At 36.4% G+C, this 111,139-nt stretch overlaps 1 protein-coding gene, 1 long non-coding RNA gene and 1 pseudogene across 2 annotated transcripts; 1 reads left to right on the forward strand and 2 right to left on the reverse strand.

Annotated features, from left to right (window-relative positions):
- Positions 1-27,403: 27,403 nt before the first annotated feature.
- Positions 27,404-28,698, reverse strand: LOC130457170 (uncharacterized). Its single transcript, XR_008916262.1, has 2 exons — positions 28,172-28,698; positions 27,404-27,751 (listed from the first exon to the last, which is right to left on the reverse strand). It is a non-coding gene; the product is annotated as an uncharacterized LOC130457170 (long non-coding RNA).
- Positions 28,699-36,009: 7,311 nt separating this feature from the next.
- On the forward strand, positions 36,010-109,313 carry EGLN1 (egl-9 family hypoxia inducible factor 1). The gene is made up of 5 exons (XM_007481615.3): positions 36,010-37,533; positions 92,467-92,586; positions 97,076-97,212; positions 104,754-104,821; positions 106,766-109,313. Exons 1-5 carry the CDS (start codon positions 36,565-36,567, stop codon positions 106,828-106,830), a joined length of 1,359 nt encoding a protein of 452 aa, XP_007481677.1. The 5' UTR covers positions 36,010-36,564; the 3' UTR covers positions 106,831-109,313.
- LOC130457594 (60S ribosomal protein L39-like) lies at positions 68,871-69,108 on the reverse strand (annotated as a pseudogene).
- Positions 109,314-111,139: the final 1,826 nt, after the last annotated feature.

Below are 111,139 nucleotides of genomic sequence, written 5' to 3' on the forward strand. Positions count from 1 at the left end.
TTGTCCCAGAAACAGAGGCAAAGTAAGTTTTTGAGGTTCCTTGTCCTAAAGCAAGGTTATCACAATACATATAAATATCACAGGCTAGCTTCTCACTTATAATAATGATCTAGGTCAATATTCTTGAGACTGTTTGGAAAACATAATAAACCATGTATAAAGCTGTCCTAAGCATTTGCTTTAAAAGGAAAGGAAACCACATACTTAGGTTAAAAAATGGGGATCAGTAGAATAATTACAAAAAAAGAAAAGTTTTTTGTAGAAAAAAAAGATTCATATTCCATCTTTGTGAGGTGCTTATTCAAATCTTTAATTGTCACTTTAGCTGGTATAAACCATTTTTAAAGTATGCTAATGTTTAAAATTTTCTATACTTATAGTTAGAAATGTTCACAACCAGAAGTTCTGAAGTAACCAAGTACTCTCATCAAAATGCATTTAAAGGGGGCAGCTGGGCAGCTGGGTAGCTCAGTGGATTGAGAGCCAGGCCTTGAGGCCAGAGGTCCTGGGTTCAAATCTAACCTCAGACATTTCCCAGCTGTGTAATCCTGGGTAAGTTACTTGATCCCCATTGCCTAGCCCTTACCACTCTTCTGCCTTGGAGCCAATCAGTCAATATTGATCTCCAAGATGGAAGGTAAGAGTTTTTAATTAAAAAAAATGCATGTAAAAAAACCTCAAAACATAACATTTCTGAAACCAACACTTTTAAATCTTATCATAATCAGTTCATGAAGGCTGTGATATTTTGACAGATAACTTTAACTGAAATGGTAATAAAAAATAGATCTTATGTAACCCGGGTATATATTTTTTTTATTAAATCCTTTTAGAAATGAGATTTTTTCAAAAATAATTTTAGGAGAGATCTTCAATTATATCCATCCTCTACAAGGAAGAACATGCATATGTTGGAGCTCTTTTAAAAAACCACATGTACTGAGGCAGGTATGTGGATCAGTGAGTTGAGAGTCAGTACTAGAGATGAAAGGTTCAAATTTAGCCTCAGATATTTCCCAGCTGTGTGACCCTGGGCAACTCACTTAACATTAATTGCCAAGCCCTTACAGCTCTTCTGCCTTGGAACCAATAATTAGTATTGATTCCAAGATAGAAAGTAAAGGTTTAAAAAAAAACTACCCAAATTGTTGTGGGGGTGAAGAGGTACACCCCTGGGGTTTGGGAAGGATACCTTTTGCAAGAATGCAAGACTCCAAAACTTAGCTTAAAAATAAAAAGAGATCCCAGCTGTGTGACCCTGGGCAAGTCACTTAACCCCCATTGCCTAGCCCTTACTACTCTTCTGCCTTGGAGCCAATACACAATATTGACTCCAAGACCGAAGGTAAGGGTTTTTAAAAAAATAAAAATAAAAATAAAAAGAGAAATTCACTAACTTAGAGATTAATGTTGAGAATGTCCAGGAGGATAGTATAGGTGGAACAGCAAGATGGAAGGCTGCTCCTTGGGAGGGCAGCATGAATGGAAAGGCTGTCCCCCAGACATCAGTTCTGGGGATTTTAGACTCTTTACAACAGATGCTGTGTCATAGTGTGGATGTGACTCTAGAGTGGTAAACCCTCAGGCATTCAGTTAGGGGTTTGGTTTTCTGACTAGGGTCTGCCTGGAGACATAGGGAATGACCCTCATAAAATGTCAGTTATCAGCATTATTTTGGCAAGCATGATTGAGATAAGTTTTGCATATTTGTATTAAAAAGGTAGACTTGTAATTTAATTGTTATAGTGAGTTTCAAACTTTGTCTAGCACTGCAGAGTAACAAGTATTCTATAATTTATAATCATTAGTCAGCCAATCAATAAACATTTATTAAGCATCTACTATGAGCCAGGTGCTATGTATCCCTGAGGATGCAGAAAGAGGCAAAAGTCAATCTTGTCCTCAAATAGCTCATAATTAAATAGAAAAAACAACAAGCAAACAAATATTTTCTAACATGTTATCTACAGAATGTAATTAAAAGAGGGTAGATGCCTGAATGAAGAAGAATGGGGAAAGGTTTTATATAGAAGGCAGGATTTTAGGTAAAACTTGAAAGAAGTCAGTCAAGCTAGGAAGTAGAGATAAGTAGAGAGAAAATGCCAAACATTGAGGAAAACCCAGAGAAATTCCCAGAGTTGGCAGATGGAATTTGGAAGCTGGAAGATGCTTTGTTCTGGGAATGGTAAGGAGGCCAGTGTCAATGGATAGAAGAGCAGATAGGAGGAAATAAGGTGCTAAAAAGAAGACTGGAAAGATGGAGGTAGAGAGTGTCTAGGTAATCAAGAACTCTGAATGCCAGAGGATTTTGTAGTTAATCCTGGGGGTGATAAGGAACTATTAAAGATTTATTGAGTCTGTGTGTGGGGTGTGATATAGGAAGGCTTGTGGTTTTTGTTGATGGAGCAGAAGGTTGATTGGGGTGGAAAGGCCTTAAGATAGGCCAACACACCAGCAGACTATTGCAAATTGCAAATCTCCAAGACGTTATTGCACACTCCAAGGATGAGATGATGAAGGCATAGGAATAAGAATAGGGGCAGTATGGTGTATTTGAGAGATGTCATGAATATGAAATCAACAGACATGGGCAACAGACTAGATATGGGGGATGAGGGATAGTGAGGAGCTGAGGACAACACCTAGGTTGTGAGCCTGAGGGACTGAGAATATAGTGGTATCCTTTGACAGTAATAGGTAAGTTTGGAAGGGAAAAGGATTTAGAGGGAAAGATAATAAATTTGATTTTGGACATGTTGAACTTGAGATGTCCACTAAACTTCCAGTCTGAGATGTCAGAAAGGCAGTTGGAGATGTGAGTTTGGAGGCCAGCATCAAGATATGGGCAGAAACGGGTAGATTTGAGAATTGTCAGCCTAGAGATGCCAACTGAATCCATGGGAATTGATGAGATCATCAAGTGGGGTAGTATGAAGGGAGAAGAAAAGGTCAAGGGCAGAGCCCCATGAAACACATATGATTAGAAATGATAGTTTAGATAAGGGTCTGACAGAGGATATTAAGAAGGAGCAATCAGATAGGGAGGAGGAGAACCAGGAGAAACTTATGTACTGACAACCTAAAAAAGAAAAATGTAACCAGGATGTGAGAGTGCTCAACACAACACAACAGATGCTGCATAGAGGTCAAGGAGAATGAGGATTAAAAAAGGTCATCAGATATGGCAATTACAATATCATTGGTAATTTCAGAGACAACAGTTTCAGTGGAATGATGAAGTCAGAAGCCAAATTGAAAGTGTTAAGAAATTACTGAGAGGAGAGTATATGGAGGCACTTAGTGTAGATGGCCTTTTCAAGGATGTTAGTCACAAAAGAGAGAGCTGCTGGGATTAAGGGACATTTCCAGGGTCATGCAGTCAAGATGTGTCAAGGTCTGGCTTTAAATCCATGACTTCCTCATTCTAACTCTCTATCTGCTGCCACACTACCTATTACTAAAACTTCTAAAATGGAACCATTTGTGTAGCCTTATGGCTTCTTGAGAGTGATAAATGTAGCAGTTTACTGAGTCAGTAACATATGAGAGTTTGGCAATATCATAAATTGTGTCATAAATCTCAGACTTAACAGAATCAGGATTTGAACCCACAAAACCTAATTTACCAGATCACACAGAGTAATTTATTTCTCTTGTACCTATCTTCTCTGTTGCAAAAAGGAAAAAATCTAATTCCCAATACTCTGTCAATAAGCATAGAGTACCTACTATGTAAAAAGTAGAGGCAGCTAGGTGGCATAATGGACAGAGTATGAGCCTAGAATTAGGAAGAATCATATTTCTGAGTTCAAAACTGACCTCTCATATTAACTAGCTATGTGACCTCAGACAGGTCACTTAACTCTATTTACCTCAGTTTCCTTATCTATAAAATGAACTGGAGAATGAAATGGCAAGCCACTCCAGTGTCTTTGTCAAGAAAACCCCAAATAGTGCCATGAAGAGTTGGACACAACTGAAAAGGGACAAAACAATGACAATAAATGTGTGGCAGGTATTGTGTTAAGTGTCAGGGATACAAAAAGAGACAAAAGACAATCCTGGCCTTCAACAAATTCACAACCTTTGTGGTAAACAAAATTGATGGACAATTATTATAAAGTATTTCAACATTGTTGAAGAACATTTGCAATATTTAATATTATTATATGGTAACAATTATTTATTGCCCCTTTAAGCATGAAAGGGAGCCCATTGTATTAAAAAAAATCATCAAGTTCTCATATTGGATCTTTTACTTCCATTTCTCTTCGAATATTATCTAGTTCAGATCACTGTTAGCTCATGACTTCATTACTGTAGTAAAATACTAATATGCCTATCAATCTCTGTTCCATTCTGCACAATACTGCCAAATTTACCTTCCTGGAATACAATTTTTGAGTCATTTCTTCCCTCATCTTTACCCTTAAAGCCTTCCTCTTCGATATTTTCTGCATGATTAAATCTGTACTACTTAGCTCAGAATTCAAATTACGCCATACCTACCTTTCTATCCTTATCTTCCACTACTCAATGACCCCCCACCCCAGCTCTAGTCAAACTCATTTATTCACTACTCTTTAATCTTAAAAGCCTTGTTTATTCTTGTCTCAACATTTTTGCTTGAGGTATTCTCCCTTGTTCAAATATAATTCTCTCTGTTCTTCATTGTATAACTTAAATCCCACCTTCTTCTTCCTTGAGTACTTCCTTGATCCTGAATTTCTATTGATTGATTCACTGACAGTCATGAACTTCCTCATGCTATCCTTTATATTGTTCTCTTAAACTGTTGCATGGGCTTGTATTATTATTTAATTTTCATATTTTAAAAAATTTCTCCAACTAAATTGTAAGCTCTCAGCTTTATCTTTCATTTTTTGTACTCCTCTCCCAGCACTGTATCTAGTAAGTGCTTAGGAAATATCACTCTTTCTGAGATATGTCCTATTTATATCATATTTGGGCAAATCACTTAACCCTGTTTGCTTCAGTTTCTTCATCTGTAAAATGAACAATAGAAGGAAATAGCAAACTATTCCAGTATCTTTACCAAGAACATCCCAAATAGGGGCACAAAGACTTAGACATGACTGAACAGCAACAATGTCTTATATGTTCATAGATGTCTGTATATTGTCTCTCCCATTAAAATATGAGGTTCTTAAGATCAGGAACTGTGTTTTTGCCTTTCTGTGTATTCTCAACACTTAACACAATGTCCAGCACATAAAAAATTCTTAATATGTATTCATTGACTGCCAGGATCATAGAGATAGAGCTAAAAAGAAACTCTGGGGTCATCAAATCCAAAATCCTCATTTTAACGGTGAGGAAACTGAAGCCTAGAGATGTTAAATGACTCATGCAAGGTCACTCAGGGAGTGAATGATGAGTCTTCTCATTCTAAATCCAATATACTATGGTTTCCTTTGTTAAGTTGGACTGGCAATCCTGGCCTTTTTTTTGCTTTTGTTTTTTGGGTTCTTTTTTTTTTATTTTTATTTGGTCATTTCCAAACATTATTCATTGGAAACAAAGATCATTTTCTTTTCTTCCCTCCTCTCCCTCCCACCACCTCTCCCATAGTCGATGCACGATTCCACTGGGTATCACATGTGTTCTTGATTTGAACCCATCTCCATGTTGTTGGTATTTGCATTAGAGTGTTCATTTAGAGTCTCTCCTCAGTCATATCCCCTCCACCCCTGTAGTCAAGCAGTTGCTTTTCATTGGTATTTTTACTCCCACAGTATGTCTTCTGCTTGTGGATAGTGCAATCCTGGCCTTTTAAAGACAAGTTAGTTCCCTAATGAACTCCACAAATATGCCAAAAGGCAAATAAATGATGGATCTATAATGGAACCCTACTGACATCCCCTTTCCCCCTTAATGAAATACCTCTGTCTTGTTGGGTCAGGACAATAAGGATTATCTGATGTTTGTTCTTTCCTAAATTGCCCTACCTGGGGTCAAAAATTCCTTCCTTATCTCTGTAATGATCAGTTTGTCGTCCTTGAAGCATGACATTGAAGCAGTTCTATTTTAGCTCCTCTTCCGGATGTTGGTGTAGCTAATAATTACATTTAGCCTTTGAATCTATGAGTGAACCTGGTCCAGCTTTACAAACATGTTTTTTTAAAAGATCTTATTTATTCATCTTCAGGGTTTATTTTATACACTAAAAACTAAACACACTACAAAATGGGGGAAGAGTGATTATTATATAAGGAGATTGAGTTCTAAACTTAAAGAAAAGATAAGATATATATCTTCTATAAATCTTGGGGTAATTTCCTTTGCATAATATTTTATATAGTAATCAATGTATATTACAAAATCTCCTTTAAGGGAATGTCACCCTGGAGACTAAAATGTAGTAAAATTTAAGGAACAAGTACAATGTTTGCTTCTACCTTCACTTAAAGGGTGATCTTAGATGAGGGCAGAGAGCACTTGACCCTATTACTTATTAACTACATCATTTTAGGCAAGTCATTTCACTTCTCAGCCTCAGGCTTCTCAACTCAGCTTCCTAACAGAGATAATAATAATTTCCCCAATAATTCTGTATGATATGATGGCAGGTGTTTACCCCCCTTCTATCTGAATACCAAAGGCTTAGACTTCTCCAAAGAATCAATTGATCAGAGATATGAACTAGTTGTAAATAAGACCTTAGCATTTCTGTTGGATCACACAATCAATTAATTCATTAAGAGTCAAGAATCTAGTTAATGACACTGAGAAGGAGTAGAATGCTTGGAGTCAGTGGGTAAAATAAGATGGTGCTATATAGGAAGTGTATTAGAACTGATTAAAGAGTTAGTATATCTTGTTAGGCTTAGATAAAAAACAAACAAGCTATTTCAGGATAGGTATTCCAGTAATGGGCCTGCCTAAGGATGAAGCAGCTTTTTCTAAGACCCTGAAGAGGAATCATTGGGGTGTGGGATGTGGGAGGAGGGGGAAAGCATGAGGGGAGGGAGGTAGAAGAAGCCTTTGTCTCTTCCCAGTTTGATCAGAGGATAACCTTAGATTTCAGATGATTTGGACTTCTTATCGGCTTCAGGAATAGTGTCCAGCAGTGGCTGGCAACAGGATCTACATCATGAACTGAGAGATAAAATGAAGATAAGTGAAATGTTCAGAGGAAAGGCAGCTTCAGAAGTCTACAAGGAGCCCAGCAGAAAGTTTTATCATATTTAAAAAGAATTTCCTGAGTAACCCACAAAAGGGAGAAAAGTACTCAGATTATGAGATTCTTGAGGGTAGGGACTGTCTTTCTTTACATTAATTGTAGGCTCTATATGAATGTTTATTGAATTTGCCTGGATTTCTAGGTATTAGAAGCTATGAATTATTCTTTTTGCTACATATGCTATCTAAATAAGAGGCTTCATTCCTCTGGAGTCTTTTTTTTTAATCTTTACATTCTATCTTAGGATCAATACTAGGTTCTAAGACAAAACAACAGCAAGGGCTAGGCAATTGGGATTAAGTGACTTGCCCAGGGTCATGTGCCTCAGAAGTATCTCAGAAGGACCTCCTTTCTCCAGGCCTGGCTCTCTATCCACTGAGCTGCCTAGCTACTCCTAGGCTCTTTAAATATGTGTGGAAGAGTTTCCTGCTGGTAGAGGGAGATGCTTTATACCACTTATTATTATACCACCCTAGTAAATACTCATTTTTAAAAGCTAATTAGCTCTGGCTGGCTAATTGATATTAACTGATAACTAATGGGGAACACACTAGATGGGGGCTCATTAGCAATAGTACTAGAGAAAACCATGCAGATACCTCAGCATACCTAGAAATATGCATTCTGGATACCAGACCTGATAGTTCAAATAGGGGTTAAATGTAAGCCTGAGACCCTACATGTTAATGGTAATATTTGGGAGTAAAAGAATGGACAAAAAAAATCATTTATTAAGCACTTAATATACACAAAACACTGTGCTAAGAATTAAGAATAAGAATAGGAAAGCCAGATAGTTTCAACTGTTCACATTCTCTAAATGAAGACAAAGATATGAGCTTTCAGCTAGAAAACAAATGGAAAGACCTGGAGTTCCTTAGAGTGTGATAGCAAAGCAAATGTTAAGGCATCTTCTTTAATGTTATTTCCACTAATAAAACTACAGTCATTTCTGATATTGATCTATTTGAAAATTCCTAGGACTTCTTTTCTATGTCTTTAGTAGCTATGCTAAGGGGGGAAGGGCCTGTGGCACTTATTTGAGCAGTTGCTAGGAAGCATCTACACAAGGGTAGATTCTCAGAATGATATCCATGTGGGCTGGGCTAAAAAGTGCATTGTAAGCCAAAAAGTACTATATAAATGTCAGCTATTTATTTTTTTGTCAAATGTAGCCACCTCAATTTGAAAAGTCCTTCCAAAAATATGAAATTCAACGTTATGCACCCAGTAAAATATCCTATAACACTAGAGAAAGCATTCAACAAATGCTTATTTAATTAATGAATTTAATAATAGCTAATCAACAAAGGAAACAATATTTGGTAAATTACAACATACAACTAATTAAAATTTTTCTGTAAGTAGAAGTTTGATTTTTGTGGATTAGTTAAAGAACTGAAGGGTCCTTCTTTTTATTTTCTTTTTCTTATGCCTAATCCAGTGCTTAGTCCTGATCTGACATTGGCAAAATCAGCATGAGGCAGAGCCAGATATATAGGATCTTGGACAGAAATGAGTAAATGCCTGGATTGTATCTGTGTCTTTGCCTGTTCTGAAACCATAAATGTAAACTATTTTTTGTTTGCTTTTCTTCCTTTCATTAGCACAGATAATTGAGAAGTGGTTGCATAAGCTGGTAAAACCACTGGCTAAGGCAATGAGTGGTTCTAAATATTTTTGGCAGTGGTTTATAAAAACTTCAGTGCCAACCTCAGGTGAGTAAGCACTGGATGTTGATTCTGGAAATACCTGGTGTTTGGTTTTTCCCCAAATCAACAGGGCAACTCCTAATATAAAAAATTCCTGCCTTGTCTCTTTAATATTAATCAGTAATTTAAAAATGATTTCAAATACTTACTACAAATATTCCAAGTAACACAAACCTTTTTTGAAAAAATTTTCTGATAAATGTTTGTTTTGGATCTACCAATACCATAAATTACTTACTAGAAAGAAAGATTTAGGCTGTTATCAATAATTTTTTATTCTGAAATAATGTAGGCTATTATATTTATGTCTCCTTCCTTTCCCCACTAAACAACTTTTAAAAAATTCATTTGCAGATTAATGAGAATTGACTGTACAAGATGCTGTAATTCACCAAATACTTTTCTTCTGTTCATATGCTATTATTGAATCATTAATTCAACAAATATTTATTGACTGCTTTTTCTAGAGAAGTGAGGCATTGTGTTAGGTTCAATGCCTTGAAGTTCGTATTTTGGGAAAGATTTAGAAGTGGCAATTTCCCATCCCTGGTATTGCTGGCTTCATTTCACAAAAGAGGAAATAGAATAAGAATGAGATTTGACATTATACTGTGCTTTCTGTCTTACAGAGCACTTTTTGTCATCTCTACTCCTTTCCCAGACCATTTAATCATCATATGGGGAATCAACCCTTGTATAGAACTTACCCAGCAGCTGCTGCCACCCCAAATGGGAGGTCCTTAGCCAGCAACCAACAAGGTGACACAAACCTAAATTATGGGGGATTGTTTTAATGCATCATATTTTCACTAAAAAAATTGAGATTTTATAATTTTTACAGTACACTTTTTGTAAATGCTTTGTGATTGTGTTTGAAGAGTGACTTTTTAAAAATGAGATAACATCAGACAGTGCAGCAACAGATCACTGGAAGAATTTGATTTGGGTTTGTAACTGAAGATTGCTATCACCACATTTACAATTCTTATGAATTTGAAACTCCTCATTATTGTGGATTCCTTCATTTCTCTCCTTTTTTAAAGCTCATTTTAACCAATTCACAACTTCTTAGTTCCTAGTATCATAGAATCATAGTTTCTATATGTAATGTTAGGTCAAACCTTTTTTTAAAGGATTCCATTTAGGAGGATTAAAAATATTCTGGGACTTGATTTAATTATAATGTCATTAATAAGCAGTGGCATCTGGAGGATCTTACTACCTAGAAAGAATCTTTCTTCTATTGGACTCAGCTGGGTATTTTCCATGAAATTGGTCAAAACTTTGGTAAGCACATGTCTCTGTTTTATGCCTTTGCTTGATATTGAAAATTAGAAGGTCAGTAAATAAATTTCTCTCTCCTACATCTATCAAAGAATATTCTATGAACTTCATACATGCAACAGAGATGACTTGGTACGGGAAAAACATCAAGTCTTCATTCACCTCTACCTAGTCAAGTATTTTTCATATAATTGACAAACAATAAACTTTCTATTCCTTGCCCCTTTCAGTCAGTTTTGGATGTGATCTTCTCTAGAGTTCAGATTGGGAAAGATATCCTATTGTCTTTTCAAAATTTAGTCAAGGATTCTCACAATTCAATGATCATTAATATTTTTAGAAGAATGAGAAACTAGACATATTGATTCAGAATAGTTATTAATGTCCCCCTCAATTTCCTTTTTTAGATAACAATTCTTTTCCCAAGTCACTCACATTTGCTCCTTCAGATATCTTGAAAATCAATTCTCTAATAACTTCAAAATTCTGTTGTCTCTAGTATGTGTTTCCTCTGTCTATACTTAGAATGGGCCAGCTGTTCATCTGTCTTTGTTTCCTTTAGTGCCATTTCCATTTCCTCATTGTTTTAGAACACATTAAATTATGACTGTCATGATTCATTTCACAGTGTCTGGCATGTAGTTTCCATGATCTTTTTTATTACACTATGAATAAGGATATGTTTTAGAATTTTTTAACTGTATCATCCATCCTTGCTCTTGGGAATGTATATAAATTGCTACTGTTTACCATTAAATATGCACAAGGATACACACATTTGTATATATTTTTATTTTTAAGGCCACTCTTTTCCCCCATCTTTGTGTACTGGAAGTTTATTTCTCCCCTTCTAGTTAAGAAAAGAATGAAAATAAGCGGATGGAGAGAGAGAGTAGAGTGGGGAAGTTTACAAAAAGATTTAGGAGAGGATAGAATCAAAAATGCCTTTCTGAATAATGTGAGATGAGGGGAGTAGAAAAAGAAACTCTGGAAATTGTCTCAGTATTTATGGTAAAAGGTGAAGTACTCTGCTGAAAAGGTAAATATATTTCATATTGAATCATATTAGCAAGATAGTCTTAGGAAGTTTAGATTCAATTGATAGCAATAAATGCTTCTCTGCTGTCCCACTTAATAGATATTCCAGTACTTTGCCATATTTATTCAATCAAGAATGAACTATTAAATGGATTTAAAATTTTCCATCCTTTTGATGTTGAAATGCTTTTCATTGTCATGGTCATTCTTTTTAAATTATAGTGAAAGGCCATAAAAGTGCATCACTCATTAGTTTTGAGACCAGAGCACCATGGATGCTGTGATTGCCTCTGTCTGAATTTAATCTCTTAATCCCTTGGGAACATTATGACTATTTGTAGAATGCTAACTTTGTACTTAACTAGTGAAGAGAAGAGCAATTTATGTTGTTCAGAGATTCAGATAGTTCGCAAGCATAGCATATTAAACCATACTTCCTGTCCCTAACCCCTATCCATTTTAGGCTAAAAAAGAAGAATAAATGATCAGTTATTAGGAAAATGAGAATTGCTGTGCAGAAACAAACAATGGCCCCTCCAGTTCAGTATTTTGTCCCTGACAATAAAACTAATAAATATGTGTTGTGGGAGATCTCATGTAATTCAAGGATGCTTAATCTTCCTTGTGTCATAGACTTCCCCTTGACAATCCAGAGTATCAAAATAAAACACATGGGATTATAAAGGAAATCAAAAATTCTGAAATAGTTATCAAAATATATGTTTTTTAAAAATATTCATGAATCCCAGGTTAAGAACCATTGCCCTAAGAAGACAGCAAGGTGGCTGAGTGAATTGAGAGCCAGGCCTAGAGACCCTAGGTCCTAGTTTCAGGTATGACCTCAAATATTTCCTAGCTATGTGATCCTGGACAAGTCACTTAGCCCCCATTGTCTAGTCCTTACTGCTCTTTTGCCTTGGAACCAATACACAGTATTGATTCTAAGATAGAAGATACGGATTTTTTTAAACCCTTACCTTTTGTCTTAGAATCAATACTATATATTGGTTCTAAGGCAGAATAGTAGTAAAGGCTAGACAATGGGGGTTAAGTGACTTGTCTAGGGTTGCACAGCTAGGAAGTATCTCAGGGCAAATTTGAACCTAGTACCTCCTACCTCTGGGCCTGGCTCTCAATCCACTGAGTCACCTAGCCCCCTCCCCCCCAGATATGGATTTTTTAAAAATAAAGAATAATTTTTAAAAAAGAACCATTGCCCTAGTAGTTGTTTTTTGTGATTAGAATATGTGCCCTCAATCTGAACTCCTCCATTTTCTTCTCATCCCCCACTTATCTTCTTCTTGTTGTACCCTGTGTCTTTCTCTATTCTCTCTCTTATCCTCCCTATTTATTCAACAAACATTAAGGAACATTTATTAAATGTCTATCTTGTACAATGTATTCTACAAAGGTGGAAAATTACATAGACGCTGAGTTTCAAAGAGTATATAATTTAGTAAAAGGCAGGGGTAAACGGAGACACAATTGACCTTGAGAAGGGATCAAGGGAGGACTCATAAAGGACCTTACATCTGAACTGTGCCTTGGAAGAAGGAAAGAATGAAATCAGACAGAAATGTAGAGGGAGTTCCGGGTGAGGGGCCATAAGCAAAAAATATGCAATGGTAGAAGAAAAGGTGAAATCAGAGAATAACAAGTAGTTCTTCTTGGCTAGAATATGGAGAATATAATATGGAGAGTATTATTAAATAAAGCTGGAAAGGTAGGTTGAAACTAATTTACAGAAGGCCTTAAATGCCAGAATAATATGGTTGCAGTTAATATAATTCATTAAATGTTTTTGTGGAAAGAAGTGATAAGGATCAGATCTGTGCCTGAGGAATATTACTTTGGCAACATTGTGAAAAATGAATTGACCTTCCCTGAAGACAAGGAGGACAGGAACTTTTAACTTTACTTCAGGAAAGAGGTAATGAGGTTCTGGGCTAGGGTAGTGGCAATAAAAGTACAAGGGAGGGGATACATAAAAGATATCAGAGACAGAATTCACAAGACTTGGTTACTGATTGAATTATAAATACGAAAAAAGGGGAAGAGTCAAAGATGTTATTGAGATTTCTGGTAAGGAAAAATTAATAAGAGGGACAGGTTTGTAGGAAATTATAATTGTAGCTTTGGACATTTTGGGAGTATTGGCAGGATATCTAGATGAAAATATTTACAAGGCAATCAGAAATTTTAACTGAGGATAGATTAGTGATAGAAATATAAATTGGGAGTCATAGGTATAGAAACATTTCATAAGCCCTTAAGATTGACTAAATTATTATGGTATAAAGTATATATATAGAGAAGAGAAGAGGACCTGAGCAAGTCATTTAACCCCTATTACCTAGCCCTTATTACTCTTCTATCTTGGAACTAATACTTGGTGTTGATTCTGAGATAGATTTTAAGGGTTAAAAAGAAAAAAAAAAGACATCTTCCAGAGTTACTGGCTTCAGATACTTATTAACTATGTGACCCTAGGCAAGTCACTTAACTCTTTGCCTCAAGTTTCCTCATCTATATAATTAGCTAGCTGAAGGAAATGACAAACTACTCTAGACTCTTTGCCAAAAATTCCCAAGGGAGTTATGAAGAGTTGGACACAATTGAAACAATTAATTGACAACAAATATATCAGGCATTGTGCTAAGCCTTGAGGATACAAAAACAAAAATGAAGCAGTTCTTGACTTCAAGGAATTTACATTCTACTGAGAATGGATGAGGAATAACATGCAATTAGAGAATTAAATTCAGAATATTTACAAAGTGTTTCCAGAGGATAGAAACTAACAATGGGAAGATTGTTTGAAAAATATAACAAAAGTAATTTTGTACAATGACCTTTTGATTGCTAATATCAAACAAGATATAAGGCAGGAAGATCAATGGTTACTAAATGTGCTTTCCCTTTTGTGAAGAACATCCAGTATAAAATCTGAATAGTGAGATCTGTCAGATGGTCCTGGTAGTAGGTATCATTGTACCTATTGCATTGTCTTAAGACATAAAATTTCCTTACTTTATTTGGTCACATGACTCAGGTTAGAATAAAGACCCAGCCTGAAAGATTTGTAGGAAAATGATACTTGGGGAGCTAGTATAAAATGGGAGAGTTTCCTAATTGGAACCAGAAATTGGGTAAGGGTTCAAGTTGATAATCAGGGATCCTAGCAATAGATGTTGGTGTGCAACAAATGTAGTAAACTGGGAGCTCATCCAATTAGGAACCTCAAACTGACAAATTATGGCACAATCAAATGTAATAGACTTTTCTACTAGCAGCATTGCAATGACCAAGGACAATCCAGAGAAACTTATGAGAAAGAACGCTATCCACATCCAGAAAAAGAACTGTGGGAACAGAAATGTAGAAGAAAAACATATGATTGGTCACATAATTCAATAGGGATGTGATTAGGGTTTTTATGTTAAAAGATCACTCTATATGAATAACATGGAAATGAACAATGATCCATGTATAAGCAAGTGGAACAGCTTGTTAGCTCCAGGAGTGGGGAGGGGAAGAGAGGAGGGGGGAGAGAAATCATAAATCCCATAACCATTGAAAAATAGTCTAAATTTAAAAAAAGAATAAAAAAGAATGAAAATCAATTAGGAACCTCAATTATTTATAAGTTTGATATAGGGTTGATATGAGTCAAAACAGTGGAAAATTATAGGCCATTGACTGGCATTGCTTATATATTATGGCTATTAGGACCACTTAACCCAAGCGACTCCATACTGGAGTCATACTGCTCCTTGTTATTGTTGTTCAATCGTGTTCCACTCTATGTGATCTCATGGACTTTCATTCATGAGGCTTTCTTGGCAAAAATATTGGAGTGGATTGCCATTCCCTTTTCCAGTGCATCCCCATTTTATAGATGAGGAACTGAGGCAACTAGGGATTAAGAAACTTGCCCAGGGTCACACACTTAGCAAGATTCTGAGAGTGTTTCTGAACTCAGATATTTCTAACTCTAGGCCTGATGCCCTCTCCAAAGCACCACCTAGCTTCTGCCATATCACTTCTTTTACAATATTAAACAATATATTTCAAAAATCACAATAATCACATCCCTAAATAAGGCCATAATCAGTCAAGTGTTAGGCCCTGTATCTCCTCAGGAAAAGTCATGTTGAAGAAGAATGCATATTGTTTAGACTATGATATGCAGTTGGATGAACAACTCAAAAGCTTGTTTATCAGTACATGTAGGCTGGACAGACAATGAAATGTAATGAGTAGTCGACTGGACTGCCTTTGACAAGGACAGTGAGCTCGATGCCTTTTTTGAAATTGTGCAGTGCTCATAATACCCCTGAGCATTTCTCTGAAACAAAATCTTTTATTTAATCATCATGATGATTAGTGATGATCTTGTGACAGTGAGTCATGGATGATACTCAGCAATTGAGTCAAAATGACCAAAGGACTCATGAAATTATGTTTCTTATAATGTGGAGGTCTATAATGAAACCAACTTCACTCTCTCATTTTTTTGCCTCTCTAAAGAGAATCTGTGAGTCATCCTTCCATGTAACTTCCATATGTCAACTGGTTTTACTTATATTGAGAAAATCAATATTGATATATTTGAATTCCTCTAGACATATTCAGTGGGCAATCTCACATATAGAATCCTAATGAATATTTATAGGCAGTTTAGAATTTAGATGGTTTTGCCTTTTTGCCTCCTTTTCTGCCACAATTTTACTGCAAAAGTAGCAGTGGAAAAGAACTGGAAACCATTAACATTTTAATCTTATTATTAGAGTTAGATATCTTATCATTACTTTCATTTCCAAATATGTCCTTTTTCTTCCCTCCTCTAATAAAAAATGAAAAAGAAAGATGATTTAAATAAAGGATGGTTCAGTGGATAGAGAGCTAGGCCTAAAGACAAGAGGTCCTAGGTTCAAATTTGACCTCAGATACTTCCTAGCTCTATGACCCTGGACAAGTCACTTAACCCCAATTGCCTAGCTCTTACCATTCTTTTGCCTTGGAACTAAATCTTACTATTGATTCTAAGATGGAAGACAAGGGTTTTGGGTAAGTAGGTGTGGGGTGTTTGTTAAGAAATTTAAGAATACCATAGTATTCTTTCAGTTGAAAGAATGCTAGTTCTAAATAGAGATCAAATACTACTACTAAACATAAACTGTTCCCCTGCCCTGCCCCCCATGCTTAGAATGCACTGTTTTTTAATCTCCATTTCCTAAGCCACTTTAACAGTTCATCTCTAGAACAAATTCCCACTGTAGATCTTTCCTAACTCCCTCCCCAATCTTTGGTTTACTTTGTATATATTTTGTACTTATATCTGGAAATGTTTTCCTTTAGAATGTAAGCTCCTTGAAGGCAAAGACTATCTTGTGTTTTCCCTGCCTGTCCTGTGCAGGATTCAAGCCTAGCTGGACTTGACACCAGTAAGACTTTTAAGCCAGATCCACTATTTCTTTATAAGTTACTTTTTTATATACTAAGCCATTGTTGTTTAGTTGATTAGTCGTATTTGACTCTTTGTGATCCCATCTAAGGTTTTCTTGGCAAAGATACTGGAGTGGCTTGCCATTTTCTTCTCTCTAGCTCATTTTACAGATTAGGAATCTGAGGCAAATAGGGTTAAGCTAATGTCTGCGACCAGATTTGAACCCAGTTCCTCCTAACTTCAGAGTTAGTACTTTTTAGTACTTTCTCCACTGTACCACTTAGTTGCCCTGTACTAAGCTTGCTTTTCATATACACATACATAGATCTCTTACCATCTCTCTAATGTCTAGATCTCCCTCTCCTTGAGAAATTAAAAGTAATTGTAGGCAGGCAGTTAGTGGAGTAGATAGAGCCATGGGCTTCAAGTCAGGAAGACCTGCATTCAAATTTTGCCTCACACAATTAGTAGTTCTGTGACCAGAGGCAATTCACTTAACCTCTCCCATCTTCAGTTTCCTCATTGGTAAAATGGGAACCATCATAGCACCTACCTCCCAAGGTTACTTTGAGGACTAAATGAGATAATAATTGTAAAGTGTTTAGCACAGTCCCTGGCATAAAGTCAGTCTCTCCCACCCTCACCACCCCAGGTTCTTACTCCTTCCTCTTTTCCTTCAAGATACTTCTCCAGTCTCAATAATTAAGATAATCCTCTCTGAAACATTTCTATCCTTTTTCCTTCCCTCAAAATTATTTCTGTCTCCTTTTCTGAATATTCACCTCTCATGTTCCTTAGCTCAGAATTTCATGAGGGCTACAAAATGAGAACCCCATAGATGTTGATTTGAGTGAAATCCTAAAGACCACAGTCTACTTCAGAAAAGAAGTGTACGACCCTAGATCTGGGGCTGAACAGAAGTTCAAAGACCATCAGGTCTAAGCTACTCATTTTTTAGATGAGGAAACTCCAGGTCAGGAAGGTTTAGTGTCTTACCTAAGGACACAAAGCAGTATATTTTAGAGATGGGATATCTTATAGATCCACTGCTTTATAGAGCCAACAATTATTCTATTATACTGTGCCATCTCCCTTTCTGAGAGTATAATTCAAAACTAAGCAAAATGGCTTCCAGGTTCTTACAGGGTATACATTTCATTTCAACATTTAGCTGTGCATGTTGCTGCTTGACTCCTAGTTTATATTGTTGAAAAGATCAGATGTTAATTGTTTGTAAATGCTTTTTCCTATTTATGTCTATGCAGTGCTCACTTTAATATCTTAGCTCTTTATGCCACTATTTGATCAAAATTTATTTGCCCAATGAAGTAGGTAGTCTTTACTTGTATTGGGAAATTAAGGACAAACTATCATAAATGCCTTCCAACTCTCCAGAAAATACACTCACCCATTTGGGGAGATCATATCTGATCTTTTGTGTCTACTAGTGATTGGCAGATATTGAAATAGTCTAGGCTACAGTTACCGTAAGGGAGCAAAGACTGAGGCTTTTGTTTCTAGAAACAGTGTCCCTTTTCTATTCAATCAATAAAAAGACTGTTTATAACCTGATGCATTTTTCAAAAGAAAATTTTAGAAAATTTCAAAATGTAAAATGTCATTTTAATCTGAAAAATTGTCTAATCTTAATTAATAACTAATTATGATGTAGTATTAGCGAATTGTTAATAAATTGCATCCAATTGTAAGCTAAAGGGAAATGCCATTTTAAAAAAGATTTCAGAATCATCTTTGAATTATTTTCAAAGAAAATGTGCATAATATTGGTAATGGCAGCTAGATGGTGCACTGGAAAGAGTGCTGGGGCTAAACTTAGGAAGACATACCTTCCTGAGTTCATATCTGGTCTCAGACATTGACTAGCTATGTAACTCTGGGAAAGTCACTTAATCCTGTTTGCCTCAGTTTCCTCATCTGTAAAATGAATTTGAGAAGGAAATGGCAAACTATTTTAGCATTTTTGCCAAGAAAACCCCAAATGGGGTTTTGAAAAGTCAAACACAACTGGAGAATGACTGAAGAACAACAAATAATATTATGAATATTAGTAAGGAAGATTTGTGCAAAGCATTGCATTATTAAGTTAATTGTGATGATATCTACAAGACTATATTTTAGCCAATGTGTAAAAATATAGTTATTAGTAAAGGAAGTATGAGATAATAGAGCATGTACTTTTCTGGAAATTGGGGTATGCATGATCTTGTCCCAGTGGATCATAAATAGCTATATGAATTTGGGGGCAGTATTTAACCCAGAGGTATCACACAACTCCAAGTGGAACTCTAAATACTCCCAAATGTAGACTAAATCAGATTAAAATATAATTGGGAAATATTTAACAAAATAAATAAAAATATAATTATACAGAGATAATTCTAATAAGGAGTTTTTAAAGCCAACATGTAGCCTACAGAGATCCTTATGTATGGTTTAATGGCCCCCAATTCTATTTTAGTTTGACATTAACAAATTAACCTTTCTAAGAGTCTCTGATTCATTATCTAAAAAATGAGGACAGTACATAAAATCTCCAAAAAGTACTATTCTAATAAAAATCATTTTAAAAAAATAGCACCTGCATAGGATAATTCATTTGGGAAAAGTTGAATCCCAGGCTATGATTTTTTTTTCTTCATTACTTCAAAGATCCCCGACTTCTTAGGTGTGAGGCATTCTCCAAAGTCTTTTCATCTTCTTTCATTTGCCAATTTGTGTTTTCCTAATAAGACAGCCTCTGAGAACCCAGAGTCAACTCATGTCTTGATGAGAGTGGGTCTTTAGCAGAAGAATATCTTAATTATCCCTTCTGTCACTAATAGCTTCTCCCATGTGACTCCCCTTTATTTGTGAAAACACTGGTCTTTGACAGCCAGTTGCCACAGGCAAACTGACCAATTCATAGGGTTTACACATCTTTCAGTTTGGTCATGCTCTTTCAGCAACCAAACCACATTGTGGTATGGTTGAGCCACATGAAATGATAACATTTTCATGACTGATTCATGTGATTGTGAGAAGATACTCAGTGCCTTGAAGTATGCCCTCAAGAAAGTATAGAAATGTCAACAGTGAAGGAAGTGAGACAGGCAATTACATAGGGTACCATCAGGATTTTGATTTGACTTTTTCTATAGAATGTAGTGTGTCAAATATAACTCTCTTTGCTGGTAAAGGATGTTAAGTGGAAGAATGGGGGAAGAAGGTAAAGAGGATGATTGCTTTGTTAGCAAATAGAAAACTTACTTGAATTTTAAAAGCACATTTCTTAAAAAAAAAAATAAAAAGCACATTTCATACCAAGGGAGGTGATACTTATGTATTGGTTATAAGGCAGAAGAATAGTAAGACTAGGCAATGGGGGGGGGGGGGTGAGTGACTGACTTGCCTAGAATCATAGAGCTAGGCCCCCTACCTTCTTAGTATAGATTATAGGGCAAAAGAGCCCTAAAACTAGGCAACTTGGGTTAAGTGACTTGCTCAGAGTCCCAGAACTAGGAAATATCTGAGGTCAAATTTGAATTTGGAGTCAGGTTCTCCTGACTCCAAGCCTTACACTCTATCCATTATGCTGCCTAACTACCTCCAGTGGCATGATTTTAACAAGGTCTTTCTTGATGTCAAGTCCATAGCTCTGTGCTATGTTGTTGTCCCTAATTCCAGTTGCTTAAGAAAGATAAACAAGGATTTGGTGACGTAGTAGAAGTATAGGGCTGAGAATCAGGACACTGGGATTCTTCATTCTAGCTCTGTCTGAGGAAAGCTGGGGAAACTATAACTTGTTGGGGCCTCAATATTCTCTGTTATATAATAAAGAAGTTAACTCAAATCAAGGGATCTTAATCTGGAATTCATGGACTTATCTGATTTTTAAAAATATGTATTTTTGGTAATTGTCTTTTAATATAATTAGCTCCCTTTGTAAAACATTATTCTGAGAAAGAGTCCCCAGGTTTCACCAGACTATTAGAAAGGCCCATGACACAAAAAGGGTTAAAAATCTCAGCTTAGTGATAAAATTATGTTGATATGTATATGGAGAGAAAGAGTATGCAGAAGGCCTTTTAGAATTATATGGGCACTTGTTTTCTTTATAAGGAAACGGTTTGGAATTGTGGCAAAGCATTGGACCTGGAGTCAGGAGATCTGGGTTCAAGTTCAAGTTCTAAAGGGTATTAATTGTATAACCACTGGCAAATCACTTAACCTCTTAATCTTGGTGAATTTGTCTTAAAAAAGGGCATTATTACTATTACCTATCTCACAGTGTTGTGAAGAATACAGCAAGGAAATCTTAAAGTATTATTCAAATGTGAATTGTAATTGCATGGTAAATAAAAGCAAATGACTTTAGTTTTGATTTAGTATTGTTCTTTTATTCAAGTTTTCATTCTGCTGCTGATTTTTTAAAATGATCTTTGCTTTCAATCAAGTCAATTCATGAAAAACAGCAGTTTCTCTAGGATTAGGTTAGAAATAACCCAAAACATAAAAATGTTGAAATATTTATGAAATGTCTGTGGGTATTTATTTTTTGGGAGTGGGTGTATGAACATTCTGAAATTCATTTCTACATGAACATTCTGAAATTCATTTCTACATAGAAATTTGTTCAACATCAGTTCTTGGATCAACTTGAACATCTGATAATTGCTGGGTTTGGGGGGAATGGACCATCAATATTTAGTTAGGGAACAAAGGTTTTGACAGATATAACAGAATACCAACTGTCTTTGTGTAAGCTTTCCAAAGGTCTTTGAATTCTCCATAGAATTCAATGTTAAGTGAAAGCAAAGGACAAAGAAAGCTTGTTTTTTTTAACATCTAAAAGTTTTGTATTTAGAATATAAGTTTCTTTGACTAAAAAAATGCATAAATTGTATTATTGGGTTCAGACTACAATATTTTTTTTACCAGTTGACTCAGAAAAATGTTCATTTTCCTGAGATCTTTTTTTAAAATAAAAAAAAACTTGTTCATGAAAATTACATATTTAAACATTTAATATTAATGTATAGTTTTGCATGGTATCAATTACTATATTACACAGGATTCCTTCAAGTATATTATATTGCAGTTTAATATGTAGATTCATTGAAATGTTATATTTTATGCCAGATGAGAGCCTCTGAATTCTATTCCTGGTTCTACCACTGTTTTGAGTCTGAGGCCTAGACCAGGGAGCAATGTTACTTGAACTGTATTAGTATACCTATCTAGACAATGCCCCTCCTCTACTTTCCATAACCAAACTTGTATTTCAAGAATTCTTGAGAGCTAGTCAACTTTAAAATTCAGGAAAAAAGTGTAACTCTTTAGAAAGAGACACAGAAATATAAAGTGGGAAAATTAAAACATTCTTCATGAATTTAATCTTCCATCTAGTGACCCTTTTCCTATGATGCTTTATGTTAAGATATTTCTAAGTGACCTATTCAAAAGAATGTTTTTAATTGTATACCAAAGAGTCAATGACTAATGAGTAGATTTATATATTGTGACCTTAGCTGCAGCATAGAGAGGCAATCTGATGAGGTTTGATGGATTGAGAACCAGGCCTAGAGATGGGAGATCCTAGGTACAAATCTGGCCTCAGACTCTTCCTAGCTGTGTGACCCTGGGCAAGTCATTTAACCCCCATTGTCTAGTCTTTTCCACTCTTCTGTCTTGGAACCAATACCAAATATTGGTTCCAAGACAGAAGGTAAGGGTTAAAAAAAAAAAAAGGTGTTTATAGTCTGGAGTCAGGAAAGACATAGGTTCAAACTCAAGTTCCAAGGTTTATTAGCTATATTATCACAGGAAATTAATTTAACCGATCTAAGCCTCAGTTTCCTTATCTGTAAAAATAAAAGAAAAGATAATATTACAAAAACCCATTTTATAGGACAATTGTAAAGAAAATACACTGTAACCCTTAAAGTGTTATAAATATTATCACAATATATTTGATTATAGAGAATAGAGAGATTGTGTTTTTAGTATATGCCTCAAAATATATCTCTGGAGCCCACTGTTTGTCATGTCTCCAGAGCACAGCTCTTAAATTTCCATTTATATTTATATAACTAGTGCATAGTGCAGTGCTTAGCATTTAATAAATGTTTGCTTAATTGAATTGAATCTGAGTTCCTTTTTCATCACTATACTCTGGCCAGTGTTTCTTAGATGCAGTTGTCTGTTACTATCTCTGGAATTTATTCCTATAAATTGCCAGCCAAAATAAGATGTCACTGAGAAACATTGGAAACTTTGCTTCAGTCTTTGTGTTTCTGCTTCAACCCTGGAGTACTTATTTAATATCTCTGCTAAGGATGCAGTCAGAAGTTTGGAGTCTCACAGATTGGAAGTCCTTGATGACGAATGTAATAAATTCCCAAATCATAATTAATGCAAATGTCTGAAGAGAGATGTGTATTTCACCCATGCTGTTAGATTTGAGATTTAATGCCTTAGAAGATCTCAATACAATTGGATTATCTAGAATCCATCTTTCAGGGATAAGAAGAGAGAAACAGTAGCACTGCTCCACATCTCTGGGCATGTAGCAAGTTAGTGGCAACACTTACTTGCCAAGTGCCCATCAGGAGAGAATAAAAGTGAGTCATTAGGAGCAACTCCCTCTATGATCAAAGTCAAGAGATGCTTGGAAAGGGTGTCTCCATGACTCTTTACTGTGGTTTTCAGCAACAAAAAAAGATTACTACTTGCTTAAATGCATCTTAATCATACATTTAACGAAGGTTTTAAAAAATCTTAATATTAGTGAGACAAGATTTATTTGATTTCATTTTGGTGAGGTCTTTCCTAAGGATACCTGAGAGTTAAATTAGTATTAATAATAGTGTTCCTGACAAATCTTTAGTACAGTATTCATGTTTTCAAAGATGAATAGGGTAAAAAGTCTAATTAGTCTCATTCCTTTCTGTTTTTCTAAACTAGATTCTAGCCCCTGTAGCAACACTCAATTCATGTTTTGTGTCTTTATATTCTGTTACATAAATGAGTTCTCACATATGATTTTGAAAAAGGAATAGCTCCTATGAGAATTGGGCTTATATTATGGTGTTTTGTCCTTTGTAGTTTTGACTCCGTTTTAGATATTAGTTTGAACAATATAGGATTTTACTTAGTTTCTGAAAGGCAGTGTAGGACAAGAGGATCAACCAACACGAGAAGATGAAAGGGCTTAAATCTTGTCTTCATTGCTCAAGAGCACCCAATGACTGAATTTTTCTCCCAATCTCTCAGCCTCATATTTCCCTGGATCCACAGGGTCTTGGACCTTACTAGAAAACAGCATTCCAAATGGGAAGGTTGACATCCTCAAGACTTGGCACTGTATCACCTTACCTGTCTTAGATATAATAATTTACAAAATATCCTCTTCACTTTAGCTTACATATATCATAACTCACTAAATAGTCCACAGAATTGTGTTATTAATCTCTGGAAACACCTGGAAGAATAATTTCCCAGCCAGTGCTACTCTGTATCCTGGGGGGAAAATACCCAAATCCCTGCTTTTCCAAGTCAATCCAGGAAAGTTGAAAATAGCTTAGACATATTCATCTCAGGATTAGTGCTTGATCACCTATACTCAAGGAAGAATAAATACAGAATAATTGGTCCAAACCCAGATTTAGGTTTGTTTGGGGAGGATGTGGTCTTTAGCAGCTATATGATTATAATTTGGCATTTTTGCTGAAGTAGGAGGAAGGGAGCCACAATCCCTTCTTCAAGAAAAATGGGAAATGGGGAAAGAATATATTTTTTCTTTTAAAAAAATTACCTGTTTATTTATTTTTAGCATTCTTAAAAATTTTTTTTGAGTTCCAAATTCTCCTTCTCCAGTCCCTTCCCCGTCCATTGAGAAGACAGGCAATATGATATCAATTATACCTCAACTATACATGTGAAGTCATGCAAAACATTTCCATTTTAGAGAATCACCTTCAAAAGGTCCATTGAGTCTTTGGCTCTTTATGCTGAGTGATCAATAAGGGAATTGATTGCTTTGTCATCTCCAATTCTCATAATCCTTCAGCTCTGGCTGGAAGCAATAAGGAACTTTATCAGCCCTGCAGGGCCCAAGCTCTGAATTAATATATACAGTTTACCAGATATAGTCAAGAAAGCTGTCAAGACAGCTCAGGTCATGCCCTATTACAGGAGTCATCCCTTTCACCACTTCCCTATCTTCCTCTCTCCCCAAAGCAATCAATCACTAAAAATTTATTGAGTGCTAACTATGTGCCAGGTACAGCACAAAGCACTGAGGGTAGAAAGAATTAAAAGACAGTCCTTGCCCTCAAGGCGCTTATAATCAAATATCCAATCAATTGCAAGTATTGTTAATTCCACTTCAAGATTTTTCACATTCATCTCTTTCTCTGAATTCACAGCACAACCACAGTAATCCAGATCCTCATTGACTCTTGCTTGAGCTACTGCAATAAAAGCGTGCGTTAGTTTATCCTTGAAAGCAATTACTCCTATTCTTGCTTTCCTTCTTGGTAGTTCCATTTTGGCTGTGTGCACTACAGCTACTTAGAAATTCTGCTATAATCCAGTCTTTTCTTATCACCTATTGAGGTAGGTTAACTAGAATAGAATAGAATAGAATAGAATAGAATAGAATAGAATAGAATAGAATAGAATAGAATAGAATAGAATAGAATAGAATAGAATAGAATAGAATAGAATAGAATATTACATAACATAATATAATATAATGTAATATAATATAATAATATAAATGCTAGTGTGAAATGCTCTAGGAATGGCTAACTTAACTGTTGGAATTTTCTCCTAGTATGTAGTTTTCCAGAGCCGTTGTAGGTCACAATGATGAAAATACTAAAGAAGCCAGAGGTCAGAGATTAATGCTAAATTAAATTTACATATTGATTCCCAGTTTAATATGATATGATGTTATATGGGTGCCATATTTCTCTTAGGAATTTCCTAAACGCTATAATGATCCTCCAAATGAGTTTTCTAATTCTTTATCAGACAACAAATAGGAGTTGCCTAGGTAGCCAAGTGTTTTGAAAGTTTTATTTTCTGCCTTGTTGGTTAAAGTCTGTGTCTGTATGTAGAGCTTCTTCCAAATAGACAATGAAGACACTAAAGTAGAGTTTGGAGGTTTGGGGTTCAATTATGGCCTCAGATACTTTCTAGCTGTGTGATTGGGAAAGTCATTTAACTCAAATTGCTTAGCTCTTGCTGCTCTTCTGTCTTGGAATTGATACTAAAACGGAAGATAAGAGTTAAATATATATATATATATATATATAGTATTGGGGATATATACTTAGTCTGTAAAAGGGGAAAAGGTGGTTTTTCCTTTTGTACCTTGTTATTGTTACTATGGTATTAAATTCAACATACGCTTCTGAAAAACAACCTATGAAAATTGTAAAAAAACAACTAATAGAAGTTTGTGATTTCACCTACAACCTCTTTTTCTGTTCTTTGTATGATGGACTGTTCATGTTTGTTGGTTTTTGTTAAGCTCATAATAAATTAGAAAACATAACATGATAAGAAATTTGAGGAATTTATTCTGTTGTATCTCTACTTTGTAACCACCTACCAGTTTTAGGCAAAAGATCTTGGGACGATCTAGTTAATTTTGATCTTTGCCAAGCTATCTATAAATTTGGTTTTAATTTTACTTCTTTTTGTTATTTTACAAATGATGATGTTCCTAATTTCTTCAATCTTCCTACATAATCTTTTAGTTTTGTTTTATGTCATATATATACATATATACATATATATTTAAAAGAGCAATAAGAAGAATATATATATTTAAAAGAGCAATAAGAAGAGAAGTCAGCAAAATAAATCTTCCCACTGGGGAAAAACTGTTTTAAACAGTGTTCCACATATATTGATTCCCACATCTGAAAAGCAGTGGGGAGAGTTGACTTCTAGTGTTTTTCCTTGGAATTGTACCCTTTTTAAAGAGATGACTTTTGTTACCCTTTCATTATATGTGAACATATCTGACATAAACTTAATCTTGAGAAGTGGTAGTCTTTACTACAATTTCCTTTGAAGAATAACAATAAAACTGGAAGAAAAGTGAGATTTTATTTTTAATTTAAAAATTGACCGAGTGATTTTTGTGGATTTTGGCCTGAATGCTGTTGCTTAGCTTGGTTCAGCTTTGTATTTTGATACTTCAAAGTCCTGTAATTTTGTCATGTGCAGAGTTCACTATGGTCCTATATAATGGAATATACCAACTCTGAGAATTACTGGTACTGGACATGTCATCACTTTTTAGTCAACCTGGGGATGGGTCTCCCTGAGCCTGGTGAGCCTATTTTTTGGACAACATACAGTTTCATTGAAGCCAATACTTGATCCCTTCTCAGCTTGATAGCAACTGCCAGAATTTGTACTGTTCTGTTGTAGTTTCTGAAGCCCTAGGGTCACTTTCATAACAAGATCATGGGATCAGATCATTATAGATGAAATATTATTGGAGAATTCTAGTAAAAGATATGGAAATCTTTTAAAGTTAAACATATGGTAAATTGTTTCCTTAGCTATTCTGTCATGTGAAAATTGCTTTTCAATGAAGAGTAGGTAAAAAATAATTTTGTGTGACATTTCTTAACCAAAGTAAAATTATTTCTTTTCATTTAGAACAATGCATTAAAATCAGAGACCTGAAAAGTTAGGGCCAAGAATTATTTTTTTTAATATTTAGAAAGCCTTCCAATTTATGTCATTATCTTTTCTCTATGTTTTCACCAGGAAGTAATATAATAAATAGCTTTACAATGAACTTAATGCAATTTTGCATACATGTAGAAATATCCAGACTATGGATGACTGACAGAGCCCTGAGTTTATAGATCAGCAGGTGCAGTTTTCAGTGGCATACATGTGTGGGTGTTCATGTGGATCCCAATATCATAGCTGTAATGTGGTTCAGATTTTTAGTTGCTTTTCCCAGAACTCAAAGGACATCTTCCTGTTTATCTTGGTGAGATGCCTGTGTTATACTTGTGATTTTTCTGTTCTCTGAAATGTATTAAAACAAGATTGTCACAGATGGGGAAACACAAGGTCATTAGTTAACAATCAGATGTTTGATTTCCTGAATGGAAAAGATATTTTAACTGCTGTAGGTTTTTAAAAAATATATTAAAAATTATATAGAGCAAACACCTAGAGAACAGGCTTCAATTTAAACTAGAATTTCCCATTCAGGTAATAAGAACTTAAAAAATTTTATTTCCTTCTCTCAAGTAATTCTTTACTTTGCATTCAACTACAGCCATAGTTCTATTTTTGATTAAAAAGTTAATTTACTACTAATAAATTGTAACTACTGCCTAGAATATGAAAGAAATAAAAATGGTCACTGGGGTCAAATGAGGCCAAATATGTGGGAAATCTGTGCATGCCATAGATAGTTAGCTGTGGGGTAATTATCTATACCTTATCCTTCAAATGTTTCAGAGTCAGCTTTGAGGACATTGGGGTCAAGAGGAGTCTGGATGAGCATCTTATAGCACTTGAGATTCCTTATTCTGTGAAGTTTAGATCCTCTGATACCACCTACAACAATTAAAAAAACAACAACTCTATTAATCAACTGCTGACTTGACCTTACTTCAACATCTATAATAATAATTATTATTATGACAGCACTAAATAGTGCTTCTGGATTTGAAATGTCATTTATATGTGTTTGTTCATCAGAGGCAAGATAAATGGTATAGTAGATAGAATACTAGGCCTTGAGGCTGGAAGACCCGAGTTCAAATGTGGTCACATACACTTATTAGCTGTGTGCTCCTGGGAAGAGAATTTGTTGCTGTCTGCCTTGGTTTCCTCAAATGTAAAATGAGGGATAAAGCCCCTATCTTGCAGAGATGTTGTGAGGATCAAATGAAATTATTTGTAAAGTGTTCAAGCCAGTGCCTGGCACATGTTAGGTGCTTAACAGATATTTAGTTCCTTCTCAGAGTCTTTTATTCTCCCAATAACCCTGGGAGGTAGGTGCTATTATTATTTCCATTTTTACAAATGAGAAAACTGAGGCAAATGGAGGTTAAGTGTCTTGTCCATGGTCATCTAGCTAATGTGTGTCCCAGGCTTTATTTGAACTCAGGTTTTTCCTGACTCCAGGCCTGGTGTTTTATCTACTGTAGCACTTAGCTGCCTCACCCAGATCTCACCTTCTCCTCCTGCTCCTAAAGAAGTTAATTCAGAGAGCTGTTACTTCCTAATTGCTTATGCCTGTAGTCCTGAAGAGGACATTTTCAGCAGTTATAATCTTTTCCTTTCTACCAGATTCTGATTTTTCTTAGAGGAGTGTGCTGCCTTTTATTAATTTGAGTACTTTTTAGACACGAGATTAGTTTAAGCCTAAAACACTTAATGTCTAAGATAACAAGTTTAGTTAAAATGTAATGTGGATGAGAAAAAAGTGTTTCCAACAAATTTCAGTTCAACAAATACTTATTGATTGCTTACAAGGTGTAGGGCTTTGTCCCATTCAAGGAGAAGAAGAAAATTTGTTACTTTTAAGATCTGATGATCAGCTATCAATATTTATAAGCACTTAGAATGTGTCTAGTCAGTATTAGGGGGATTTATTGAATACACTTTAGAAAGAGTTTTTATCCTTGAGGAATACTGTAACACATAGTCTTGCACCTAGTAAGGTTTCATTTATTTTTTATTCAATGAATTTGATTCAATTCAACAAATATTTATTAAGTAACTATATTGAGCAACAATGTTACACTAAGTGATGGAGCTACAAGAGCAAAAATGAAATAGTCTTTGCTGTCAAGTAGTTCATATTTTACTAGGGGAATTCTCTACACAGGTAAGCCAATGCAAGATAATTCGAGGAGGGTTTATCAATGACATAGGAAAGGTTTCATAGAAGAGATGATACCTGTGCAAGATCATAAAGAGTACTAAAGGATTTGGGAAGGAAAGTGGAATAGTTAGAAAGTGTGCTAGAGTCGAGTCTGGGATTTGAAATGAAAAAACTGAAGTTTGAAACCTACCTCTACCATTTAATTGCCTGTGTGACCTTGCCAAATCACTAAACTTCGTTTTCCCACCTGTAAAATGTGAGCATTAGATGAAGAGGCTCTTCCAGTTTTATGACCAGATATGCTTTAGAAATACTGACTTGGGAGCTGTGTGGAGGATGTATTAAAGAATGGGAAAAGTGAAGACAAAGAAATTTGATTAGGAAGTGAATATGTGTGGACCTCAACTAGAGTGGTAGCTCTGTGAGCAAAGGAAAGAGATGGATGGGAGAGATGTTGTCAAAGTAGACTTAAAAAGACTAGATAGTTGGGTCAACTAAGTGGCTCAGTGGATAGAGAGCCAGGCTTGGAGATAAACCTGGCCTCAGATACTTCCTAGCTGTGTGACCCTTACTACTCTTCTGCCTCAGAATTGATATTTAGTATCAATTCTAAGACAGAATGTAAAGTGTTTTTTTTAAAGGCCCCTCAACTGATGGGCCCAGGATATGAAAGGGAGGAAGAAGCCTAGGTTACAGAGTTTGATGGTGATGCCACCAGTAGAAATTAAGAAGCTATGAAGAAGAGTGAGTTTACAGGAAGAGATAAATCTTGTAGTTTGGACATGTTGAATATAATATGCCAGCAAAACATCCATGTGGTGATGTCCAGTAGATAGTAGGTAATGTAGGATTAGATATAATTCAGGAAAGAGATTAGGGTTGGATATATATAGATCTGGAAGTCGTCTGTATAGATGAGTGTAAATGAGATTATCAAAGGAGAGAATAGAGAAAAAATGTGGGAGGACCTGGGACTTCACCTTGGGAAATGCCCACATTTAGTGGACAGGAGAGGGTGATGTTCTAACAAAGCCACTATAATTATGAAAACCACCAGGAGAGTGCAGTGTCACAGAAGTAAAAATATCTGGGAGAAGGTCTATAGTTATAAAAACTGTGGAGAAATCAATCAGTTAAGATAAGACTAGAGAATAAGCATTATGTTTAGGGTTATTTTAGTTTAGGTCTACTTGAATACTTCTAATCACAGGAAGATCACTACCAAATAAAGTATCTCATTTCACTGGATTGAAATGAATGAAAGTCAATTAAATTTATCAAATTTTTCATTTAAAAATTTCAGCTATGTCTAATATTCTTAAGTGGAATGATACATAGAGTCACTATAAAGCTAGGCCCCAAAATAGTTATTTTTCTTCTTATTCAAAGATGAAAATATTAATAGAAATAAAAATATTAACTTCTTTTGAGCAAATTCTATATATGGTACAAAAAGAGAGAGGTATCTATCTACTTTAAAAAACATTACTTGTCTTGCAAAATATATCACCATAGGACTTCTTAAAATAGTGTTTATATGTATAAGAAATAAATTCACATTTAAGTTTTCAGAGATAATTATTATGTGGGAATAAAGTGAAGAAGACTTTAGTATCTATGGGTCAAATAGACAAAAATATTGAAGAGCCCAAAAGCCCTTCAGTATATCTACATAAAGCCAGATGAAGTTTCACTCAGTTCTCAGGTGCTGCTGTTCATATCAACTTACTGCTGTTTCCTAGTTATGTATCATTTGAATATGTTTTTCAAGTGTTTACTACACCTACCCTGTTTGTACCTTATTGAATCACTGTGTACTAGTAATTTAGCATTGCTTGGAATACCCATTTCATCCATTCAAGCCATTTAACATTATCCTGTGTTGGTAGGATGATCTGAGTTTCAGAACCTTGTTAATGAACTTGGCTGTCAGTTAGAAGTCAAGCAGGTGGATAATATCTTTTTTTTAACCCTTATCTTCTCTCTTAGAATCATTATTAAGCTTTAGTTCTAAGACTGAAGGGTAATAAGGGATAATCAGTTGGGGCTGAGTGATTTACCCAGGGTCACACAGCTAGGAAGTGTCTGAGACCAGATTTGAACCCAGGATATCCCATCTTCCAGGCCAGGCTCTCTATTCACTGAGATACCTTGCTACCTCTTGGTTCATGATATGGTAAAAGAAAATGCTCCTTTGAACAGGTTGGGTCAGCCAATAAGAATTATTGATCGCTTCTCAGCCTTTTGGCTAGGATCAAGTGCAATAAGAATTATTGAAATTTCAGGATTACTGATCATAAAAGTGATGCCACTTACAAATTGACAACTGGACATTTCATATTTGTTTGTGCTAACTTTTTGAAGGAATTAGTTGATGGTAATAGCATTATAATAACTAGTATTTGTATAGGACTTTAAGGTTTGCAAAGTGCTTTACATGTGTAATTTTATTTGAATACTCACAACAACCAGTGAGGTAGATGCTATTATTATTCCCATTTGCCAGTGAGGAAACTGACGCTGAGAGAGGACAAGTGACTTGCTCAGGATCACATAACTTGTTTCCTGAAAGGTTTGAACCCAGGTCTTCCTGACTCAAAGTCTGGTATTGTATCTATTATACTAGCTTTAAGCATCAATGGTATCAAGATATTAATCTGTTGGCCTTCTTGAAACAAGACAGCAGCTAAACAAAAGTTTTTAAATAGATAACTTGTATTATATGATAGATGTCAGTAAAATTTAACTCATGGGTATTTCTCTCAATATAAATGATTACACAGTTAAGATCCAGTCTGTGAATAAACTGAGGCCCAGAAAGGGGATGTAACTGCCCTGGGTCATACAACTAGTAAGTAGTAGGTCCAGGACTTGAATCTAGCTCCCTAGATTCTTAACCTAGCACCCTTTCTACCTTACTATGCCACTATTTGTAGTAAGTAGATAAACAAACCCTACATTCCACTGTCATATGAGTATTCTTGGTTCTTTTGGCTATTTGTCAGTTTATCAGCAAAGACGTGGAGACAGTAGTACTGTAGCTTTATTTACTCTGAGTAAAACAAATTCCACCAGTGAGTGGATGGGAATGTGTTCAAAATTGGAGGGCAGATAGATAATCTGTGGAGATAAACTTATTAAGATACATAGAGATAGAAATACATAACTAGACATATCTGGATCTATATAGATATTTGTAACTTTAGATATTTATCATTTATCTATCATTATTTATTCTCTATTTGTTCTCAGTCTCTTGTCTATGGTTACTATCATCTGTCTATCATCTCTGCCTATCATCCTATCTTTCTACCACTTATCTTTTTCTATCCATCATCTCTAGATTTATCATTTCTGTATCTCATCTATCATTTCTATGTATCTATCACATCTACTGGCATACTATCATCTCTATCTCTATCAATCTTTACCTATTATCTACCTATTTATATCAATTATCTATTATCTCTATGTATCTATCATCCTATTATATGTATCATCTCTACCTACCACATTTATCTCTATCTTTATCTAGCTCTATAATTTATTATCCTTATTTGTTATCTATCCTATCTCATCAATCCAACTCTTTCAATACCAATTTTTCTCTATCAATCTGTTCCTATCATTTATTGATCCCTCTTTCCTCTCTACTTATTATCTATCTTATTCTATGTATCTATAAAATTATCTTTTCTACCAATATCTGCCTATTCTATTTCTCACCTATTATCTCTATCATCTATCTACTTTATGTATCTATCATTCTATTAAATCTATCTACTTTCATCTCTATGTATCTATTATCCCTTCCTATTTATCATCCTAAAATCCTCTGTCTGTCTCTGTGTCTCTGTCTGTCTGTCTGTCTGTCTGTCTGTCTGTCTCTCTCTCTTTCTCTCTCTCTCTCTCTCTCTCTCTCTCTCTCTCTCTCTCTCTCTCTCTCTCTCTCTCTCTCTCTCTCGGCCCTGGAATCTTCCAAGTGTGAATTAAACAACAGTCCAGGGAGCTAAACACCTTAAATTAGCTCTGCAGTTTTTCTAATACCAGTTCATAAGTGCTGAGGTCCCACACAGCAATAAATGGAAGATTAGTACAAAAGGGAATGAAAGTGCCTAGGGCCAGCCCATCTCCCTCCCTCTTCCTTCACCATGACTGTGGAGAGCTCATGACCCATCCTATGGGCTGAAGAAGATTATGAAGTATTTCCTGAGGGCAGATACCAATCAGGAGTCCTTAGACCAAGTTTTCAAAGATCCATCCTGGAGGACTTTCTTGGGGATCCATGGAACCTGGCTGCTTTCACCGGGAGCATCAACCATGCTTGGTGGATGATTATAGAGGAAGGATGGATTTGCAGTGTTTACTGTTTGAACCCTGGGCTGAAATTGGACAGTTTGGGGTCTCCAGGGCACTACTGGGGTTTGGCCTTTACAGATTCCAAACTAAAGCAACTGAAACTGTCAAAGATTTGAGAAAATTTTAGTCAGACTGCAAGGTAAAGCTGTTCCCAAGATATTTATCTAATGTGCTAAGAACTGTGTTAAATGTTGGGGATATCAAAAACAAGTACACACAAAAAAGAAATCAATCCCTGCTGTCAAGGAGTTTATAGTCTAATGGAGAAGATAATAAATATGTACAAACAGGCTATATACAGGATAAATAGGAAATAATTAAAGAGGGAAAGCATTAGAATTAAGAGGAGTTGGGAAAGGTGTCCTATAGAAGACGAGATTTTAGCTGGAACTTAAATGAAGCCAGGGAAGCCAGTGGAGGTGAGGAGGGAGAACATTCCATGCTTGAGGGGACAGCAGGGATAGGGTTGAGTCAAGAGATGAAGTGTCTTGTTCATGGAACAGAAAGAAGGCTAGTGTCACTGGATCTAAAAGTTGTAGTTTGTTACAAAAATTAATTTTAATTTATGACAAAAAAGAAGTGGAAGTGGCCATGTCAAATCAACACCACAAAATAGACATTTATTCAATTTTTTTCCTCTAAGTTTATAGTCCTCTAGAGCAGCTATCAGTTTATGAAACCTCTATAAGTATTTCAAGAAAGTACAATGATATTTGGGGCTCATGGGGTTTATCTAGGTCCAGTACAATGTCTAGCATATACTTTAATATGTCAAATTGTTATGGGTACTCTTTCCATCCTTCTACAACTTAGGGAAAAAAATTTGTGAGTTATGTGATCTATAAGAATGTATCACCTTGTGACTAACCTTTTGGTGATAAGCTTCTCCAAATTTAGCTGTATTGGACCTTGGCTGACAGACAATACAGTTTGTCCCTGGCTAGTACTCCAAGTTTTCCCAGCTTGGTAGGATCTGCCAGAGCTTGTGCTCAGTTGGCATTTGGCCTTTCAGCATCCAGGGTCACCTCTACCCTACAATGAGGTATGGGGACTTAGACTTCAGTGGAGATTCTAGTTAGTGTTTTATTAAATATTTGTTGAGAGCCTGATTACTCATGGTAAAAATTAACATTTTTCCTAAGGTAAATGGAGAGAAATACCCCCTCCCCCAGTATATTTTTTTTTCAAAAAGAATTTACATTTATAAAACACTTGTGTTTGATAAGGTATTTATGATTTTTTTTAAAACAAGAATTGTATTACTAAGTTTTCTTTTTCTTCTAACTAGTGCTCCTCGTAATTCATGCCCACTTTTCAAGAGGAGTTGCCCAGATAGCTCTGGATTCTATGGATTTAGATTTCATCTCCAGCTTCACTAGCTGGCTATGAAAACTGGCATAGCATTCAATTCTAAGTGTTACTCGATTTATGCCAATTTTATTTGCAGGGTTTCAGTTACTTACCTTTTAAAATTCCCTCTAATAATAACGATACAATAAAGATATAATAGGTACATTCCGAGTAGTGATGCCTTATTCGGGTAGGATTTGGAAATGAGAAATTAGGATTTAGGAGTAGCCTGTTTGCAAGATCGCTTTTGTTGTTGTTGTTGGTGGTGGTGGTTTTTAACCATTTCAGTTCTTTTCGATGTTTCCATTTGGTAGCCAGAGCTAGAGCTGGTAAGCTCCTTTCATTCTACTTAAGCAGGTGTTAGGAACTGAAAAGTGTCAATGGGATGGGGTGTATGCAAGCAAGGTGGTGATGGGTGGGGGGGGGGGGGGGAAGGAGGTGGAGGCGGCGGAATGTGAGGTGTGTGCTTGCTTTTAGGTTATCTCTTTTGCTTAATTCTCCCGGGGGGTGAGTTGGCCAGAGCTCGAGTGCATCCAGAGGCCCCGCCCCAGGTTGAGCGGAGTACTGGGGGTGGAGGAGTGGTAGGAAGATTGCCGGCCCCCCTCCCCCATTCCGACCCATGGTCTAGCCCCCGCCCGCAGGGTTGGCGGAGGGAGGGGAGGCTAGAGCAACCTCAGCTTCAGCAGCAGCTGCAGCAGCAGTAGTGGTAGCCAGAGCAGCGGGAGCCGCTGCTTCACTATGCTCGTGTGTGAGTGATCTCCTCCCTCCCTCTCTCCTTCCCTCTTTTCCCCTCCCCTCCCTTTCGCCCGCCCGCCCGGGTCGCGGCGGGGCCGTGGTGTACGTGCAGAGCGCGCAGAGCGAGTGGCGCCCGCCCGCCCTCTTCTCCCCTCCGCCAGCCGGGCCGGGCCGGGCCGGGTTGGCAGGGCCGCAGAAGCGAGGGCGGCCACTGCCGCTGAGGTTGCGCGACCCTCGCCTGGTTTCCCTCCCGTCCCCTACCCCACCCCATAACCCCACCCCCACCGAGAGGAGAAGAGAGCCACCGAGCGAAGGTAACCCTCCGCAGCCCGTGGTGGCGGGGATCGGGCTGTAAGGCGGCTGCCGGCTGCTTGGAGCCGGGGCGGCCGGCGGTGGCAGGGGCCGGGGCGCCGCGGAGGCGAGGGCCCAGCGGGCTTCCCCGAGGGTGCATGGCGCAGTAACTGCCGCCTCGGCTGCCCACCCACCCCCTTGGTCTCTGGCGTGTGTCCGCCCTCCCGTTACTTTGTCGAGCTCAGCTTCGGCCACCGCCGCCATGGCCAATGACAGCGGCGGCGCCGGCGGGCTGAGCCCGAGCGAGCGGGACCGGCAGTACTGCGAGCTGTGCGGAAAGATGGAGAACCTGCTGCGCTGTAGCCGCTGCCGCAGTTCCTTCTATTGCAGCAAGGAGCACCAGCGCCAGGACTGGAAGAAGCACAAGCTCGTCTGCCACGGCGGCGAGCACGGGCCCGGCGGAGGAGGCCGTCCCCAACCCCAGCCCCCCGGGGCTTCGCACCCCGCGACGCCATCCAAGGCCAGCAGGGCCCGGCTCAAAGAAGGCAAGAAAGCACCGCAGCAACAGCAACAGCAGCGGCCGCCGCCGCCGCACCGGGACACTACCTCCCCGGAGGCCGTCGCAGGCACGGGGGCGGTGCTGCCACCGCCTCCGCCTCCAGTCTCCGTGGCTGCCCCGGAGGGAGCAGCCTCCTCGGCCAAGGCAGCGGTGGTTTCCGCGGCGGCGGCGCCGCCTCCTCCCGCCGCGGTCAACAACCAGGGTCCAGTGGCGGGCCCAGGAGAGGCGGAGCCTGGGAAGGACGAGCTGCTGGGCCGATCGCCGCTGTGCCCCGGCGGGTGCCCTCAGCTGAGCCCCCCGAGTTTGGGGCTGATGCTGAGGCCCAATGGGCAGACGAAGCCCCTGCCGGCGCTGAAGCTGGCGCTGGAATACATCGTGCCATGCATGAACAAGCACGGCATCTGCGTGGTGGACGACTTTCTGGGCAAGGAGACTGGCCAGCAGATCGGCGAGGAGGTGAGGGCCCTGCACGACACCGGCAAGTTCACGGACGGGCAGCTGGTCAGCCAGAAGAGCGACTCCTCCAAGGACATTCGGGGCGACAAGATCACTTGGATCGAAGGCAAGGAGCCAGGCTGTGAAACCATCGGACGGCTCATGAGCAGCATGGACGACCTGATCCGTCACTGTAATGGCAAGCTGGGCAACTACAAAATCAATGGCAGGACGAAAGTAAGTACGTGGTCGAGGTATTCCCGAGACCCCCACTCAACTCCTGCTCCCTTCTGCATCCTAGACTCCATACCACATTCTTTTATGCTACTTGAAGCCACTCTCTGTAGGGCAAGGGGGAGTGTTTATTAGACACTACTCCCCATAGGAGACATCTTTTGCTTTTTCACCTGCTGTCATTTACGGACACTTCGTTCTTAACACTTCGCCCAGAGCCTCAGCATCTTCCTGTCATTTCCATTTTTTTAATGACCCTCAGGTACCCCCTTCTTTTCTTAGCTTTCCGTTTGACCCTTCTCAAGTTCGTATCCCCTCTTAGTCACAATACTTAGTATTGTGTTAGGATATATGTTAGTATATGTTAGGATACTTCTCTAGGAAGTATTTGTATAGTATCCCGAGAAAGTGCTGGGTTTGCATCTGGCCCGGATGGTTTGCCTAAGCTCTTAAATTCGAATGATGACTCATCAGGTTATGGTTTACAAAGCTAATTGCCTTGTGCTTTTGGCAAAATATGTCAACCCTACAAAAATGAAAAAAAATTACTTGAATAGTCAGTTAACCAAACTATATTACCTTTTTTTTGTGTGTGTGTTGCCCTAGAGGCTCTTCCCGTCCATCTTCCCCTATATCTTGCTTTTAAAGCATCAATAAAACATATAGTTTTAACAAAACAGATCTATTTGATTACATTTGAATGGGTTTGTTTGTGCTTTCTCTTTCTCATTCCCATATCTAATCTTTTGCCTCTTAATATAGTAAACACAAACTGTATCTTTTCTTCTATAATATACCCTTGCAGTCTGCCCCCACCCTCCCCTAATTATTATACTCACAAGCACTCCCTGACTGGTTCTGTGAGCCCTGAAGTATTGTCAGAAAAAGGAAAAGATGAGACAAGTATATGCTTACTAATTTGTTTTTTTAGGATTGTTCTCCAAAAAGCACATTCCATATGAATCTATACATATGTTTACATATACGTCTATTTAGTTAGTATTTAAACCTAAATTGTTTATAGCCAACTTCTAAAAATTTTCAAAATGTAAGACTTTTCTCAATGTCTGTATTTGACCATTTAATATGTATGTGTATATGTATGTATGTATAGATATTTCATCAAACATTTCTAGTTCTAGATTACCTCCTCTCAAACTCTACCCTCTAACTCCAAATAAAGCCTATACTTTACCTTCTTAGAGAAACCTATGAAGGGAAAGATTGAGATTTAACAGAGCTAGCAACTTCATTGTTGAATTAAAACATCTGAAACTTAGGTGGTCTTGCCTAACACTTTTTATAGTAAACTTAAAAAATAATCAAACTTTGTCAATTCAGTAATCTCATAAGATTTATTCTTGTAAAACATTTATTATAAGAGAATATTTGCCAATGGGTTATTGAAAGTTTGCTGATTGATATCCATATTAAACATACATATATATAGAAAATGTATTATAATGGTTGATTAAAGATACTTAGATATAGAGTTGTTCCTTGATTTTGTGAATGAGATAAAATCCTAAATCTGTCTTAGTCACTGTTCAGTTAGGTGAGCTTTTTGGGTTAGTCAGTATTGAAGGAAAGGAAAGGATTCCCATCTTTCAGTTCTGCTGGTTTGCCTTAGGAGAAAGGGCAGCAGCCTCCTGGATTTTTAGAGTTGTTGATTCCCTAGGGAGGTCGTTATGAGGAAATGGCCACCTGCTTCCTTTGGAATCTCCTTAGCAGAAGAAACAGTGACTACAGTGACTTTAAAATCTTCCAGTTGTTGCCATCTTCACATAGTGCTTAGTGAAGTTTGCATAAAGATGAAGTTTAAGTTTTGTAGGTTTGAACTTGTGTTTGCCATTAAAGAACTGGAAATATTTAATCCAGAATTCAGCCATCATCTGTTGTAATTCTTTTTTTTAAACCTTTACCTTCTGTCTTAGAATTAATACTGTGTATTGATTACAAGGCAGAAGAGCAGTAAGGACTAGGCAATGGGAGTTAAATGACTTTCCCAGGTCATACAGCTAGGAAGTGTTTTTACCAGATTTGAACCGAGGACCTCCCATTGCTAGGTCCATGTACTTACTCTTGATGGAATTTTTAAAAATTGTGTTCTGGAGAAATCTAAAGATTTGTTTAGTGCTAATGATGAGAATTGGAGGTCTGATTCCCTGAGATGACAGTAGTTTCACTCAGTTCTCAGAGAACAGCTTTGTTGTTTGAAGCTAACTTCTTCCTTAACCCTGACCAAAATGTCTTACCGGAGAACCAGGTGAGAAATTGTTATTCATTTAACTCAACCTAGTGTTTTCCTGGAGGAAAAAAAAATGTCAGCAAACAAAAAATCAATTCATACTGCCTATTCTAATGATAACTGATCCTGTACTTGAAGAAACTTTATGATCTCAGAGTTTATAGGTTTTTTAAAAAAATTATTAAATGTTTGCTTAAAAGGCAGGTCTTCCAAAAGATACTTGCTAAACTTTTTATAATAACTATTAATCATGCTAGTTTTGCTATCATCATAAGATAAACAGTAATGCTTGGATAGAGTAAAAAAAGGGGGGGGCTATAACCTCTAGTGGTGACATACTTTTTCAAAATATAATAGATTAATTTTAATTTGAATATTAAAGACTGCTAACTTTGTGGTATTCCAGGTTTGTGGCATAGACAAAATCACCATATTCTCTGAACCAAAAAATGACAATATATCATCTGAAAAAGGCTATTTCTTTTTTTTATGTTAGGTGTCTTTTCTAGAAATTTGGACTATCCCAGAAAATCTAGCATGAAATAGAGGAATTGTAGGTTGGGTAGTAATTTACAAAACAGTGGTAAATAGCCATTATCTTTTATACAACGAAATGGACATTGACATTTTAAAAATCACTACTTAAATGCTTACTTTATTACTTATACATCTAAAATACTTAACAAATTTTAAAGAAGGAAAGTATTACAATAGAATATGAGAAAATTGAATCTACTGTGGTTTATCACTAGGTTCAATCTCTTCCCATAATGCTCTTCCTGTTTCACTTCCTTTGAGCCCTTCTCATGGTGTTTTCCCCACTTTTCTATTCTTTGACAACCTCCAAGTTTTTCTCTTCTGTTATTCCCCTCTTCCTAGCCTTTAAGATTTGCACTGATTCTAAGATGCTGGTTTTTGGCAGAGAGGAAGGAGAGAGTAGTATGGAGAGTTTTTTCAGAGTATAGAAATATGTGGAGATCTGAAGTGGTATTGAGGATAGAAGGAGAGGAAAGAAGAGAGTTGGGGAAAGAGTTACCATACATTTTCTGAGGATTATTTACTTCCATGTGAGAGTTTTAAAAGTTGATTAGTCATCCTTCCTGATCTGGAAAAACAAATGAATTAGAATTTATTCATTCAATAATATGTGTAAAGACATATCATATTTATTTTTTCCCGCACAAATCTCAACTTGGGATAAATGAAAGGAATTGAAATACATTTGAAGAAAAGAAGTAAAATGCCATGAGATAAAGAAACTAATACAGATGGATCACCAGTGTTCCAGTCAGTTTTACTACAATAGCTTAATTAGGGAGTAGACTATATATTAATGCATAGTTCTAAAATCTTCTCTACTCTTAGTGGAAGAAATAGTGGTTGTAGCAGGCATCTGTGATATTTAAAAAAAAACAACTTCCTTTTACCCCTAATCTAATTTAGTTCTGGAAATGTTTCTGTACTGTTGGCTCCTCATATGTACAAATTGAAGCAGCTTGTTTAATAACTATATCAGAGTTTATGATCAAACTTCCCCATGGCAGAAGGAGCTAAGAACCAAACGGTCCAAAAGTTAGCACATACTTAATACCTACTGCTGAAAGAGCAATTTTAACTGAGGACTATCTGTATTAAACTTTGATAACATTAAAATGTGTGGTTTTATTTTCCTCCAAAATGTTGTCTGATATTTGTTTGCAGATTTTTATTTAAAAGTGAAACTTTCTATAGATTTTGTCTCAGCTTTCCATAAACACATCAAACTTTAATTTGTATTCTAACCCTCTCAGTTGCTTCTCCCTATTCTCTTCTCTCGGAACTCCTTATGTAGGCTATATTTCTATCCACTTACTTAACCTTGTTATATTGTCTCTAATACATGTCCTCATTTTCATTTATTTCTTATCATTTTTATAGGATTTCTTTTATAACTTTCTTTGAATTTCACCACCTCAGTCCATTTCTTTTGTCTTATTCCACTTGCATCAAGTTCTAGGTTTTTCCTCATAACTACTTATTGTAGATCTTTTATTTTGGGGGGGGGGCTAAGGGGAGGCCTCCTGATAAAATATTTTCTTCTCTTAGTTTCCCAAGGTGCTCTCACTTCTCTGAACCCAAATAGGGCCATTTCTTTTGAAATCAGATCACTCTTTCTCCTTTCCTCAAAAAAAAAAATGATCATCTCACTGACATTATTCTTGCCTTTATCAAATTATCTTACATTTACTTACCTGTATACACATTGCTTTGTTTAGTAGAATGAAAATTCCTCAAGAGTAGCAACTATTTGTTATCATTTTATCCCTTGGCCATGTTCTTGCACTGGGTAGATTTTAATTGTTTGTTGAATTGTAGTTGCTGAATGACCTACTGGCATTCTTGGCTGTTTTTTTTTTTTTGCTATTTTTCCCAATCCTTACCTTGAGTTCATCTTAATTTTTATCCATTTCTTCTTGAGAGCATAGCTGCAGGTGACTTTCATTTGGACAGCTATTGCTTCAATTTCATTTTTGCTTTCTTTTGGGTCTTAGACCAGCTATGCCCATGAATCCTGGCATGCTCTCGGGTAATTTACATAGTTACATGTTCGTTGACATGGAGCCCTTCCTCCCCTTTTTTTAAGATTGGATCTCTCTATCTTGCACCCCCTGCAAGCACGGTGGCCACTTTAAAAGGCACAGAAACTTTGACCTGTTCTATTTCCTACATGTGCTGATTTGCCCTTCCTTAGGCAGCCTCCAAACACCTCCTGCTTCCAAGGGCTCACTATATTGATGCTGGCCATAATGTTGATACTCCATCATCTCAGACCTGCTGCAATTCACAACTCCTGCATCCAAGAGATCCTCCAAATTCAGCCTTCCCTGTTCTAGGAGGTACAAGTGTTTATCACCCCTCCTGGCCAGGCCTTTTGAGAGAAGCATACAGTCTTTCCTTTCCTCCATAAGTATTATGGAGGAGAAAATGCAGTATCTCATATCTTTTTTCTTCCTTTTTTATTTTCTTCGTTGTTATGCTTCTCCTAGCTCTTTTTTTTAAAAAAACATTTTCTCTCCACTTCACTTTTTACATTAGTAGTTGATATTTGACTTGTATAATGAACCTGGCCAAAGGTAAGGGAAAATATTCTGTGCTCTCATATGTTGGGATAATTTTACTGCTCATCTAGTTGCTTTTTCTTCCCAGAACTGTGGAATTTGTGTCCAATATGGAGTAATTCCATTTCTTTCACCTTTTGAACTGTGCCTGAATTTTTATACTACTTCATCAGTGGTTGCCTTACTTTCTCCTTCACAGCAGGTACTACCATTATAACTAAATCTCTTTTGATCATTTGAATGACTCTGTGTGGTAGGCACAGGTGATATCTACATTTTATAGATGAGAAAATTGAGGCTTATGTACTTGCTAGAAAATAGTTGATAAGGGATTCAAACCCGTTCACTTGACTCCTAATCAGTTAATTTTTCCCCTATCAGTACATTTTCTCTGACACTGTTTTTGTTTTGGTGATTTCGTGGGAAAAGATCTCCTAGAAAGTTAAACTAGTATAAAGTGTGGGGCAGATGGTACATAAGAGTAGGATTAAAGGACTACCTATGATCCATGAGATTGGATACAAGCATAGAATGTAACCTGCCTTAAAATTAGAGGCAAAAGACAAGTCAGAAATAAAGTATCATATATCCAAGTATGGTATTGGAGTATGAGAATTAGTAGAGGATGGGGCAGTTACATGGCTTTGTGGTTAGAGAGCCAGGTTCTAGGTTCAAATGTGACCTCAGATACTTCCTGGCTGTGTGACTCTTGGAAAGGACATTTGACCTTTGCCTAGTCCTTACCAGTCTTCTGCCTTGGAACCAATACTTAGTATTGATTCTAAGATGGAAAGTTTAAAAAAAAAAAGAATTAGTAGAGGAAATAGAGGACTTAAAATGGCATTACAGTAATTGATATTTATTATGATTGTTAGTATTGAGGCAAGCTTAAATATGGGGTTATTAAGAAGGCAGTAATAAGTGTGATCTTCTGCTGTTTGTAAAAACATGATATCTAGAACTAATTATTCACTAAAGATTATAGAGGCAGATTTTTACTCTTGCTTTAGAGATCAGAGGCCTGAGGTATCTTTGAGTAGTTTGGCTCAAGAGATTAGTGGAAGAACTTAAAAATTATTAAAAGCATGAAATCTAATTTTGATATGGATATGATTATTCTAGTTAATACTGGAAAGTTTTAAAGATCAAAATAAAGTTTGATCTGTTAATCTAAATATTATGGGCATATTTTTCTCTTTGTCAAAATAACTCTTCTGGTTAAGCGTTTATTTGGGATACTTTCTTGATGATATTTTGACAGACCAAAGTAAATGTCATGAAAACAATTAATTCTGCTTTTGATTTAATGTTATATTGGAGAAGAAATTTGTGCTATATCTGTTCATTCAACTAATGAGAATCTTAAATATCCTTAAATCACATTTCAAGGTGAACATGATTCACTGATGTATATTAAACCTAAAGATTTAAAATCCCCCCCTTCTCACTCTTAAAACTAGGCAATTTTTGTGGTTTTGTTTCCAAAAGAGCCACCATTTATTTAAACTTTGTCTTCCCAAAGCTGATATGCCAGGACATGTGACCATAATAAAGAATAACTTTGGAAAGATCATGATTCCATGTTCCTAAATTACAAGCAATTTTAATAAGATCATAATTGATTTCTTCATTTAATCACAGTTTAATTGTGAAGCTAAGGAAAGAATTTATATATATGTACATATATATAAACTTTTATATATATGTACATATATATAAATTCTTTCCTTAGCTTCACAATTAAATATGTATTTACATATGTATATGTGAACTAACATTTACATATGTATATATATGTGTGTGTGTATATATATATATATATAGATAGATAGATAGATAGTGTGATATTTCATGACTGTAAAGTTTTTTGGTTATGTAAAAATCAATTTTTAACTTGAAATTTTTCTTATTCCCAAAATCTCATGATATAATTTCTGTTAAAATTCATTATCTTTTTTGCTTCCATATATTCCATTTGATCCTTCATTAACTATATTCCTAAAGCTTAAGGAGAAATATTTTACTAGTTAGAAAGCAAATTCATAGTCTATGAAGCCTACAAGTCAGGATGGAAGTAATTAATTATCTTTGGGAATTCTGTACTAAATAATAAATAGTATTTATGGGCAAATTTTCCCTTTATCAAAATGACTTTTGTTTAAGCATTTATTTGGGATATGTTCTTGATGATCTTTTGACATCAAAGTATGAGTGATCACCATCAAACTTTGTTCATTTCTAATACTAGAAATGTCTTACTCAGTCCCATCATAAAAGAAAGAGAAATATCTAGGGGGATCTTTCTGAGGGTATTTAATATGGGTCATGTGGTCTGAAATTTTGGCTATAGAACTACTAAGTTTAAATAATACATTTCCTTGATGATGTCTTGTGTATTTCCCTACCTTTGGGCCATGTAAACTTAACATTCTTTACATGTAATGCTTATTCTTCATATTTTTGAATGCTATTCTTTCTCCTTTGTTTTTTGTGGTTGTAAATATTAATGCCTAGTACATAAAAATATCGAGGATAGAGTGGCAGGTGATCAAAAAGACATATAAAACTATCTAGCACAGGCTAGGGTAGTATATGAACCTGCTAAGTAATTCTTGAGTAGAAATTATCCATTTCCAAATTTTAGTCCAATGATTTTATAACCTTGGGTCCATACTCTATTTTGCTGTTCCTTTTTTTTTGCCTTACTTACGAATGTATTCTTTAATTCTACTACCTCCATTGATTTGGGAATTGGCCTAGCTGGACACTTTGGACTGATACTCATTTTTTTTTTAAACCCTTACCTTTTGTCTTGGAATCAGATTCCAAGGCAGAAGAGCAGTAAGGGCTAGGCAATGGGGATTAAGTGACTTGAGTAGGGTCACACAGCTGGGAAGTGTCTGAGGCCAATTTGAACCCAGGACCTCCCACTCTAGGCCTGGCTCTCAACCCACTGAGCTACCCAGCTGCTTCTGATACTTATTTTCTTATAGTCACAAACACACTTTTAGTCAGTAAAGAAGCTTCTTGATTATTAGCAGAATTTGTATACTCAAATTCTTCTTTAATCCCTGGTTAACTAGATTTATCTTTCCATTTGCTTAGAAAAAGGAAGAAGGAACAAACTCATAAAAAATATTATAGTTGTGTAGAAATCATGCAGAAAAAAGTAATCTGATAACCATTATATATGTTAATAATAGACATCACTTTTCTCATATTTACTTGATTGCAGTACATTTAATTGAACATTTATTAATTACTGTGTGCATAGCACTTTATTGGGAAGTAAGCTTGTATAAGAACAAATTTCTGTCTTCAGAAAACTAACAGTCAAATTGAGTATAAAGGAATAGGTTCCACATCCTCTCCCTCACCAGCATCTCTAAGCACAAGAGCACAATTAAAATATATAACCAAGAATATCTATACCCTGTGATCTCTTTAGGAAAGTGAGAATCTGAGTCAAAAAAGGTACAGCTGTTTGGCTAACCATGCTTCCCTATATAGGGTTATAAAAAGTTGGAGAAATTTCAGAATTCAAGTGATGAACAGTTAATCAACAAGTATTTATTGAATGAATATTATGTGCCAGGGAATACATTTATAAGGGATGAAACAATTCCTACTCACAAGGAGCTTATATTCTCAGAGTTCTCTAAGGATTAGAAGATTCCAAGTTCTGGCTTTGAGGATTCCAGTTACACTTTTGGACTCAGGCTTCTGAGAAGGAATTACTCTCAGGGGGAGAAGAGTTTCTCTCTCGCTCTCTCTTTCTTTCTCTCTCTTTCCCACTTCTCTCCTTCCCTCCCTTCCCCACCCCATTGACCACATTATCATAGAGCCTGGACCAGTATCAGACAGTGGATCCATCTGGGATCAAAAGAGATTGGACCAGTAGGAGACATCATGTCCAGCTGTGAGCAGAGTGATAAACAGATGTGTGGAAATGCAGTTCCCCAAGGAGTGAGTCAGCTTCAAGGAACATGATCCTTTGTACCAGGAAAGAATTCCGGCTCAAGAAAGGACTTCCAGGCCATAAAGTGCAAGTAGATGTGAGTTACCCTTTTGCCACAGGTGTATACTAGATATATTCCTCACTATCTTTGTACTCTTAAGTTTGAGCTCACTCTTCCCATGGACTTATATGTAATTGTGAGAATGTGTACCTTGAGAGTTTGGGGGAGAATGTTTTAGATGAACTCATCTCACCATTCTATTTTAATAAATACCATTGCTAAAAAGATAATTAAGTCTGCTTGATGATGATTATGGGGTACTTACCTTTGAGAGTAAAAATTAGCCACCCTCTAGGGATGTCAGAATCTTGAGTGCAAATAAGGGGAGTGACCCTAGAGGAGACACTAAATGGACTTTTGAGATATGTACAAAATAGTTATTTATACTGTATAAATGACAAGTGCTTACGATGAATTCTAGGCAATAGTTTGTACTGTCTGAGGGGAGGAAGTGTGATTTTTAGCAATTGAAAAAAGCATGTCTTTGTGCGTTATAAGATCTAGATTTAGGTTTGAGTTTGGTTTCTAGCATTAGTTCTATGAACCTGAAATATCCATTTAATCTCAGGTTCTCTTATTTGTAAAATAAAAGGGATACTATAACTCTTCCCACCTTTACTCCCCACCCCCTAACAAAGAATAATCAGAGGGAGAGGAGAGAAACAAACAAATCAGTAAAAATAACCAGTCATTGAAAAACTGACATTTGAATTGTTCTACATCCATTGTCTAACTAGAATAAGGCAATCCTTTTGTTCCACCCTAATTGATTTCTTATCTAACTCCTCTTGCAAGCTGTTTTAAATATTTGTTACCTCTTTAAGCTTCACACAATTTCTTCTCCCCTATTTTTCTCAGCTGTGAATCTTGCTGATTACTAAGAAAGTTGAGACCATTGAGCCAGAGTCCCCTCTTCTTGTATTCTCTTAATTTCTAACCATCATCTCCTATTCTTTCTTTCTTGCCCCAGACTTATGACAGTAGTGGCCTTTCTGCCTTTTAAGGCCAGCCTTTCTACATACGTACATCATTTACCTCATGTCTACCAGTCTTCTCCAGCATCCATCATTTCCTCTTTTTTGGATCTTCAACCTTTCCTTATCTTGTTTACTTTCATACTCCCTTCAAACATGTTCACATTCCTTCATCCTTAAAAAAAAACAAAACCCTATATTTTACCATTCCCTTAAACTGTAATTCTATTATTTCTTCTCTCAGTCATACTCTGTGAAAGCTGTCTATATTAATTGTTTCTACTTTCTCTTCTCTTCTCTCCTTTCATTCATCATCCCTTTGAAATATACTTCTAGTCTTATCACATATCTGAAACTGTTCTCTCCAGAGTTAATATCTCTTAATAGCTGAATAATGATCCTTTTTTATTCTTCATTCATTTTCTCCTTATCTTTTGAATTTTATACTGCTGACCATCTTCTCCTGGGTACTCTGTTTTCTGGATATTCTTGATCCCAATATCTCCTGATTCACCCCCTGCCTCATTAGCTCCTTTGCACATACCAAGCCTTGCTGGAAGTATTCCTTAAGGTTCTGACCCAACTATCTTCCATTCTTCCACTATGTTCTCTCTTGTAACCTAACCTACCATTGGTGTAATTATCAACTTTATGCAAATGGATCTCAGATCTAGCCATCCATTCCTAGCCTCTCCCTTTCTTTTCCTGCTTTAGCAGTTGGCAGAGTAAATGCAAGTGTCTCAAATTCACCATGTTCAAAACTGAACTTATTATCTTTATCCCCAAACTCTTCCCTTTTCTAAACTTTCTATTTCTGTCACATTACTCTCCTTCTATTCTCCCAGCTTTGTAAATTGGGCATTATTCTCTACTCTTCATTCTTCATCTCTCCCATATCAATTTTAGAGCTTGTTATTTCTACTTTTATATCTCTTATTATATCTGACTACTTCTGTCCACTCATACAACTACTCCCTTAGTTCAAGCCTTCATCATTTCTCTTAAATTACAATTGCAGCCTCCTTATTTGTCTCCCTGCATCTAATATCTTCCCACTCCATTCCATCCTATACAATACTGTCAAAAGTAATTTTTTTTAAGTACAGATCTGACTATATGACTACTCTATGCAGTCAGCTCCTGTGGCTTCCTATTGCTTATAGCCATGTTAGTGAATCTATGGTATGCATGCCATAGGGAGCTGCTCCCTTCCCCCTCTCCACAGGTGCCTGAGGACATTTCTCACCTGAACTGCCCCTGTCCAGGGTAGGGGTGGTGGTGGAGTGGGCTCACATGTTGGGAGGGTTGCAGTTTGGGCACTCAGTTTCTAAAAGGCTTGCCATCACTGTCTTATAGGATAGAATACAAATTATACTGTGTAACTTTTAAAATCCTTAAAAACTTGACCTCAACCTATCTTTCCAGCTTTATTAGACAATACTTTTTTGCTTTTTGCAATTCAGACAAACTGGCTTTCTTTCTTCTTCATACCAAGTGCTTGATCTTCTGGCTTGCTTTGCCTTTGTCTGTGCATCCCCATGCCTGGAATTTACTACTCTCTTTCTTTTGTCTTAGAGTCCCTTTTTTCTTTGGGAATATAGCTCAAATTGTAGGATCCTTTATTGATTTCCTCAGTTGCTTAGTAATGTCGTCCAAATTACCTTGTATTTAAAAACTTGGTATATATTTTTATTTATTTGTTTTATGTTATATATATTTATATATGTACTGTGCAAAAGGAAACCTCCCTCCCTCTCCTTTTCACCACATATACCTGTACCTGGCATGTTTCCAGGCATGAGCCCAGAAGTGAGGGTAGAACAACAGCCAGAAAAATGGAGTAAGGGAGTCAAGAATATTAGAGACCAGGAGGGCAGGATGATCTTCCCTGGACTGCCCCACTGGGTGGCACAAACAAAATGGAAAGCCATGGTTGGTTTCTGAGATGTGACAGGTTAGAGTTAGTGGGAAGAGAAAGGATTTTATAAGAAGGAGGCTAGGAGGAAGTGGTCTATTGACTTGAGTGTTGATGATGCTGGTAGGGCTTGCTGGTGAGTGTAGCTAGGAGGCCATTATGTTGACCTCAGGATAATCAGCGAAGGCAGCAATAAGTAAAGTACCCTTTATGTCTCTCTCCTAATTTCCCTTTTCTTCCTCCTGCTACTTTTGATTTAATAAAATTATTAATCTATAGCCAGTCTCCTAATATTAATCTTTGCAGTACTTGATTTACTATCTCCATTAGAATGTATGCTCCTTGGGAATAAACATTGTTTCATTCTTGTAATTATATTCTCATTACATAGAACAAAGGAGGTGCTTGATAAATGTTTGTTAATTGGCTTGCATAGAAAGGGGGAGGTGATTTCTTATGTTTTTTTTTCCTTTGGGTCCAAGCATGATTGCACCTGGAATTTTGATATCTGGAGTAGACATTTTAAGAAGAACATTGATATATTGTATCATAGTCAGCAGAGTGTGACCTAGATGTAGAAGAATGTTATCAGCAACAGCATAATAAGCTGACTTTTATATAGTATTTTAAAGTTTATAACTACTACTTCATTTGATACATTATGAAGAATGGTTGAAGGAACTAAGGAAGAAAAGATTTAGGAGGGACAAAAATAGATGAATTTGAATATTTGCTCGACTTCATCTAGAAGATATTTAAGTTCTGTGATGGGACTCCAGAAAGCAGACAAGGTAAAAGGGACAGGGAGTTAGGGTAAGTACTGCCTTAAGAAACTTTTAATGATTAAAACTGCACACATGGAAGGTTTTGTGAGATGGTGAATTTTGTCATGGCAAGCATTCATGTGCTCACTAACCTGTTGTCTGGAATTTTGTAGACTTCATTCATTTATTGGTGGATAGTTAAGAGAAGATTATCTCTTAAGGTTCTTCAGACTCAGATTCTTTGATTCTAAGTCCAGGATGGCTCTAAGGTTTTCTGTCTAAAATGCCATCAAGATGTAGTGGTTAGTGTTAGACTTAAAATTAGAAAACATGGGTTAGAATCTTCAGAAATTAGATCTGAAATCATAGACAAGTTATTTAAATCTCTTTGTGCCTCATTTACCTCTTCTATAAAATACACATAATATCTGACTTGTTTTGACTTATATTCTTGTGAGAGTCCTATGATATAGAGTCCTGGCCTGGAGTCCCTATATGATTTTTATCTGTGGGTAATAACCTGAGAAGGAGAAGAGAGACTAAGGAAATGGGTGAATAATAAAGACTCAGAGACAAGTTAGAAGATATGGGGAGTGGCGCGAACTCTGATATTATTTCCCACTGAGAGCTAATGGGAAATATGAGGAATAAGAAAATATGTGGGGAGTAACAACTCCTTAATGCCTCCTATGGACAAGAGAGTCTGAGCACTAATAGGAAGCATTGGGGCGACAGTATTGCTAGGATCAGCAGGAAAAGATAGGACAGAGCTCTTTGAAGATACAGGGAAGTAAGAGAGTAAGAGAAGAGAAGGGAAGAGAGGGAATTCGTGCTTGTTCCCCAGTATTTATAGGAGGTTTTAGGAATGTGTATTAGGAGATCAACGCATAAGTAACATGGCATAGGTCTTAACATTGGTTGAATTGACAATGACAAGATCAAAGAGGAGGAGATTAATCCAACCCGTGCTTGGTCTGAGCCAGGGCATGGCTGTCAATGCCCTAATAGAACCACGCTTTGTAGTCGGAGCCAGGACTCTGGCTGTCAACACCCAGCTCAGGAATTTGCTAGTCCTTTGGACTGTCCCTTTCCATACCACGTGTCTGGTAAATGAATATACAGGATACAATATCAATACATCAATCAACTTCCAAGATGCTAAGATGCCTAGTATGCTACATATGATCTTTAAGTTGTCTCTTTGTGTGCTTCCTATCTCTGAGCTATTCTGTTTTGCTTATAGAAGAAATCATGTTCTTTTAATGCTATTAGTATTTTGTTTTTGCTTTTCCAGCTTTTTCTTCACTTCAGTATCTTACCAATCTATTGTTTTATCTTATGCTTCTTTGAAGAGATTCCCCACTGGATATTTATTTATTTTACTATTTATTTTTATGGTGTAGGCCATAAATTCTGCACTTGTTTTCACCTTCAATATCTTAGGGTCTCTGACATATCTGTTCAGAAACATTATTCTGCCATTCCATCATGCTTTGGAGTACATGGGTTCTGTGTTTGATGAAGTTTTGGTTCCGTTTCCTTTGTCTTGCTTTTAATTTAGAAATATTTGTAGTTATTTAGAAGTCATCTTGTTTTCCAACTTTTAATTTTTTTATTCTCTCTTATCTGTCTGTGCTCTTGGGCTAATATCCAGGGTCCCACAGAAAGTATCTGAGGTCAGAATTGAACCCAGAACCTCCCATCTCTAGACCTGGCTACCTATCCACTTAGTTACCTACTTGTCCCATAAATATACTTGACAGAAACCTTGAGATTGCTTGTGGAAGTGGGTATTGGAAAGGTTGCAGTCCATGAGTTATTGGAAAGTGGGACAGTCACAGAAGCAAATTTGAAATTTGCTTTGTGTTCAAATTGTTTCCTAATATGTCAATCATTTTGGAATAAATTTGCATTTTTGAAGTAGGCATTATAGTAGAGCTTTCTGATTCTTCTTTTTGGCTGCTTTACCTTTGGGAATGAATCCTAAAGCTATCACAGATTCCTTCTACTCTGAAGTGTATACTTTTTATTGACTTCAGTACCTTCCCCAACTAGCTTTTGGATTGTCAATACTTGCTACAACTGAACAATTCTTTTAAAGTCCAGTAGTATTCTCACTGTTAATTCGCCTCATTAGTCTTTTTTGTCCTCTAGTGGTAGCTGTAATTTCTTTACTTTGCAAGGTATAAAAATTAGGGGTTATTGACTGAATATATTAATTCAATCCCAATAAAATACCCATCAGTTTGGGAATTTTATTGTGGTTTAATTACAATAGAGGGAAGAACTTAAGAAGAAGAGAGGGAGGAAAGAGGTATAAGATTTCTCCTGCCTAGCCTAAGCTAAGGGAAGTTTAGAGACCTCAGCCACGAGGCCTGCTCCAAAATTTAATCTAGCTTGGCTTCCAGCCACGAGGCCTCCTCCAAGATGAAGGGTCTCCTTGGAGGATAGTGCTTTCAGGAGGTAAAAGAAAGGAGGAAAAGAGGAATCAGTCACCTCACCAAGGATGCTCAGGGAAGTTACCTCACCTAACCCATGCTATAGAGCTTCTTCCAGTCACCTCACCAGCAAGCCACAAGCCCCAAACCCCCAAGATGCCTAGCATGTTCCCACGAGCCAGAGAGAGCGCCATGTCTCCGAGCCAGAGAGAGAGCCATGTCTCCGGGAGAGAGGCCAGAGAGAGGAAGTGACGTAAAATATATAGACCGTTCTTTACATCACTTCCTGTGTTTCACATGTACCAATAGTAGCTTAAGCTTGACTTGGGACAGCCCAGGAGGTCTGTCAGTTGTTTCTTATTTGTCACTTGCTAGCACATGTCTGTCATAGGCCATCCTCCTCAACACTTAATCCTACATTCCCGGTTGCTAGGATTTTAAAGACTAATTAGGGTGGAGAAAATCCAAAATTCCCAATTTCTGGAATATAATTTTCCTTTGGGTTGTTTTCTGAGTGGGCTCTGGAGAAAATGTTTAGTTCTTCATCTTGTTGCACACACAACCCAGTCTGTTTCACAGGATTTTTTTTTAATGGAGAAAGAACTTTTGCCTACCTTAAAGTGTTATGTAAATATGAGTTATCGATATGCTATTATGATTTGTAGAAATAAGGTCTAGGGAACTTTTTTTCAGAGTTGGGGTGTTGAGTTTCTTATTAAATGTGGTGATGGGACTTAAACATGGAGATACTCAATAGTAGAGAAGAGTTGCTGGATTTGGAGATTTGCAAGTCATGCATATTGAATGAATTACAAGTTATAGTTGATATTTTGAAATACAATATTAATCCCTCCTGGAAAATCAAAGACCCTATTCAATTTAAACTTAACATAAAACCTAGTTATTTGGGCCCAACTTATATAGATTTTTTGTTTCTAGGATTTTGGTATTTAGGTTGAGATTCTTTTAACTCACCTGCATATACTAATATTCATTGTACGCATTTAGGAAAGCCTTTTATATTGTATACTTTTTACTGTTCAGTGAGGTAGATTCTATGAGGTCACAATGTTAGTGAATGGTGACAATTCACCGCAGTTTTCTCCAAGGAAAATATGCTGATTTATACTTTTAACACCTTAAAACCTCCCCCTTTGTTGTTACATCTTTGATTGAGTATCAGAGAATGAGACAGTGTACAATGACGACAATTGATCTAACTAATTAAAAAACACACACCAATGCAAGTACAAAGGTTATTCACAGGGTTGCTTTTCTTTTTATAGTGCGATTGTTTCCCCTTATATACTCACCCCCCTCCACCACATCTCCATTGAACTACTTGTAACAAAGAAAAATGTAAGCAAATTAGCAAACAGTGACCTTGAACTGTTTGACTGCATCTAACACATTTCATATCTATTGTCCCCCAACTTTTTACTGAGAGAAGGGAGATGTGTTTTATATTTCACCATTTCTCAAAAGCTTGGTCATTCCCACAATTAATCAAACATTTATTAAATGCCTACTATGTGTGTGGTTTTGGGTTTACTAGGACAAAAATGAAACAGTCCTTGCTCTGAAAGGAAATATCTTCTTTTAGAGGTAAAAGAATACCTTTCCATTCTTCTTATATTTTACTCCCTACCATATACTCTTTGATACTTTTGATACTGCTTCTTATCTGCTCCATTTCACCTTGCTGGGCATTTTTTTCTGGCTGTCTTCCATGCCTAGAATGTTTTCCCTCCTTAATTCTACTTACTGACCTCTCTGGCTTCTTTTAAATTAATCCAATTAAAAATCCTATCTTTTATAGATGTTTTCTCCAACTCTTAATTCTAGTGCCTTCCTTCTATTAATTATTTTTTCCTTCATATAATTTGTTTATATATATTTGTATGTTGTGCCTCCCATTAGATTGTGAGCACCTTGAGAGTGAGGACTGTCTTTTGCCTCTTATGGTATTTTCAGCACTTAATAGTGCCTGGCATATAGTAGGTACTTAAGTGAATGTTTATTGATTGATGGATACAAATAAACATACCCAAAGTAAAATACAAAATAATCTGCGATGGTGCAAATAGCTGGGGAATCTGAAAAGGCATTATTTAAGAGGTGGCCTTTGAGATTTTAAGATGCAAATGTGAAGGGGGAGTTAATTGCAGTTATGGGTGACAGCCTGTGCAAGAAAACAGGAGATAGAATATCATGTATGAGGAACAGCAAGTAGACTAGTTTGACTGGAACATGAAGTGCTTGAAGGGGAGTAACAGGTAATAACCCTAGAAAGGTAGGCTGTACCCAGATTATGAAAGATTTTAAACCAGAAAGTATTTATTTTAGTGTAGAAGTAATAGGGAGACACTGGAACATTTTAGAGTAGGTGTGCTTTGGTCATTCTTATCTGTGCTTTAGATTTATCAGTTTGGAAATTGTATGGAGGATGGATTAGAGAAGAGAGAAATTAGAGTAATAGAACCTGAACCAGAATGGTGGATATGTGAATGGAGAGATAGGAATCAATACAGAAAATGTTGTAAAGATAGAATCTATTAGACAAACTACTAATGGCACATATGAATTCAGGGAGAATGAAGAATCAAGGACTTTAAAGTTGCAAATCTGGGTGACTAGGCAGATAGTTTTACCCTTGACAGAAAGAAGAAAAAAAAAAGAATGTAGATATTAGGGAATATTGAGGGAGAATGAACCAGAGTTCTGTTATGGCTTCTTTTTTTTTTTGATATCCAGGCACAAAAACTTAGAAAAAAAAATATTCAGGAGGAGAGGGAGGTAGTCAACTGTGTTGAAGTCAGGAAGGCAATGGAATGAACAATTAAGAAGAAAGGAATGGTTTTGGAGAAGGAATTTTCAGTTAAGATGATGACGTTAGAAAGAAGCTATCAAGGAGTTGAGAAGTGAGAGGAAAGGAAATAATGATACTGAATCTAGAAAGCTTTTTTTAAAAAACAAGTTAGCTGTGAAAGAGAAGAAATAAAGAATACCAATAGGGTGAGAAAATGATTTTGGTCAAGTAAAGATTTTTTTGAGAATTGGGGAGGTTGGACATGTATCTAGATAGCAGGAAAAGAGCCAATAGTTTACAAAGTGTGAAAATTAGAAAGGGGCAATGACACTGATATGTTGCTAGTGAGCTGCTAGTGAGAAGATCAAAGGTACAAGGAGAAGGATTGACCTTGGCAAAGAGAGAACCTGTCTCTTCATCAAAGACTGGAGTAGGCAAGAAGAAATTGGGGAAGGATTTCAAGGGGTTTAAGATGTTGAATGGAGCAAAGGGGAATTCAAAGCTTCATTTTTCTCAGTTGGCATAAAGCAAGTTTCTCTCCTCCAGTGTTAGGGGAAAGTGGGTGGTGTGGAATGCTTGAGGAAAGAAGAGTCTTAAACAGTGTGAGGAGTATGATAAAGAATTGGTCAGAGATGAGTAAAAAGGGCTCAGTTGAGATTGAACTTGGATGATGAGTTGGAAGTTGGATAATGAATTTATGGAACAATCAACAAAATTGTGCTACTTCCTCCAACATCATCAGCAATAATGAATATCATCCAAATATATATATTGGTGGACATAATCCAGGGTTGATGTTACCCAAAACATTAACTTGACATGACAAAATAGCAAAGGCTTCAAGAAGATAGATGAAATTTAAGAGCATTGTGCTGATTAACTTTAGGGTCAGTATTGAAAGGGAGAAAAAGTAAAGTCCAGGAAAAGGTGGTAGTTTGGAATTACACTGAGGGATGGAGGAATGAGAGTTAATGGTAAAGACAAAGAACAGAGGAGATATGGGATGATTGGATGTTATATATGGGTAAAATAATTTTCAGAGTTCCTAATTATAGAAGTGCAACATTTCTGGGTGACGATGAGACCAAAATGTAACTGACCACCCTTCTGTGTCAGAGTTTGACTGCCTTTGAGTGTTTTTCTTTACCCGAAAGCACAGATTCTTGGGGAAAGACTTTTCAACAGGAACTCCAGGGAAGACAAGAAAGTAGTGTGGAAGGAATTAAATTTTGACCATGATCTTACAACATAAACCACAAATTCCAAATGGGTCTATGATTCAAATATAAAAAATCACACCCCAAAAAAAGCTTAAGTAGAGAAGAAGGTATGCAGATCTAAAATCAGTTTTTACCACACCAAGTCACCAAACATTTATTAAGTGGTTGCTATGTTCTAGGTATTGTGCTAAATGCTGGGAATACAAAGAGAAAGAAATAATCCCTACTCTCAGAGTTTACTTTTCCCATTTTCCAGTAGTTTTTGTTGAAAAGAGACCTTCCTCAAAAAGTTTGTTCTTGTATGTATGGAATACCAAATTATCTTATTTGATTTTTGTCATTATGCTCTGATTTGACTAATTTGCTCTTCATCAATTCAAAACAATTTTCACACCTTTCTTTGAATTCCTCATTCTTGTTTTTTACATTAATTTTTCATTATTAGCATAATGTGATGTGTTCAGCTATTATTCAGTTGATGGTATCTGTTTCCCGTTTTTTTTTCAATTATAAAAAAGTATGGTTATAAATATTTTGTTACATATGGGACCCTTCTCCAAATTGGTAATCTCTTTGGAGCAGAGGTCCCCAAACTATAGCCCGTGGGCCACATGTGGCTCCCTGAGGCCATTTGTCCAGTCCCCACCGCACTTCCGGAAGGAGCACTTTTTTCATTGGTGGTCAGTGAGAGGAGCACAGGATGTGGATGCAAAGTGTGGCATCGCTTAAGTACAGTACTACTTCTAGTGACATAATCCTTTGCATGGCGCAAAGGTACCAAGAGTAATTGAATGAGAATGAGGCGCCACGCAAAGGATTATGTGGCTGCACAATGGAAGACGTCAGCATGATGAGCAGTAATCTGGGGGAGGGAATTCCACACTGTGTATACTGCTGCCCGGTATAGTGGTGGCGGTGAGGGGCCTGTGCAAGATGCGACAGGCCCATCACAGCCAGCACTGTAGCTGCCACTGTCTCAAACAGTGGTTTACAGATTTGTTCATAGTTTTTTTTTTTTTGGTAGTCTGGTTCTCCAATGGTCTGAGGGACAGTGAATTTTGCGGTAGTGACTTTTCTTGTATAATTAAAAATTGATTTCTAAAATGGTCAAATTTGAACTCAGAAGGATGATTTTCTTGACTCTAAGCCCAGTGGTCTATCTACTGCACCATCTTGCTGCCCCAGTATATATTAGATGCTTTTAATTACTTAGTATCTGTTGACTTTGACATCCTGCAGCCTGGCATCTTTCTCTGCTACTCTACTAAGATGTTTTCTAAATGCCTGCTATTTGAATTCCAACATTTAACTCATGATCTTCCCACTTAAATTGTACTTTTTACAGTGTCAATATTTCTTTTAATGATTCCAGTGTTCTCTTTTCAGTTACTCAGGTTCAAATTCTGTCATCTTTGTTGCTTCTCTTTCTTTATTCTTTTAATCTTTTTTCATTTTTATTTGTTTTCAGTTCAGGAATTTTCCTCTTCCCACATCCTTCCTTGCTAATTAAGAAGACAAGAAATAGAAATCTCATTTCAAATATGAAGTTGTATAAAACAAACTTTCTTATTAGCCATATTATAAGAAGAGGAGAAAATAATAAGCATACTCTGGTTTGTTCATCTATTCTTCAATTGATGGCATCCACTTTGTTTCCAGGTTTTTTTTTTCAACCATAAAAGTACATATAAATATTTTGTTACATATGGGACTTTTCTCTGTCTCATTTTTCTTAGAGGGGAAAAATATGCTTCCATCTATACTCTTGAGTCCAACAGTTCTCTATGGAAGTGGATTCATGTTTAATCATGAGACCTTTGAGATTGTGGTGGGTCATTGTGTTGATCAGAATTATTAAGTCTTTTGTAGTTGATTGTCTTTACAATACTGCTGTTATTGTGTAAATTGTTCTCCTGGTTCTGTCCATTTCACTCTGTATCAATTCAGAAAGTCTTCCTAGACTTTTCTGAAACCATTCCATTCTTAATTTCTTTTCTTTTCCTTTCTCTTCTTTTCTTTTTAAACCCTTACATTCTGTGTTGGTATGATTTCTAAGACACAAGAGTAGTAAGGGCTAGGCACTGGGGTTGAAGTGACTGCCCAGGATCATACAGCTAGGAAGTGTCTAAGGCCAGATTTGAACCAAGGTCTCCCATCTCTGGGCCTCTCTGTATGTTGAGCCACATAAGTATTCCTCCTTTTCCTTTCTTTCTGTACCCTCTGCCTTTTGCCTAGTTAATAGCTTCAGCATTGCTTATTTCAAGTCGATCCAGGATCCAGGTGTGTTATAGCACTTGCTTGTAATCTCTGATAGTTGAGAAAGCTGAGGTTAGTGTAGTCTGTGAGATAAGGCATTCTTAGTTATATTAGTGGTAAAGCTGATCTGGTATGTACACTATATCCTGCACCAATATTATGTAAAGATTAAATTTTGGGGGAAACTGAGGCAGGTAGAAATTAGTTTCTCTCTTCAAGGAGTACTATATTTTATGAGGTTTATTAAAGGTTAAGGATTAAAGAAAATACAGAATAAGAAAGCACATGCCTAGGCCAGAGAGGCCTAGACAAGATAACCTCACATCATGAAAGAGACGCGTCTGCTCCAAAACGGAAGTCCAAAAGAGCCTGAGCCTATTCACAACCAGGTTTAAATACCCCATCTTGCTCTTGGCCCAGGTGAGAATTCAGTGAGATTAGAAGGCATTCTGGGGAAGTGGAGGGGGATTGAAGTCCTGAATTCAAGTCTATTTTTACAATTATGAGCCTCTAGAGCTGGATTGGTGAACCTCTGTCATGCATGCCAGAACATGCTGGAGGAGGCTGCTCCCTTAACCCCATCCATGTACCTGAGGTCATTTCTCACATGACCTGCCCCTATGCCCACCAGCCTAATGGGAGCACTTCCTCCCTTCCCTGTCTGGGGTTAAGTCTGGGGCTCACATGCGACTTGAGGGTCATAGTTTGGGCACTCAGTCTCTAAAAGGTTTGCCATCACTGCCCTAGAGGGTTACCAGACTGCCTGAAAGAAGAGTCATTCAGCCTAGGTTGGAAATGGAGCATTTCAAAGCTTCCTTGCCTACCAGTAATGGGACTAAATATCTTACTGAGTGGCTTCTGTATTTCTAGTTTGAGATAAGAAGCTCCAGTCTCTTACCCTCCCTCATTCTTCCACCCATTTGGTCATTGTTTTGCTTGTCTTCTTCCTTTACTTGATTAGTAGTTGTAAAATGCTACCACTATACCATTTAACTGCCTAGAAATTTTCAGTGTTTCTCCTTTGCTTCACTTTAACTAAATCTTACCCTTCTTTCAGAACCCAGCTCAAAATTTTAGGTGATTCATAAATCTCTTAACATTTCTGACTGACATTAATTTTTAAAAATAATATTTTACCCCCATTACATGTCATAATAATTTTAACATAATGTTTTCTAAAATTTTGATATTCAAATTTTCTCCTCCCTTTCTTTCCATCCTCACTCCCCGAGATGGTAAGCAATTTGACCTAGGTTATATGTGTGATCATGGAAAACATTTCCATTTTGGTCATGCTGTGAAAGAAGACTTATATAAAACAAAAAGCAAACACACACACACACACACACATACACACACACACAGACACACAACACATATATAAAACAAAGTGAAAAATAATATGCTTCAATCTGCAGTCATATTCCATCAGTTCTTTCTCAGGAGATGAAAAGCATTTTTCATTATAAATCCTTCAGAATTGTCTATGTAGCTGAGAATATCTAAATCTTTCACAGTTGATTATCCTTACAATATTGCTGTCACTGTGTACAGTGATCCCATAGTTCTGCACTTCACTCTGCATCAGTTCATGTAAGTCTTTCCAACTTGTTCTGAAATCATCCTGTTCATCATTTCTTATCGTATAATAGTATTCTATTACAATCATATCCTACAACTTGTTCATATATTCTCCAGTTAACGAACAATTTCCAATCCTTTGCTACAACAGAAAGCTGCTATAAATTTTTTTTTGTTCAGGAAGGTCCTTTTTCTTTGGGATACATACCAAATACAGGTATTGCTGGATCAAATGGTATGCACAGATATGCACTTATAGCAGCATGCCATGTTCTCTCCAACGTTTGCCATTTCCCCTTACTGTTATATTAGTCAATCTGATCAGTGTAAGGTGGTACCTCAGAGTTATTTTAATTTGCATTTCTCTAATCAATAATGATTTAGGCATTTTTAAAATATCACTATAGATAGCTTTGATATCTTCATCTGAAAACTGCCTGTTTATATCCTTTGACCATTTCTCGATTGAGGAATGACTTATATTCTTAAAAAATTAATCCAGTTCTCTATATATTTGAGAAATGAGGCTTTTATCAGAGAAACTTGCTGTACATTTTTTTTCTAGTTTTCTGCTTTCCTTAATCTTGGTTGCATTGGTTTTTTACATTGATTTTTTTCCCTTCTTTAAAATGTCTATAACTTAGTGAGAACTTTAATTGAGCACTTAATCACATGTTATCATATGAGAATAAAAACACTTCTAGGCAGGCAGGGACCTTGCCAGAATTTTTTTTTCATAGAAGTCTTATCAGAATTGAATCTTTAGCAAACAGTTTTTATAAACCATTTGCCTAGACAAGGGCTCTAATGCCTATCATTGTTGAACTCTCCACACATGAACTCACTTTTTAGGAGGTTGTAAACATGAAGAATCACAGTCACCCAAAAGTTGAACAATAGCCTTGCCTTTGTCAGAGGTACCTGCTGATTAGGTCTTGGATCCTGGAGAGTATAGAAAGGAAATTTGGAATATATTGATAATTTTTGATAAGATAAGAAATTTTGCAAGGCTTCCCCAGAGACTGGAGAATGACTGAGGCAAGAAAGAATTTTTTGTGTAAGGCTTGGAATTTTGAAGGGGAAAGGGCAGGTAGAATGGAGGCAGTTAATCCCTGACTTCTATGGGATTAGCCAGCACTGCTCTCTCTCTCTCTGACTGTAGTCCTGCTTGTTACAGGAAAGAAAGAGAAACCCTTGAAATATCTTGAGGGTTTGTCCTTTCCTCACAGTGGAAAAATATCTGGAAGAAGACTGGTGTATACCTGCTGCTGTGAAAACTTTTGTGTAAAAGGAGAAAGGCCAGAAGACCTGCTTGCCTGGACTCTGAGTTTCACATCAGAGTCATACTCTGGTCAGTGAGCCTCTGATATTTTGGCTCACTGGCTTTGCCTATTTGGAGACAACCTTAATATAAATAAATTTACTTTGATTAGGATTTAGTTAGCCTAGTTAGATAGTGGGTTTGGGGTTAGTTATTGATAAGGAATTCGGAAGAGTAGCTTGGGTAAATCCCAAGATGAAGAAATATTTCACAGTGAAGTGAAAGGAAAGTGGGTGGAGAATCTAGTTTCCTTAGAATTAAGGTATCCTGTTATTAATCCTTATATTCAAATATATAATAAAAATAAATAGATTTTATATATAAGTCTCCAAGGCAAGTTCATTCTTGGGCTTTCCTTCAAGGAGGAGAACTGAATACTTGGCAAACATCTAACAAAGTATACACAACAGTATTATTATTAACACTTTCATTATTATCATTATTACATTTTTAGTGAGTTTTGGGACAAGAACTTCAAAAAAATTTGAGTTTTTAAAGGCCAACTGCCATTACTTGGTCTGTTAGAATTCTGCCTCACAGCAGGGGTCCATTAGTTGCTGGAACTCAAATAGCTGCAGTTTAATGAGAAAGGCAGCAGAGGGCACTATTTTGTAACAGTGGCCTTGTAGCCCAGCTACTGTTAATTTAACAAGCTACTTTAAAACACAGGCTTTCTACTGTTTTAAGCCTTGTGTATCAAATAAGAACAAGATGTTGCAGGGGCAGTGAGGTAGCTCAGTGGATTGAGAGCCAGGGCCAGAGATGGGAGGTCCAGGGTTCAAATCTGGCCTCTGACACTTCCTAGCTGTGTGACCCTGGGCAAGTCACTTGATTTCCATTGCCTAGCCCTTACCACTCGTCTGCCTTGAAACCAATACTTATTCCAAGATGGAAGGTAAGGGTTTTTATTAATAAAAAACAAAACAAAACAAGATATTGCAATTGGTGTGGCAGCTAGCTTTCCTACCTAATTTTTTCCTCATACTATGCCAGAATTCATATATAATTCAATTGGTTTTGAAATACTAAAGCCAGTACTGTCTATGACAGTACAACAAGTGATATATACACCACTACTGATTCTGATCCTGGCCTTGTCTTTACATGATGACAGAAGCTCTGATAGCACTTAAGAGATGGAACAGAATTAATAAGACTAATATTGAAAAGAATGAAATGAAGTTAGAATTACAATATGTGAAAACTAAGCTAGACCAGAAGGAGGCACAATACCAAGAATTAACTAAGGCAAAAATAACAGTACAAGAAAAACCTAATGTACCAACTAAGCTCCAATTAGAAACAGAAACTTTAGAAAATAATCCTGCACATATGTTCCCTTTGAGAGAGGTACCCCTGGTTTCATTAGATATGGGAATCTGGCAAAGCCCACTGGACCGTGATGCAATAAAAAAGAGAATTCCTAAATTTGAGGAAGAGCCTATGGGAGTAGTAAAAGAATTTAAAATGATAGTTAAGATCTTTGACCCCTTGTATTATTATAAGGAAAAGGCAGAAGCAGGAGATCCTGCAAAGACAGAAGCAGGAAGGTTCCAGAACTCTGGAGAAGTGACAAGGCTGTGGCTTTTACTAACAGGGAAGCAGAAGGTTGAGTTTTTGGTCTAGTCTTCTAGGGTGGACCTAGTGAACTAGATATTCTCTCCCCTGTGGCTTTCCTTGTGATCCATCTACCAACTACCTGTTCCTGTGGATCCTGTTGATGCTGAGAGATATTTCTACAGAGATGCTGAAGACACCAAAAATACCATCTGTCAGTGAGATCTTCTCTTTGAGCCCTGTTCCTGCTTATCTTCCAGCCTGACTACTTCTATCACCATCCAAGGGGGATTTGTTGTAGGAACTGGTACTTTTAGGTAGAGAGGTAACTGACAGTATAGATATCATCTCTCTACAGTTACCAACAAGATTTGTTGGGAGGTTTATTTAGATAGATCATCCCAGATCCCTTCCCTTCCTTCCCTTATCTTAAAATAAACTATATTATTTCAGCATAGAACCCCTTGTGACTGTAAAAGTAGGGAAAGAGTATTATGATTGCCTTTTGGACCCTGGTGCTGCCAAATCAGTCTTGCAGAGATCACATGAGGAGTGCAAATCAGTGGGTACTATGGAAGTAGTGGGTGTGATCGGAAAACCACAGAGAGTCAAGAAGCTAAAACTAAGAATAATTTCCCTAGGACCTCTAAGTGTAGAACATTCCTTTCTCCTAATGCCGAATTACCAATGGATTTAGTGGTCTTCTGTGTAAATTGAGGACTAATATACAATGTACACCTACTAAATATATCTTTACAAATTCCAGAAGAATCCCTGAGTCTTTTTACTGTAATATTTTTGGATACAGTAGAAGCAGAGGGAGAAGGAGGTAATATCTCTCCTATACCAGACGATATCCCACAAAAACTATGGACTTCACATTTTACAGATGTGGGATTATTAAAATCAGCTACACTTGTTAGAGTGGTCACAAAGGGAGGTCCTCCATCATGCATAGCAAAGTATCCATTCAGTAAAGAGGCTGTGGCTGGTATCACCCCCATGATTGAGTCATTATTGCAGCAAGGAATGATAGTCCCATGCCTTTCAGACCTGTTCTACCAGTGAAAAAACCCAAGCCAGATGAAAATGGGAGAGTAACTTATAGATTTGTCCAAGATCTGAGAGTTATTAATGACCATGTAATAAAGTTTCACCCAGTTGTACCAAGTCCTACAATGATCATCTTAATGCAAAATATTTTATTGTGGTTGATTTATGTTCTGCTTTCTTCTCTATACCCATACACAAGAACTCACCAAAGATATTTGCATTTACTTGGCAAGGGAATACTTATTCCTGGACTTGTTTGACCCAGGGGATCTGCGAAAGTCCCTCCTTATTTTCCTAAATCTCAAATAAAGATCTAAAAAATATTCATTTTAAAGACAGCAAGCTTATACATTTTGTAGATGACCTTCTTCTAGCTTCTCCATTTGCAAAATTGTGTGAGAGGGACGGTAATTATTTTTAATGTGAATTGTGCAAGAGGGGATGAAAGATATCAAAAGCCAAACTGAAGTGGTGTCTTCCTTGAGCTGAGTACCTTGAGTTTGTGCTGTATGAGGGGTCCAGAAGCATTTCCCAAAAGAGAGTACAAACGTACAGAAACTGAGTGCCCCTAAGACCAAAAGGCACCTCAGAGCCATTTTAGGGACCACAGGTTTTTACAGGTAGTGGATACCAAATTATGAGGAACTCATGAAGTCACTGACAGCTTTGACAAAAGAGGCAGAGTCTGAGCCATTAAAGTTATGTGCAGATCATTTGCAAGTAATTGCAAAACTAAAGGAAGCCATATTATAGGCTCCTGCTCTTGGTATTCCAAATTACTCAAAGCCATTCATGCTTTTTGTCCACAAGTGAAAGGGAGTAGCTTCAGGGTTGGTAGCACAGACTTTAGGGCCAAACTAGTGTCCTATAGCATATTATTTTGGCAAACTTGATCCCATAGCTGCAGGCATAGTTCCATGCTTAAGAGGGGTTGAAATAGCTGCATTGCTTGTTACAAAATCTGCAGATTTGGTATTAGATTGTCCACTTATGATTTATTGCTCTCAGGAAGTTGAAATTATTTTGCTAAAATATAGGGCACAGGCATTCTCAGACCAACATATTGCTGAATATAAAATAGTTCTCTTGGGGAATGACAAAGTAACACTCAAAAGATGTAATATTTTAAATCCAGCTACATTATTTCCTGATTTACCAGTACAGGGAGAGCCATTGCATGACTGTGAGACTGTAGTGCAGTTAGCAGAGAGACCTAGGCAAAATCTGTCAGATTAAACCCCTTGACAATCCTGAACTGATTCTATTCACCGATGGTTCATCTTACATGCATAATAGAATTAGATTCATGGGGGCTGCAGTAGTAAGTGAATTTGAAACTCTATGGTTTGCTTCACTACCCAGAAACCTGCATGCTCAGGGGGCAGAATTAATTGCATTAAAACATGCATGTGAGCTAGCTGAAAATAAGTGTGTTAATATCTTTACAGATTCCAAATTTGTATTTGGAATTTGTCACGCCACAGGCCTGCTCTGGAAGCAAAGAGGTTTTATAAATCTAGTGGGAAACAGCTCATGCAGAAATCGGGAATTACTGTCAACTCTACAGTTACCAAAGGAATTGGCAGTGATTCACTGCAGAGTGCATACTTTAAGGCGCAAGACCTTATAGCATGAGGAAATAGCAGAGCAGATATGGCTGCACATTATATGGCTCAGAATGCTCCAATTTGCATTATGAATCTCTTGTTTCAGAACCAATAGATCTGGAAAAAGCTTATGCTAGGGGCTGTCAAGCCAAGATGTCTTGACATGGTCACATGTGGAGGCCAGGAGGTCACAAAGTGGCTCCTTGGCAGGATGGAGGCACCCACTCAGTTCTTCCCCCTCCCCTCGTGTGACTTATCTCGCCAACATCTTTATTATTAAAATTGTTATGATTATTGTGCTTTCCCCAGCTTTAGGAAAAATAATATAAGAGCAAAATACTTGCACATTATCCCCCCAGAATACCACCAAAAGGTCATACAAACCAAACCCAAAAGACTGTCTTGGGTTAACTTCTGCTTAGGTATATAACTTATAACAAAAGGTGTGCTTAGAATTCCCCAATCCTATACACAGAACATATTCTCCTAAGCCAACACATCAGTCATCATAGGGAGAGGCTTGTATACCATGCCTTAGTACATCATGCCTCATTGACTCAATTTACCAAAAAATCCATCTTGGAAACTCCCCAATGAAACTCTGAAAAATGATTAGTCTAATATTAAATTGAATTGTGTTTCTATTACCCCTTTGATTGTCTTCACAGAATGTTAATCAGATGATTTGTTAAAAGTTAATGTGTCACTCATCCAGTTATCTGCATTTGAACATGTATGTTGAATAATGTAGCCGTGTGCCAAAAAATATGTAATCCTTTGGGCAGGAGTCCCCAAATTTTTTACACGGGGCCAGTTCACTGTCCCTTAGACTGTTGGAGGGCTGGACTATTAAAAAAAAAAAAACTATGAACAAATCTGTATACCGCTGTCTGGGATAGCAGAGACCGCAGTGCTGGCTGTGATGGGCCTGTCACACTTTGCACAGGCCCATCACCGCCACCACTATACTGGGCAAAAGTATACACAGTGTGGAATCCCCTCCCTCAGATCACTGCTCACCATGCTGATGTCTTCCATTGTGCAGCCACATACTCTTTTGCATGGCTCCCTGTTCTTGTTCAGTTACTCTCAGAACAAAGCGTCACGCAAAGGATTAAGTCACTGGAAATAGTACTTTTGTGAGTGATGCCTTGCTTTGTGGCGCCGCCACATACAGTGCTCCTCTCACTGACCACCAATAAAAGAGGTGCCCCTTCTGGAAGTGTGGTGGGGGCCGGATACATGGCCTCAGGGGGGCTACATGTGGCCCATGGACTGTAGTTTGGGGATCCCTGCCTTTGGGTATAAAAATAAATCAACCCAGGGCCTAGGGGAAGCAGTTCCATACAAAGCTTGGCCCCAAGGTGACACCCACGTAGCTGTCTTCCATCACTCATTTCCACCTTCGCTACCCCACCTGGCTGAGGACTCCCAAAGCTGAGAGCAAGGCAGGCCTGAATTTGCGACATAATGACATAAAGATTCAAAAGTAGAAGCAAAATTTTGGAGCCAGAAAAGAAAATGGGATCTGGTTGTCTTCAATGGTAAAACCAATACTTCCAAAATCATTTTAGTCTTACATCTGCCAAGCAGTTCACAACAAGGGTCATTTTGGTTCATAGGCAGTGATCGCTAGCATCAAAAGAGTATGAATCACTCCAGGGTTCAGCATAGTTGCCAATAAGCTTTGCTCAGTCTGTCAGAAATTCAATCAAAGTATTTTTAAGCAGAAGGTTTTTAGTGGTCATCCTTGGGCTTATCATACTCCATTCGAACATAAGAGTCTCCAAGGCAGTTTGTGCACTGTGCCCAGTGGAGGGAAGTTCACTCTTTGGCTTTCCTTCAAGGAGAACTGAATACTTTGTAAACATCTAACAAAGTATACATAACAGTATCCTCCTTATTAACACTTTCATTATTATCATTATTACAAGAGGCAGCCAGGCCCTGCTGCCATTGTGCCTTATCTCCTGAGACCCCATCCCCATGCCTTGCCCTCCAAGCCCCATCAGCCTCCAATCCACAGGCTCTTCAGGAGGTCATGTGACTTGCTCAACTTCCCACCTCTGTTGTCTGAGACAGAGTTTGACCCAGCTTTTACACACTGAGCGCCGCTCTGATTCATTATGGAAGCTGCCTCCTATGGTACACCCTCAGATGTAGGGACTGTCAGTTTAAAGTATACAAGTTTACTATGGAACTAAATGAGCTCAATCTATGAAAACAAAGATAGGACTAGTCTCTCTCCCCCCTCCCCCCCCCCCAACCCCTCCTCCTCTGTCTTAGAGTCAGTACTAAATATCAGTCCTCAGGGGTAAGGGCTAGGCTCTTAGGGTTGTGACTTGTCCAGGGTCTCACAGCTAGGAAATATCTGAGGCCAGATTTGAACCCAGGCCCACCAATGTAATTGTTTTTTATGTCTGTACCATAGCAGACACCTCTCCAAATGGTACAGTAGTGGAATTTACTTCTCATCAAGGTCAGTAAATTTGATACAGGATAAATGACAATGTGCTGGTAGCTAAACCTAGCCTGATCCTCCTCCAGTGTCTTCTTTTTTGAGTTGTACCTAATCTTCTTATTGCCGATTTTTATGAGACTCCATTAAGGGATGGGAATGGGATAAAGTTGCTTCTACTTCTTTGCAAGATACATCTTCATTCTATAAGTCTTATGGGAAGAGTGATAAGGAAGTCCCTTGCTATGCTTACCCCACATTGGTGGGCCAAGTGAAAAAAGGGCCTCCATACCCATTAATATAATTTAGGATATCCAGCATGGTGCTCATACCTAATAGTTACTCTTGAAATAGTCTCAATCCATTTCTTGCTCTGCCTCACTTCCTCATTTGTCAGAATGTCTATTAGCTGTCATATGTGGAGGCCATAGTCCACAATTTTTTATAAAACTCTTAAGTGTAGATGGTGGCCTGCCTTTTCTATTAAATCCCATCTACTCCATTTAATCCTGTCTCTATTTTGGGAATAAAAATAGCCTGACTGATGGTTTACTTGTTTATTTTTAACACCAAGAGCTTGGGGAAAAGACTTGCTTTGGAGGTCAAATGAAGCCATCAATTGGAGGTGGGTCCGTCAATTGAAGGATGGCTGAATAAATTGTGGTATCTGATGGTGATGGAAATTATTGTGTTGAAAGGAATAATGAACTGGAGGAATTCCATGTGAATTGGAAAGACCTCCAGGAATTGATGCAGAGTGAAAGGAGCAGAACCAGTAGAACATTGTACCCAGAGACTAATACACTGTGGCACAATTGAATATAATGGACTTCTCTAGTAGTAGCAATGCAATGACCCAGGACAATTCAGAGGAATGTAAGAGAAAGAACACTATCCACATCCAGAGCAAGAAGAATATGATTAGGGTTTTGATGTTAAAGGATCACTATTGCAAATATGAATAACATGGAAGTAGGTTTTGAACAATGATTCATTTTTAACCATGGAAAAATATTCTTAAAAAAAAAAAAAGATTGTGTGTTATATAGATTGCACAGAAGGTGCTGACCCACATTGCTAGAGGACCATGTATAAAAAAATTCCTTATCCATGTACAGAGAATTGACTTGTATTTTCAAATTTGGGGAAAGTTTATCAGGAAAAAAAATTTATTTTTTTTTTAACTTTTTGAAAGGGAGGAAGAGGCATTGATAAGAATTTATGTGAAAACTGGAAAGTGTCTGATAATTTTGCTTAACACCTTACTTCCCAAATAGAAATAAGCTCAAAATGGATATGTAACCTAAATGTGAGAGATTAAAGCATAAAACATTTTGGAAAGAAATAGAATAAATTTCGATTAGTTTTTTTTTTAATAATTCTGGGCTTCAGGAGAGTTCTTAGAAAAAGAAGGGATAGAAATGATCACAAAAGATAAGATAATTTTTACTAGATAAGATTGTAAGGCTTTGTTGAACAAAATCAACTTGGCTTGGGAAGAGAAGAGGGCTGAGAAGCATCAATTGATGGCAGGCACTGTGATAAGCATTTTTATGGATATTATCTCATCTGATTGTCACACAACCCTGGGAACTTGGTGCTATTATTATTCCCATTTTACAGATGAGAAAACTGAATCAAACAAATGTTTTGCCCTGGGTCACATAGCTAGTAAAATGTCTGAGGCTGAATTTATTATAAGACTAGCCGAGTAGAATATGCAGAAGTGAAGGTGGTAGAAATATAAAAAATATCAACAAAATTGAAAAGAGAGGAGAGTAAGAAAATTGCTTACAGAGACTTTCCACCTTTCCTACTAATATGTGTGTTATCTGTCTTTCATCTGCTAGGTCCTATGTCTTTAAAAAAATACTTTAAAAAATATCTTTTATTTTAACTACCTAGATTTGCTTTGTATCCCTCTTCTTCACTACTCCCAGGGAGTTATCTATTAGAAAAATGATTTTTTTCCCAAAATAAAGAAATGATGAAGAAAAAGGGTGGAGGGACATGTCATGCCTGTGTACTGAACTTCTGCAAATGAACAGGATGAGGTGTCTTTGGATATCTCTTTCCTGTGGACATGCTTATTCTTTATAATTTTGCAACATTTCATTTTGATTTTTTTATTTCCATTTTGTTTTTTTGGCTTTGCTTATTTCATTAGGCATTAATTTTCATGTATGTCTTTCAGTACTTCTCTGTATTTGTCATGCTCATTTTCCCCTACTGCTTGGCAGTATGTTCCATTATTTAACTGTTCTCCAGATATTGAGCTTCTACTTGGTTTCCAGTTTTTTGCTGTCACAAAAAGTGCTGCTGTGAATATTCTGTCTTATAGGGGACCTTGCATTTTTTCATTGGCCTTCTCGGAGTATATACTTAGCAGAGATCTCTGTATCAAAGGATTTGAAGCCTTTGTAGCCACTTTTTGTGCATTTTAAATTGATTTCCAAAATGCTTATACAATTTTACAGCTCTAAATACCAATGCATTCATGTGCCTGTATCTCTTCAATTCCTTCAACAATGGTTATTCCCATGCTTTCATATGCCTCTTTTTTAGTGGTGTTCTCTGTGCTTGAATTCCTTTGGCTAAAGATGGAGCTTGACAATAATAGTATATGACATTCTATCCCTCAGCCTATGTTTGTATCTCTATGAAAAATTGAGCTTGTCTTTTAACTTGTGTGATATGGGTAGGTCTTTGTATGAGACGCTGGTGCTGGCTTTATGCACATGCGTTGTATTCATTATTCTTTTTTTATTTTTTTTATTGTCAATTTCAAACATTATTTCTTGGTTACAAAAATCATACTCCATTCCTCCCTCCTCTCCCCCCACCCCTCCCGTAGCTGACACGCAATTCCACTGGGTATCACATGTGACCTTGACCAGAATCTATCTCCCTGTTGCTGATGTTTGCACTAGGATGTTCATTTAGGTCCACATCCCCAATCATATCCCCCTCGACCCATTTAGCCAAGCAGTTGCCTTTCTTTGGTGTTTCTTCTCCCACAGTTTTTCCTCTGAATGTGGATAGTGGTTTTTCTTGTAGATCTCTCTGGGTTGTTCAGGATCACTGCATTGCCACTAATGGAGAAGTTCATTACATTCGACTGTACCACAGTGTATCAGTCTCTGTGTACAATGTTTTCCTGGTTCTGCTCCTTTCGCTCTGCATCACTTCCTGGAGGTTGTTCCAGTCTCCGTGGAATTCCTCCACTTTATTATTCCTTTTAGCACAATAGTATTCCATCACCAACATATACCACAATTTATTCAGCCATTCCCCAATTGATGGGCATCCCCTCATTTTCCAGTTTTTTGCCACCACAGAGAGCGCAGCTATGAATATTCTTGTACATGTCTTTTTTCCCTATTATCTCTTTGGGGTACAAACCCAGCAATGCTATGGCTGAATCAAAGTGCAGACAGTCTTTTAGTGCCCTTTGTGTATAGTTCCAAATTGCCTTCCAGAATGGTTGGATCAATTCACAACTCCACCAGTTTTATAGAAATGATTTGAATGGAGAAGTTGGTGACATTTGGAGGCTTTAATCCAGTGAGTGCTTTGGCACCTCAGGGGGAACATTGTGCAAACCTCTCCCTATTTGTATTTTCTCCATGATATTTATCATCTGTGGTATGTGTTTAATCAAAGCTCCATGTTTTTATTAATAAAGATTACCTTTCCTAACTTTAAAAAAAATGCATTAATGCCCCAGCTTTGCCACATCCCCTCCAGCTTTCATTCATTACTTTCCTTTGCTGTCATGTTAGTTAATCTGCTAGGTGTGAGGTGATACCTCAGAGTTGTTTTGATTTGCATTTCTCTGATTATAGAGATTTAGAACACTTTTTCATGTGCTTATTAATAGTTTTGATTTCTTTGACTGAAATGTATTCGTTATTCTTAGTGAGCATATGTTTATATTTTGTTTTAATTTGGATGTTGGCCTAAAACATTGAGTTCAGTCTTTTAACACGTACAAACTCACCATTAAACTTTTTGTTTTACAAACCTCTTTCCTTCTGTGTTAGAAGTGATTCCAAGGCAGAAGAGCTAGGCATTTGGGGTTAAGTGATTTGACTAAGTTCCCATAGCTAGGAAATGTCTAAGGCCAGATCTGAACCCAGGTTCTCTCGATTCCAAAACTGGCATTCTGTCCACTTGTGATGCTTAGCTATTTATCACAATTAAATCTATGTTACAAAATTGCTCTATGGGTCACAAGATAGATATCATCATAATTAATTTCCAAATTTATTCCCAATGATGATGGCCCAGGATTTTCAGTTTGTTTAGCAAGATGGGTAGCAATCTGGATAAGTAAATACTTGATGATCATATCCTCAGAGACCTGATTCAGTTCTCTTTCAGGGACATTTCTCTTCCCCTTATTTCAAGATAGTGAGGGGTGATGTACTATCAGCTTCTATCTGAGTATTCACTTGTCTCCTGTTGGGCCCAGTAGTGTCTGGATCTATGTTCTGGAATGGGATCTTGAAGGTCCTAGCCCTGGTGATTGGAGATCTCATTTCTGCATCTTTTTTTGATCATGGAAGAATGATAAATTTTTTCATTTCTCATGAGTTAAAAGCATATTAGAGTAAGATAGTGCCTCCACACGTGACTATGGATTTGTTCATGTTTTCAGAGCTAGCCCCTATGTGACTGGTGTAAGGAAGGACTATGACATTGTGGTGAGAATGTGCCATTGGAGTGGATGCAGTCTCTACTTGACTCTAGTGCTGTTAGTAAGCTCCCAAATCCCCTCCCAATAAAGGTGAGGATTCCAGCTATTCCCCACCTCTGATCTCTCTTAGGACTACTGATAGAAAAGGAAGGAGTGAGGTTTGGGTCAGTAGCCTTGGTATCAATGGAGTTTCGTCCTTCTGAGTATTTGATTATAAATAGAAGTTCCTTAGTGGTAAGAATAGATGAAGTTTCAAAGCAGAGTATTAGATTCTGGAGCAAGGAAGTAGTTAGATCATATTCTAATTTCTGAACAGAGCTAGGACAATATGACTACCCTCCTATTACCCAGGGAATCTTGGGTGCTGGGTTGGACTACTTGGTACTAGTGGAGTACACCACCTGCTTACAGTTTTGGTAATAGTGAAGAACAGAAGCATCAGAGAGTTGATTCAGAACATAGCAGCAATAGACTATCAGGTGTTAAACTCCTTCATGGTAGGCAGAGGTGAACCTCTAATCTTGTTTCTTGTTTGTGGAAACGAAATTCAAATTTCTATAATAAGAACATAGATCAAAAGAGTTTAGGTATTTTTGATTGCATAGGTCTATTAATTAGTCTAAGAATGACTTATTCTTATTGCCATTTTTGAAAACTAAATTTACTCTGAGGTTATATAACAAATTTAAAGCATTTATTTTATTGCATACCATATATCAAAAGAATAAAGAATTGTGGATGTAGGGAAAGGATAGATAGAACTAGGTTTCAATGTGTTTGGCTTACCATCTTACATTGGCCTTGATTGAAAGGAAGAGATAATGGAGGTGGGAACACCTGCTAAGTGAACTATTTTATTAGCCTTCCAGATTCCTGTTCCAAGCTATTCATACATGAAATGGGGATAATACTGATCTTAGAAATAATATAGAAAGGAGCTTTGAAGGAAAGAAATAATTTTAAATTCTCAGCAGATTTCTTAGTTTGAATAAGAAGTTGAATGTGACAATTAGGTTGCATAGTGGATAGAGCACAGAACTTTGAATCTGGAAGACTTAAGACACTAACTAGCTTTATGACTAGATAAGTCACTTAATCTCTATATGACTCAGTTTCCTCATCTGTAAAATGTAGATAATAATAGTACCAGTACCCACCTTTTAGGGTTGTGAGTATAAAACAAGGTATTTGTAAAGTGCTGTGCAAATGTTAATGTAATTTATAAATCCTATTTTGTGACTTTTCTAATTTTAAATATATTTAGAAATTTGTCATGGTCCTAATGCTAATTAACATTCACATCTAGAATCAGCACATAGTTGTGCAACTAGGTAGGTCAGTGGATAGGGTGGCATGCCTGGAGAAAGGAGGTCCTGGGTTCAAATATGACCACACTTCTTAGCTGTGTGATTCTCAACAAATCACCTAACTTCCATTGCCTAACCCTTACTGCCTTTCTATGTTGGAACCAATACACAGTACTGAATCTAAGATGGAAGTAAGAGTTTAAAAAAAAGAAAAGAATCAGGACATAGTTTCTGGAATGACCTGCTTTAATTAGAGTTTGAGTCCCTCAGTTTCAATTAAAGCTGTTCCATTGTTGTTTAGGCAGCTGGCACATAGCCTTGCCACTGTGAGAAAGGAAACTGCAATCAGTTGATAAGGGCATCTTGAGCTGAATTGTGCTTATATATACTTAATGAAATAGCTGTTACATTGAGAGACATTTTTAATAAGCAAAATGCAATAGATATAAATGAATATTTGACTTTGTATATTGATATTAATGAGCCTGGTGATTGACATTGTCATCTGAAGACTAGCCTAAGTTTGGTGAGACTCATAACCAAATTGACTATATGTTAGTAAACTTTTTAGCCCCAGTAACTCAAAGAAGATCTGGGTTATATAGAGTACTTTATATATATATATATATATAGTGCTTTGCTATGGGGGATATTCACATCATGAAATCACATCCCTGACATTAAAATGAGTCACACAAATAGTACTTTTTCTTTATCATATCCCTTTAATCAAGTTAATTTTCCAAGTCTTTCGAAATACTTCCTTTCAGTAATCATTCTTAAATACTCAAAAGCCTCTGGTCTCATTATCCACTGCTGCCTTCCCATTTTTGGTGATTCTTGCCTATCCCCTTCACAAGTTTTTGATTTTGTTTTCAATGGGGGGGCTTTAGGCACAATATTGGAGGCCTTCCTCACTTTCTCTTTATACTAAGAGGAGCATTCAGGCTGTATCATGTATCTCATTTCTTGCCCTTACCACATGACCAACTCATTTTATTCTCTTGTCATACATTTGACTAAAGACATCTTTTACACTTGTTTTAGTCTGTTCATTATACCTATCACATTCTTCTCCTTTGACCTTTGAATGATTTTGGTTTTCATTTCTTCAGAGACTATTGTTTTCCATGCCTTGTTAACTTTACAAAAACCCTGGTAGGGTATTGATATTAAAAAGATGAATGTACCTTTATTTCTGAGAGAAGCTTGGATTTTCTGAAGTCAGTGCAGCTTTCTGTCTTTTATTTAATTCAGATTTCCACTTGCTCATTTGTACTACCTGTCACAGATACATATGCTACATAAGCAATAAATGATAATGTTTGTGTGTGCATGTGAGATTTAGAGTCAGGAGAATAAGACTCTGCTTCTAACCCTGCTATTCAAAAATTGCTATTCAAAAAAAAAAAAAAACAGAGTCTCTGAGGCACTCTGCTTGTCTGGGTAACAGCCTCATCTCTAAAGCAAGGGACAAAAGTAGGTGACCTCTGAAGTCTCTGCCATTGTGCTCCTATGTTCCCAAGTTTATAACAAAGTCCAAAGATAATTGCATTGTGTGATACTTGTGAACCTCCAACCTTCACAAAAGGGGTATGTTGGGGATGTCTTCTCATATTTCTTCATTTGAGTCCTACTAGGTGGTTCAGTGGATGGAGTGCTGGTCAGGAAGACCTGATTTCAAATCTGATATCAGACACTTTATTAGCTCTGTGACTGTAGGCAAGTCACTTAAACTCTCTGACTTAACTCACTGGAGAAGGAAATGGCAGACCACGCCAGGAAGCCAAGAAAACCTCCTGGTCAGAGGTCTACAGGATCACAAAGAATCAGACATGACTGAACTGCTGAACAACAGATGCTCTTTATAATTTTTTTTACTTTTTTTAGTGTGTGGTTGTTCTTTCCATTTGTATTGTTATAGTTACCCTGTATATTGTTTTCTTGGCTTTGCTTATTTTACTTTGCATCAGTTCATATGCCATTATAACATTCCACAGTTTTAGCCATTCCTCAGTTGATGGAATTTATTTTCTCTAGTGCATTTGTGATTATTTAAAGCATTATCTGATATGTCTTACTTAGTATCTTATCTTTCTGTTAGAAGGTAAATTCGGAAGAGCAAGAATCATGGCTAATAAACACTTCAAACTTTTATTTTAATGTTCACTATCGTGTTCTGTAGAAAATAGGTGCTTGCTTGAATCAGTGAAAAGATGGGTATGAGGCTTACCTAGTCTTCAGATAGTAACTCCAAGCCCCAGCATTCTCTGCACAACTTGTACTTAATAAACAGTATTGAGCCAAGCAGAAGGTATAGAAGTGTAGAGACTGCTTGCTGCTGACTTTGTTGCTTCTTCATGCAGCCTCTTACACAGCAGGAAGTATTTTTTTAAGTCAAATACTTCTCTTACCTCCCCTTCTTATAGCACCTCTCCACAAACAGACAGGAGAGGGGCTTGGTACGTATACTATCTTCTCTCTCTAAAACTTTTCTCGGTGCCCTGAACTGAACTTGTATTTACTGAGGTACACAAGTCTTTTGGTCACTGTCTGCTGTCATATGCAGAGCTTTATGGTATTTGTGTAGATAGACTTTTGATTATCTCCCAGATACAAAAGCATCCCCAAAGCCCTCATTTCTCATCATTTTAAAAATTGCTCCTACTAAGTGTCACATTTGTTAATAGTCACAGTTTTACCATTGTTAGCAATAGTAATGTGAAACCATTAAGATATAAAAAAGCTGAAAGGCATTTGGAAAATTATTTCTTTTATTTCTTGAAAATATAGCTTTGTTAGATGTGCTAGTAATTATCATTGAATTGGATTCTTTTTAAAACATTAAAAAGAACTTTCTTAAAAATTTGTATAACTGAAAATGAACTAAGTGGAGACATAATATTCTTTTGTCACTGTTATACCAGGATTTTGTAGTTGAAGAAAAATAATTGCTTTGAAACCTATGCCATCCTATGTAAACCATAAGCAGCAGCATAATGAGGTTGAATTGAATAAAGTCATAGCACCAACCTCTTTTTACTTTGAGGAGTGCTTGTATAATATTAATACAATCTTGCATATATTAGGAAAGAGTTTTATTTGTTACCTTAAGGTTTTTACTTTGACATTTCCACTAGGCAAGTCTTATTTCACTGATATCAGTGTAGAGTTAGCTCTTATAATCAACCTTTTAAGTATACAAATTATTTGTTAGGTAGATGATTTGAAATTAATTCCTGTTTTAAGTGGCAGTTGGAATATCCTTTTTTAATGAAATTTTCAGGATGGTTAGTCTCCAAATAACAACTTTTACACTTTATAATTCTGTAATTGTAAATGATCTTAGTAAAGGTACATTTGAACTGAATTTAATAAATGCTTATTAATAGAGTTCAAGACATTTTACTAGCTACTGGGGATGGCACACACCATGAACCTCATTAAAGAAAAGATGTATACTCAAATAACCTATCTAAGGGAGAATGAAAAAGAGAGATGACTTTTGTTTTGGAGCAGTAAAAGGAAGTTATAAGGGAGAAAGTGATAACCCCAAAGTTGAACTTTGAAGGAAAGGAAGACTTCTGAAGATATATTTTTGGTTAGGCTTGGCTAAGGATCCATTCTAGTCATGGGGATTGATAGGATAATACAGGCTGAGAAGAGGAGAAAGGGAATAAGAGTATGTGTTTACATGTATTCCCTATTTGGATATATACTTCCTGAATTCAGGAATTCAAAAATGTTTCATTTTTATCTTTGTATTCCTAGTATTTAGGAAAATGCTTGATATATAGTAAGTACTGAATAAATGTTTGATTAAGAAGAGTACTTATTGAACTAGGCTGAACAAGTAGGCTGAACAACTAGAATTATTAATGTAAGAAATTTATGCAGTATTTGGGAGGCAATGGGAAACTAATGAAAGTGGTGTTTTTGTTTTATAGATAAGTGACAAAATCAGACACAGGAAGGACAAATTTGAAGTAGGAGAGACTAAAGGCAGGAAGGTCAATCAGTCATTTGGTGGGCAATTAAAAACGGTCTATGTGTGAAGAGATGAGGACCTGGAAGTGGGATGAAGCTGAGGTAGAATCTTAGACAATATTGAGAAATATAATATTCATAATGAAGGAGAAAATAGTCCCAGTTTATTTTGCCTTGGGTGGAATAAATTTTATTGTGTTAAGTTTTGAGGACCACATTTTGGGGAAGAGGTGGTTAATCTAGAGATTTACAACGGAGGAAAATCAATATGGTAAAGGACTTTTGAGAATACTGTATGAGGAATGGTTGAAGGAATTGTAACTCTTTAGTTTGGAGAAGAGAAGACTTTTAGGAGGATGTGGTAGCTTTCTTGAAACAACTGAAAAACTCACATGGAAGAAGAATTTTTTCTGTTTGGCTCTGTAAAACAGAATGAAATATAATGGATGGAATTGGTCCTGCTGTGGGAAAATGTTCTAATAATTAGCTATCCCCAAATTGAATGCATTTCTTAGGTAGAAAATCTTCTAGTTGAGGTGAGAGGCCACAATTCTCAAAGAGGGTATATTCTAGGTTGGAAAGCCCATAAACTCAAAAGGATTCCTAAACCTTTATTCATTCTACAATTTTTAATTGAGCATTGTGGGAGAAAGCACTAATGCTTGGTAATTTTGCCCATTGTTGATACTCAAATTCTTCTCTGAAACTACTTTTATCATTAGAACGCACTGTACTTAAAATATGCTGCTTAAAATAAACATTCTAAATATTGTAAGCACAGAAATATTTGTTTTACTTAATACCTAATGCTTTCAGCTGCTTAAATGTGACAATGTCATAACCTCAACATTAATTATTATAGGATAACACTAGCCTAGAAGTAGTAACATTTCAATTACTTAGTATTTCTTTAACAATATAATTTGATTAGAATGAAAATGCTTGACAAAAAGTTTACCTTCTAGATACACAGAGTAGAATGAAATAATACGAATTTTACAGAGATGTAGCCATTGTAAAGAGCTTAACGAAGAGGAAAGGTGTTCAGAAACCAAGCCATTTTGAAAGATGGAAATATGAGTACTGTTAGTTTTGCTTTTTAAAATCTATTTCATGATAAAGTGTCACCTGAAGAAAAGTAAAATCAGAAGTATTTATTGAACACTTTATATGTAAAGGTTTTTTTAGAAATGCCAGGGGCAGGGCACCTAGGTAAGCACAGTGGAGAGCAGAACGCCAGTCCTGGAAATGGGAGGACTAGGATTCAACTGTGACTTTTTAGCTTTCAGACACTTCCCTAACTGGGAAAGTCACTTAATCCCAATTGCCTAACTCTTGCTACTCTTCTGTCTTAGAATTGATACTAGGACAGAAGGCAAGGGTTTTAAAAAGGAGAGAAAGAAATTCCAGTGGAAGTTTTTTAGTTTTTCTGTTAATGACCTAGCTCACATAGATTAACACCTTCAGAAGCCTCAAGCCAAAATGGCAACATGAGAGAAGTCTTGGTAGCTTCACCAGTGATATTATTTTTTAAGACAACATTTGAATTTCAAAATTTACTTAAATATTCAGTTGCTCTCCTAATCATGACCTGAAGTTAGAGTTAAGTGAGAAGCTCAAACTGCACCTTAGAGTCAGTCTAATAGGTCAGTTAACTGTTGACATCTTTAAAAGCAGTTCAGAGATGGGTAGGGGAAAGGAAATTTTTAGTCTTCTTTCTCTCTTGTTTTACAAAACAATCCATTGAAGTATGAATTTATTTTTCAAAAGTCATTTCTTTGGCATTTTTAGTAAGGATTGATAAGATATCGTAGCAGGAGTCCTGAAACACACATTCTTTTGATAATCAACTGTGACATGGACCATAAAAGCAAGAAAGTGGAACCAGTTTAAATTGCAAATGGTCTGAGAAGAAAATCAATAATGTTTTGATTTCACTCTTTGTGCCTAGTCTGTAAGGAAGGCTACTAGAAGAAACTCATTACTTCACAATTCTCTTGGAGAACTTCAGTTATCCCTTTCTCACCTTTGTCAAATAAAGGATTTATAATGAAGAATATTGTAAGTAATTTATTTTGAGTCATGTGGGAAGTACTATTAGATTTGTTCTAGTTGGTCACAGAGGACAGAAATAGGAACTATCAGAGAAAATCACAGTAAGATTAATTTCAGCTTAAATGTAAGAGATAATTTCCTAATAATCAAAATTATCCAAAAGTAAGATGTGCTTCTGGAAGAGGTCAGTCTCAAAGGGGGAATCTTTAAATGAAGCCTGGATAACAGTAATCAGGAATATTCTATAGGGGAGATTATTGTTTAGGTACAGATTGGACTGGATCACACTCTGGACTTTTTGTGATCTTTCTATGTTTAAGTCCTTCATATACAAAATGGGGATAATATCGTCTTTGAGTGTTCTTTTGCCTTCCTGAATGTATGCTTTACGATCCTTTAAGGAAAAAAGCTGCTAGGTCCTAGGTGATCCTGATTGTAATTCCATGTTATTTGAATTATTTTTTTCTGACTGTTTGAAGCATTTTTTGCTTGACTTGGTGGCTCTTGAATTTTAGCTATTACATTCCTGGAAGTTGTCAATTGAGGATTTCTTTCTGGAGGTGATCTGTGAATTCTTTTTATTTCAATTTTATTTTATTGTTCAAGGATCTCTGGGCAGTTATTTTTGATCATTTCTTATAATATGATTTCCAAGGCTTTTTCTTCATCATGGCTTTCAGGTAGTCCAGTAATTCTGAGATTGCCTCTCCTAGATCTATTTTCTAGGTCAGTTGTTTTTTCAATAAGATTTCATATTTTCCTGTTTTTTCATTCCTTTGATTCCGCTTTATTGTTTCTTGATTTATCATGAAATTATTAGTTTCTAGATGGTCAATTCTGATTGTTAAGACTTGGTTTTCCTTTGTCAGTTTTTTAATCTCCTTTATCAGTTGTCCCATTTCTTATTGCATTACTTTCCTTTTTTCTTGTATTTCCTTAATTTCTCTTCCCCACTTTTCCTCCACCTTTCTTAATTGGTTTTTGAATTTTTCCAGAATCTGTATCCAATCCAGATTTTTTTTACTTTGTGTGTGTTTCCTTTGCTTTCACTGTCCTCTTCTGTGACTACCCCTTGCTTTTTGTCTCCATAAAAATTATTTTAGAGTCAGATGATTTTTTTGTTGTTGTTCTTGTTTGCTCATTTTTCCTATCTAATTATAGGTAGGCTCTGTTTTCTGGGAAGTTGAGGTACCCTCTTAAGCTTCAGTCCTTCCTTGATGCTATTTTTGGCTTTATTTTCTGGGTTGTTACTAGTTTACCTGATGATCTGAGGGCTGAGAGTCACCTCCCCTTGCTGATTCAGTTGATCCTTGAGATAGAAATGGAGGCACAAAAATTCACTGAAGAAAACCAATTCTTTCAAAAGTAGAACTGGTCCAATGCACAGAAGCTCATTGAACAAAATAATTCCTTTAAAATTAGAATTGAGGAAATGGAAGCTAATGACTCCATGAGATATCAGGAAACCATCAAACTAAATCAAAAGAATGAAAATGGAAGAAAAAGTGAAACTTCTTAATGGAAAACAGTTGACCTGGAAAATAGATTGAGAGATAAATTGAGATTTATTCAATTATAAATTTAATGATAAAAGATAATCTAGAAATCATATTTCAAGAAATTATTAAAGAGGATTGCCCTGATATACTAGAATTAGAGGATAAAATTGAAGAAAGAATCCACCAATCACCTTCTGAAAGAGATACCCCTCTACCCCCTATGAAAAATGCCAGGAATGTTATAGCCAAATTCTAGAGCTCTCAGGTTAAGGAGAAAATACTATAAGCAACCATAAAGAATACCATGGAGCCAGTCAGGATAACACAAGATTTAGTCATTTCTATTTTACATTATATGAAGGCCTGGAATATGGTATTTTGGAAGGCAAAAAAAGATAGGATTATAACCAAAAATTACATACCTATTAAAAATGAATATAATTCTTTAGTAAGAAAAGTAGATATTCATTGAAATTGAGAAATTTTAAGTGCTCTTAATGAAAAGACCTGAACTGTGTAAAAAATTTGACTTTCAGGGGTAGGTGGTTCAGTGGATTGGAAGCCAGGTCTAGAGATGGGAGGTCCTACGTTCAAATTTGGCCTCAGATATTTCCTAGCTGTGTGACCCTGGGCAAGTCACTTCACCCCCATTACCTAGCTCTTACCACTCTTCTGCCTTGGAACCAATACAATTTATTCTAAGATGGAAGGTAAAGATGAAAAAAAAATTACATTCAAATAGAAGTTTCAAGAGAAGCATGAGAAGATCAGCAGAAAAGAGAAATCATAAGGGATTCTGTAAGATTGAACTGTTTATATTCTTACATGGGAAGATAATACTTGTAATTCTTAGGAATTTTATCAATATTAGGGTAATTAGAAGGAATATGTTGGCATGAATTAACTACAAGAGGATGTTATAAAGAAAATTAAGAGAGGGGAAAGAGAATTGTATTGGGAGAAGAGGGAAGGGAAACATCAAATGGAGTGAATTATCTCAAATAAAAGGTGCAAAAGAGCTATTATAATGGAGGAAAAATGGGAAGGGATTATGGGCAATGTTTGAACCTTACTGTCATCAGATTTGGATCAAAGAGGGAATAACATATACACTCAGATATAGATAGAAATCTATCTTACCCTAAAGGGAATTTGAAAGAGACAGTGATAAGAGAAGGGGAAGAGAGGTTGATAAAAGGCAAGATGAGTTTAGGAAGGTGCAGAAAAAGCTTTTGACAAAATACAACATCCAGTCCTATTAAAAGCACTAGAGAACATAGGAATAAATGGAGTTTTCCTTAAAATTATAAGTGATATCTTTCTAAAAACCATCAGAAGCAAACCATTTATTAAGAGGAACAGAGTGAAGGGAGAGGGAAATGTAGCCTACCTGCAGCTACAGGATATTCTTGCTTGGGTTTGAGCACTTGAAAGGGAAACCAGGAACTGGGGGAATATGGGTGGAAGGGTTAAAGATTAAGGTAGGAAGGACATAAAGAGAGAAAATAGACACAGAGACACGGGAGTCATTAACATCACATTCAGCTTGTCAGCTCTTCCTTCTCCAATCATGAGAGAAAGAGTGTCTGACCCTGAATGAGGGAAGCTGATCTTTTTATTAAGGATAGTTACACAAATGGAGTGTGGCTGCGTGTCCATCACCCATTTAGTACATCAGAAGTTTTAACAGGTTAATGACAAAGCCAAAAGGATGGATAATAACATAATAGGTCACTAGGTATCTGGGCCAGGACTCTTCTTTCCAGAAAACTGGCACCAGTCTTTATCTTAGGAATGCATGTATGAATCTTTGACATTCCAAAGGACCCTAAAACTTGTCTGTGAGCTTACACACAAGAGATACCAGCAGAGGTTTGGCTTTTAAGATCAACACAATTTAACCCCATCCATTTTAAGGACTCCGCAATCAATCATGTGAAATATTAGAAATGTATCCATAAGTCTGCTCCATGAGCACTTTGTTCATTTGAGTCAGCTTTTGAATATATCTTTAATACCTTTGTATTAAAGTAATTTTAAAGTAAATTTTAAATTTTAAAGTAAAGTATTAAAGTAATACCTTTATATGATTCGTTATAACTGAGACCTATAGGAAAGAATAATATATAGGGTAAGTGTGAGATGGGGGAAATACATAGTTAATTATCATAACATTATATGTGAATGGGATGAATTCACCCATTAAAATGGAAGTGGATAGCAGAATGGATCAAAAACCAGAATCCTATAATATGCTGTCTATAAGAAATACATTTGATACAGGATGACCCACAGAGTATAGGTAAAGGGCTGGAGCAGAATCTATTATGCTTCAGATGAAGTAAAAAAACAAAACAAAACCAGAAATAGCAATCATGATCTCAGACAAAGCTCAAACAAAAATAGATCTAATTAAAATAGATATGGAAGGAAATTATAACTTGCTAAGAGTTACCATAGACAATGAAATAATATCAATCCTAAACATATATGAACCAAGTGGAATAGCATCCATATTTTTAAAGAAGTTAAATGACTTACAGGAAGAAAGAGACAGTAAAACTATACTTAATAGTTAGGGACCTCAACTTTCCCCTCTCAGAATTAGAGCTAACCTAACTAATTAAAGCTAGCCAAAAAATAAATATGAAAGAAGTTAAGGAGATGAATATAGTCTTAGAAAAATAAGATATGGTAGACCTTTAGTGAAAACTGAATAATAATAGAAAATAATATACTTTTTTTTTATCAGTGCATGGCCCATACACAAGAATTAATCACATTAGGTCACAAAAACCTCATAAATAAATCAGAGAAGCAAAAATATTAAGTGCATCTTTTTCAGATCCTGTTGTAATTAAAATTACATTCAATGAAAGGCCATAGAAAGATAGATTAAAAATTAATTGGAAACTAAATAATTTAATTCTAAAGAATAAGTGGGCCAAAGAACAAATCATAGAAATAATTAGTAGGTTCATTGAAGAGCATAACAACGAGACCACATAACAAAATTTAGGGGATACAGCCAAAGCAGTACTCAGGGAAAATTTACATCTCCCGATGCTTACATTAATAAATTAGAGAAAGAACAGAGCAATGGTCTAACTAAAAAAGTTAAAAAGAAACATATTAAAAACCCCAATTTAAACACCAAATCATAAATTTTGAAAATCAAAGATGAGATCAATAAGATTGAAAGCAAGAACACCATTGAACTAATGAGTAAAGCTAAAAAATGGCTTTATGAAAAAACCAGCAAAATAGATAATCCATTGGTTAATATGATCATGAAAAGAAAATGAAATTACTAGTATCAAAAATGAGTTGTTAAAGCAATTATTGGAAGTTATTTTGCCCAATTATGTGCCAATAAATTTGATGATCTAAGTGAAATGGATGATTATTTACAAAAGTGTAAACTGCCCAGATTAATAGAAGAGAAAATAGAATACTTAATTCCATCTTAGAAAAAGATATTGAACAAGCTATCAGTGAACTCCCTAAGAAAAATCGGCAGTGTTGGATTCATAAGTGAATTCTACCAAACATTTAAAGAACAATTAATCCTAATACTTTATAAATTATTTGGAAAAATAGGCAAAGATGTCTTACCAAATTCCTTTTATGACAAAAATATAGTACTGATACATAAATCATAAAGAGCAAAAACAGAGAAAGAAAACTATAGACCAATCTCACTAATAAATATTTATTCAAAATTTTTAAATACTAGCAAGTAGATTACAGCATTATATCACAAGAATCATTCAGTATGACCAGGTGGATTTTACAACAAGAATGCAGAATTAGGAAAACTAAAGTATAATTGGCCATATTATTAATAAAACTAATAGAAACCATATGATTTTCTCTATAGATAAAGAAGACACTTTTGACAAAATACAACACTTATTCCAATTAAAAACACTTGAGAGCATAGGAATAAATGGAGCTTTCTTTAAAATTATAGTCTCTATCTAAAACCACTGGCAAGCATTATCTGTAATAAGGATAAGTTAGAAGCCTTCCCATTAAGATCAGGAATGAAGTAAGAATGCCCATTACCACCACTGTTATTCAATATTGTACTAGAAATGCTAGCTATAGCAATAAGAGAAGAAAAGGAAATTGAAGGAATTAGAATAGGCAATGAGGAAATAAAATTATCACTTTGCAAATAATTTTATATACTTAGAGAATCCTGGAGAATCAACTAACATTTTTTTAAGCAGTTGCAGAATATAAAATAAGTTATCACCTAAGTCATCAACATTTCTAAATGTTACCAACAAAGCCCAACAGCAAGAAATAGGAAAAGAAATTCCATTTAAATTAATAGTGAATAATATAAAATACTTGAGAATCTACCTGCCTAAACAAACTCACAAATTTTCCTTTGTGTTACAGTATTTATTCATGGATGTCTAGACTAATTTAAATGATCTGAAAGCCATTTTCCCTTTTCTTGTTAATATCTTCCCTGTTGGTTTATCTGTTTGTACTTGAAGCTTTTAATTGAGTGTTCTTCCTCTTAAAATCTTTGGTAGTTTCAGTTTCTTTTTATTTATATTCCTCCATTGCTTACCTCCTCTCACCTTCTCCTTTGATGTGGATTCTTTGGGAGCTGACCTAAAAGCTATTTAAGCTTCTTCCCCTGTTGGGGAATTCATTTTTCACTAGCCTCCCTATCTGTTCCTAATGATTTATTGAGATGTCAATCCTCTTTTTGGGAGGTCTGGTAGAGACCCACACACAAGCTGGAACTTGCCTAACACAGAACAAGCTTTTATTTAACTATACCTCTATCTCCTGGTGAGGAAGGGAAGTTAAAATTCTGTTGCTCATTACCTCAGAATGGGGAGGGAGAAGAAGAGGAAAAGATCTTGAGATTGGCCTGGAGAGATGTGCATCAGCAGCAAAAGGATTAACTAAGAAAGGAGTTCTCAAAGCCTATGGTCTGGTTATGCAGCCCTGAGTAAATTTAGGAATTAGCCTTTTCAGTTGTTAGTTTAACTGATTGTTACCTTGATAGGTTTATTGGTGTCTAAGACAATAGGTACAGCTGTGATTTGCTTTACCTTTTGTGCTTAATTCTTATTTTGGATAGGTTTCACAGGCCATTTGAATCATCAAAGCACCCATGGTGCTATTTTGTGAATCACATCACCTGAAAGTCTTTTTTGCTCCCCCCCCTCCCCCAACCCCCAGGACTTTCCAACAAGAATATTTTATTTTATTTATTTTTTTTGCCTTCCCATTTAAAACATTTTGTAAAGTCATATCATTTCATTTTTCTTTGCTAACATTTCACTTATTTGGAGGTAATACTTCTGGTAAATTCACATACTTAGAATAACACTGACCCCAGAAGTTTAAGATCTATCTATCTATCTATCTATCTATCTATCTATCTATCTATCTATCTATCTATCTATCTATATCTGTCTGTCTGTCTGTCTATCTGTCTATCTTCTGAGCATTGGATTATAATGAAATACACAAAGATCATATATTTTGTGATGCAACTGTTTCATTTCCTAACTAGAAGGAAGGTAATGTTCTTATATACTAGCAATAACTATAAAAGCTATGCCTTGCTAGATCAGAAAGTAACTTATATGGAGAAAATGGTAGGCAAAGGAAGGAAGACAATAAGCATTTTTTAAGTGCCTGATACTGTGCTAATACAATTATTACCTCATTTTATCATTTACTTCTCACTCAAGTGAATGACCACCACCTGGCCTAGTTATTTAAAAAAGTGGAATAATATAGTAAATTCAAGTGAAAAATAATGAACAGTTTGCTTCTGGCAAGTGATTTTTCTATGGACAAAGGGTACAGGAATTCATGTCACATCCCTGAGACCCCCTCCATTGTTTTGAAGATTTTACCCAGAGATAAAATCAGAACTCTAGGTTTTGTTGTGAACGTAATTCTGGTATGCAGGCTTCAGATTTCAACAGTTTGAAGGGAGTTATCTAAACAATATGGCATGTATAATTTTCAGGGTGGAGTGGAGAGGATTATTTCTAAAAATAAATGTTTTTCTAAATTGAGTAACATTAAAATCAAGCTTATTACTATGGAAATAAAGGAGATATGATTAAAATGGAGAGTTTCTAAGGTAGAATGATTATTTCTGTAGTATGTGATTTTTGATAACCTGTAAGGTCCTGCATTTTTTAAATTTAGATACAGACTTTTACAGAGCTTCTTGGGTTAGTTGTCTAAAATGTTGGAGTGCATGTGGTTTTGTAGATATGGAGGAATCTCTATCCAATCCCCAATCATAAATACAAAAGATAAGCTTTTTCAGTGGACATATTATTGCATGCTTACATGGGTGAGGAGGAGAATCAGGAAGTATTTAATAGTGTATCTTATTTTCTTCATTAAAATGATAATTTTTAGTCTACTTAAAAAAAAAGCCCTCAGCAGATGCTTTTCAAAGCCAGAAATAAATCACTTCAGAGTAAAAATGTCTTCCCTTTATTCTCATAGTAAAAAAAAAGAAAATTATGCGATTTTTCTACCTGTTAAAAAATTTTTTTTAACCCTTACCTTCCATTCTGGAATCAATATGGTATATTAATTCTAAAGCAGAAGAGCATTAAGGACTAGGCAATCAGAGTTAAGTGACTTGTCCAGGGTCACACAGCTAGGAAGTTTTTTAGTCCAGATTTGAATCCTAGGGCTGGTTCTTAATCTAGTGAGCCACCTAGATAACCCCCAGAAAAATCTCTTAGCATTTTAGTATCAAAAAGGAAGAAAATGGCATTTAATTTCTTTTCCTTACATCTAAATGTGTTGTATTCTTAGTCATTTAAATATTTAAAATTATGGTTCTTTGAAATAGTATAGGAAATATATTCAAGGATCATACACTGTGGTAGTTTCTTTTATTTAAAGACAGATAAATACTTTGCATAAAGATGATCTGGTCATTTCCCTCTTCTAAGATAACTAAGACCTATAATTTAACCTTTTCCATCACTACCACCACCCTTCCTTCCCTTATTCCTAAATATCTCCAGAAATGGAGATATTGCAACCATTCTTGGTATTTCATTATTGTTTAAGTTGGATATTCTTTGTTATGGCTGATTTAAATCTCGTATGACAAGATAAGGCTTGTAAATAAATAAATAACATTCTATTTATTTCATATCTATACATATGGTCATATGAATACTCCCTGGGAAGAACAACTTCAAATTTGTCTTTGTATCCCTAGTGCCTAGGTCAGAGCCTGGCATGTAGTAGGTGCTTTATAAATGCTTGAGAATTGATTAATATGAAATTGGTTTGAAAGGTAGTTTTGAACCTAAATTGTGCAATAACTTAAATGCCAGGCTGAGTTTATATTTTATCCTAGAGGCAAATTGGTAGCCACTAGAAGATTTGGGGCAAGCGGGCTGATAACAGGCATATTGTATACATTTAAAAGACATTATTTTGAGGAGTCTATAGGCTTTAACCCAGATTTGCTGAATAGGGGGTCCATTTTACGAAAAGGATTCAGAACTTTTGCTCTACAGTTAAGGGACCACTTAAAAGAAAGTTGTAAAAAGTCCAGGGAAATGGTGAGGGAGTGTAGTGGTGGTCTGAGTAGGGAGAAGAGTGTGGATATAAAATAGGTTTGGTAGAGATGTGGTATCAGCTGAACTTTTCAACTGTTGACTTGAGGAGTGGGAATTAGAGAAGTGAATCAAAGATAAAACCAAGATTTCAAATGTATGTAAATGGAAGAATGACGGTAACTTCAACCATCTTTGAAAAAAGAATAATGATTCATACCTTTACAATAGATGTATAGTTTGTTTTATTGGATTTGATCTACACAGTATAGAGTAGTAGAGAGCCAACCTTGCAGCCAATAATACCTGCTATCAAATTCTGCATTTGATGATTCATTGTGTGACTTTGGTTAAGTTACTTAGGAAACTCTAAAACTATGGTAAAGGAAGTTCTTCACCAGAATTCCCCTACATTAATTAAATCTATTCTAGTAATTAAATTCTATTCCCTGTCTAATTTTTTAAAACTCAATAACTCCTCTAGCTCAGCATCTCAAAACAGACTCATCATTCCCCATCACTTTTGCTTTTACAGTCCCACATCTTTCCCTTCCTTTCCATTTTCACTGACATTTACTACTTTAGTTCAGTTCTTCATTACTGCTTGTCAAGATTATTGTTCCCTTCGCCTTTAATCTCTGTATGCTTTTAATCTATCTTGTATATTGCTGTCAAATTTAGTTTCCCAAAACATCTATTCCCCGTCTAAACAGACCAAAAAAAACAAATAAGCCTTTTTTGGCTTTCCATTGTCAATAGTCTTAATGTTTTGACTGCTTACTTTGATATCTTAAGGCCTTTTATTATCTAACCTACCTTTATAGGCATATGTCTTACTCCTTTTTATATACCTTATGTTATAGCCAAACTAGACTATTTGCTATTCTCTAAATATACCACATGCTTACTTGTACCTCTCTTTTCTTGATATTCTTTCTTGTCTCTGCCCAAATGCCATCCTTACCCATAAAATTTTTCATTGCCCAGTTCCTTCTAGCTTCAAGGAAGCAATCTCTTTTCCCCTCTGACATTCTCTGGCACTTTGTAGTACTCTTATGGTACCTGTCATACTGTATAAACAGGAAAGATAGAAATAGAGGAAACCAGGTCATGGAGGAGATCAGAGGAATAGAATAATATTAAGTGGGAAGAAGACAAATAGCATGACTCATGTACTTCTTACCTTGCTTACTAGATTTGTGACCTATTTAAGGAAAAGCATTATGTCTTAATTCATTTCTACATGCTCCTTAGCATTTATACATAATACTTATGTTAGAATGATTGAATGAATGTATTTCATGCCTATTTCCATATATCAGTTGAAATATTTAGATCCCTATACAGTTGTATAATGGCATTTCCCTAAATTGTGTTTTGCATAATGTTCATTAAATGCTAATTATAGTAACATTTCCCTTAAATATAAAATTATGGCTATGCCAAATATATTACAAGTGACAATTTGGAGTATGAAGATGTCTTTAATTTCTTCTGTTTTGTCCCTCATCCCTCAGTGCCTCTTGTTTCTCCTTCCTGAGACTAGCATATTTCCAAACTGCAGAATGTTCTGTGAGCAAATTAGTTTTGAAATATAGCTTTTATGACATTGCATCATATTACTCTATCATACATTGCCAGGTTAGTATTCTATTGTTGGGCATTTGGCTTCTTGCCAGGTTTTTACTATTATAAGTTGCACTTTATAAACATGTTTTACAAATTATATTTTTCCCCTTTCTGATTATTTTCTTAAGTTATAACCCACCAAATGAAATTACTGAGTCAGAAGGTAGAAGTGGTTTTATACCTATATAGCAATATGGATTGTTCTCAAGAAACAGTAATCAGAAGTGCCTCCAGCAGTAATAGGTATACCTTGAAATTATTTTAATTTTCATTTTATTGTAAACTGAGGCTATGCATTTTTCGTGTGATGTAGTGCCTGCATTTTCTTGTATTCATTCCCTTGCCTTGCCCATTTATCAAGTGCAATATGGATATTGATTTTATTTGTGTCAATTCTTTATATATTTTGTATAATAAGTTTTTACCAATTACATTTAATATTTTTATTTCCTATTCTATTATTGTGTTCCTTGTTATTTTATTTCATAGTATTGTATAATTTTAAAAAATATATTTAAACATAAATGAGCCTTCTTCAAATATCATTTGAGTTTAATGAATTAGTCTAACAATATGAAAGCAACTACTCTGCCCTCTTACAAAACATTCCTTGTTTCATTTAGTCACAATCCAGAATCTGAATGGAGTATTGCTCTAGTCCATTGTGCCATTTCTGGTTTTCAAAATATTAGAATAAAATCACTTCCTATTATAGAGTTTTATGTATGAAATTTAGTAGTGATTATAGAAAGAAATTTCAAAATAGTCCAGAATTTGAGAAACTCCCATTTTGAAGGTTAATTCATCTCTCTCCCTTTAGTCATACATTGATTTTTAAAATTGTCTTTTTTCTCCATAGGCTATGGTTGCTTGTTACCCAGGCAATGGAACAGGTTATGTACGGCATGTTGATAATCCAAATGGAGATGGAAGATGCGTCACGTGTATATATTACCTTAATAAAGACTGGGATGCCAAGGTATGCAACTTGATATTGAACAGAAGATTTTTTCCCCCTCAGGGTCATATGTATTAGTCTAGATTCTAATCAAGATTTGCAGGCTATAATCTTAACATACCAGATAATATGTAGAGCATGTATGACTTTATAAAAAATTTTAAGCTTATTTTTATAATAGAAATTGGCATATTCCACACAATGGCTTCCCTTATTCCCAGTAGATATTTAAAAAAACAACAACAGCCAACACCTCCTCAATGGCTAGCATTTATCCAAATTAAATAACTCTCCAAAAGTTACCTTTGTTATGGTTATAACTTCCTTTAATTTTTTCTAAAAATAAGTTATGAGAACCATTTTTACAAACTCTTGTGAGACTTTTCAAAAGAAAAAATATTTTAAAATACATATGATTATTATGGAGATAAAAATTTTTTAAGAATTAGTTGTCATATCTGTCTCTATTTGCAGACTTGCTCTTTTTTGGAGGCAGATTGCCTGCTCATAATTAACATGATCCATAATTTGGCAGTGTATAGTAGATCACATAAAGATAGAAGTAACATGTATATTTCCCTTCTCTTAGTAAATAAAAACCCCCTATTCTTTAAGTATTAATCTTGCTTTTCACTTAAATTTAAATGATATTAAAAGAATTATCTTTGTGATCCTGTTAGAAGCTGGAAGAATTGGTTATTCTTATCAGAATAATAAGGCAATAAGAAGGCTAATAAGAAGGCAAGTTGTTCATTTGATTTAAAAACAAAAAACACTGTTCATAAAGGTTTGTTGTGCATATTTTAAATATTTTTAATTTTTAATTATTTTTATTTTTTGTTGACTATTTCCAATTACATGTAAAAAAGTTTCTAAAGAACCATTTAAAAAAAAATTTAAGTTTGAAATTCTCTCCCTTCTGCCCCTCCCTCTTCCTTGAGAGGACAAGCAACTTTATATTGATTGTACATGTGAAATCATGCAAAACATTTCCAAATTAGCTATGTTGCAAAAGAAAACACAAATGAAATAAAACAATAAAAATAAAGTTTGAGAAAAAAAAGGATGCCTCAGTCTGCCTTCAGAGTTAATTAGTTCTTTCTAAAGGTGGCTAACATTTCTCATCCTAAGTCTTTTGGAATTGTCTTGGATGGTTGTATTGATCACAGTATGTCTTTCACAGTTGATCATCCTTAAAATATTGCCATTACTATGTGCAAAGTTTTGGTATTGCTTACTTCACTTTATCCAAGTTCATGGTTTTTCTGTAACCATCTCCATCATTTCTTATTACCCAGTAGTATTCCATCACAAACTTATGATACAACTTGTTCAGCCATTCTCCAAATGATGGGCATCCCTTTAATTTCCAATTTTTGTCACCATAAAAAATATGCTCCTATAAATATTTTTGTACAAATAGGTCCTTTTCCTTTTTTAAAAATTCTCTTTGGGATATAGAACTAGTAGTGGCATTGCTGGGACAGAAGGTATGCACAGTTTTATAACCTTTTGGACAAAAGGACATAGCTTGAAATTGTCCTCCAGAGTGGTTACTTTGGTCCACAACTGCACTAACAGTACATTGGTGTCCTAAATTTTTCATATCCTCTCCAGGATGTATCATTTTTCTTTTCTGTCTTGTTAGCTAATGTGATAGGTGTGAGATGGTATCTCAGAGTTGTCTTAATTTTCACATTTCTAATCAATAGTGATTCAGATAATTTTGTCATGCTACTATGGATAGATTTGATTTCTTCTTCTGAAAACTACCTGTTCATATCCTTTGAACATTTATCAACTGGGGAATGGCCCTTATTTTGATAAATTTGGCTCATTTCTATATGTATTTGAGAAATGAGGCCTTTATCAGAGAAACTTGTAAAATTTCCCCCTCACTTTCTCTTCTAATTTTGAATTTATTTTGTTTGTACAAAAGCTTTTAAATTTCATGTAATCAAAATGATCTGTTTTAATTTCTATGATCCTCTCTGTCAGATGTTTGGTCATAAAACCTCTTATCCATAGATCAAACAAGTACATTTTTCCATGCTCCTCTAATTTACTTGTGATATCAGCCTTTATATCTTAATCATTTATCTCTTGTGACCTTGTCTCAGTGTACAGTATGAGATGTTGGTCTATGGCTTGTTTTCTGCCAAACTGCTTTCCAGTTTTCCCGGCAATTTTTGCCAATTAGATTAAAAGAAAATTTGCCTTGCCAATGTAGGAGGGAAGAAAAGAAACAAGCTTTTATTCAGCATCTGCTTTGTGCCAGGCAGTGTGCTAAGTGTTTTACAACAACTTTGTCAGGTAGGTGCTATTATTATCCCCATTTTATAGTTGAGGAAACTGAGATAGACACAGGTAAATTTGGACCTATTTCAGAAGAGAGGGAGAACCAATTAGGAGATTATTAAAATAGTCTAGCTGAGAAATGATGAGAAACCTAAACAGGGTGGTGGCCATATAAGTGGAGAGAGGGGATGGGTTAGAGAGATGTAGAAGTACAACCTATAGAATGGATGTATAGAAGGCTTAGAGATGATACTCAGACCCAAAGGAATGAATGAAGTTATCATAGGAAAGAGTGTAGAGAAAGGAGAGGAGGGAATAACCCAGGACACAATCTTAGGAAATACTCGTGCCTAATGGGCAGATACTAGGTGACTCCAGCAAAGGAGTCTGACAAAAAGCTATCAGATAGGTAAGAGAATCAAGAAAAGACCATATTATGCAATCCAAAGAAGGAGAGTGTATGGAGAAAGTTGAAGATCAAAAAGGTGGGAGAGAAGTGACTGACAGCTTCAAAAAATATAAAGAGATTTAAGAGACTGAAACCTGAGGGTAGATCATTGGATTCAACAGGTAAAAGATTGGCACATATGTAGAGAGTGAGCAGCTAGCTGGTGCAGTGGATAGAGTTCAGGGCCCGGAGTTAGGAAGATCTGCATTCATATCTAGCCTCTTGACATTTGCTTAGCTGTGTGACCCTGGACAAGTCTCTTATCTTTATTAGACTCAGTTTCCTCATCTGTAAAATGAGCTGGAGAAGGAAATGGCAAATGCAACCAGTATCTTTGCCAAGTAAACCCCAGATGAGGCCATGAAGAGTCAGATGAGGCTGGCAGCAACAACAGGGAGAGAATAGTTTCTGTGGAACAAGGGATTAGAAATGATGGTTACAGAGAACTGAAAAGTGAGCAGGTGGTGAGATAGTGGACCCAGATAAAACTTAAGAAATTGGGAGAGGCAGGAACAGTAGCTTGAAGGAGTGGCAAGATAAAATGATTGGCTTTTTGTTTGTTTAAGGGTCAAGGAAATCTGGGTATGTTTGTAACCAGTGGGGAAGGAGCCTGTATATAGGAAGAGATTGAAAAGGATGGAAAAGAATGAAATGTTCGGTGGTACAAGCTCATGGAGGAGATGATTTTAAGAAAGACCACACCTTCCATAGACCATAGCACAGAATACTGATGTAGACGGAGAGGCCTTTTGAGAGTGCAGACCAAAGGAAATGGAGATCACAATGGAGAACCAGTTGACAAGCCTGTGTGGTTTTCTCCACTAGTATTAAGCAGTAAGGAAGCAGAATGTAGAAGGCAGAGTAGGAGTAGCCTAAGGTTCAAAAAGGCAAAGAGATTCAATGGTATTGAGCCAAAGGGGAGTTGGATTAGCACCTGACACAATAGAATAATAGTATCTTGAACTGGAAGGGGCCTCACAGACCATCTAGTCCGTTCCAGTTATGCAGTTGGAGAAACTGAGATCCAGAGAAATTAAAGGACTTGGCACACAGATAGTAAACTTCAGAGTGGCATTTGAAAGCAGGTGCTTTGATTTGCCCTAATCATGCCTTGTGTGTCCGTGTTTGTTTGCATGTTATCTCCCGCACTGGACTGTGAGCTTTTTGATGGCAGGGACTGTTTTGGCCTTTCTGGGTAACCCCAAGCTTAGCACTGTGCTTACTGACCTGGCTCTAACCACAGAGCTTTGCTCCTGCTATGTAGTAGGGGCTTAATGAGTGACATGAAATGAACGAATGAACCACAAGAGCAAGACTGTGAAGGTAAGGAAGTGAGGACAGAGCAGATGGTGAACATGGAAGCACTGCAGGATTTAAGTGAAGTGAGGAAAAGGAAGAGATGAGAGAAGACACGATGATGTGAGACACCTTCAGAAGCATCATGGAAATGGCACAAATACAAATGATCTGCAAATAGTAATGACTTAAATGCCTGCAGAATTGAAAATAAGCCTTGTGGAAGATAGAGTAATTTTCCAGAAAGTAAATTTCCAGAAAGACTTCTTTCTCTATGCAGTTTCGGAGCTCAGCAGATAGCTGAAGTTCATTGAATCATTCCTATTGAAATAAAACTCTCACATCTTGTTTGGATCAATATCAACCAGTCCTATAGCCACATTGGGCTGCATTTGTGTTGTGCAGGCTGTAAGGTTTTTCAAATAATCATTAGTACTATTAATTATGTTGAATGATTTTTTTTTCTAGGTAAGTGGAGGTATTCTTCGAATTTTTCCAGAAGGCAAAGCCCAGTTTGCTGACATTGAACCCAAATTTGATAGACTGCTCTTTTTCTGGTCTGACCGACGCAACCCTCATGAAGTGCAACCAGCATTTGCTACAAGGTAATACTTTTTTAAGAAATACATGACACATGTTTTAAAAAGTTTCCTTTGGTGGAGATGGGGAGAAAAGAGCACTGTGGACCTTAAGCCCTTATATAGAAAGATGTTTAATTGTTAAAAGGGACCCAAGTCGCTCAAGTAATTTTTCTTTAGCATGCTCTGTTTTTGTTGTGGGCTCTCCTAAATAGTCGATTTCATGTGTAGCTTGCCGTTTTCATATACATTTTACACATCACATTTTGTTTTCTGTATCCTACCTTTTCACAAAATGTGTCTCTGCACATCTACTCATCAGTTCATATAAGAAAATAATATAATTAGGTAGAGAAGACATAAGGGTTGTAGGTTTCCCAGTCTCGAATCTCACTATCCCATACCACATGATTTCCTTGACTTTGTGGCAGATCCCCAAGTCTCTTTGTATTTCATCCACCAATTTCCTTTCTGCTTGAGTGGAGGAATGGAGTAAGGAAGACGAAACAGAGTTAAAATAGGAGAATAAAGAAGAAATGGTAGAAACTGGCAAATGGAAAATAAAGATGAGGCTTGGAATAAAAGGAGGGACAAACAAAGATTAGGATAGAGGGGAGCAATGGCAGATGTGAGGATAAGGAAGAGATCCTAAAAATAATGCCTTTAAGGCCCTTTTATTCTACAAGGGGAAATAATATACACATTTAAATACATGCAAGATATTTTAAAAATGCAAGTAATTTCAGGAAGAGGGACAGAGGAACTGGAAGCTAGAAGAATAAGGGTGACCTGCTATAGAAAGTGGTGCTTGAATGGAGTTGCAGAAGAATGTTCAGGGTTTAACTGGTGGCATAAGGATAGTATGTGTGCATCAAACATGTGGAGCTGCCTGTGTGCAGTCTTGCCAACTAGCATTTATTAAAAACTAGTTTTATTAAGCTCCTTTACAGAAAAGGAAGTGTGGACTATTAACTGCCTTTAGTCCCAACAGTATTTAGAATATTAGAGCTATAAGGGATCTTCAGGATCATCTAATCTAACTGTCTTAAAAGATGAGGAAACTGAGGCCTGAGAAGTAAAACAATTTGGCCATGTTCACAAAGACTGGTTAGGGACAGACCCAGCCCTGAAACTCATAAATGACTGAGTTTTGTGCTCTTTGCCTCACACCATGCTGCCTTTCTAATTGTTTTAACTATCTATGTCATATTTGATAGTTAAGATGCTGGCATCAAAAATTAATTTGTTAAAAGGTGGCATCGATGTTGGAAAATTATTTCTAAGGGAGTGATTGCACTAAGCAAAAAAAATTTGGTTTCCCCAACTTAGAATTAAAGTTAGCTTTAGAAAGTTATGATTCTTCTAATACCTCATACTTTTATTTTTGTGGCTTCTTAATGCAGCTTAGAAGATACACTAAGATCAAAGTACCAGCTATAATAAATCCCTTGGAAATAAGATACTGTTGTGCTGGTAGGACATCACAGGAATACCCTCAGTCCTTAGCACTTGCTACTTAGGAGGACCTAGAGATTCAGGGAGACCTTTTTGCTTTTGTCTGCCTACTTTCTTCCCAGGTATATAGCCTTTGTTCTGTACCAAACACTCAATCCCTTTAATGTTAAATTTTACAGTGACTGGAGGGCTAAGTATCATGTGTCATGGGGTCAGAGAAAGGCTTGGAAAACCCTGTGGTGTTGAGAAATATTGGTCTGTGGTATCTTCTTTGAAAAGATTCTGAATTAACACATTAAAAAGTAACTGAAACCATAAGGCAGTAGATGAGCATTAAATAAGTCATTCAGACTAATGTTCCAGGCATTTGTAAATAACATAGAACTGGAAGAAGCTATCCAGTCCAGCTCCAAGAGATGTCACTTCCAGCTGAGGTGATCAGAAAAACCTTCTCAAAAGAGGTTGTATTTAAGATGCAACTAAGGACAGAGAGAAGAGGATCATGGACAACTAGAAGAAACTAAAGGTTGCCAGTCCAATCTCCTGTTTTCACAGATGAGGAAATTGAGACTTGGAGAAGTTAAGTATCAAACTAATAAGTGTGGCACATAGGTATTAAGGACTAGAGCCTGATTTTGAACACAAGTTCTTTGATTCCTAATCCAGGACTCTTTCTACTATGCTAGTAGACCATTTTGGTGTTTGGTTGGTCAAGATTTTTTGTAAGTCAGTTAAAGGAAATAGAACACAAAGGGAGATGGATAGTTTTGAATAGCAGATCAGGGGATGGTATAGTGGAAAGAATCCTTGCTCTGGTGTCTTTTGACCTGGTTTCAATCCTTCCTCTGACATTTACCATAAACTTGTTCCTCAACCAATGCAGATCGGTTTCTGTTCTAAAAGTAGAGAGTTCTAGGACCTTAAGAGATTAAGAGACTTGCTCAGGATCACATAGTCAACATCTGTTAGAGCCAAGACTTAAATTCAGGTCCTTTCTTGACAATGAAGCTAGTTTTTTAAATCAATCTTGCCATGCTGTCTCTTCTATCATACTTCCCTATATACACATCAAAGCCCTCCCAGCAAACTATAATGCCTCGTTGCTGACCCCTTCACCCCACCAAAAAAAGATTGATGCCATTTGCTATTGTTCTATTTTCCTCTTTCATATCACTCATATGTCTTCCCCTACTATCTTCCTCTTCACCTTTATCTCATGTGAAGAGATTCTTCTTGCCAAGGCAGACCTCTAAACATGGGATCTTTGATCCCATCTTCTGTAGCAGGCTATCTTCATCATACCTACTTTCTAATCTCAAATCTCTGCCTATTGACTTTCCTACAAATTGGTTTCCTCCATTCTTAAAAAAAAAAAAAAAGCAAAACTGGGTGGCCCAGTGGATTGAGAGCCAGGCCTAAATATAGGAGGTCCTGGATTCAAATCCTGACCCAGACACTTCCTAGCTGTGTGACCCTGGGCAAGTCACTTGAATTTCATTGCCTAGCCCTTACCATTCTTCTGCCTTGGAACCAATACTCAGTATTCATTTTAAGATGGAAGGTAATAGTTAAAAAAACAAACAAACAAACAAGCCTCACTTGATCAGACCATCTCTGCTAGCTGTTACTCGGTATTTCTCCTCTTATTTCTAAATTTCCTGAGAAAATGGGCTACATTTGCTTTGACACTTTTGATCAGGGGTTCTGGGGGTGGAACCAAGATGGCGGAGTGAACTAGAGCTGTTCCACATCACCATGAGAATCCTCTCTGACCAAGACACTTTTGATCACTTTCTTCTCCTAGAATCACTCCTCTCTTAAGTTTTCATGACACTGTTATTTCTAGTTTCTCTTCCTATCTGACTACTCCCCTTTCTTTCATTCTCCTTTGTTGGATCTTTTTTTAAATATGCACTAACTGTGAATTGGTATCCCTCAGAATTTTCAACTGATGATGGAATATTATTGTGCTATAAGAAATAATGAGCAAGATAATTTCAGAAAAAGCTAGAAAGACCTACATGAACTAATGCAGAGTGAAATAAGCAGAACCAGGAGAACATTGTACACAGTAACAACAATATTCTATAATGATCAACTGTGGAAAAATTTAGCTCTTCTCCACAAAACAATGATCTAGAAAAATTCTGAAAGACTTATGACAAAGAATGCTATCCACCTCCAGAGAAAGAATTGTTGGAATTAGGATGTGGATCAAAATATACCATTTTTCATTTAATTAATTTCTGTTTTTATTTGGGGGTTTTGGTTTTCTAAGAGTATTCTTTTACAACAGTGGCGATTATAAGGAAGTATGTTTTACATGATGATTTATGTATTATTAACCCAGTACAAATTGCTTACCATCTCTGGGAGAGGGAAGAAAAGGAGGAAGGGAGACAATTGAATCTTATAATTTTGGAAAAGGTATGTTAAAGAATGATTACATTTTATAAGAATCAACATTTAAGAGGCTGGTTGCAGCTTAATAACTTTGTTAAATCAAAAGCAGTAAAAGAAAGAAGAGGGGAGAAATAGGAGAGGGGTAGAGATGTACTTAGTTTTCTGATTTGTGCCCACCATTTTGGGCCCCCTACCAGGCTGACAAACAGCAGTGCAGTCACCAACAAACATGGAAGTCTGGAGAGATCATGAGTTCTCTGCTTGCCTCAGTTTTTCCAACCTAATCTCCACCCACTAACACATGATATTTTAGGGGCCAATCATGATTTTATAATTTACCTGGGCCACCCAGGGGGGGCAGTCCAGAGAAGATCATCCTGCTCTCCTGGTCTAGCAATATTCTTGACTGCATTGTTCCATTTCTGGCTCTTAGCTTTCCTATTCCAGTGACTTGCCTATCTCAATTTATTCAAAGGTATCTGGCCTCCAGGTGACATCAAGAGAGTGACCCTGGAGAGAGAGAAATTTACTTTAGACAATTTAATTGGAAAAATAAAATATTTTTTAAAAATTTGATCCAGGCACTCTTTCCTTCTCCCTCAGTGCCCTCTTGATTGGTTCTTTCATTAGTTGCTTGGTGTTTGTTTATCAGATCTAATCATTCATGATCCCCAGATCTAAATGTTAAGTCTAAGACTTTCTCTAGAGCTCTAATTCCACACCACCAACTGACATTTAGACATCTCACTGTATATTCCACAGGCATCACACACTTAACATGTCCAAAATAGAATTTATTTTCCTTCCCTCCAAATCTTCCTTTCTTTCCATCCTTTCTCTTACTGTTAAGGGTACCACTGTTTTCTCACTCACCCAAGCTTGACACTTCATTGTCATATTGGATTCCTCACTCAAATCCCCCAAGTATCCACTCTGTTGGCAAGTCATTGTTTCTACTTTCACATCATCTCTTACACACATTGTAATTTTTCCACTTACATAGCCACCACTCTGTGCAAGACCCCACCACCACCTCATGCCTGAACTATGGCAGTGGCTTTTCTGCTTCAAATATCTCCCCATTCTGATCCTGCCTTTAGTCAGATACCAGAGTGATTTTTCCTAAAGTATGAGTCTGATCCGGTCAGCTTCTCCCACAGTAAACTCTAGTGACTCCCTATTTGCCCCAGAATCAAATGTGGCTTTTAAAGCCCTTCATAACCTGGCTTCTTCCTATCTTTCTAGTCTGATGCCTTTTATTCCCTCATACTTACTCTCTAATCCAGTTACACTGGCCTTCCTGCTCCTTCCTCACTTGCTGTCCCCCATGGCTAGAATGTTCTTTCTTCCTCATCTCTAGGAGAAGATAGTTCCTTCAGGCTTCTTTGAAAAAACTCAGTTCAAATATTTTCTGCAAGAAGCCTTTTCCTAGTCTATTCTCTCCTCCCTTCAATTTTATACTGTCTACATCTTGTTTGTACATAATTGTTTGCATTTAATAAAATGTTTGTTGAATTAAAAGTTTATTTATCATACTGTGTTTGGAAGAACATTAGGCTTGGTGTAAAGAACCCAAATCTAAAGTTTGCCTTTATTACTTACTATCTGTCACTTAGCATGTCACTTGGAGTAGGACTAAATGACTTTTAGGATCCTGTGGCCTCCCCATCCATTATGAAAGTGAGCCTGTAAAATAGAAGAATCAACAATAGAAATCACAGTGGTATAGTAGAAGGCAGGGCACTAAATTAGTAAGAACCCAAAGTCCTTAGGTCCTAGTCCTAGCCATTGAATTAACTTTGTGATATTAGACAAATTATTCATCCCCTGGGGTGTCGTTGCTGCATCAATTAAATGAAATTGCTGAATTAGATAATTTTTGATTCCCTGCCAGAACAGTAATTTTTATAGTATCCCAGATTTAGATTTTATAAAGTTTAAGGCTTTCACAGACTTCCTTACTTTTTTAGTATTGTCTCATGCTTTTCACTGTGGAGTCTGTATTTTATTCAAGCTAGATTACTTATAGTCCCTTACATGTGCCCGATATTTTTCTATCTTTGCCCCTTTGTAGACCTGGTTCTTTATGTCAAGACTTCCCTGCCCCATCTGTCACTTTTAAAATTCCTACCCATCCTATAGAGCAGAATGTTAAAGACACATGCACCTAAAACGGATTAAAATGTAATTGGAAAAAATTTTTTTAAATAGTTAATATGAATATATAATTTTTCTAAGTCAGTGTGTGCCTGTAAGGATCCTACATGCTGTTTAGTGGTCTACTTTTCTATTTGTTTGACAACACTGCTTTAGAACTCAGATGAAATATCAGCTCTTCATGAAACCCTCTCCCTTCTCATCACTTCTCCCCTGGGTCCTTCACACAGTATTTTATTATTTGAAATTTTCATATATTACTTATAATGCATTATTTTGCACTGTTATTTATATGTGTATATCTCTCTACTATAAAAGTTTCAGGAGGATGTAGACCGTATCTTATCTAAATTTCCTATCTTTCCCAGTAATCAGAACAATATTCTATATGTACTTTAAATTGGCTAATTCTATGGTATTTATTAGTGCTGGTTCTCTTGATTATTGTTGTTGTTTGCTCTTCTTGGCCAAGTATGGCTCAAAGCTACTAGGTAGTCTCCTTAATTTTAAGTAAGAAAATGGAATTCAATATTTATTAAATGCCTACTGTGTACAGGTATTGTGCTTTGAAACTGGGGATATAAAAACAAAACCTAAATAATCCCTACTCTTCAGTGCAAATTTTGTATTTATCTTTTCAGCTTATTATTTTTTATTTCTAAATTGTATACCTTCTTTTTCAATGCTTCCTAAATATAGTGACTTCTCATTTATTCTGTATTGTTGGAAAAAGAGGTGATTTACAAAAGTGTTCTTTTCAGATAAAGTTCACTCCTAAAAGTGGCAAGATATTACTTGAGTTATTTGTGTTGAAAATCTTTAGTTTTACATAATCTAAAATTTCTTTGATTACTTTAGACCATCACCCTTTGTCATACTGTGTTTTAGTATAGTAGTAACCTTAGCAATTGTCAGGGTATAGCAGCAACTTTCTCCATCTTAAATGTTCGCACTCAGTGTGCTTTTTGAGTTCTAGAATATGCCTTTTTTAAATGATGTTTTTGTCTTCTTTCTCATATAAGCCATTTAATAATAAGTGTCAGTTCTTATAATACTAACCTTCCCCATCTCTAATTTCAGTAACTTATTGCCTTTAATCAATCACTAATTGACTAGTTAACTAATTAATCAAGGAATATCTGACACATTTATTAGATAATCAATTTTATTAATGTTATACATCTAATTACCAAGGCTCTGAGGGAGTCTTCTATAAATGAAGTATTTTAAACATTAATGCATGGATTTAATGGAATCCATTTTGGTTCTTCAGAAGGCTTTTTTCCTTATATCCTAGTTCTCAGCTATATTCCTGAATGAATCAAGTTGCTATATAAGTGAGTGTTTACTACTAATAATTTAACTTTAGATATAATATTAAAATAGATATAGTAGAATTGTATTTTAAACATAACATTACTGAGGTGGCATACCTCTTCTGCCATTCTCTATCCTTAGCCTTCCATTTGTATGTTATTTCATAGTTTTCAGAGTTAATATCCATTATCACATTTGATTCTCACATTTTCCCTTCATTATAAATTTTCTTCTAGGTACGCAATTACAGTGTGGTATTTTGATGCAGATGAGAGGGCACGAGCGAAAGTAAAATATCTAACAGGTAATAATCACTTTGGGTTTGTCTTAAAAATTATAACCTATCATAGACTGAGTTGAAGCCAGAGAAAAATATTCCTTATTTTCCCGAAGTTTTAAATTCTCTTACTTAAAAAGTGGAATTCTCATGTCTGTACCAATGAGTGCGTTGGTCAGTGAAAATGGGCTAGATAATATGAAGATTTTTAGTGGCTCATTGTATAGAGCACTGGGCCTGGTATCAGGAACACCTGGGTTCAGATGTGGCCTCAGACCCTTGGCAAGTCACTTAACATCTGTTTGCTGTAATCCACTGCAGAAGGAAATGGCAAACCGCTCCAGTGTCATTGCCAAGAAAACTTCTTGGACATTATGGTCCACAGCGGGTCGTAAAAAGTTGGACATGACTAAACAACAACAGAATATTTAATTAAACACTAAACTATAGCTGCATTTTTTTGTGATCATCCTTTTTCATTGCAAAGTTCCCAAACTTGATTCTTACCTGTGTGACTGAAGGGAAGTCACTTAATCTCTCACGTCCCAGTTTTCTTTGAATAAGGGAATTGGACTGAATAATCTCTACAGTCTTTTACTGCTCAAAATGCTATAATGTAAAGATCTTCCTAGCTCCATATCTGGCTGCTTTTTATGATTTAAAGCCCTCCAAGAATAAATTTGAACTTATATTTTTGTTCAAATCAATCTACTTTAAGATGAACATCTCAGTATTCTTTACAGAAAATGAGGATGATCTTAACCTTCAAAGGAGATTGCGTTATTTATTGCTTTCAGCATTTCAATTTAACTTTTAGATCTTTTTATTAGATGTTCACAAAAATCAGTTATGAATAAAAACAATTATGTTTATATTATGAAGATACATTCTTTCAGCCCAGACCTTAATTCTGGGTTTTTTCTTCTATAGCAGTGATTCCACTTAAGGCTTTACTTGCTTGTGTGTATTTTAGTGGATTGCTCTATTCTAATTTCAGAGAATTCTTAGAATAATCTGCTCTCTTTGTAGTATGAGAAGTTGCATCCTATCATGAACCTCCTGGTGATTTCCAAACTAATCAGTTTTTAGCAGTTTTGATCTTCCTGCCCCTTTTGTAATGTGTAAATTTTAGGGGAGATGGGGAGACTGAGGCAGGTAGAAATTAGTTTCTCTCTGCAAGGAGTATTATATTTTTTAGAGGTTTATTAAAGGTTAAAGATTAAGAATATACAAGTAAGAAACATGTGCCTAGGCCAGAGGCCTAGACAAAATAACCTCACATCATGGAAGAGACACCTCTGCTCCAAACGGAAGTCCAAAAGCCAAGCCCCTTCAAAAGCCTTTGCTTAAATATCTTCTCGATCTCGGCCCAGGTGAGATTACAAGGCATTCTGGGGAAGTGGAGCAAAGGCTCGTGGGGATTGTAGTCCTGTATTCGAGTCTATTTTTTACACTTTGTAGTTTACTCAAGACATTTGTTGCAGAAACTGTTCTGTGAAGGACATTTTACTAGCCTGCATTCTTTCAAAAAAGACAGAAGTTATAGTCAGTAAATAGACTGATTTTTACTCATAGAATCATAGATTTAGAATTAGAAGGGAACTTAGAAGTCATTTAGTTTATCCCCTATCTAGAGTTACTTTCCCAAAGTCACATAGAGTAAGTAACAGAGCCAATATGTGAACCTAGAGTGTCTGACCCCAAATCCAGGGCTCTTGATATGAGAGAAACCTTAATGTTTCATTAATTAATGAAGCAATGAAGCTTAGCACTGTTTTCCCTGGACTTGATTGTATTGGAGATAACGTTCTGGAGAAGGAATAATGGTTTTCATTAATGATTACAAAGTTAGAATTTTGTGATTATGTGATAGAGGAATTAAATTAGAGAAGTAATTCCCTGGATCCAGGTGTTTTATATGGTTGCTTCCCCCCCCCCCCAATCTGAAATTCTTTCTTTTTCCTTCTGCAGGTGAAAAAGGTGTGAGGGTTGAACTTAATAAACCTTCTGATTCAATTGGGAAAGACGTTTTATAGAGACTTTGATCCAGCAACACACCTACATTGATGCTGTTTATTAACTCGTGAATTTGAATAAATGGGATAAAGGAAAATAGACAACGTCAGCATTTTAATATGGAAACGAGAACAACATTTTTGTGTTGCATCAAAAAAGAAGATTTTGACTGCTGTGGCATTGTACTGTGTGACTGACTCCAAACCTGTGACTGCTTATTTGAAGAAAATATAAGTAATCAATTAAAAGTGACATATACATCTGGACATAAAACAAGTGCCCTACATAGAATTTTTTCATTATTATATTTTGCCAGACCTATCATCCAGCTGAATCCAATTCATCTCTCCCTTTTTTATATAGTTGAATTTGAATTTGCGGTAATTTTTGTATGACCAGGTACAGTTTATCAAAGTGAATTGAGTAAAAATTACAGTATTATTCTCCAAAATAGCATCAATCTATTTTTGTAAACCTCTTCATATTGTTATCCTTTGCCCTAAAAGACCTAATTTAATGATAGTTGCCAGTAACTGAAGATCACTTTAATTTTCTTTACATTTAAAGTCAGAAAAGGAGCACTTTAATTACCAGCTAAAATCGGATTCTTTTGTAGTCATATCTTAAACTAATTTGAACTCTTAAAGATTGCTACTGTATTTTTTTACTTTGTCCTTAATTAAATTTAACAGGAAAAAATTACTATTCTATCAGTTATTTTATTTTAGTTTATATTTTACAAGTTAAATCTAGAGTGGGAAGGGCTTTATCTTTTAAGTTAAAATTTAAAAAATAGTTATAATAAAGTGACTGGCACTGAGCTTGAGGCTATATCTAGGTTATCTTTGGCTTTGGGGAAATAGCATCAAGTTCCTAAGATATTTAAAAAAAGGGCTTTCTTAGTCTTTCAAATATACCCTGAAATTTCTTACATGTTTAAAAAGATGTCTCCATTCTCAAAACTTTTGCTTTACAAAAAATTGAAAAGCTTCCAAATTTATTTCTATATTTTCTTCCTAGTAAATGCCCCATCTGATCTGCAGATCAGTAGCATCTTGATTCTGTTATACAGTATCAAGGGCAAATTATATATACATTGAGCCTGAAATGCATCATTACAGGCTTAATGTGCAATGAATCTTCAGACTCTTTGTTCTGTCGATGCATTCTCCAAACATAACACTGGCCTTTGTTCAGTATAGAAAAGATGTACATTTAGTAAGAAAGTCAAAATGCTTCGGTTTTTATGTTTTGGTATTCTTTTTTATTTTTCAGAAAGAGAGGGAATGTTACTAAATCACACAAGACCTCCCCAAACTTCTGATATTTGAAGAATAAATTGGGATGGGTGTCTTGGACATAATTGTTTTCCTGTGCTCATTAGCAAAGTCCACAGGGCCGGATCCACTCTCATAAATTATGGGTACACACCTACCCACTTAAGTTTTCTATCTCTGTTCTTGATTTCCTTTGCCAAAACAATGTGAGTGTACAGAAATATTTCTGTATATATTTCAACTTATGACATTTTTAGCATCTGTATAGTTTGTATTCAATTAGAAACCTTTTCTATGGAAAGCTCAGTAATTTTTATTAAAAGATTGCTATTGTTCATGTAAAACATGAAAAAAATTGTTTAGTGAAACTGACAGTTGGGGTGTGGGTTGTGGGTAAACATTCAGTATTGTGATCTCACTTAGGAGAACTTGCAGAAAGAATTCTAGCTCGTACTCAGAATTATTGTTGTTTTACAAATGTGTTCCATTTTGTTCCTCTTCCCTCCCTTCTTTCCATAAATTTGACCTGACACCTCCTCCATAATAAGTGCCTCTGCCAGCCTGATCCAGGAGTGCAAATTGCTTTTGCCATCTGGTCTGCTCCGCAGTGCAGTGCATTGCATTAGGCTACAATTAAAAAGCGCTACTCTTTTTGAGGTTCACCAGAAGCTATATTATTTTGATGGGAGGTATGTTTGAATTTTATTTTTAGATATGTGTACAGAAAAGTCCTTTCATTTGTGAGTCCCTTTGTAATTCAAATGTATACTTCTGCAGTTGTGCAAAGTACCAAATTTTAATCTCTGTGTAGTGCTTACCAGACAGATTTAACACAACAGTGTATTTTTTTAAAAAGTCTGCTTCATCATTTTGTAAATCTTTAGGAAAAAACATCAACAAATCAGGGCAGCCATATTTTCCCTATCTTCTTAGGATTTCATAGTGGTGGACAGTTTACTTGTCACCAAGTAGGACTTTTTAAAAATTTTCATGACCTGTTTGTGTTTAATCCTGGTTAAAGACAAAACTTCATAATGCTATTTTTATTCATGACATTAACCAGCTGTAAAACACAGACCTTTATAACAGGCAAAGAATTTCAGGATTCATTTACAGATTGCCTATAGAGTCATGTAATTTGAAAAGCAGTGTTTCATTATGAAAGAGCTCTCAAGTTGCTTGTAAAGCTAATCTAATTAAACAGATGTATAAAGGTTCTTGGGAAACTATATGGTGGTTTATTGTCAAAGTCACTTTGTTGTTTTTAAAAGCCTGGGCCATGCAAATGACTTTCTTGCTAGTGCACTTACTTGACAACATAGATTATATGTGTTTTTATTGCCCTTTTGCCCACTTTGATTTAGTCCAATTACTGGTATTACTGTTTGTAAATTCAGTCTAGTATTTTTTGGCTTGATTTTATTTTTCATTTTTGAAGGTCAGATAACAGGAAATACTTAAAATGTGTAGTATATTAGTAGAAACCCACCCCATGGGATAATATTTCGAAGTTTTACTTTTGAAGGAGGAAGATGCCATGGGTACAATGTTTGGATTCCTAGATGTTTATTTTTCTTGAAAGCAAAATTATCCTTCACTTTTTCACCAGATTTTTATAATTACTAGATAATATTTTTTTAAAAACATTTTGTTTCTTGGTTCTTTATAGTGCTCTGACTCTTCTAAATAAAACCAGTTCCCATTCACTTACCTAAGTACCCAGTAAGAGTTAGGTTTCATGGACAAGCAACATTTTGAATATTTTCTTTATTTGGTGTATCAGTTTGTATTGTGGATTCTGAAGGACTCACTGAATCCTTGACAAACTTTCATACTGGATAAAACTCTTGTAACAGAGGCTCCCTCCTGACATAAAGTCCCTGGGCACACTTTGAGGAATCTCTAGCTTCATGGTGGCAAACCTGTGGCACATGTGCCAGAGCAGGTACTCAGAGCCCTCTCTGTGGGCAAGCATGCCATTGTCACCCTAGCACAGAATTCCCCAATGTTTGTTACTAGAAAAGCCAGAGGGACCTGGGGCTGGGCTGCTATCCTCTCCCTCTCCATGCATACCTGAGGAAATTTATCACATCTTCCACCCTTCTAAAAGGTTTGCCATCACTGCTCTAGTTTATTGCTCCTACTAGAGCCTTAGTAACCTGCCAGCTTGACTGTGGGACACCCTCTTCCCCACAGCTTACTTTAGAAAAACAAGGATTCACAAGACCCAAAACATTAACAAAATTTTTTTAAATAAGGGAAACAAATAGAACACATGCCACAAAGACCTTAGAAAATAATACCACCACTGGGTAACCCTTCCACTAGAGACCTATGTGATCTACCCCTTAGGTATTGCCCTTTATAATTCTAGCCAGGGATCTCTTAGCAGTTGCTGATCAGCTTTCTTTCTCTTCTCTACAAGTGCATGCAGTGCTTCTTTTTGGGTAGCCCATACCTCCTAAAGTTCTGCTCACCTCACAGCAGATGACACAGGTCTCTGATCTCCATTGTAGGTCCTTGACCCATCTTGGATTGTTCAGCTTCCAGCCCAGGACCCTTGTGGTTTTCGTCTCTGCTCCCAGGAGGTTTCTGTTTGCTTTCCCTTTTTTTGATGCTTGGAAGACTTTATTAAGTGAGGTCCTTTGTTAAACCATAACTCTTGTCCTACCTAGCATGCATTTCATCCCACAACAAATGTTTTTGCTACTAGAAAGCCCCTACTTTAAGGGCAGTATTTGTTCCTGTTCCACAATTCATGGCACCTGTATTTCTGCCTTTTACTATACTGGTTCTGTACCTGGCCTCATTCATGAGAACTTCCAAGGATCCAGGGAAACCAACCTACCCTGTTCTTTGGCTGGTTCAGAGTGACTTGTCACCCACTACTTCATGTTTACTTTCCTGCACTCTGTTTCCCCAAGTCATCCACCCTGAGGGCTAGAGTCTTAGAAGCACATCCTAATGTTTCTCCGTTGTTTCTTAGTCTTTCCATGACCACCCCCTGGGTCAGCTGGGTCAGGTTATTCAGATTAACATAGGATCCTTCCTA

This window comes from Monodelphis domestica, chromosome 2, assembly GCF_027887165.1.
Source record: "Monodelphis domestica isolate mMonDom1 chromosome 2, mMonDom1.pri, whole genome shotgun sequence".
In the NCBI taxonomy this organism is placed as follows: Eukaryota; Metazoa; Chordata; class Mammalia; order Didelphimorphia; family Didelphidae; genus Monodelphis; species Monodelphis domestica.

Coding starts and splice junctions, on each gene's coding strand:
- EGLN1 (XM_007481615.3), top strand. CDS start 36,565: ATGGCCAATGACAGCGGCGGCGCCGGCGGGCTGAGCCCGAGCGAGCGG. Junction 97,213..104,753: donor CAACCAGCATTTGCTACAAG/GTAATACTTTTT, acceptor ATTTTCTTCTAG/GTACGCAATTACAGTGTGGT. Junction 104,822..106,765: donor GAAAGTAAAATATCTAACAG/GTAATAATCACT, acceptor TTCCTTCTGCAG/GTGAAAAAGGTGTGAGGGTT.